The sequence below is a fragment of the Pinus tabuliformis genome, chromosome 4_1 (genome assembly GCF_031772625.1).
Source record: "Pinus tabuliformis cultivar Carrire ecotype Pingquan chromosome 4_1, CPIR1, whole genome shotgun sequence".
Classification (NCBI taxonomy): Eukaryota; Viridiplantae; Streptophyta; class Pinopsida; order Pinales; family Pinaceae; genus Pinus; species Pinus tabuliformis.
This window is the reverse complement of record NC_142303.1, coordinates 9,716,821-9,860,999: the sequence shown is the minus strand read 5'-3', so window position 1 is coordinate 9,860,999 and position 144,179 is coordinate 9,716,821.

The following is a 144,179-nucleotide window of genomic DNA, read 5'->3' as shown; positions in this document are numbered from 1 at the left end:
ATAAGGAACAACTGGAAGAGCTTGGCATCACAAACATGACAGACACTATTTTAGAAATTAAAAGGGTGTTAACCAAGAGAACTTTGATGCAGAATCTAGAGAGAAGATGTCAGGATATGCAGGTGGAAATCAATTCTTTTATGAAGAAGTTCAAAATTTTCCAGAATAAAGGGCTACCAAGTCCTTTGGTCATTAATGACAGATTAATGAAGCATATTGATTATGTAGACAAACTAAATAAGTATGCTAGCAATCAAGCTAGCTCATCAACAAGAGCGTCATGAATAAAAGCATTCCCCACAGGTCGAGTTCTCTATGACAGCTTAGAGAACTTATTCTATATTGAGCATGAGGTAAAACACTTGTTCACAATTCATCCTAACTTTTTCAGATATACAGAAATTGATGAGACTCTGAGGAAACTTCATAAATACAGATTGCCAGAGCAAAAATGGTGGGAAGACATGTTGGGAATTTTGTAAATTTATCCTTAGTAAAGGGGAAATTTTGAGCTATTTACTGTGGTAAGATGAATAAAGGTGGGCAGAGATGAACAAAAATCAAACAGGTCGAAGTATATCAGAGCTGGTAAAATGTATTAGTCAAAACAGGGCAGCCAACATGAATTTACTAATGAAGACAGCAGCAAGCCAAATAATAGGGCCTGCCTTCAGCGCATCCAGCAAGAAAAGGAATAGCACATCATCAGTTCACCTTTCTCCTATCTTTGAGACTAGTTGGCTCTATTATCGTGCAACCTACTCTTAGTCACCCTAGAATATATTTCACTCTGTTATGAGATATTTTTTGTAAAGATTTTTTGTATAAATACCCCCTCAATTAGAGTATTGAGGGTGGATTCTAATACATTGCTGTAACATTGACTATTTTGGAATAAAGTGCTGACTTGACCAAATTTTGTATGGCTTGCTAGATAAAGAATTGAAGAAAAGGACTTTTCATAGATTTCTTGAAGCAAACATCGATCAATAAGTCCTCTATACCTTGTGTTTTAAGGTTTTCCTTGTTTATTATATCATCTATGTTTTACATCTGAATGATAAACGAAAAAGAATAATCTAGAATATGCTTGATTGCACTCTGTTTTTAATCGTTATTATTCTCCATGTTTTCTTCTGAATTAGTATAAACAATGAAATCTTGATTGCTCCTGTTTTCTAGTTCATTCATTTTGATTATTTACTAAATAATTCTTAACTTCTCTTTAGTAGTAATCATTCAGGTTCTCTTTGTAAATGTGCCGAATGATTCTTAACTGTCCTTCACCCATTTTAAACCCATTCCATTTATCTCGAGTTGCCATTTGTTCCCTGTTTGACGATCTTGCCGTGTGAAATCATATTTTGTTAAGAAACCAAGTGCAGTTAAGCCATCATCTTTGACTCCATTAGTCCAATGGCCTGAACTACTTAGTTTTACCCCTCTGCTATTGAATCTCACCACCCAAACTCAAACAAAACTCCTAAACTTCATAACTAGCCTAATATCTTTCAAAGCCGAGCTAAATCATAAAGAGAGAGCCCTCTCTAGGTACAGATTGGCTAGATTCTGTACCTAAAAGTTGGTTTGTGGTTACCTTGGACCCCTTTCCTCTTCCCAACAACTTCTAGGAAAATCTTAGTGATAACACTTTGAACCAAATTAAACATGAGGAGTAATCTAGTTTTTAACAGTTTATTTTCCTTGTTCTGTGTACAAGACTATTCCAAAACTTCCCAATTTGCACATATATGATTTTGCCACGATAATTTGTGCTCCTGCAAGATCCTCTCTTGCGACATAACATATTCGTTCTTCCATTTATCCATTTGTGCTTGACTGCTACTAGTCTGAGTGAAGACAGTTTTTGTAGGTCGGGGTTCAGTCTAAGTAAACACAGTCTTTGTAGGCCAGAGTACAGGGCTTTCAATTTTAACAATCACAGTAGGCCGAGGTATTTGTGGTTTAACCTCTTTTTCAAAAATCTTTGAAGGCCCTGCTGGTTCTTGTGTGACAATTGCTAAATCAATACCTAGTTCTTATGGGGCAGCTACATCTAGGTCGTCTATTTTCTATTCATCAGCAGGTGGTTCTTGTGTGGCAACTGCTGAATCAGTAGCTGGTTCTTGTGGGGCAACTACATCTAGGTCATCTGTTTTCTATTCATCAGCAGGTGGTTCTTGTGTGGCAACTGTTGAAATAATAGCTGGTTCTTGTGGGGCAGCTACATGCTGTACATCATCTTGGGTATCTAAATTTGATGGATCAGCAGCTGGTTCTTGTGTGGTAGCTGCTGAATCAGTAGCTGGTTCTTGTGTGGCAGTTACATTTTCTGAAAGAAATGATGTCACAAAATCTTGGGCATCTTGCATTTTAGTACCCGAGGGTGAGGCAGGTAAAGATTTAGGGCCTTGGGACTATGGTGGGGTATGGGGTTTTAGGCTAATAGGTGGGGAATTTGGGATGGTGGTAATAGTTGCTGCTTCAGTAGACATCCTCATTCATCTTCGAGGTAAAAAGGTAGGGAGAGCAGTGGTTTTTCTTTTGTGAGTGGTTTTCTTTAGAGGAGGAGGGTCATCATGGATGGTAGCTTCTTTGGTTGAGGCCCTTGTTTGTCTGTTTGGTAGGGAAGCAGCCTTTTATTGCCTTTTTATTTTTAGCTTAGCAATGGGAAGGTTATCATCAGAATCATCACTAGGAATGTGGATAGTGGGACTGGATGATTCTGCTAAATTATGGGATGGAGTTGATGTGGTGGGAGGGTTAATTGGATTAGCTGATGCGGGTGGTGGAATTTCTTGGGTGGTCAGAAATGCTCCTTGGTTGTTGTTCAGAAGGATTTTCAACTTGCTAAGGGATTCCAGGAGTTTGTTGATGAATTTCAGGGGCAGGCTGAGAAACTTCGGGAGCTTCAGTGGCTTCTTGGGGAATTTCAGTTGCTGTTTGAGGAATTTTAGCGGCTTCTTGGGGAATTTCAGCTGTTGTTTGAGGAATTTTAGTGGCTTCTTGGGGTTCTAGGGGTGGGTTGTTAAGCGGGGGAGGATTCTGCTAAGCCAAACCTCTTTGAATTAATAACTGGATGAGACGATGATGGGTGAGGGAATGGAGTGGGTTTCTTGCATGCATACAGTAATGTGACATATTCTTTAGACACCCAAGTAGATAATACGACATATTTAACAGTCAACCATGTCTCAAATGATTTAACAAGACAAAATCATGTTGATAGACTACCTGGTGGTGACCTTCGCAGGTGAGATAGTGCTTGACAAATTCAGCAACCATCAGCCATGGAAGTGGTAATGAATAAAGTGCGACACCCTTGCCTTTAGGCTCGAACCGCTCTCCTAGCAGAAGAAATTTCTGTTTTGCATTAAGAATGATGTGTTTACGAATAAACCATCGAGTGCCAGTGGCTTGTAGGCTTGAAACCTGTGCTATATCATCCTCTGAAACTGGAATTCAAACTCCTTGAACGGTAGAGTAGCCATCCCGTAAATTATGTGCAAATTCAAGGACTTGCTATGGATCAAATCCTTGGAACCTCTGAAAATAATCTACCCAATCAGCGCGCTAAAAAATATGATATACCTCTGGGTGTAATTCTAATAAAGCTATCAAGCCGAGCTCATGGCAAATAGTAGGTCCTCCCATAGTTACCAGCTTCAGTAAAATACACAGTGACAAACCGAGTTACCGCACCCGAGATAGAGTAAATTTTGCAAATGAGTTCATGGAATAATAAGACAGAGATGGAGTGATGAGACGTAATCGTGGGTAAAAAAAATGATGGTGATTGGCATGTTGTGAAATGATGGCATGATGATTTTGATATTCCCCCCAACTACGGCTAGAATAATGAGTTTTAAATGTACAGAGATCGTGGTAATAATGTCATAATCTTCTCATTTGACTATAGTTTAATAATATTTACACATACAAATACATATCTCATGTTTACCTTTGATTGATATTAAGAAAATATAGTATACGTTGCTAATAGATCATCAATGGATATGGAAAAGGGTTTTGAAATATGAGAATAATTATATGAAAGGCCCGTATAATGATAGGAGAAGGTAGTGAAAGAACAAAGTTATAAGAATGATGCAATAGACAGTTCTCACAATGTATAATCATTCTTTGAGAAGAAATGGTGTTTTAGCCACGGGGAAAATGGGTAAAAGTTTGTGTTTCAGCAACGGGAAAAGTGGGGGAAAGGTTGGTGTTTTAGAAACGAGAAAATGGATGGAAATTGGTGTTTCAACAACTTTATTAGAGGGTGGCTCGACTGTTTCAGCACCCTTATTAGGTAAACTATTTCTTTCTGTCTCTTCTTTGTGAGAGTAAGAAGAGGTAATATCATCAATAATAGGTGCAACTATTCTCCCAGATCGTAAATGAATATCATTACACTGCACAGGGTAAACAGGGGATACAGGCTGGTTCTGAATATCGATGACTTGCATAGCTTTATTATTATTAGGGTTATGGTTCGGTTGTACAGGCAGCTGGGGTCTTATTGTCTGATTATTTGGTGGACCTAATGGTAGAGGGAGTGGTTGCTGAAATTGAGGAAATTGGTTTGGAAACGGAATTTGTTGAGCTCTCTAGTTGGGGTTCCATTGATTAAAATAAGATTGTTGTGGAGGCCAAGGAGTCCACATTGTAGTGTCTACAAAGGGAGGGTTTGTTTGTTGCATGGGTGGGAAATTCATTTGATTAAAGGGTGGGTATTCCATTTGGTTGAAGGTTGGGTAATTTGCTTGATTAAAAGAAGGATAATTATTCCAATGATTAGAGGATGTAAATGGCATATTAGAGTTCATACCTTGTCCTCGTGGTTGCCATTGTCTTCTCTGTGTCAGCAAATAAACTGCTTCAGCTTCCTCTTCGGTTGGTTGCAATGTTGCTTTTATTCCTGGTAAAGAAGGGCATTGTTGAGTTTCATGATCTTTCTCACAAATAGTGCAAATTGGTATTTTTTCCAATGGGTATTCCCTTAGTGGATGTTTATCTCTGCATTTGGGATAGAAGATAGCCAAAGAAACTTCTGCCTCTGCTTGTTTCTTCTTAACCTACAAGGTATCAATCTATGAAGCAAAATAACTTAACATTTCACTTTTGAATTCCTCAAGTAAATTACCTATTTCAGCTCTTGTTGCTCCTCCACTGGCTGATTTTTGGACTCTTGAATATGTACTATCCCTAATTTTTGATCTATTTGCAGCTCCTCTTGAACATCTCTTGCATAGGTTAATGATTTCATCATATGATTCTTTCGATATGTCCCCTTTACCAAGCATGTTCAACATGTCTAAACAATCATTCCTCACCCCTTTCAATAATATTGTTTTAAGAATGTCTTTACTTACATCGGGATGATTGGATCTTTGTAGATTGTATTGTAGTCTTTCCACAAAGTCCTCCAGATTTTCGTTCTCCTTCTGGACCATCTTAAATAGTTCCTCCCTTTTTTCTCTTGTCCGCCGGTAGTATTCATATTTGGTCAAGAATTTCTCCTTAATTTGTTCCCATGTCGTGATTACATGACCTCCCAGACTCATAAACCATCTTAATGCATTTCCTTTTAGTGTTGCGGGAAATAGCTTCAAATTCTGAGCATTAGTAACATAATCATAACTTCTACACAATATATCAAACTAAAAAAGAAACTCATCAGGATCCTCATAAGATAAACCATGGAAGTTAGGTAACGCTGAGAGTGGGATATTCTTCATGGGGGTTGCCCCTTTGGGAAGATCCCCAATAGGAAATCCTAAGGTGGAGAGAGAATTCTCACCTCTTCCCTCTCCTCCTACCTTTCCTCCACCAAAGATTCCTTCATTGTTTCCTTCCATTGGTTGTTCTCCTATTGCACTTGCCCGGTCTTCAATGTTTTCCGTTGGCCCCTCAATGTCTTGAACTGGTTCCTCAATGTCTTCTACTGGTCCTTCAATATCTTCCAATGGTTCTTCAATGTCTTCTACTGGTTCCTCAGTATTTTCTACTATCTCTTCAACCCTTTCAGGGCCCACAACTTCCTCCGTTTCATAGTTTGTTTGGAGGGAATGCTGAGTCTTTGGCTTCCGAGAGCTTAGCCTCTGAGAAGTTTTAGCTTTTGAGATAATCTCATCAATAAAGGTTTTTCTTCCTCCTCTTCCTTTGCCCTTGCCACCTGTAGGATTAGTTTTCTTGCATCCTCTCATGCATTCTACACATCTAAAAGAAGAACATTAATGCTTTTAAAATCTATGATTGCCTTCCCCGGCAACGGTGCCAAAATGTTGGTCACTTTAGTTGCTTATTAATCCAAACAACTAAGTGCTACATAAATTGTCAACCCAGGGAAATCTGTTTATTTAAAAGGAAACTACGCACTGTATGTGCTTGTTATGAAACCAGCTCAAGAAAAGATAGAAAAGATAGATCAATGCCTTAGAATTTAGCCTCTTCGAAGGGGCAACCTCCTTTACATTACATAAATGAACAATTCTTCCATGATTCAAATAACAAAACCTCCTTTCTATATATAGGAGTCTAAGGAGTCACAATATAATCCAGCCGACCTAAGAATAATAATATAAAGCCACAAAAATAACAATAGAGGGATTCTATGGGGCATAGTAATAATAATATGGGGGCAATAGGGGCACAACAATATTAATAAGGGGTATAACTACAATAGTAATGGGGTAATCACTAGTATTATAGGGACCCAACATGCCCCTCTCCTTCAAGAAAGTGTTGTCCTCAACGCTTGAGTAGTTTTGGATACTTCTGCATAAAATTCTCATCCTCCCATGTGGAATTTTCGGCGGATAAGTTCTTCCACTTGATAAGATACTCTGAAATTGAACGATTTCATAGCTGTCGAGTTCTTGTTTCTGTGACTGCTTCTGATTCCAATATAATTTTTCCTTCTTCGTCAAGTTCTGTAAATATTGTTTGAACTGGGAGCTTGTCGCCTATAACCTTCTTTAAACATGAAACATGGAAAACTGGTTGCAATCGAGAAGCTGCAGGAAGCTCCAATTTGTATGCCATAGTACCAATCTTTTGCAACACCTTGTATTGACCATAATATTTTGGTGATAATTTATTATCCTTCTTAGCTTTCTTGAGGGACATTTGCTTATATGGTTGTAGCCGTAGGAATACCCAATCACCTACATCAAAACTTCTTTCACTGTGATGTTGATCTGCCTGTTGTTTCATTCTATTCTGTGCCAACACGAGGTTATCCTTTAAGAGTTGGAGGACTTGTTGTTGATGTTCGATGTGATGTTCCACTGCATAAACCTTAGAATTTTCTCTTAAATATGATGTGATGGATGGTGGTTGATACCCATAAAGTGGCATAAATGGGGTCATTTTTGTTGCTGTATGGAAGGAAGTGTTATACCACCATTCAGCCAGAGGCAACCATTTGACCCATTGTGTCTATTTATCAGATACAAAGCAACGAAGATATTCTTCAAAACATTTGTTTACTATCTCAGTTTTCCCATCAGATTGAGGATGATAAGATGAGCTATGAGCTAACTGAGTACCAAGACAAGAAAATAATTCTGTCCAAAAATTTCCAGTGAAAATGGGATTTCTGTCACTTACAATAATCTTTGGGTTTCCATGTAGCTTTTGAATTGTTTCCATAAATGCAGTAGAAACTGTACTGGCTTTAAATGGATGTGATAATGCACAAAAGTGTGCATACTTGGTAAGTATGTCAACTACCACCATGATGACACTCTTTCCCTCAGACTTGGGTAAACCTGTGATAAAATCCATTGAAACCTCCTCCCAACATTGGCTTGGAATGGATAAAGGTTGTAATAGACCCAGTTTCTTAATTGTTTCAACTTTATTTTGCTAGCAAACCAAACATTCCGCCACAAACTTTTGAATATCTGATTTAAGGCCATCCCAAAAAAAATTCCTTCTTAACCCCGTGGTAAGTTTTTAAAAATCCTGAGTGCCCTCTTAAGGGAGAAGTGTACAATTCCATAAGAATCTTTTGTTTTAGCTGGGAATTCTTACAGAGGTATAAGTGATCTTTGTACCATAACGAATCATTTTGCTAGCTAAATGTATCAGATGTACTGGAATCTTGTTGTAACTTTTGAATAAGTTCCCACACTTCTTCGTCATTCTTTCATTCCTCCCTTGCTTCATTTATCCAATCTGGTTGGATAATAGAAATGGCACACAACAATGCTTCCACATCTTCATCCTTTCTTGAGAGTGCATCTGCCACCACATTTTGCTTCCCTTTTTTGTAGATGATTTCAAAGTCATAACCCAACATCTTTGTGACCCACTTTTGTTGCTCTTCAGAGGATAATCTTTGTTCTAAAAAGTATTTAAGGCTATCATGATCCGTTTTTACCTTGAAGTGTCTTCCCATTAGGTAGGGTCGCCATTTCTTAAGTGCATGGAGTATTGCCAACATTTCCTTCTCATAAATAGCTTTGCTTAAAAACTTTCCCTTGATTGGACGACTTTCAAAAGCAATGGGTCTTTCATCTTGCATTAGAACAGCACCAATTCCATTTCTTGAAGCATCACATTCCACAATAAAGGTTTTTGTGAAGTCCGGTGTAGCTAAGACCGGTGCTTGGCACATTGCCTCTTTAAGATGTCTAAAGGCCTTTGTTGCTTCTGGAGTCCATGAAAATGCATCTTTCTTCAATAATGTTGTTAGAGGTGCTACTATTCTCCCATAATTCTTAACAAACTTGCGATAATACCCTGTACACCCGAGAAATCCTCGCAGATGCTTTACGGATGTGGGGATTTTCCATTCCTTAATGGCTTTAATTTTTCTAGGGTCTACCTTAACTCCTTCATGAGATACAATGTGAGCCAAATATTCCACCTCATGTACTCCAAAGAAACATTTGGATCTTTTTGCATATAATTGTTTCTCCTTCAATAGTTGTAGCACCCTGTCAACATGTTCAACATGATCCTTCCAAGACTTCTTGTAGATTAGTATATCATCAAAAAATACTAACACAAATTTTCTAAGGAATGGTTGGAAAATTGAATTCATCAAACCTTGAAATGTTGAAGGTGCATTGGTAAGGCCAAAAGGCATGACCAAAAATTCATAATGACCCTCATGAGTTCTAAATGTTGTTTTCGGAATGTCTTCAATCTTCATTCTGATTTGATGATATCCTGAACGAAGATCCAACTTGGTGAAGTAAATTGATCCATGCAATTCATCCAGTAATTCATTAATGACAGGAATGGAGAACTTATATTTAATAGTGAGCTTGTTGAGCTCCCTATAATCCGGACACATGTGCCATGATCCATCCTTTTTGTGCACCAATACTACTAGAGCAGAGAAAGAACTTTGACTCGGTTGAATTATACCAGCCTCTAGCATTTCTGCAACCATGCGTTCAATTTCACTCTTTTGGACATAGGGATATCTGTACGGCCTGATGTTTGGAGGAACACTTCCTGGAATCAGATGAATAGCATGATCATGATCACACATAGGTGGGAGACCTTTGAGAGTCTCAAATAACTTGGAATGATTTTCCAAGACTTTTTGGAGATCTGGAGAAATAGATGATTCTTATGTGGAAACATCTAGCAAGCATAATTGTGCAATTGAACCTCTTTTCTCCTTTTTTAGAAGCTTTGTCATACCATTAGAGCTAATTATCTTTCTTGGTTTCCCTGTAATACCCCTTAATTCAACTTTCTTTCCTTCCATAGAAAATTTCATGAAAAGTTCTTGAAAATTAAAAGCTATTGTACCCAGGGATTGTAGCCATTGGACTCCTAGTACAACATCGGCACCTCCCATTGGAATGGAAAGCATTGGGTTAGTCAATACATATTCTCCCATGGATAGCTTGATATTATGGCACTTCCCAGAGCAATTTATTGTTCCTCCATTTGCAATCATCACTTGACACTCTGGTGCTGGATATAGGAAGCAATTCAATTCTTTTGCTACCTTACAATGAATAAAATTGTGGGTGCTTCCTGAATCAATCAAAACTATTACCTTTTTCTTCCTGACTTGTCCTTCTATCTTGATGGTTTGAGGAGTGGTAATTCCCGCCAATGCATTACAAGATATGGCCGGATTTATTTGTTCTTCATCTAGGCTTTGTTCCTGGAGTATATCCTCTTCTTTTGACCTTTCTTGCTCATTTTATTCTTCCTCTTCACAATATATGTAGAATAATTTATTCTCAGCACACTTATAATCTTTAGTGTATTTGCTATCACAACTATAACAAAGCCCTTTTGCTCTTTTTTCTTCCAATTATTGTGGTGTCAACCTTATAGGTTGTGGAAGACTAGGGGCAACAACACTTCCGTCTTTATAGTTGTGAGTGGTATGATTCCTGGTTGCCATAATTTTGCTTTCCATTTTTCTTGCTAACCTGAATGCCTTCTTTAATGAATCAGGTTCCCAAAGGCGAACACCATGTTGGATATTATCCTTTAAAGACCCTATGAACACATCAATCCTATGCTCCTCTGGAATATCTTTTACCCTTATGTTCAATTTTTGGAACTCCTCAATGTGCTCCATTATTGAACCCTTTTGTTTGAGACTTATCAATTGGCTAAAAAAAGTGTTGCTTTTTGTATCCTCATAATGTGCTATCAATTCTTCTATAAAAATTGCCCAAGTGATAAATTGTTTACAAGAGCAAAGCCATTGATACCATACAAACTGATTTGGTTCCAAATATAAAGTTGCCATACGTACATTTTGTGTGTTTTACACATTATTGAGATCGAAGAATTGCTCCATCTGTAATAACCATGTGGCAGGATCCTTGCCATCAAACTTCCTCATATCGATTTTTGGAATATGGTGAGTCTTCGATCCAACATTAGCATCTATGGAATCATGATTAACATTTCTTTTATTCTCATCATGAGTTTTCTTTAGTACCATTTCACCCTTAGTGCCCATTTCTTGTAGCAACTTATTCATATTTATCTTCAACTCGTCCATGTTTGTCTTCAAATCATCCATCTTAGCTTCCACGTCAATCATCTTAGCTTCTACGCCTTTCTTTAAATAGTCCATATTAGCTTCTACACCTTTCTTTAAACCATCCATCTTAGCTTCTACATCTTTCTTTAAACCATCCATATTAGATTCTGTTCCTTTTTGTATAAGGGACAATTGTTGCACTTGGTCTTGTAATTTTGATATATCATGTTGCATTTCTTCCTCTTCTTTATGAGTCATGCTAGAGCTTTCAAGTTCCTTACTAGGTGTTTGCATTTTATTTCCTCGGGGCATCAGTTACCAATACTAATGCTCTACTATGCCCTTTGAATTCCTTCAAAATAAACTTTCAAACTAAGCTTAAGCAAAATTTCAAGAAAATCTACACCTTTTTTCACTTTGTAGGAGCTCAATATTGCCTCTGATGTATCTCTGTACTTTCCGATCATCTAGTTCTGAATTTGTGACCTATAGTAGCCCTCTGTGTCCTCTTTCCAATGCCACAAGTCTGACCCAAATTGGATTCTCCAAGGAAGAGTTATGCGAAATCTCCCACAATGACTTGATTATAGACTAGTTCAGTAAAGAGAACTTGTACGACGTGCCACGAGTCATTGTTTCGACATTTGGATCTAAAAAATGCATACAAAAACTACAGTCTGTCCTCTTTCTGTACCTTCTTACGAAATTCCAATCCGATCCCAGAGAGAAAGTTATGACGATTTTTCCCGGGTCACCTGTTTCGAATGTAATTCAGGAGTTTGCAAAAAGACCAACTTCCTCAGATCATATCTCCGCAAATATAACGCGAAAAGCTCTGAATTTCGGACCCAAGGTTCAGCACGATTGCTTCTCAAATGGGTTTTTTTGTGACTTCTGAAACGTCACAGAAAAAAAAAAAGTTATAGTGAAAATGCCACGATGACCTGTTTGGAGCAGCGAAAGCCTAGAATCTAAAACTCTGATACCAAATGTTATGAAACCAGCTCAAGAAAAGATAGAAAAGATAGATCAACGCCTTAGAATTCAGCCTCTTCGAAGGGGCAACCTCATTTACATTACATAAACGAACAATTCTTCCATGATTCAAATGACAAAACCTCCTTTCTATATATAGGAGCCTAAGGAGTCACAATATAATCTAGCCGACCTAACAATAATAATATAAAGCCACAAAAATAACAATAGAGGGATTCTATGGGGCACAGTAATAACAATATGGGGGCAATAGAGGCACAACAATATTAATAAGGGGTATAACTACAATACTAATGGGGTAATCGCTAGTATTATAGGGACCCAACAGTGCTCAATCTCAAAAGCAATAAAAGTTGTAGTAATAAATAAACTAGTCACACCTTGCTCTAAGCAAACTGAAGTTCTACTCTGAGTTACAAAAAAAACAGTCTATTGCAGATAATTACCAAAGAATGCTTAATTTCATTAAAAGAGTAATCTAATGAAAAGGAATCAATCAGTAAAGGAAAACACTAGCTATGCTGTAATAGAGAACAGGACCCTATTTCAAAACAGGGATTTTCAACACCTGTTTCTAATTACCATGCTTGCCAACTCACTCTGTAAACTAAATTGCTAATGGAACACTCATGAATTAACCGTAGATGAATTAGATAATGCAACAATCAATTGGAAAAACAGAGTTCAGCAATAATGCATAAGCAACATTCAGTAAACAAAACTTTTAACAAGGTATGGGTAGGAAACACACTTAACACATTGCAGAAATGTAATGGGTGAATCTTGTGATGAAGGTGGGCCCTATCCTTCTCACAACATTCCCCAGGAAACGAGAACTAGAAATAAAAGCTCAGAATAGTATTTTATTCATCCATCAATATGTCATGTTACAAAAAGATTCCAGTTCTTCTCCTTAAGCTAAACCTTCCCGCAGTTTGTCGCTCCTGTTCTAATATAGATGTCTCCTCTTTTTAAAGAAGAGACATCTATTACAATTCATTACATTGTAAGTCCTATCTTTAACCCAATATACCAAAATAGGGAAATCAGTTTTCCCATTAACAAAATGTTGTTACAATGGTTATGGTAATGCTGACTTTGGAATGTGGTAGTTACAACCAATGTAGCAGCTCCTTTGATGATCTTCTTCTATTGCTATAGAATCTAGAATGCAAATCACAGATGCTTCAGCAATAGGATTTTCTCCTTGTTATAACTGTTACAACAACATGACCTGTAATGATAACCCTGCAGTCTTTAAGCTATTTCAGCAACGTAGACTGCGATGATAACTGTTTCAGCAACTATCCATTTCAATCAATAAATTATGAAAGTAATGTAAATGTATGTAAAATAAATTAAACGTATAGTAATGAGAAGAAATATTGTATACCTTTGGAAAAGTGGGTTAAAACAATAACAAGGACTTTAAATATAGGTTGAAAAAGGATGACATAACAACAAAATATATGGTCAAAAAGGGACAATGTGAGGTCCTAACATGTAGCAGCCACATCTCTTTTCAGAGATAAGTTACCATTACCCAAGAGAGTTTATTTCTATTTTGTATGTAAGCATATTTCAGTTTTTTGATATTAATGAAATGAAGCTTTATTTCTATTGCATCTCTATGTTTATGTTTATATCTATATTCTATTGCATTCTTGCATAAGTATAGATCAGTGGTATTAGTGTGGTCTACTCTTTCTCTATTTTTCTTTGCATGTCCTTGTCGTAGTGAAAAATCAAGCCCCCCTTTTTGACTTATTTATTTCAAATAATCGAGACCCCTTCCATAAATATTTGGCTAAATCACCTTTTTAATATTTTATTTTGGTTAAGTGTCTTACAATTTTGCCATTTTTTTTCTTTTCATTAGAATTCTATTTTGATTATTTCATTGATTTTTACGTTTCTATAGCTTTTCATTGCTACTTGTTTCATCTCATTTGGTTACACGGTTTGCAAATGGTGCTCATCCAAAGTTTGATAATTTTTACCATATGGGTTAAAAAATGTACAAAATATATATTATTTTAATTTTTATAAATAAATTAGTAATTAATTGTAAATATTAATTCTAGTTAATTTTTACTAATTAATTCCTTTTTCACTAACAGTCTTACAAATTCGGTGCAGTCAAATTGTAGAAGAATTAAAATTATGTGTTTTCAGGATCTCAGTAATTTCTTTCAATTCCCAATTTTAAAAAAAATTACCAGACTTGAAATCTCCAAATTTCAAAGTGATTGTAATTCATTTTGTCATATTTTTAATTACCAAGTGGCTATAGCTTATAATGAACGAGTCTCACTCCACATGGACCCCACTTCACCTCACCTCCTCCCTTATTCTTTTATAAAAATCCCAATCAAACATTCTTCAACTTCGAGTGACATCAAGTCCCATTATAAAAGCCCGATGAAAAACCTATGATATAAAAGTCCTATGATATAAAAAACCTCGATAAAAAGTTTTAATATAAAAAAATCTTCCTATATTAAAGAACTCTTATAAATAAAAATTATGGTATCAAACCTTTTGGACATCGGAAGATTGTTTCAAAAACATACAATAACTATTCTCTTCCAATATCCGATGCATGACTCGTTTGGCTTTTAACACACCACTCAGTTTTCAATTCGTTGGTCATTCCATATATTGTTTTAAATTGACTTTGCATTCAATCGTCGTTCAATATATACTTTTGAATTTATTAAAATCATTTGTGAGAATGATAGTGTAATATTATTCTAATAATATAATTAAAATATAATATATTATTAATTATAATTAATTAAATTATAATTAATTAAATTGATTAATTGGTAAATAATTTAATTAATGAGTTTAAGTAATTATTTATTAATTAAATTGATTAATTTGTAAATAATTTAATTAACCAATTTAATTAATTGGATATATTTGATTGACTAACAGTTAATTAGAATTAATAGATTTATTTTAAAATTAGATTTTTAATTATATTTTCCTAATTTTAATCGAGGCAACAAATTTTCTAAAATTCTGGCATTTTTTACGCTTCAACTTTGGAAACTGATAATTTCAGTTTTACTTGGCCAAATGAGCCATAGAATTTCTCATTAGATAGATAAAATCATGGAGAATATGTATGAAGTGGTTACATGACTAGATTTGGTTATTAAATGAGTCTAAAATCTAGCAAAAAATCAAGCTTCAAATTTGTAACCAAAACTAATTTTTTGAGTTTAATTTTTGCATTTTTCATTATCCTTTGTTGATGTGCAGATCCATTCGTTTATGTTCTATTTGACCAATAAGATATTTACAAGGGTCAATGGAAAGCTCATATTTCCTTTTATTTATTGAATTAATTAAATTTGATTAGAGATGCTTGTTTTCAAGATTTGATATTTTTTATTTTTATTTTCATTTTAATTTAATTTTGATTACCTTTTGGTAGGAGAAAAGTTGAGGAAATGAGGAAGAGAATATTTAAATCATTGAAATTTCTCCAACAAGAGGCGAAAAATAATTTGGACCAATGAAAAAATGTTGGAGCATATTTGCTCTTTAACAACTCTCCTATTTGGAATTCATTTTTGTAATTATAAATAGTGGTTGGTAGAATAGACAAGGGGCTTGACTTCTTTGTAATTATGTAATTCTTAAATAAATAACTATTGTAATAAGGATTTCATGCTATAGGTAGAGAGGATCAATCTCATATCTAAGAATTATTGGGATTTTTCTTTTTCTATTCTAAACTGTGTATGATATGCAAAGTTTATATTATTGCATTCTTTCTTTTAGCAGTAGAGTTTATGCTTTCGAGGCCATTGTACCAGATTGAATTTAAGAAACAGAGCAGGAGAACAAGTTTAAATAAATTTGTATTAGAAATACTATTCTTTTTAATATGAATTTCATTCTTGATGGCAGAGTTATGTTAATTGGATTTATATTGTGCATTATTGTCAATATGAATACTTGTCTTATAGATTAGCTATCTAATCTATTTGTCTCATTATCTATTGTCGATTGTATCGTTTTCTCTGATATATTAAAACCAGATTTCTGAGTAACTATTTACTAAGAAATTTGTCATCTAATTCTTACTTAATTTCCATTGGCTCTATGTGAACTACTTCCTAATGTTATTAGTTCATCACTCATTGTTAATAGATCTCTGAACAACATGTTTGTTGATTATAATATTATTTAATTGAACTATTTCATTATTTATTTATTCATCTTAAGCTAGACATGTTAAAATCCCAAATATGTTAATATCTTGCTCTTGATTCGGTTAGATCTATATCTTCCTAACCGAGATAAGCTTAGGATTTCTTTTATTTTACTTGCATTCTAGGATTAGTTGGCATTTATATTTATCATTACATTTCTAGAAGTCCTCTTACCAAAGAGGAAAACTTTAGTTTTGGCTTGGATGAGCCCTAGATCAGCTTAAGAATCACTTTCTTGCATGAGCTTAGCAAGAGGGTCGATCTAATGTCTCTTCTCTATTGGTAAGAAAAAGAAATACTTTAAGCTAGTAGAGATAGAGAGAAGGTAATTGGTCCTAGTTTATCCAGTTGGAACTACCATTCCAAATAGAAAAATAGTTTCTTTGAGTTCTCCACCAGGTGGTCTCCCTCATAATGTAAAATGGTCATTTCAAGCGTTCAACATTTTTGGCACTAGAATGAGAGCCAAAAATAAATATGCTCGACCTTGATAACAAATGTCCTGATATGTTATATTGGGACCTCGGGCCTTTTGGACATCAGAAGATTGTTTCAAAAACTTACGATAAATATGTTCTTATGATATGAGTTATGTGCATACTTTTCCTTTTAACACACCACTCCTTTGTTTTCAATTTGATGGTCAATGATCATTCAATATATTGTTTTGAATTGACTTTGCATTCAAAGGTCATTGAATATATGGTTTTGAAATTATTAAAATAATTTGTGAGAATGATAATGTAATATTATTTTAACAATAGAATTTTACTATATTTAAAATATAATATATTATTAATTTAATTTAATTAATTAAATTGATTAATCTATAAATAATTTAATTAGTTGTTTGTTAATTAAATTAAATTAATTTTAATTAACATGATTAAATTGATTAATATGTAAATAATATAATTAACTAATTTAATTAATTAGAATTAATGAATTCAATCTAAAATTAGTTTTTGAATTAAATATTCCTAATTTTAACCCAAGTAACAATTTTTCCAGAATTCTGGCATTTTTAACACTTCAACTTTGGAAGCTCATAAGTTGAGTTTTACTTGGCCAAATGAAGCCCAAGATGGCTCATTAGATAAATAAAATCATGGAGAATATTTATGAAGTGATTTCATGACCAGATTTGGTTACTAAATAAGTCCAAAATTTATCGAGAAATCAAGCTCTGAATTTGTAACGAAAACTAAGTTTTCGAGTTTGATTTTTTCATTGTTCATTCGCTCAAAGGCTCTATTGATTTGTAGACCCATTTATTTATGTTCTATTTTACCAATAATATATTTAGAAGGAATAATGGAAAGATCATATTTCTTTTTATTTATTTATTTAATTAAATTTGATTGGAGATGTTTGTTTTTCAGATTTGGTATTTTTTATTTTCATTTTCATTTAATTTAATTTTGATTGGTTTTTGGCACGAGAACAATTGAGGAGATGAGGAAGAGAAGATTTAAATCAATGAAATTTCTCCAGCAAGAAGGGAAAAAAAATTTGGACCAATGAAAATTTGTTGGAGCAAATTTGTTCTTCAACAATTCTCCTATTTGGAATTCATTTGTGTAATTATAAATAGTGATTTGTAGAATAGACAAGGGGCTTTTCTTCTCTGCATTTTTGTAATTATTAAAGCACTATTGTAATAAGGATTTCCTGCTATAGGTAGAGAGGATCAATCTCAAATCTGTGATTTTTTGAGATTTGTCTTTTTCCATTCTTAACTGTGTATGAGAGATAGTGTTTGCACTATTGTAGCTATTTCTTTTAGCAGCAAAGACTATACTTTACTTGAGATTGTAAGAGTTCATATTTAAGCAACAGAGTAGGAGAATAGGTTCAAATAACTTTGTATTAGAATACTATTATTTTTAATGTGAATTTCTTTCTTGATGGCATAATTATGTTAACTGGATTTATATTGTGCATTACTGTCAATATGAATACTTGTAGTATACATTAGCTATCTAATTTGTTTGTTTCATGATCGGTTGTTAGTTGTATGTTTTACTTTGATATATTTAAACTTGATTTCTAAGTAACTATTTACTCAGAAATTTGTCATCTAATTTTGATTTAATTTCCATTAGCATATGTGAACTACTTCATAATGTTATTGGTTCATCATTCATTGTTAATAGATCTGTGAACAATATGTTGGGTAATTATAATATTAGTTAATTGAACTATTTCATTAGATATATATTCAACTTAAGTTAGGCATGTTGAAATACCAATTATGTTAAGATATTTCTCTTGGTTGGGTTAGATCTACATCTTTCTAACCGAGATAGGCTTAGGATTTCTTTACTTTTGTTTTCTTTGAAGGATTAGTTTGCATTTAGATTTATCATTACATTTCTAGAAGCCCTCTTATCAAAGAGGAAAAATTTAGTTGTGGCTTGGCTGAGTGCTAGATCAACTTAAGGATCACTTTCTTGCTTGAGCTCAATGAGAGGGATGATCTGATGTCTCTTCTCTATTGGTAAGTAAAAGACATACTTTAATCTAACAGATATAGAGAGAAGGTAATTGGACCTAGTTTAACGAGTTGGAACCACCATTCCAAATGAAAAAAGAGTTGCTTTAAGTTCCCTATCGGATGGTCTCCCTTATAATGTTGAATGGCTATTTCAAGCTTTCAACATTTTTGGCACTAGATGGAGGGTCATAGTAAAATTGTATCTCTTTTGATTTTGTGCTTTAAAATTTTATTTTATTACTATGGCTCAATGTAAAATACCTCCTTGGAGTTGATTTATTGGACCTCATCCAACTTTCAGTTCGGTAAAGGCAGTCCAAAACCTGTCTCAAGTAAAGCACAATGGTAATACATCTTCTTTTTGTCATCTCCTTCAATTTATTTTAAGTTCCAACTATTTCAATATTGACAAAGGTGTTATTTGTAGAATCTTCACTCTTGCTTTGATAGGAAGGGCCAAAGACTAGTTCTTATGTCTTCCAGTTGCCTCTGTACATAGCTAAGATGAATTTTCGAATATTTTCCTTCACACATTTCAGGAATATGACTATGAAAGGTGTGCCATCGGTTAGAAGAATTGTGTAGGATGGAAGGTGAGAATTTGGATATGTTTTATTTTAGATTTAAAGTAATTTTAATGTAATGTTGGTCAAAATATTTGCCTCCTCAATTCCAATTAATTGGATGGTTTAGACATTTAATGTCTCTGTCCTGTGATAACTATGAAGAACCAGAAAATATATATTGTTGATAATGATACACTTTCTCAAAATGGCAACTCCAATTCTTGACAAAATGAAATTAAAAATGCTAATCATTGCTCTAGAAATGTTCCAAATTTACATAATGTTGATAAAGTATAAATTCAACAAGATCCACAATCTATCAACAGCAATAAACAACAATTAAATCAGCAAAACATTAATCAACCACAGAATGACAACAATGCAAAGTCTACTGCTGAAATTAATTCATAATCTGTTGATAATAAATTGCAAATTATGGAGCAGCTCAACAACAATTTACAAATCAATCAAACACATGAAGAATTTGAATTTTTTGGAAAATCATAAATCGTCTATGCATAAAGAAACATTCAGGTATATATCTTCAATTTCCTATTTTTATCTATACCCTGATATCTTTAAAATTAAAAATTTAATTCATAATTGATCACAGTTCTTTTAAATGCAAATTTAATTTTACAAAAAAAAAGAATTGATATTAATAATAAACTATTAATTTTTGGTATTGGTAGAGAAAAATTAATTAATAATTCAATCAATAATCCTAAAGATTCCCTTAATTTGGTATTCAATCACTTGCTAGGTTCTGATTTATTTAACTCAGAGGAAAAGAACACTTATGAAGTTACTTATGACGATGACATGGAAAGTGAAAATTCTCAACCTATTTTCTCTTTACAGATGGTTTTGTCGCATTCCTTAGGTGAATCTATTTTTTATGATAAGGAGAATTTTAATCAAGGATTTATTCTAGTCCATTCTAATTTTCAAACATGCAATCATAAGAGTAATTTTGTGTTAGGTCCCTATAATACTAGTATAACCGCTTATTATTATTAGTGAAACCCCCTTATTTTATTATTGTGCCTATATATTCCCCATGTTGTTATTAGTATGCCCCATACAAGCCCAATATTGTTATTGTTGTGCCCCTACAATATTATTGTTATGTAGGCTCTAATTGTATTGGGATGCCTTAGACTCCTCTATATAGAAAGGAGGTCTTGTCATTTGTATCATCCCAGAATTGTTTATTTATGTAATGTAAAGGAGATTGGACCCTCGAAGAGGCTGATTTTGAAGTCATTGATCTATCTTTCCTATCGTTTTGTGAGTTGGTTTCATAACATTTGGTATCGGAGCTTTGGATTCTATGGTTTCACTGCTCCAAACCGGTCATCGTGGCATGTTCGCTATAATGTTTTGTCTACGGAGTTTCAGAAGTTAAAAAAAAAAACAATTTGAGCTAAAATAGTTATAAACCTTGGATATGAATTTCAGATCTTATCTCACTATAGTTTCAGAGATATGATCTGAGGAAGCTAGAGTTTTCACAAGCTCTAGAATTCCATCTCAAACAGGTCATCGTGGAATTTTTGATATAATTTTGCTTCTACAAAGGTTCAGACTCGGAAATTAAAACCCATTTGAGATGCAATATCGTTGAAGCTCATACCCAAATTTCACATCTTTTTTCACTATATTTTCGGAGATATGGTCCAAGAAATTTAGGGTTTTTGCAGGTTCTCGAATTACATCCCAAACAGGTGACCTGGGGAAAATCATCATAACTTTCTCTCTAAGAATTAGATTGAAATTACGTAAAAAATTTCACAAAAAAAATGGTCAATAGTTTTATGTGTATCATTTTCAAGTCCTAAGGTCGAAATAATGAGACGTGGAAGGTCGTACAAGTTCGCTCTACTGAACCAGTTTATAATCTGGTCATCGTAGGAGATTTTGCATAACTCTTTATTGATGAATCAAATATTGATCAGAATGGTCGGGTTAGAAAGATGATGCAAAGGACTACCACAAAAAAACATTTCAGAACTTGAAGATCTGAAATTATAGAGTTACACTCATTTAAATATTGTGCTCCTAAAAGCAAGAAAAATAATGACTCGAATCAAGAAAATAGAAACACCTAGTAAGAAAAATTAGATGGATGATTTGAAGAATGTGATCGAAGCCAAAATAAATAGTTTTATATGTGCCATGGAAGCTAATATCGATTGTATGAAAGAATATTTGAAGAAAGACATGGAAGGTTTGAAGTAAGGTGGGACAAAGATGCTACAAGAAAGGCCCCCTAATTACGAAATGGTTGTAGAGGAAACTTATGATGAGAAAAAAAAATGTTAATCATGATTTCATAGAATCTAACATTGAATTGAAAAACCACCATATTCCAAAGATCGATATGATGAATTTTTATGGCAAGGATCCCATAAATGGATACTACAAATGGATAAGTATTTTCACCTATATAATGTGTAACTGTTACAAAAGGTACGTATTATATATTTATATTTAGAACCAAATCAATTTTTATGGTATAAAGGGATTTGTTCTCATAAACCACTTGTCACTTGGTCAATTTCATGGAGGAAATGAGAGCACATTATGAGGATACAAAGAGCAACACCTTCTTTAGCCAATTGATAAATCTTAAGCAAAAGGGTTCAATGGCAAAGCACATTGAGGACTTCCAAAAATTGAATATAAGGGTAAATGATATTCGAGAGAAGCAGAGGATTGATGTCTTCATAGGGACTTTAAAGGATAGCATTCAACATGAGGTTTGCCTTTGGGAGCCCGATTCATTAGAGAAGGCATTCAAGTTGGCAAGAAAAATGGAAAGAAAAATTATGGCAGTGAGAAAGCCTACCACTCACAACTAAAATGATGGAAGTGTTGTTTCTCCTAACCTTTAACCACCTACAAGGTTGACATAACAACAATTGGAAGAAAAAAGAGAAAAAGGTCTTTGTTACAATTGTGATAGAAAATACACTAAAGGTCATAAGTGTGTTGAGAAGAAATTAATTTACATAGATGGGGAAGAGGAACAAGAAAAGGACCAAGAAACGTCAAAAGAAGAGGATATACACTAGGAACCAATCCCAGAGAAAGAAGAAATGAATTTGACCATATCTTGTAATGAATTGACAAGAATTACCACTTCTCAAACTCTCAAGATAGAAGTGTTGAAAATGGCAACAAGAAATGCTAAAAATAGAAGTGCTAAAAATAGCACTACTATAAATAGCAGTTTGGTTACCAGTGTTGGACATAGCAACAAGGAATAAAAAATGGAAGTGCTAAAAAGAGAATTGTTATAAATAGCACGTCTATATGGATTCAAATTTTATTTAGTCACTGAACTAAAATTGTGAAGTAAAATTCGAATTTGATCTTAGCAGATGTTTGTAAAATAATTAATTAATTCATCTTGAGTTAATTAGTTGTAGAAAATAAAACATGAAGTATATGTGAGGACATCCAACAGTTTCTCCATTGATTGAGGAATTTATCCCTCAGTTAAAGAGATAAGGATGAGTTCTAATTTGAGTTGTAATTAGTTAGCTTAGTTAACTAAGTTAAGTCCATTTAGATTAATTCTAGCAATTTGTAGAATTAATTGTGAGTTCAGTTAGTTAATGCTTGCATGCTGTTGTAGGGAAAAGTATCCGACTCGGATGACCCTATCCCACTCTAAGGGTGACATTTCCTTAGCAACAACTGTAAAACAAACTACTTAAGGTTTACTTCTTTATGAAAGCAAAAGAGAATGGAGAAAGCACTAACCGTTGCCTTGCGCTTAATGTCGAATCCAAACTCTTCTCTTTGACCGCTTGCTCCTAGCTCTTTGTTCTTCTGCTCGCCCAGCTACAAGGAGATCCTGCAAAATAACAAAGAAGGAAACTACAAGAGGCATGCAATCATAACTGGTTCATGGATTAGTGTAAACCAAACATGCAATCATCACAATATATAATTGAAACAAGAGCACATAGAAGAACCTCAATAGCTTTTATTAATGAAGAAATAAAGGTTCTGAGAGTATTACAACCATTGAAGGCTCCAACCCAGCAACACTTCCCAGCAGAAAGAATTGCTCTTCTTCACCTCTCTCAAACAATCACCCAATAACTCAATGATGAAACCAACAGCATATCATTACTTTGCACAAAATTCCAGCCTCCCTTGAGCTCATAGGAGAGAGCTCAATATATAGATGAATTGAGGAAGGATGAGTCAGCTTGCAACTGATGTGTAGCTGCCTTGTGTCCTCTCTCTCTTCAGTTAATCTTTAGTTGATCTTCAGTTCTTGAGTCCACTTGGAGAACCTTGCTTCCACTTGGAGAAACAGAGCCTCTGACTCATCACAAGGCGAAATCCCTTATCCAAGTGTCATTTTTGGAAGATTCCAGAGCAATGACTCAGTGTGCCACTTGTCCCATCTCGCTCAGCGCAGGTGGCCTTTGTTCCACTTGCTTTGCAACGCAGGTACACCATGGAGGATCTGAGTTTCAGCGCAGAAGCCTAGTGGAGCACCTGCTTTGATTTCAGGATTGCTTGTTTTTGAGTGTTTTCAGGTGGAGAACTGATCTGAGAGCTGTTGGTTTGCTGACCTTGTTCCTCTAGGGGTAGGAACATCATGTTTAGGGAACTTTGGATCCCTTGGATTATTGACAATTCATGCCTGTTGCTGTAAGGCACAAAATTGTCTATAACAGATGCCCCCTAAAGTATGAGGTCGTTTATCGGGTGAAATGCTTTATTGAGAGGATCCGAAGTTCATTCAATCTGCTGAGAAGTGTCCTGTAATAAGATACAACACAATACATTATTTTTCATACATTTTCATGATCTAGCTGAGGCGGGCATTCCCATGCTCAGCTTTATAAATACATTTTGGTACATAGAACAGACGATCGTCTGATTGTAGACTGATAATTCTCTGCTGAAATTATCATCCTTTGCGAAGGATGATCATCTGCTGTAATGATGTACATATCAAATGTCTTTATGTCCTGAATATATATCGCAGCCCGGATGGATGAAACTAGATCCGGGGTCTTCAATCTCTTCCGATCTTCACTCGATGTACAAGTCGATCCACGTGAGAATTTTTTGAAGTCGAACATGGAAAGACATCGCTTGATTACCGGTCAATGATGTAAACCGTTAACAAGCGCGAGAGGAATCACCGATAAGGATGATGACCCTCAAGGTACGGCAGTACACTTCACATGGTGGGAATAAAGGACTTGGCATCGACCACCATGCAAAATCTTCTGGTCGAAGGTCATTGATGTATACCTGTCGCCAGAAGTGAGAAACTTGGCATTGAGGCATGCAAGCTTCAAAGTACTGAAGGGGGTGTTCCTAGATCAACTCCTTGGATAATGAGCTGATGTCGACAAGGAGCGATCCGTCAAAGGAGGGCCTTAATGAATCCCACATCAGTGACACGGAACGGAGCTAGTGATTGTGATGAGGTGAAAACAAACTGTGATGTATGATTCAGGGTGGCGGTCATGAAATGGATGAAGGACAATGTATGGCAGTGGATGGGACACGGTTGACTCTTTGCAGAACCACATCTCTTGAACATATAACGACACTGATGTGATGGATTGGTAGCACTACCCCAATTGTGGATGGTGTGGCGAGGACCATGGTTATGAGACCGGTGAATGAAACAACCCAACCCGATGTGATACGGAGGACAAAGTGTCATGTTCAAGAGCGACTTGCTACCATTAATGCTGTGAGGTTCTCCCAAGTTTTCCCCAGTCATTGCTGACCAGTACCTCTTTATTTTTGTCAAGCTTGAGGAGGATAACATATGCTTGTTCTATAACCTACCCTTCGGGCAAGCCCATCGCTATGTTTTAACGAGCCTAGCGATAGGGAAACTCGTTCTCGTCTAAAGACAAGTTTGTCGCTATTTAATCATTTTAACGAGTCTAACGACAAGGAAAACTCGGTCCTTTTCATTTTTAGAGAGTCTGAAAAGGTACGGAAAGTTAACTCCAAAATTCCTTTTTCGTCATCTAATCCCTTAAGTCCGAAAAAGTATAAAACAATACAAAAGGGGTGAATTTTCGATTTCTTTAACGAGCCGAACAAAACAAGCGCTCGATCTTTTTGTGCAATAATCCTTCAGGTCCAAAAAGATTAAAATCTAGAGGAGGGATAGCTCTTCCGGTCCTTTTAACGAGCTGGAAGGCCAAAACTCGGCAAACTTTTCATATTTTACGAGTCAGTGAAAAGAGCTCAAAGAAGACTCGTCTTTTGAGGAACGAGTGATGAATAAGGATAGCAGCAGATTCCAGGTACAGGTTGGAATTCTCCAATCACGGCAGTGTCACAAGGATGGCTAAGTGAAATCACTCTTCGCAGCTGTTCCTCAAAATGGGTAAACAAACATATGGAGGTGAACGATTGGCCAAATGAACGAATGGAGGTGATGGCATATAAACACGACCAAGGGCTTTTAATATGGCTTTCAAAGGTTACATTTCTCGAGGTTGTTTACCGGTTCATTTTTTCTGGGTGAGCATGAACTGCTAGGGAAAGATTGCTCACAATTTATGTTTATTTTTTAACGAGCATGAACTCTACACAAAAACTGCTCGATTCTTGCGTTTATTTTTTAACGAGCATGAACATTGCTAAAACTGCTCAAATCTATGCATGCCCCCAGCATCATAATGACGCATGTCAAAGGAGGGTGCCCCCCAAGCTTCATTGCATTCAACTTGGTGGTTGGAATGAAGGTTTACCTTTGAATTTTGAAAAGGGGATTTGTTTCATTTTTTATTGAGGTTGACATAGTAAAAGAACTATCCTCATGACTCCTTGTTTCATTTTTTAACGAGGTTGACACAAGATAAGAACCGTCCTCGGGGCCCACTGTATTTACAGTATTTCCATTAGGGCGACGATCCATGCTGACAAAATATTTAGGAATCTTCTGAATCCGTTGGATATAGAAGATTTCATATTGTAGGTTTCCACTGTGGCTACTTCCGCCAGATTACCTGCCGGCGGTAGGGCAAAAGTACCCATTAAGGCAGGGTCTTTTAGGAGACCTACTCCAATATTTTGGAGCGATTGATTACTTTCATGGATCATTGTGTTGCTTCCCGTAACTTGAGAACTGTTGGGGAGAAATGTTTGTTGGTTGACGATTGTAATTTTTCCTTGGAAAGGAAATACAATCCTCCTGAAGTAGGTCGACACAACTGCAGCCATGGCATATATCCAAGGCCTTCCCAGTAGGATGTTGTAATCGAGATTCCCGTCGATTACTTCAACATCAACTTCTACTGTTTTGCCCCCTAGTTCAACTTGCAAGTTACTTAAAATCCCGTATGGAGTGTATGATCGTCCATCAAATGCTTTTAAGGTCGTTGACGATTTCGACAAGGGTGGTGAGCCTAAATTTTTCCAGCAACTCATCGACATAAGACATGTAGATGCCCCCTCATCAATAATTGTTCGATGAACAGTTTTGTTGAGGGCTTTCACTTGAATAAGGAAAGCTAGTTGAGCTGGTATCTGAGGGTCATATCCTTTATGATCAAAGGCCACAAGATTGGAATCCATTGGGCCAATCCCACCTATGGCTGATAATAAAGCTTGCTCTTGGGAGGTGCAATTTTGCGCTACCTCAAGTGTCGACATAGCGGACGACGATTGGGTCAGGTCCTCTATTATATTATAATTCTGTGCTACTTTTGCACCAGGATTAAATGTCGATTTGTGCACTACTCCCTTTGGCGAGTTTATTACTGGCTTAGGAACGATGGGTGGCACAACTTCGTTCAAAGTTGTTGTCGAACTACTAGGTTGTTTATCAGCCTTGTTATTCGACTGCTTTGGATTCTTGTAATCTTTATTCCTTGTCAAAGCATTATTTTGCTGTTTCGAGGTGGACAACATAAGCACTTGGGATCGGGAAGCATTTTGATTCGCAACCAGATTTTGTCTTGGATTAGGAAATGGATCAGTCAATACTGCCGGGGTTTTTGAACTCTTGAAGAGTTTCTTAACTTCAGGTATATGTGGACAATCTTTTGTCCAATGATCCTCATCGCATATATGACACCCTGTCGGGGGTCTCCCTTTCCTTTTCTTTTTCTTCTTGCCCCCTGGTTGCTTCAGTTGTTTGCCCTTGTCGGTCGACATGGAATTTACTTCTGAGGCAAGAAGTTCCTCATTTGCATTTTGACTAGAAATTTTGCGTTTGCCAGTCACGCCATTACTGGCGTGAGAGTTAGTATTCGATTCAGGAGGGGGAGGAATTGAAAATTCAGGTCTGGGGGCGTCAGGTATTTTGTCGTAGAGCGTGACAGACTGAGTATATACTAAGTCCAGATATTGAGCACGAGCAATGACCTGCTCCTCGGTTACAACCCCCCCCTTGGCCACATCTTCCGTTATAGCCGGAAGTAACGACTTTATAAACCATTCAGCTAACAGCTGATCAGGAACGTAAGTTTTCACCATCCTACGACGACGTCGCCACTCATGTATATGATCAGATATGTGAGTGGCCGTTGTCTGTTTGAAATTGGTAAGGAGTTCTGTTCCCGTTTCATACCTTATCGGTAATTGAAAATGGGTTAAGAAAGTCGTGGCTAAGGAGCTGAAATTGTCGAAAGAGGCTCTTGGCAATTCAATGTACCATTTAGCCACTGGACCTGTCAATGTCCTCTGAAAAAGGCGAATTCTTATCGAATCATCATTCAGGGTGTTTGATGAACACCATAGATGGAATGTCATCACATGATTCGACGGGTCTTCTCCTGGATTTCCATTAAATTTAGGAATGTCTGATGGAAGTTTGTGCGGAATCGCTGGCCACCAAGGGGCATAAGCAATTGGATCATTCGTCAGCCGGTTTAGATCTGGTAATTCTAGAGTTGCTACAAAGGGCAACTGTTGGTTCAAGTTAGGCGAAGCATATCCAGGATAAGATGGTATCACCTGAGCAATGGGTCTTTGCAGACCAGCATAATGCTGGCAACTTTGACAAGGTTGATGGGCATAACCATTATAGTATGGTTGCCCATTACTTACAAAGACTTGTTGCTCAGGTCCTTGATATGATTGCTGGAATGGCGGTTGTTGACCAATACTGGGTGATTGACCAGGATGAGGAGTCACAGTAGTTGTTTGAGCCTGAGTCGCTCCAGATAAGGAGGCACTACCCTGAGAATGCGATTGAGTCGTTGAGACAAGTGGTTGTTGTATTGCAACCTGAGATTGGGGTTGACATACAACAGGTGGAGCTTGTACTTGCGACACATTCACTATAGCAGGTACGGTGGGAATATTCGACACAGGGTGTACTGGTTGCATCGAATATACAACTCCTGGTTGTTGAGGCAGTATTGGTACCCAACCGCTGGATGTAATTCCAGTTTGACGTGAACTTTGTTGTGAACTCACGTATGGGTATCCTTCCGGAGGAGGTAATGAAAGGGCATACTGCCCCCCATACGGTATCAATCCGGAACTCAAGGGGATTGATTGCCCAGATTGACCTCCAAATGGATCAATTTGGCGAGTTTCAACATAAGAAATACCAGATGATAATCCGGATGAAGAAATAGGAACTAACCATGTCGTTGTCCCTGATGGGACTCCGGCTTGTTGTTGACAATTTGTCGGGACAGATGGTATACCAGCGAACATCGTTGGAGTAGCAGCAGGAGGTTCTGCTGCTGCTGTGTCGGACGACACAGTCCTAGATGTCGACGGTTGTTCAGACATATCTAGTCTATCCAAAAGATTTCTTAGCGATTCTACAGGAACTTCCACTTGCGGTGGACTAACTTCGAAGATCAACGAGGGAAGGGTGATGATTATTCCGCTTAAAATAAATTTTATAACGACGCTTTAGACACAACTTGCTTTTTCAGTTTTAAAGAGTCGAGAAAAAGCTAAAGATGACTCTAGTCTCCTTCGATGTTTTAACGAGCCCGAAGTGACAAATGCTCGGATGGACTTTTTCAGTTATAGAGTTTGAAAAAGGCCAAAAGAAACTGCTCTGGAGATCTAGGCAGAGGGTGTGCCAAACCTTTCGCAAAACCACGGAATACGTTTTACGGTACGTGTGGTCAATCTTCGTGAATGCTGTGTTCACTGCATTGCGATCAGTAGGGCGGTCGACATGGCTTCCTAAGGATAAAGGATATATGCCTATAGGGGTCTCCCAATATATACTCGATGGTACGTGGGAGCACAAGTCCGTATTAGTGCCACCGACTCTCAGGAGGAATCACCCACCTTCTTCGAGATCGACAGTCACTACATTTAACGACGCCGGAACACGTCTCTAGCTTAGACCTCTATGTGTTTGCGTTATGTTTCAAAGCGTTGTTAGGTTCATTCAGTATATTTTAAGTTGATCTTTTTTAAAGTTTGCCTTTCAAGGTTCACCACGAGATGTATGTGACAAATTCCTAAATGCAGCCTAAGATGAGAAGCAAGCTTTTTCAAATCTTTTTGACTGATGAAAATCTTAACTACTGAGGGAGAAGAAAGGCATATCTTTTCACACAGTTCATACAGCACAAACTAATGCACTTTCTCCTAAATCAACATGCAAACTTTTCAGATGCAAAATGCACAATGCAAGTATTTCTTTTCTCTTTCTTAATGTTGATGTATTATAGAAAGAAAGCTGTTATATAACTTTGAGTTCAATTTCGAGTGAAAACAAACAAGCTTGTCCAAAATTAAAAGACACCTTAAGATTTACTTATTTGGACACTAGAAATATATGAAATCAAACCATATGACGAAAGCAAAAGACCAATCAGCTATGAACAACAAACAAACTAACTCTTAAGATCAGCAAGACACCTATCACAGGTTTAGATCTAAGAGGCCACAAAAAGACTAGTTCACTTTTCCTTATGGGAAACCGTAAATGATGTAAGAAATACAAAAGAACAAGTACAGTTTCTTTATATAACCGAGGTGGAATAATGGCAAGTAAAGTTGGTTTCAGATAGGTACATGGACTGGTAACTGGCTGCAAAAAACAATAGTGAAAACAGGGCAAGAAACAGGAGGAAACCCCAGCAGTACTAGGCAAAACTGGATCAAAGCAGGTAGTACACTGTCAGTTTGACATTCAGCGCAAGTCCCGAAGGGGCTACCTGCGTTGCAAAGTAGGTAGCCTGTGTACAACCTGCTTTGGAAAATGAAAGTTGCGTTTTCACAGTTTTCGGGTCACAGTTTTCTCAAAAATTCACGGTTTTTGCTCAAATCAGAAGCAATCAGTCAAGCACACACTAAGGGATGATAAGGAAGGTGAAAAGCTATAACTAAGAGCTTACAAGGATCCTTGTAGATCAGCTCTTCAAATCATGAACATGCTCAGAAATGAGCTAGAATAGCTGCCCTCTACTTCGCTTTTGATATAGTCAAAAGCTTTTCGATTCGGTACTCTTTTGTTCAAGAAATGAATAGCAAAATACTACAAACAATCAAACAGATACGATCCCCAGCGGAGTCGCCAGTTTGTTGTAGGGAAAAGTATCCGACTCGGATGACCCTATCCCACTCTAAGGGTGACAGTTCCTTAGCAACAACTGTAAAACAAACTACTTAAGGTTTACTTCTTTATGAAAGCAAAAGAGAATGGAGAAAGCACTAACCGTTGCCTTGCGCTTAATGTCGAATCCAAACTCTTCTCTTTGACCGCTTGCTCCTAGCTCTTTGTTCTTCTGCTCACCCAGCTACAAGGAGATCCTGCAAAATAACAAAGAAGGAAACTACAAGAGGCATGCAATCATAACTGGTTCATGGATTAGTGTAAACCAAACATGCAATCATCACAATATATAATTGAAACAAGAGCACATAGAAGAACCTCAATAGCTTTTATTAATGAAGAAATAAAGGTTCTGAGAGTATTACAACCATTGAAGGCTCCAACCCAGCAACACCTCCCAGCAGAAAGAATTGCTCTTCTTCACCTCTCTCAAACAATCACCCAATAACTCAATGATGAAACCAACAACATATCATTACTTTGCACAAAATTCCAGCCTCCCTTGAGCTCATAGGAGAGAGCTCAATATATAGATGAATTGAGGAAGGATGAGTCAGCTTGCAACTGATGTGTAGCTGCCTTGTGTCCTCTCTCTCTTCAGTTAATCTTTAGTTGATCTTCAGTTCTTGAGTCCACTTGGAGAACCTTGCTTCCACTTGGAGAAACAGAGCCTCTGACTCATCACAAGGCGAAATCCCTGATCCAAGTGTCATTTTTGGAAGATTCCAGAGCAATGACTCAGTGTGCCACTTGTCCCATCTCGCTCAGCGCAGGTGGCCTTTGTTCCACTTGCTTTGCAACGCAGGTACACCATGGAGGATCTGAGTTTCAGCGCAGAAGCCTAGTGGAGCACCTGCTTTGATTTCAGGATTGCTTGTTTTTGAGTGTTTTCAGGTGGAGAACTGAACTGAGAGCTGTTGGTTTGCTGACCTTGTTGCTCTAGGGGTAGGAACATCATGTTTAGGGAACTTTGGATCCCTTGGATTATTGACAATTCATGCCTGTTGCTGTAAGGCACAAAATTGTCTATAACAGATGCCCCCTAAAGTATGAGGTCGTTTATCGGGTGAAATGCTTTATTGAGAGGATCCGAAGTTCATTCAATCTGCTGAGAAGTGTCCTGTAATAAGATACAACACAATACATTATTTTTCATACATTTTCATGATCTAGCTGAGGCGGGCATTCCCATGCTCAGCTTTATAAATACATTTTGGTACATAGAACAGACGATCGTCTGATTGTAGACTGATAATTCTCTGCTGAAATTATCATCCTTTGCGAAGGATGATCATCTGCTGTAATGATGTACATATCAAATGTCTTTATGTCCTGAATATATATCGCAGCACGGATGGATGAAACTAGATCCGGGGTCTTCAATCTCTTCCGATCTTCACTCGATGTACAAGTCGATCCACGTGAGAATTTTTTGAAGTCGAACATGGAAAGACATCGCTTGATTACCAGTCAATGATGTAAACCGTTAACAAGCGTGAGAGGAATCACCGATAAGGATGATGACCCTCAAGGTACAGCAGTACACTTCACATGGTGGGAATAAAGGACTTGGCATCGACCACCATGCAAAATCTTCTGGTCGAAGGTCATTGATGTATACCTGTCGCCAGAAGTGAGAAACTTGCCATTGAGGCATGCAAGCTTCAAAGTACTGAAGGGGGTGTTCCTAGATCAACTCCTTGGATAATGAGCTGATGTCGACAAGGAGCGATCCGTCAAAGGAGGGCCTTAATGAATCCCACATCAGTGACACAGAACGGAGCTAGTGATTGTGATGAGGTGAAAACAAACTGTGATGTATGATTCAGGGTGGCGATCATGAAATGGATGAAGGACAATGTATGGCAGTGGATGGGACACGGTTGACTCTTTGCAGAACCACATCTCTTGAACATATAACGACACTGATGTGATGGATTGGTAGCACTACCCCAATTGTGGATGGTGTGGCGAGGACCATGGTTATGAGACCGGTGAATGAAACAACCCAACCCGATGTGATACGGAGGACAAAGTGTCATGTTCAAGAGCGACTTGCTACCATTAATGCTGTGAGGTTCTCCCAATTTTTCCCCAGTCATTGCTGACCAGTACCTCTTTATTTTTGTCAAGCTTGAGGAGGATAACATATGCTTGTTCTATAACCTGCCCTTCGGGCAAGCCCATCGCTATGTTTTAACGAGCCTAGCGATAGGGAAACTTGTTCTCGTCTAAAGACAAGTTTGTCGCTATTTAATCATTTTAACGAGTCTAACGACAAGGAAAACTCGGTCCTTTTCATTTTTAGAGAGTCTGAAAAGGTACGGAAAGTTAACTCCAAAATTCCTTTTTCGTCATCTAATCCCTTAAGTCCGAAAAAGTATAAAACAATACAAAAGGGGTGAATTTTTGATTTCTTTAACGAGCCGAACAAAACAAGCGCTCGATCTTTTTGTGCAATAATCCTTCAGGTCCAAAAAGATTAAAATCTAGAGGAGGGATAGCTCTTCCGGTCCTTTTAACGAGCTGGAAGGCCAAAACTCGGCAAACTTTTCATATTTTACGAGTCAGTGAAAAGAGCTCAAAGAAGACTCGTCTTTTGAGGAACGAGTGATGAACAAGGATAACAGCAGATTCCAGGTACAGGTTGGAATTCTCCAATCACGGCAGTGTCACAAGGATGGCTAAGTGAAATCACTCTTCGCAGCTGTTCCTCAAAATGGGTAAACAAACATATGGAGGTGAACGATTGGCCAAATGAACGAATGGAGGTGATGGCATATAAACACGACCAAGGGCTTTTAATATGGCTTTCAAAGGTTACATTTCTCGAGGTTGTTTACCGGTTCATTTTTTCTGGGTGAGCTTGAACTGCTAGGGAAAGATTGCTCACAATTTATGTTTATTTTTTAACGAGCATGAACTCTACACAAAAACTGCTCGATTCTTGCGTTTATTTTTTAACGAGCATGAACATTGCTAAAACTGCTCAAATCTATGCATGCCCCCAGCATCATAATGACGCATGTAAAAGGAGGGTGCCCCCCAAGCTTCATTGCATTCAACTTGGTGGTTGGAATGAAGGTTTACCTTTGAATTTTGAAAAGGGGATTTGTTTCATTTTTTATTGAGGTTGACATAGTAAAAGAACTATCCTCATGACTCCTTGTTTCATTTTTTAACGAGGTTGACACGAGATAAGAACCGTCCTCGGGGCCCACTGTATTTACAGTATTTCCATTAGGGCGACGATCCATGCTGACAAAATATTTAGGAATCTTCTGAATCCATTGGATATAGAAGATTTCATATTGTAGGTTTCCACTGTGGCTACTTCCGCCAGATTACCTGCCGGCGGTAGGGCAAAAGTACCCATTAAGGCAGGGTCTTTTAGGAGACCTACTCCAATATTTTGGAGCGATTGATTACTTTCATGGATCATTGTGTTGCTTCCCGTAACTTGAGAACTGTTGGGGAGAAATGTTTGTTGGTCGACGATTGTAATTTTTCCTTGGAAAGGAAATACAATCCTCCTGAAGTAGGTCGACACAACTGCAGCCATGGCATATATCCAAGGCCTTCCCAGTAGGATGTTGTAATCGAGATTCCCGTCGATTACTTCAACATCAACTTCTACTGTTTTGCCCCCTAGTTCAACTTGCAAGTTACTTAAAATCCCGTATGGAGTGTATGATCGTCCATCAAATGCTTTTAAGGTCGTTGACGATTTCGACAAGGGTGGTGAGCCTAAATTTTTTCCAGCAACTCATCGACATAAGACATGTAGATGCCCCCTCATCAATAATTGTTCGATGAACAGTTTTGTTGAAGGCTTTCACTTGAATAAGGAAAGCTAGTTGAGCTGGTATCTGAGGGTCATATCCTTTATGATCAAAGGCCACAAGATTGGAATCCATTGGGCCAATCCCACCTATGGCTGATAATAAAGCTTGCTCTTGGGAGGTGCAATTTTGCGCTACCTCAAGCGTCGACATAGCGGACGACGATTGGGTCAGGTCCTCTATTATATTATAATTCTGTGCTACTTTTGCACCAGGATTAAATGTCGATTTGTGCACTACTCCCTTTGGCGAGTTTATTACTGGCTTAGGAACGATGGGTGGCACAACTTCGTTCAAAGTTGTTGTCGAACTACTAGGTTGTTTATCAGCCTTGTTATTCGACTGCTTTGGATTCCTGTAATCTTTATTCCTTGTCAAAGCATTATTTTGCTGTTTCGAGGTGGACAACATAAGCACTTGGGATCGGGAAGCATTTTGATTCGCAACCAGATTTTGTCTTGGATTAGGAAACGGATCAGTCAATACTGCCGGGGTTTTTGAACTCTTGAAGAGTTTCTTAACTTCAGGTATATGTGGACAATCTTTTGTCCAATGATCCTCATCGCATATATGACACCCTGTCGGGGGTCTCCCTTTCCTTTTCTTTTTCTTCTTGCCCCCTGGTTGCTTCAGTTGTTTGCCCTTGTTGGTCGACATGGCATTTACTTCTGAGGCAAGAAGTTCCTCATTTGCATTTTGACTAGAAATTTTGCGTTTGCCAGTCACGCCATTACTGGCGTGAGAGTTAGTATTCGATTCAGGAGGGGGAGGAATTGAAAATTCAGGTCTGGGGGCGTCAGGTATTTTTTCGTAGAGCGTGCCAGACTGAGTATATACTAAGTCCAGATATTGAGCACGAGCAATGACCTGCTCCTCGGTTACGACCCCCCCCTTGGCCACATCTTCCGTTATAGCCGGAAGTAATGACTTTATAAACCATTCAGCTAACAGCTGATCAGGAACGTAAGTTTTCACCATCCTACGACGACGTCGCCACTCATGTATATGATCAGATATGTGAGTGGCCGTTGTCTGTTTGAAATTGGTAAGGAGTTCTGTTCCCGTTTCATACCTTATCGGTAATTGAAAATGTGTTAAGAAAGTCGTGGCTAAGGAGCTGAAATTGTCGAAAGAGGCTCTTGGCAATTCAATGTACCATTTAGCCGCTGGACCTGTCAATGTCCTCTGAAAAAGGCGAAGTCTTATCGAATCATCATTCAGGGTGTTTGATGAACACCATAGATGGAATGTCATCACATGATTCGACGGGTCTTCTCCTGGATTTCCATTAAATTTAGGAATGTCTGATGGAAGTTTGTGCGGAATCGCTGGCCACCAAGGGGCATAAGCAATTGGATCATTCGTCAGCCGGTTTAGATCTGGTAATTCTAGAGTTGCTACAAAGGGCAACTGTTGGTTCAAGTTAGGCGAAGCATAACCAGGATAAGATGGTATCGCCTGAGCAATGGGTCTTTGCAGACCAGCATAATGCTGGCAACTTTGACAAGGTTGATGGGCATAACCATTATAGTATGGTTGCCCATTACTTACAAAGACTTGTTGCTCAGGTCCTTGATATGATTGCTGGAATGGCGGTTGTTGACCAATACTGGGTGATTGACCAGGAGGAGGAGTCACAGTAGTTGTTTGAGCCTGAGTCGCTCCAGATAAGGAGGCACTACCCTGAGATTGCGATTGAGTCGTTGAGACAAGTGGTTGTTGTATTCCAACCTGAGATTGGGGTTGACATACAACAGGTGGAGCTTGTACTTGCGACACATTCACTATAGCAGGTACGGTGGGAATATTCGACACAGGGTGTACTGGTTGCATCGAATATACAACTCCTAGTTGTTGAGGCAGTATTGGTACCCAACCGCTGGATGTAATTCCAGTTTGACCTGAACTTTGTTGTGAACTCACGTATGGGTATCCTTCCGGAGGAGGTAATGAAAGGGCATACTGCCCCCCATACGGTATCAATCCGGAACTCAAGGGGATTGATTGCCCAGATTGACCTCCAAATGGATCAATTTGGCGAGTTTCAACATAAGAAATACCAGATGATAATCCGGATGAAGAAATAGGAACTAACCATGTCGTTGTCCCTGATGGGACTCCGGCTTGTTGTTGACAATTTGTCGGGACAGATGGTATACCAGCGAACATCGTTGGAGTAGCAGCAGGAGGTTCTGCTGCTGCTGTGTCGGACGACACAGTCCTAGATGTCGACGGTTGTTCAGACATATCTAGTCTATCCAAAAGATTTCTTAGCGATTCTACAGGAACTTCCACTTGCGGTGGACTAACTTCGAAGATCAACGAGGGAAGGGTGATGATTATTCCGCTTAAAATAAATTTTATAACGACGCTTTAGACACAACTTGCTTTTTCAGTTTTAAAGAGTCGAGAAAAAGCTAAAGATGACTCTAGTCTCCTTCGATGTTTTAACGAGCCCGAAGTGACAAATTCTCGGATGGAATTTTTCAGTTATAGAGTTTGAAAAAGGCCAAAAGAAACTGCTCTGGAGATCTAGGCAGAGGGTGTGCCAAACCTTTCGCAAAACCACAGAATACGTTTTACGGTACGTGTGGTCAATCTTCGTGAATGCTGTGTTCACTGCATTGCGATCAGTAGGGCGGTCGACACGGCTTCCTAAGGATAAAGGATATATGCCTATAGGGGTCTCCCAATATATACTCGACGGTACGTGGGAGCACAAGTCCGTATTAGTGCCACCGACTCTCAGGAGGAATCACCCACCTTCTTCGAGATCGACAGTCACTACGTTTAACGACGCCGGAACACGTCTCTAGCTTAGACCTCTATGTGTTTGCGTTATGTTTCAAAGCGTTGTTAGGTTCATTCAATATATTTTAAGTTGATCTTTTTTAAAGTTTGCCTTTCAAGGTTCACCACGAGATGTATGTGACAAATTCCTAAATGCAGCCTAAGATGAGAAGCAAGCTTTTTCAAATCTTTTTGACTGATGAAAATCTTAACTACTGAGGGAGAAGAAAGGCATATCTTTTCACACAGTTCATACAGCACAAACTAATGCACTTTCTCCTAAATCAACATGCAAACTTTTCAGATGCAAAATGCACAATGCAAGTATTTCTTTTCTCTTTCTTAATGTTGATGTATTACAGAAAGAAAGCTGTTATATAACTTTGAGTTCAATTTCGAGTGAAAACAAACAAGCTTGTCCAAAATTAAAAGACACCTTAAGATTTACTTATTTGGACACTAGAAATATATGAAATCAAACCATATGACGAAAGCAAAAGACCAATCAGCTACGAACAGCAAACAAACTAACTCTTAAGATCAGCAAGACACCTATCACAGGTTTAGATCTAAGAGGCCACAACAAGACTAGTTCACTTTTCCTTATGGGAAACCGTAAATGATGTAAGAAATACAAAAGAACAAGTACAATTTCTTTATATAACCGAGGTGGAATAATGGCAAGTAAAGTTGGTTTCAGATAGGTACATGGACTGGTAACTGGCTGCAAAAAACAATAGTGAAAACAGGGCAAGAAACAGGAGGAAACCCCAGCAGTACTAGGCAAAACTGGATCAAAGAAGGTAGTACACTGTCAGTTTGACATTCCGCACAAGTCCCGAAGGGGCTACCTGCGTTGCAAAGCAGGTAGCCTGTGTACAGCCTGCTTTGGAAAACGAAAGTTGCGTTTTCACAGTTTCAGGGTCACAGTTTTCTCAAAAATTCACGGTTTTTGCTCAAATCAGAAGCAATCAGTCAAGCACACACTAAGGGATGATAAGGAAGGTGAAAAGCTATCACTAAGAGCTTACAAGGATCCTTGTAGATCAGCTCTTCAAATCATGAACATGCTCAGAAATGAGCTAGAATAGCTGCCCTCTACTTCGCTTTTGATATAGTCAAAAGCTTTTCGATTCGGTACTCTTTTGTTCAAGAAATGAATAGCAAAATACTACAAACAATCAAACAGATACGATCCCCAGCGGAGTCGCCAGTTTGTTGTAGGGAAAAGTATCCGACTCGGATGACCCTATCCCACTCTAAGGGTGACAGTTCCTTAGCAACAACTGTAAAACAAACTACTTAAGGTTTACTTCTTTATGAAAGAAAAAGAGAATGGAGAAAGCACTAACCGTTGCCTTGCGCTTAATGTCGAATCCAAACTCTTCTCTTTGACCGCTTGCTCCTAGCTCTTTGTTCTTCTGCTCGCCCAGCTACAAGGAGATCCTGCAAAATAACAAAGAACGAAACTACAAGAGGCATGCAATCATAACTGGTTCATGGATTAGTGTAAACCAAACATGCAATCATCACAATATATAATTGAAACAAGAGCACATAGAAGAACCTCAATAGCTTTTATTAATGAAGAAATAAAGGTTCTGAGAGTATTACAACCATTGAAGGCTCCAACCCAGCAACACCTCCCAGCAGAAAGAATTGCTCTTCTTCACCTCTCTCAAACAATCACCCAATAACTCAATGATGAAACCAACAGCATATCATTACTTTGCACAAAATTCCAGCCTCCCTTGAGCTCATAGGAGAGAGCTCAATATATAGATGAATTGAGGAAGGATGAGTCAGCTTGCAACTGATATGTAGCTGCCTTGTGTCCTCTCTCTCTTCAGTTAATCTTTAGTTGATCTTCAGTTCTTGAGTCCACTTGGAGAACCTTGCTTCCACTTGGAGAAACAGAGCCTCTGACTCATCACAAGGCGAAATCCCTGATCCAAGTGTCATTTTTGGAAGATTCCAGAGCAATGACTCAGTGTGCCACTTGTCCCATCTCGCTCAGCGCAGGTGGCCTTTGTTCCACTTTCTTTGCAACGCAGGTACACCATGGAGGATCTGAGTTTCAGCGCAGAAGCCTAGTGGAGCACCTGCTTTGATTTCAGGATTGCTTGTTTTTGAGTGTTTTCAGGTGGAGAACTGATCTGAGAGCTGTTGGTTTGCTGACCTTGTTCCTCTAGGGGTAGGAACATCATGTTTAGGGAACTTTGGATCCCTTGGATTATTGACAATTCATGCCTGTTGCTGTAAGGCACAAAATTGTCTATAACACATGCATGTAACTGTTGCTCTCCAGATAACTGAATATTCTCTCATAAATAACTCATGCATGTCAGTTCAGTCAAAGACCCAGTTGAGATCAGAGGAAGGGACAATGTACTATCAGTTGGTGGGTTTTTCCTATATAGGAAACTCATCCATGCAGAAGGAATTATCTCCTTCAGGATTGCACAGTTACTTCTGAGTTTAGTGAGAAATGTGAGAAGTGAATTCACATAGGTGGCAGCATTGGACCCCATGAGAAACTGTGCAAGGAAATAGGAGGTTTCGAGGGTAGAGGAGAAAGTTTGTGAGAAGCCTTTGACTGTCTATGAGCAGCAGAGGGATTGTATTGAGAGGTGGATAGCTTGTGAGCTAAAGCTTTGTGTAATCGAGACATATTTCTACTTGTATGATAATTTAGAGATTGAGGTTTTTAGTTGAGGCTTTCCCCAGAGTGTTCTTCTATGTTTCATGTATATGATTTCTTCTTCTCTGTTATATGTGTTCCAATTGATCTTGCTCAAAATCGATTAAGTTTCCACAAATTTGTTTGTAGAAGTAGATCTAGTATTTTGCTTTAGTATATTGCATTATTAGATGATCTACAGTGAGAATTTCTATATGGTATCAGAGCAAAGGTGATCAAAGGAGAAGAATAGTATACAAGAAGGGAGAAGTTCGAAGTTTGAGGTTCCTGAATATAGAATTTGAGTTCTTATCACATCTCAATTTCACCAATGGCGTTCAACGGTTTAAGACTCGAGTATGCCCTTGATGGTAGCTCGAATTATATAGCCTGGAAGGATCGCATGGAAGAAGTATTAGAGGATAATGGTCTAAAGGAATTCGTTGATCATGAATTCCCCAAGCCAACTGATGCAACAGAATTGGCAGAATGGAAGAAATGTGTGGCTAGAGCAGGGAGAATCCTTCTGGAGTAAGTTCGAGACCACATAGTCTCGAGTATCCATGGGAAGGAGACATTGTTTTTGATGTGGAAAACATTGAAAGATCTATATTAGAATAGCAGCGATCAGAGGAAGCTAGCACTGAAAGACAAGCTTTGGAAAATCAAGTGTGAAAAGGGCAACATGATCTCTACATAACTGAACAAGCTCACCACTTGCAGGGATGAGATTGGAAGTGTAGGGATCACAATAACCAATGATGACATGGTGAGTCTTGCTCTCCTCAATCTTCCTAAGAGCTGGCATAGCTATCAAGACTCGGTTAATGGAAGAGAAAAACTTCCAGATTGGGAACGAATTTGGTCAAATCTGATGCAGGAGGATATAAGAAGAAGCACCAGAGATGGTTCTTCATCCAAGGAGGATGAAGAAAACTACGCCTTAGCGAGTAAGGTGAAGAAGGGGAAGGAGAATGATTCTCATCCCAAATCGGGTTTTTCCCATGGTGGGAAGAAGTTTGACAAATCGAAAGTGCGATTCTTTCATTGTCATGAGGTGGGCCATTTTGCTACAAATTTTCCATTAAAGAAGTCCAAGATAGGATCCAAGGAAGGATCTGAAGGTGAGGCATTGGCCTCATAGTTCGAGTTGGATTTCACTATCTTCGCATGCATGGTTTCATCCATGGTGGGATGTGGTTGGTTTCTTGACAATGGAGCTTCTTTCCACATGATCGGTGATAAGAGTTTGTTCAGTACCTTGGAGGAGAAAGATCTCCAGATACTCATAGTGATGGGTAATGATAAAAAGTTGTTGGAAATAATACTGAGAGGGGGGGTGAATCAGTATTATATAATTCTTTTAATAAATCTTCTTTATTTGTTCTTTGAATTATTTTTGCATGTCAGTACCATAAAATAATGAGCATGAACAAAAGAAAACAGATAGTCACACCAAAGAACACAAGATGTAAGGTGGAAACCCAATGTGGGTGAAAACCACCTGCTGCAATATGTCTCTATCTTCTTTCAAATTAGAAACTCCTTTTACAATGGTTTTGTATTGGTGCAGTCCTTTACCAGTACGCAGGCTGCAACCTGCAGAGAGCTACAACTCTCTCTCGTTTTCCAGTCTCTCCTGGAAGGGAGCTACAACCCCCTACTTCTTTTCATACAAGGACCACTTTTCATAAATTTTCAAACTGGATCCATAAGCATCAATTGATCATCAAGTGTAAGAGAATCACCCAATCAACTGTAGTAACCAGATTAACAATAATAGGACCAAACCCAGAACACAACAATGATAAACAAAGATTTTAAGAGAAGTAAGCACCCTGCTCAACTGCTAGCCTGAGTCCCGGACTCACCTTGCTCAACTGCTAGCCTGAGTCCCGGACTCACCCTGCTCAACTGCTTCGCTCCTGCGTACGGACGCACTTTTCTCTTACTGCACCTGTGTCCCTCCGAGCATAGATGATTTCAAGACTTCAGAAGTAACCCAGACAATCATATCTACAGATCTGAACATGCGCCAAGAGATCTCGGTCCATCAATAGATTCGCCTTGTTTAGATCTAGACCAGATCAAGCCCTCATAAGATATTCAACCCAAAACATGCTCAAGCCAAATGATCTCCTTTGCTTTATATAGGCAAGCTCCTCCTAAAATCATGGAACAATACCACGAGCCGACACCATAATAACCCAAAACCGTCGGCTAAATACCAAGAGTAAAACATAAGAAACCCCCACGTGAGCTTTTCTCTGCCTTGAAATGTGTGCACTGGGTGGACGCACCTCCTGAACGGCTGGCCTGCGTCTCTGGACGCGGTCCCTGCATGGTGTACCTGCGGGTACGCACCTTCTGAACTGATTTCCTGCGTCCTTCTTAATTTTTCAATAAATGGAGAGCCTTGTCATGGGAGTTGCCATCAAGTACAACATCTGTAACATATAGCCATACCAGAAACATAATGCCAACAATCTCCCCCTTTGGACTTGATGGCAACCTCACAAACTTCAGCTTCATTCTCCCCCTTTGACATCAAGGGCAAAGGGGTATGCTCCCCCTAAGATCATGCTCCCCCTGAAAATGAACTAGATCTACAGCAAAGAACCATAATCCACCATGAAAGAGATAGAGACATATTGCAGCTATTTCCAAGATCTCCTTCTGACCATCCTCCATAATGCCAACAATGCATTATATGCTCCCCCTGAACCTGTACCATCAATCAGAAAGGTTCAACAATAAGATGATGCATCAACAACCCCCAGCTTTTGCCTGAGGTATTCAAAAGTGTCCCTGGGCAATGGTTTGGTGAGAATATCAGCAACTTTTTCCTTAGAAGGAACATACTCCAACTTGACCTTCTGTTCAAGTACTTGTTCCCGGAGAAAATGGTACTTGATTGGTATGTGCTTGGTTTTTGAATGCATAACCGGATTCTTTGAGATGCTGATTGCACTTGTGTTATCACATAAGATGGGGATAGGTGGTGTACAAGTGATTTGAAAATCCTGCAAAGTCTGCATCATCCAAAGGAGTTGAGTGCAACAAGATGCAGCAGCAACATATTCCGCTTCAGTTGTAGACAAGGCAATCGAACTCTGTTTCTTGCTGAACCAAGATACCAGTCTGGAACCCATAAAGAACGCACCACCACTTGTGCTTTTCCTGTCATCCACGCTTCCGGCCCAATCTGCATCTGTATAAGCATGAAGTGTAAGATCTGTATCTCTAGGATACCATAAGCCATAATTTTGAGTCCCTTGAAGATATTTGAAAATTCTATTCACTGCCTGAAGATGAGTCTCCTTCGAATTTGCCTGAAATCTTCCAACTATTCCAACTGCATGCATGATGTCCGGTCAGGTACCTGTCAAATAAAGTAGACTTCCAATCATAGATCTGTAGGTTGGTTGATGTACTGCTGCAGATTCATCATTTGCACTGAGGCTACATCCTGTGACCATGGGTGTACATACTGGTTTTGCATCTTCCATACCATATTTCTTCAAAATCTGTTTGAGATAAAAAGATTCCTCCTTTTTGTTGGATTTGCAAACCAAGGAAATATGTCAGTTCTCCTAGCAAAGACATTTCAAATTCTTTCTGCATGACCGAGGCAAAGCTTTGACTCATCGCTTCTTCATTGCTCCCAAAAATAATGTCATCTACATACACAACAAGTATTAGCAATTTGTCATTTTCAACTTTTATATAAAGATTGCTATCTGCTGATCCTTTTGAAAAACCTTGTTGATGAAGATATTTGTCCAAACGGTAGTACCAAGCCCTTGGAGCTTGTTTGAGACCATAGAGAGCCTTTTTTAATCTGCATACAATATTTGGATCATTTCCAAGAATGAACCCATCTGGCTATTCAATGTACACTTCTTCTTCCAACTATCCATTCAGAAAGGCTGATTTCACGTCCATTTGAAATACTTTGAAGTTTTGAAAACTTGAGAGAGCAAGGAACATTCGGATGGCCTCAAGTCTTGCAACAGGAGCAAAGGTTTCTTCAAAGTCTATTCCTTCTTGCTGCGCATACCCTTTACAAACAAGTCTGGCCTTGTTTCTAATTACTTCTCCATTTTCATTCAATTTGTTTTTGAAGACCCATTTTGTTCCGATAACATTCTTATCCTTTGGTCTAGGAACCAGCTCCCAAGTGTTGTTCTTTTCGATTTGCTCAAGTTATTCATTCATTGCTTTCACCCAACATTCATCTTTGCATGCCTCTTTCACACTTTGTGGTTCAGTAGAGGAGAGTAATGCCAAATAGCTTGAAGCTTCTGCAACTGTTCTTCTTGTTTGTACACCTGCTTCTTTCTGCCCCATAATCTGAGATTCTGGATGATTCTTCTGAACATATCTGGATGGAGTCTTTTCTTCTATTCTTGTCTGCTCCTCTGGTTCTTCTTGAGGTTCTTCTTGGGATTCTTCTTCTTCATCATTCTGTCTTTGAGGGTAGCCTTCATCTTCTTCGATGTCTTCATGATGTACTTGCCTAGGAATGTATCCCTTCTCATCAACCACTACATCAATGCTGTCAACAATTCTGCCAAGTCTTTTATTGTAGCATTTGTAGGCTTTTCTATGTGGAGAGTAACCAAGAAGAATGCCTTCATCTGCTCTAGGTTCAAGTTTGCCAAGCTGCTCATCAGTATTCTTGATATAGCATTTGCTCCCAAAGATTTTGAAGTGCTTTACCGAAGGAGTCTTACCACTCCAGAGCTCATGAGGAGTTTGAGTGCTGTTCACCCGGACATTTGTTTTGTTGAGAATAACAACCGCAGCATGTGCAGCTTCACCCCAAAAAGTTGCGGGAGTTCCTGATTCATCAAGCATAGCACGAGCCATTTGTTGGACTGTTCTGTTCATTCTTTCCACAACTCCATTTTGCTGAGGAGTTCTAGCTGTAGAGAATTCTCTTCTTATCCCATGTTCTTCACAGAAATCGAAAAATTCATTTGAGGTAAACTCCCCACCTCTGTCGGATCTGAGGCACTTAATTTTGTGACCTGATTCATTTTCAACCAAGGCTTTGAAGGCTTTGAATTTTTCGAATGCTTCATCTTTGTGCTTCATAAGTCCTAGCCAGACAAACCTCGAGAAATCGTCAATGAATAATATCAAGTATTCTTCTCCTTTAGGTGTTCTTTTCCTGAATGGACCGCATGTATCTGTATGAACTAGCTCAAGAGGCATGCTAGCTGATCCTTCCTTCTCTGGAAAGTTAGTTCTGGTTTGTTTTCCAAACTGACATGATTTGCATATGGTGTTGTCAGGAATTTTGATATCTGGAAGATCACGAACTGCCTGATATTTGCATGCTTTCCTTATTTGTGAAAAGCTTAGATGTCCCAACCTCCGATGCCATAACCAGTGCTCATCATCCTTGCTCAGATAGCATTGTTGTTGTCCTTCTTCAAATATGTACAGATTATTTGGAGTTCTTTTGCCTTTGATCACTGTTTTACCTGTATCAAGATCATGAACAAGACATCCATTTGATCTGAATATAACCTCGGTTCTTTGATCACACATCTGGCTGACACTTAGAAGATTATGCTTCAATCCATCAACATACAAAACATTTCCAGCCTTGACCTTTTCTTTTAACTGAGAAATGCCTTTTCCTTTTATAGTTGCAGGAGTATCATTTCCAAAAGCGACTTTCTTTCCCTTTTCTAGAGTAGAATAAGACTCAAGTTTTTCTTTATCACCTGTCATATGCTTCGAACATCCATTGTCAATGTACCATAGATTTTCCTGTCCCTATGCATAAAATGCTATCCCACATCTTTCTGTTTGAGGTTCCTTTATTCTCCATGTTTTGGTGCTTGAGGCTTGTTCCTTTTTCTGCTGAAACCTGCTCCTGCATTCAGAGTCCTTATGACCAAAGTTATTGCAAATAGAACATTCAACTTCATTTTCAAGAACCGAAAATTTGTTATAGGTCCTTTTTGTAATCCCCGTCATACTTCTTTGTTTTTGAGCTTCCCTAGTCATGATCGTTTTATATGCAACACATTGAGCTGCTTTGTGACCAAAGTTATGGCAAGGAAAGCATTGTCCATTGAAGAAACTTCTGCGGTTATCGAATCTACCAGCCAATTGATTGTAATTTCTATTGTCATCTATTCTTGAACCAAATTGAGAAGATTTTACCTGTGGCTGGTTATAGCTTTTGTTCACCCTTAAGATGGATTGCCCCTGATAGTTTCTGTTTGTAATTTGTCCCTGCTTTACCTGATGATCTTCATTGTGCTTTTGGTCATCTCTTCTTGCTGCATCAAGATAACTTTTTGAAGTGGATGCTTGAGAAGTTTCTCCACTATAGCCCAGACCTGTCTTGTTTAGTGGAGACCGCTGCACACTGATAATCTCATCCAAAGTTTCAGATCCTTTGACAAACTTGAGATTAATAGCTTTTGTTTTCTCAATCTCTTTTCTAAGACCAACAATTTCACCTTCTAATTTTTCAAGATGTTTTTCCTTTTCATCAATTTGAAATTGTAGAGTATCAATGATCATGTTCTTTTCTTCTATACATCTCTTGAGTCTAGTAATTTCATCATAAAGGTTATCCACATCTACAGCATCCATATAATCATCATCTTCAAATGCCATTAACAACTTATATTCATTACCTTGTTCATCTTCATCACTGTTTGATAGCCCATCACTATCTTCATGAGTGTAGTAGCTTTTCTTATTTGCATTCTGTTTCTTGTTCCATCTAGTAGGTTCTTTTCCTTTATCCTTGTAAGGACATTTTGCAGCATAATGACCTACTCTTCCACAAGCAAAGCATTTAAAAGGTAACTTACCTCTGAACCTTCCAGAACCCCTTTGAAGATTTCTGACAAAATTTGATTCTTCTTCCTCTTCTTCTGGGACACGGCTTGCTTCATAATAATCTCCTTTGCCTGATGCCTTGAAAGCAGCTTCTCTTCTATCTGATGGACCTCCCTTTCTCATTTCATAAGCAGTTAGAATTCCATGTAGCTGAGACATAGTAAGAATTCGTAGATTTTCCTTTTCTTCTATTGCAGATACTTTAGATTCAAACTTGGGGGACAATGATCTTAGAACCTTTTCAACCACAATAGCCTCTTTTATTTCCTCACCCAAATTTTTCATACAGTTAACAACCTCATCTACCCGAAGAAAATAGTTAGCCACACTTTCATCATTATACATTTTGAGAGTCTCATACTGAATTCTGAGAGTTTGAAGTTTAGCACTCTTTACCTGTTCATCTCCTTCATAGCTCGTGACAATTTTGTCCCATATCTCTTTTGCGGATTTATAGTGCATTACCTTCATGAATTCTGATTGAGATATACATCCTAATAGAGTACTGACTGCTTTCGCATTTGTTTCATACTTCTTTTTCTCGGCTGCATCTGTAGGAGTAGCTGAAGGAAAAGCGTAGCCTGTTTCTACGATGTCCCAAACTTCTGTACCAAGAGATTGAAGATAGGCAGTAACTCTTACCTTCCAATAATTGAAGTTTGTCCCATCAAAAACCGGTGGCCTGATTGATGCTTCTCTTTCGTAGTTGCTCATGATGAACGATCTACCTTCAAGCGATCAAGCTTCTCTGAAGGACCGGCTCTGATACCAATTGCTGGAAATAATACTGAGAGGGGGGGTGAATCAGTATTATATAATTCTTTTAAATAATCTTCTTTATTTGTTCTTTGAATTATTTTTGCATGTCAGTACCATAAAATAATGAGCATGAACAAAAGAAAACAGATAGTCACACCAAAGAACACAAGATGTAAGGTGGAAACCCAATGTGGGTGAAAACCACCTGCTGCAATATGTCTCTATCTTCTTTCAAATTAGAAACTCCTTTTACAATGGTTTTGTACTGGTGCAGTCCTTTACCAGTACGCAGGCTGCAACCTGCAGAGAGCTACAACTCTCTCTCGTTTTCCAGTCTCTCCTGGAAGGGAGCTACAACCCCCTACTTCTTTTCATACAAGGACCACTTTTCATAAATTTTCAAACTGGATCCATAAGCATCAATTGATCATCAAGTGTAAGAGAATCACCCAATCAACTGTAGTAACCAGATCAACAATAATAGGACCAAACCCAGAACACAACAATGATAAACAAAGATTTTAAGAGAAGTAAGCACCCTGCTCAACTGCTAGCCTGAGTCCCAGACTCACCCTGCTCAACTGCTAGCCTGAGTCCCGGACTCACCCTGCTCAACTGCTAGCCTGAGTCCCGGACTCACCCTGCTCAACTGCTTCGCTCCTGCGTATGGACGCACTTTTCTCTTACTGCACCTGCGTCCCTCCGAGCATATATGATTTCAAGACTTCAGAAGTAACCCAGACAATCAGATCTACAGATCTGAACATGCGCCAAGAGATCTCGGTCCATCAATAGATTCGCCTTATTTAGATCTAGACCAGATCAAGCCCTCATAAGATATTCAACCCAAAACATGCTCAAGCCAAATGATGTCCTTTGCTTTATATAGGCAAGCTCCTCCTAAAATCATGGAACAATACCACGAGCCGACACCATAATAACCCAAAACCGTCGGCTAAATACCAAGAGTAAAACATAAGAAACCCCCACGTGAGCTTTTCTCTGCCTTGAAATGTGTGCACTGGGTGGACGCACCTCCTGAACGGCTGGCCTGCGTCTCTGGACGCGGTCTCTGCATGGTGTACCTGCGGGTACGCACCTTCTGAACTGATTTCCTGCGTCCTTCTTAATTTTTCAATAAATGGAGAGCCTTGTCATGGGAGTTGCCATCAAGTACAACATCTGTAACATATAGCCATACCAGAAACATAATGCCAACAAAAGTATAGTGTCTCAGGTGTAGGCACAGTTGTTTTTTAGAGGGAGCATGGAGCTCACATTACCTTGACCGATGTCAAGTATGTACCAAGATTGAAGAAAAATTTGGTGTCGATCACAATGCTGGAAGACAAAGGCTATGATGTAGTCTTCAATATGGGAAAGGTTTTCGTCCGACACATCACCACTAGACAGGTGAAGCAAATTGGTTCACGAGTCAAGAACCTGTATGCTCTTGAGGTTCAAGACACATGCAAAGCCTTGAGGAGCAAGGAAATTGTTGGAGACTTGGTGGTTGAGAGGGAGAGTACATTACCTCTAAACATGCAGCGCCAAAAGAAGTGTTAGATAATTGTGGAGGCACCACAATTGGTGAAGCAGCTTCAGAAGGTTGTGGAGCAGAAATAACTAGAGAAGCCAAGAGGAGATCGAGTGGAGGCATCCACTCATGCAGAGACCTCTAGTAGGGGCAAATTTTGAACCAAGTGGGTAGAGGGATCACATGCATCCATACCTCCAGGTAGGAGGTGGGGTGATGTGGAGTGACAGTCCCAAGAAGGCTGGAATAGGGGTAGGATCATTGAGGTGCCCAACCTCTTTGATTAGACCTTGCTATGAGAGCCCTAACAAGGAGTAGCAAGACTGGCTGAGTGGGTAGAGGCATATGCGGATGGAGCAGTAGAGAGAGCTACAGTGCAGGAATTCCAAGACAGTGCAGAGGTCGTAGGTTGCAACAATGTGAGAGGCACAGGAGTGTTGCACCAGTGCAAGATGGCACAAAAAGGTGTGCAACGGTGTGATATGAATGGAGTGTTGCAGTAGCTCAGAGGTTAGAGAGGGAGAAATTTTTAGCAGTAGATGGATCTTTAGCATCAGAGGATGTTTCTAGCCCAACAGGGAGGTCAGTTGGGAGACGTTTTGTTTCTAGAGTTGCTAGAGTAAGAATACTTGGAAGAAGTGTTGCATGCGGAACATTCCAAAGGCTCAAGATCGGGTTCGTGTTGAATGCATTTCTTGTTGAGAGGGAGTTTTGAAAATGGCAACAAGAAATGCTAAAAATATAAGTGTTAAAAATAGCACTGCTATAAATATCAATTCGGGTACTAGTGTTGGACATAGCAACAAAGAATGAAAAATGGAAGTGCTAAAAATAGCATTTCTATAAATAGCATTTCGGGATGGATTCCAATTTTAGTTAGTCCCTGAACTAAAATTGAGAAGTAAAATTCGAATTTGATCTTAGCAGCTATTTTTAAAATAAATAATTAATTCATCTTGAGTTAATTAGTTGTAGAAAATCAAACGTGAAGTCTATGTGAGGACATGCAACAGTTTCTCCATTGATTGAGGAATTTATCCCTTGGTTAAAGAGATAAGGATGAGTTGTAATTAGTTAGCTCAGTTAACTCAGTTAAGTCCAGTTAGATTAGTTCTAACAGTTTTTAGAATTAATTGTGAGTTCCGTTAGTTAATGCCTGCATGCATGTAACCGTTGCTCTCCAGATAACTAAATATTCTCTCATAAATAACTCATGCATGTCATTTCAGTCAAAGACCCAGTTGAGACCAGAGGAAGGGACAGTGTACTATCAGTTGGAATATTTTTCCTATATAGGAAACTCATCCATGCAAAAGGAATTATCTCCTTAAGGATTGTGTAGTTACTTTTGAGTTTAGCGAGCAGTGTGAGAAGTGAATTCACACAGGTGGCAACATTGGACCTTAGGAGAAACTGTGCAAGGAAATAAGAGGCTTGGAGGGTAGAGGAGAAGGTTTTTGAGAAGCCTTTGATTATCTATGAGTAGCAGAGGGATTGTATTGAGAGTTGGATAGCTTGTGAGCTAAAGCTTTGTGTAATCTGGACATATTTCCACTTGTATGATAATACAGAGATCGGGGATTTTAGCTGAGGCTTGCCCCAGAGTATTCTTTTTTGTTTCATGTGTATGATTTATTCTTCTCTGTTATATGTGTTCTGATTGATCTTGCTCAAAATCGATTAAGCTTCCACAAGTTTGTTTGCAGAAGTAGATCTAGTATTTTTCTTCAGTGTATTACATTATTAGGTGATCTATAATGAGAATTTCTACAAGAAGGGCATATCAAGAAGAAAAAGGTAATAGTGTTGATTGATTTGGGTAGTACGCATAATTTTATTCATTGTAAGATAGCCAAGGAATTGAATTTCTTCCTATATCCAGCACCTAAGTGTCAAGTAATGGTTGCAAATGTAGGAACCATAAATTTCTCTGGAAAGTGCCATAATATCATCTATCCATGGGAGAATATGTATTGAATAGTCCAATGCTTTCCATTCTAATGGGTGGTGCATATGTTGTACTAGGAGTCTAATGGATACAATCTTTGGGTACGATAGATTTTAATTTTCAAGAACTTTTTTTGCAATTTTTTTGGGAAGGAAAGGAAGTTGAATTAAGGGGTATCGAAGGGAAAATGGGAAAGATAATCAGCTCTAACAGCATGAAAAAGATTCTAAAGAAAGAATGATGAGGTGTAATTGCACAATTATGTTCACTAGAGGTTCCCACATTGAAATCATCTATTTTTCCAGACCTCCAAAACGTTTTGGATAATAATTCCAAGGTATTTGAGACTCCCAAAGGCCTCCCACCTATTCATGATCATGATCAAGCTATTCATTTGATTCTAGGAAGTGTTCCCCCAAACATCAGGCCTTACAGATATCCATATGCCCAAAAGAGTGAAATTGAATGTATGGTTGTATAAATGCTAGAGGTTAGTATAATTCAACCTAGTCAAAGCTCTTTCTCTGCTCCAGTGATATTGGTACACAAGAAGGATGGATCATGGTGCATGTGTTCGGATTATAGGGAGATCAAAAAGCTTACAATTAGAGATAAATTTCCCATTCATGTCATTGATGAATTATTGGATGAATTGCATGGAGCAATTTACTTCACCAAGTTGGATCTTTGTTCAGGACATCATCAAATCAGAATGAAGACTAAAAACATTCCAAAACAACATTTAGAACTCATGTGGGTCATTATGAATTTTTGGTTATGCCTTTTGGCCTTACCAATACACCTTCTACATTTCAAGGTTTGATGAATTCCATTTTCAAACCCTTCCTTAGAAAATTTGTGTTAGTATCTTTTGATGATATACTAATCTACAACAAGACTTGGAAGGATCATATTCAACATGTTGATAATGTCCTCAAAATATTGGAGGAGAGACAATTATATGCAAAAAGCTCCAAAATATTTCTTTGGATTACAAGAGGTGGAATATTTGGGTACTCAGTTATCTCATACCTCATCTTATTAGCCTTAATATGATGGGAAAATTGAGATAATGAACAAATGTTTGGAAGGATATATTCATTTATTTGTATTTGATAAACATGCACAATCAGTCAAGTGGTTTCCTATGGTTGAATGGTGGCATAACACTTCTTTCCATACTGTAGCAAAAATGACCCCATTTATGGCACTTTTTTGATATCATCCATCGTCCAGCACATCATCACTAAAAGAAAATTCTAAAGCTCAAGCAGTGGAAGATCACATCAAGCATCAAAAACAAGTTCTCAAACTCTTAAAGGATAACCTCACTTTGGTGCAGAATAGAATGAAACAATAGGCATATCAACATCGCAGTGAAATAATTTGTTATGTAGGTGACTGGGTATGACTACAACCATACAAACAAATGTCCCTCAAGCAAGCTAAGAAGGATAATAAATTATCACCGAAGTTTTATGGTTTGCACAAGGTGTTACAAAATATTGGTACTATGCAATACAAATTGGAGCTTCTGGCATCTTCCCGAGTGCACCCAGTTTTCCATGTTTCATGATTAAAGAAGGTTATATGTGAGAAGATACCAGTTCAAACAATATTGCCAGAACTTGACGAGGAAGGAAAAATCATATTAGAAACGGAAGAATTCACAAAAACAAGAAATTGATAGCTACAAAATCAATCAATTTTAGAGTATCTCATCAAGTGAAAGAACTTACCGACTGAAGATTCCACATGGGAGGATGATAATTTTATACAAACGTGTTATAAACATTTTTGGTTACTGCAACCCCAAGCATGAAATGTCCATAAACCAAGGGCTCCTAAGTCCCTAAAAGTGTTGTTCTAACCCCTAAAGGAACAAGGTCAACTGATTACAACATCTCCCAGAAGTTCTCCATGAAAAACTGCTCAAAACTGGTCAAAACAGGGTCATTTTAGATGCTCCATAGGAAAAGTGTGTTGCATCTCACCTAAGTACACTCTATGGGTGCATTGCATTTCAAAAATCCCTTCTATGGGGTGCGATGGGCGAGAAGTGACAAATGGAAGTGTCATTCCGTGAGGTGGAGAGGCATGGAATCTTCTAGAAACTTCTCCTGTGACACTTGCCTCTCTGAATTCGACCAAGGATGAGTAAGAGATCATCAATCTCCAAGTGGAAGCAAGAATTATCAGAGGGAAGACACTAATCAAATCACAAGCTGACTCATCTCCCTTACACATATCTATATATGGATCCCTCATCCTAGAGATCCAGAGGCTGGAATTTTTCATCTTGTAAGGAATTGTTGTTGGTTTCTTGAGACAACATCATAGTGTTGGGTGATATAAGCTTTGTATGAGGTGAAGAAGGGCTTACTTGTTGAGAGGATGATGCTGGGTCAGAACAAATGGTTGTAACTCCCTTGGCTCTTTCTTAATTATCAATAAAAGCTATTCAAGTTTTCCTCCATAATCTTGTGTCATTTATGTTTTATGCATTTGTATGGTCAATTTACATCTGATCCTAGATTGTTTATGATTATAGATCCATGTTCGTGTATAGTGTTATGCTATTGTGATCCTACAGGTACTCTGTGAAGCTGGGCATACAAGGGAGCAAGTAGCGAAAGACTATCAAGAGAGAGAGGAATCGAACTAGGAGATTAGCACAAGACAGAGGTTGGTCTTCTTTGTTCTTCTCTCATCTATATTTTGAAAGTAGCTTTACTTTGTTTGTTTCTAAGGTAGCTACAACACCTTAGTGGGATAAGCAGTTCTGTGTAGAAACTTTTCCTGTAACAAAATGGCGACTCCGCTGGGGAGTGACTAGGTTGTTTGTTTATCTTCCTTGTTGTTTATTTTATAAACTTACAGACGGAGCCTGAAGGCGAGCCAGGTAGCTTTCGAACTACATTTGCTATGCAAATGAAAAATATATAAATGCCGCTTCAGTCAATCTCCGGGATTTGTTTATGAATTAAACAACTGATTTACAAACTCTCTAATTGCCCCTGTGGTAGCTCCAGTAACCTTGTTATATCTACCCCTGATTGTTGCTTTACTGATTACCATTTGCTCGGCTAAAACCCATGAACTGAACTACAAACTGTGACCCGGAACCCAAGCAAAGTCTCGTCTCTGGCCCAACGTAGGTTCTGTTCTGTGAATCTAAAATTCAGCGTACTTCCCGAGTGTAGTAGGTGCACTGCATTTCAAGTTCATTGTGTTACAGGTGCACTGATCAGACTAGGCATTGTTCAGTTTTGGTTTCTGTGATTCATTCTTTTCAGTTCTATTCATGAATTTTGTTGCCTATGATCAGTATATCTCTGTTTGAAACCCTTTTTCCTTGCTGTTATTCCGCCTCCAATGTGCAAAGAACTGTAAATGTTTTTGTGTATTTGTTGAGTCATTTTCGGTTCTCCTTTGCAAAAAGTAACGTAATTGTACTGTCGTCCTTTGATTTGAAAGTGTCGCAAGTGTCGTTTTCAGTCATAGGAAAGAGTTTGTTTGCTATTGATAGTTGATTTCCCTGTTACTATTGTATTTGGTCTGAATTTGTAGTTTTTCTAGTGTCGAAAGCAAGTATTCATTTCCGAATCGTAAAGTGTTGTGATTGTCTTCATTTTTTATTTTGGAAAGAAACTTGTTAGTAACTGTCGCTTGAAAAGTAATTCAGATTTGCGCATTAGCTTTATTTTTATCATTCACATACTAAGAAAGCCGAAAACAAATACATGCATGTGCATTTGCATTTAGACTGTTTGATTGGTTTGATTTAGGACAGTGCATCTAGTGTGTGCTCTTTGCTCTTTCTGAAAGAATACTGTCTCTCTTTCCTTAGTAGCTAGGATTTTCATTGCACAAAGAAGATAAAAGACTGTTTATCACCATAGATTGCATTTTAGGAATTATACATCTACATCTCGCGGTGAACCTGAAAGGAAAATTTCTTAAGCAAGATCAACTATAAAACAAATTTAATGAATCTAACAACGCTTTGGAACCTAACGCACAACATCTAGAAGTCTAGGCTAGAGACGTATTCCGGCGTCGTAAAGCCTCGTAACTGTTGTTCTCACTGATGGTTGGGTGATTCCTCCACTTTGAGATGATAAGTGCCATTACGGACTTGTGCTCCCATGTACCGGCGAGTATATTTTTGGAGACCACAATAGGCTTAATCCTTTATCCATAGGAAGCCGTGTCTGCCGCCCTATCGATCACAATGCACTGAACACAGCATTCGGGAAGATTGACTGTCGTACTGTAAAAAGTATTCTGCAATTTTGCGATTGGTTTGGTAATCCCTCTACCTAGATTTCCAGAGCAGTCCCTTTCGTTCCTTTTCAGAATCCTTAACGGAAAAGGTCCATCTGAGCACTTGTCACTTCATGCTCATTAAAAATCGAAGGTGACTAGAGTCATCTTTTGTTTTTTCTCTACTCTTTAAAATTGAAAAAACAAGTTGTGTCAAAGCATCTAAAATTTATTTTAAATGGAATAATCATCACCCTTTCCTACGTTGATCTTAAGTTGAGAAAATGGAATCCACCAACCAAGGAATTCCCCTTCGAGGAAATCCTAGTCCCTTCTCCTCTTGGGGAGATGTTGGTGCACCCCATATGGCCACATTGTCGCTTCCAGGATTGAAAATCGGTTTGCCCGTATGGCTCTTCTCAACCTTTGTCGTTCAGAACACTGCAATTCCTGAACAATCGAGTCAGCAACTAGACGAATCCAGAGTTACCCACCAACCTTCTACTTCCTCCAATTCTTCCTCTCCTCCTTCCCTTGATGGGATTGGTAAAGCCAAAAATCAAGTACCTGAGAAGAAGAAGGAAAAGAATAAGGAAGAGAAGAAGAAGAAGGAACCAAAAGCAAAAGGGGGAAACCAAGCATCATCTAGCGAAAATCCACACACTGCACCGACCAGGCCTAAATCACCGTGTGTCATTTTCAAAGGAGACCACTATCATAGAGATTGTCCTTGCATCCCTCGGATCTTAAGGGACTAGTCTCCTCGTTTGCACAACCCGGTGCCGTCAACCTCTGATGATCATGTTGAAAACACACCGTCGACTAGTGAAAGTGAAGCCCTAGGACAAAAAGAAAATATATATTTCCTTGTAAATTGTGCGAAGGTGATCATGCCGTCCACCATTGTCCCTTCTTAGATGAGGCTAAAAGAGTTTTGGACGATCGTCCGGTTTCACCGTTACGACTTCCTCCTGGATATAAAAAACTCTCGCAAAGTCCGTCACTAGTTGAAAATCTGGCCGACCCCCCCAGGTGATCGGCCGAAGCATCTATCATCGAAGACAATCCATCTGAACCCATACCAGACGAAAGTCAAAAGGTCGAGGTGGCAGTTGACCCGGTCTTGCCTTCAGAGGTTCCATCTTCAGATGTTACAGTCACAGAAGGGAATAAGGATGACACTGTCCAAATTCGTTTCGTAAGCAAAGACTCCGATGAACATGGGGGCAATTTACCCATTCCTTTACCGCAGGAAGGAAGTTCGTCATAGTCGTACCCGGCCATCTATTCGGTCCCACCTCCAAGCAACCTAGTTGTTTCCTTCGACTGGAATCAACTAGGCAGACCCCGTTTACTGGGTAGTGTACCATTCCGAATTATTTCTCAAATATATAGATTGGTTATGGCTAGTACCGTCATAGATGAAGGGGATTCTACGAGTATCCTTTCCTCCACTGCTTGGCAAGCGCTTGGTTCTCCATCGCTTTTGCCTGAGATGAGAAATCTAACAGGATTTGACAAAGGAACCAGTCAACCATTAGGGACCCTTCCCAATGTGCCCATAACATTGAGAGGGAAAACCGTTCAAATGAATGTAATGGTAGTCCAAGGACCCCTGGATTATAATCTACTCCTTGGACGAGACTATATTTATTGCATGGGAGCAATTGTCTCATCACTCTTTAGAGTAATTTGTTTTCTACACGAAGGAAGAGTGGTCAAGCTCGTAGACCAGCTTTCATTTCCCAGATCACGCATAGCAAATAGTCATATACTATCCCTAAATGGTCTTTTCACACAAGGAATGTCTCGTCAATCCCCAATCCGTCCACTTGATGAGCGCGAGTGATTCGGGGGACATGACTGAAACTCAGGGGGCATGCACCCTGGTCTGCTTCGGTAGGAAAACTTCGGGTATAGGGTAGGTTTCCATGAGAGATATATGACTGGACTGTACTCCCATCTGTGATTGGAAGACGGGGTTAGACTGGAATAAGATTCCCTCGTCAAAGTTATGTGAGTGGATTGTCTCACCTTTGTCTATTTCGGTAGACATCGCCGAAGAAGTGTTTTGTTTACAGTGTGAATAGAACAATCTTTGGTAACCTGAAAGAGGTAGACCTTTCCTGATAGAACAAATGTTTTGTTGGTAGAATGAAAGGTGACCTTGAAAAATTATTTTATACCTGGGGGCATGCAAACCTTTTGTCGTGCAAGCGAAGAGCGACTATTTATTTTTTAAATTTGTAGGTCCTCTTACCCTTTAAACTCGTAGGATTGGTCGTTTCCTAACTTGCATAAAGAAAGGATGTGGGGCAAAACTCTAAAAATTTCCATTTTCATATATGAGACATTCTTATTTTACGACTGGATTAATCAAGCAGTTTTAGCACATAGTTCAAGCTCGTTAAAAAATAAACATAAGTCATGAGAAAATGTTTCCCCCAGTGTTTAAGCTCAATAAAAAAAAATGAACAGATTTCCAGTAAATAACCATCGTGAATGTAGTACTTCAGCCTTTAAAGCTTTGGTCATGTTCTCATCATCACCTCCACTCTGTATTCGGCCTTGGCCGATCATTCACCTCCATTTGATTGTTTACCCCTTTTGAGGAACAGTTGCGAAGAGTGATCCCACTAGCCATCCTTGTAACACTGTCGTGATTGGAAAATTCCAAAACTTACCTGGAATCAGCTGCTACCCAATTTTATCATTCGTTCCTCAAAAGATGAGTCTCCTTTAAGCTCTTTTCAACTGACTCATAAAATATGAAAAGATTGTCGAGCCATTGGCCTCTCTAGCTCGTTAAAGGGACCGAAAGTTCTATCCCGCCTTTAGATTTTAATCTTTTTGGAATTGAGGGATTATTACACAAAAAGATCGAGCGCTTGTTTTGTTCGGCTCGTTAAAAGTATCAAAAATTCATCCCTTCTGTATTGTTTATACTTTTTCAGACTTGAGGGATTAGATGATGAAAAAGGAATTTTGGAGTTTCCTTTACGTCCCTTTTCAGACTCTCTAAAATTGAAAAGGACTGAGTTATCTTTGTCGTTAAACTTGTTAAAACTTAATAGCGACAAACTTGTCCATAGCAAACGAGAACGAGTTTCACTATCGCTAGGCTCGTTAAAACATAGCGATGGGTTTTCCCGAAGGGAAAATTATAGAACAAGCATATGTTATCCTCCTCAAGCTTGACAAAAATAAAGAGGTACTGGTCAGCAATGACTGGGGAAAAATTGGGAAGAAAACTTGAAGAAACTTTGTTGGTAGCAAGTCGCTCTTGAACATGAAACTTTCACTCTGGATCCAAGTCGGGTTGGGTTGTTTCATTCACTGGTCACATCACCATGGTCCCATCACACCATCCACATTTGGGGTTAATGCTACCAATCCATCACGTCAGTGTCGCCGATATGTTCAAGAGAAGTCATTCAGAGAATTCACCTATGTCTCACCCGCTACAATACATTTACACTCCATTCTTTCATGACCGCCACCCTGAACCTTATGTCATCAGATCGTTTTCACCTCCATTAAAATCATTTGCTCCGTTCTGTGTCATTGATGTCGGATTCATTAAGGCCCTCCTATGACAGATTGATTCTTGTCAACATCAACTCATTATCCAAGAAGTCGATCTAGGAACACCTCGTTCAGTACTTTGAAGCTTGCATGCCTCAATGGCAAGTTTCTCACTTCCGGCGACAGGTTTACATCAATGGCCTTTGACCGAAATATTTTGTGTGGTGTTCGATGCCAAGTCCTTTATTCACACTACGTGAAATTTACTGCAGTACCTTGAGGGTCATTATCATTATCGGTGATTCCTCTCGCGCCTATTAACAGCTTACATCATTGGCTGGTAATCAAGCGATGTCTTTCCATGTTCGACTGCAGAACATCTCTCACATGGATAGACTTGTACTTCGAGTGAAGATTGAATGAGATTGAAGACCCCGGATCTAGTTTCATCCATCCGGGCTGTGATATATATTCAGGGAAATAAAGACATCAAATGTACATCATTGTTGCACAGATAATCATCCAATCAAAGGGATGACGGCTCTACCAGAATCATCAGTCTACACTCAGACGATTGTTTGTCCTATGTACATGAAAGTGAATTTATAAAGTTGAGCATGGGAATGCCCGCCTTAGCTAGATCATGAAAATATTATGAAGATAATGTATTGTATTTTATCTTATTACAAGTCTCCTCCCAACTTGAAAGAACTTCGGATCCTCATAATAAAGCATTTCACCCGGCATCAAAAGATTAACGACCTCATGCTTTAGGGGGCAACTGTTATAGACATTTTTGGGCTCTGCAACCCCAAGCATGAAATGTCCATAAACCAAGGGCTCCTAAGTCCCTAAAAGTGTTGTTCTAACTCCTAAAGGAACAAGGTCAACTGATTACAGCATCTCCCAGAAGTTCTCCATGAAAAACTGCTCAAAACTGGTCAAAACAAGATCATTTCAGCTGCTCCATAGGCAAAGTGCATTGCATCTCACCTAAGTACACTCTCTGGGTGCGTTGCATTTCAAAAAGCCCTTCTATGGGGTGCGATGGGCGAAAAGTGACAAATGGCAGTGCCATTCTGTGAGGTGGAGAGGCATGGAATCTTCCAGAAAGTTCTCCTGTGACACTTGCCTCTCTGAATTCGACCAAGGATGAGTAAGAGATCATCAATCTCCAAGTGGAAGAAAGAACTATCAGAGGTAAGACACTAATCAAATCACAAGCTGACTCATCTCCCTTACAGATATCTATATATGGATCCCTCATCCCAGAGATCCAGAGGCTGGAATTTTGCATCTTGTAAGGAATTGCTGTTGGTTTCTTGAGACAACATCATAGTGTTGGGTGATCTAAGCTTTGTATGAGGTGAAGAAGGGCTTACTTGCTGAGAGGATGATGTTGGGTCAGAACAACTGGTTGTAACTCCCTTGGCTCTTTCTTGATTATCAATAAAAGCTATTCAAGTTTTCCTCCATACTCTTGTGTCATTTATGTTTTATGCATTTGTATGGTCAATTTACCTCTGATCCTAGATTGTTTATGATTATAGATCCATGTTCTTGTATAGTGTTATGATATTGTGATCCTACAGGTACTCTGTGAAGCTGGACGTACAAGGGAGCAAGTAGCGAAAGACTATCAAGAGAGAGAGGAATCAAACTAGGAGATTAGCGCAAGACAAAGGTTGGTCTTCTTTGTTCTTCTCTCATCTATATTTCATAAAGGAAAAACGAAAGTAGCTTTACTTTGTTTGTTTCTAAGGTAGCTACCACACTTTAGTGGGATAAGCAGCTCTGTGTAGACACTTTTCCCTGTAACAAAAAGCATCCAGAATTACTCAAGCATTGAGGACAACACTTTTTGAAGGAGAGGGGCATGTTAGGTCCCTATACTACTAGTGTAACCCCTTATTGTTCTTAGTGAAACCCCCTTATTGTATTATTGTACCCATATAGTCCCCATGTTGTTATTATTATGCCCCACATAAGCCCACTATTGTTATTGTTGTGCCCCTACAATATTATTGTTATGTAGGCTCTAATATTATTCGAACCCCTTAGACTCCTATATATAGAAAGGAAGTATTGTTATTTGTATCATCCAATATTTGTTCATTTGTGTAATATAAAGGAGGTTGGCCCCTCGAAGACGCTTATTTTGAAGTCATTGATCTTTTTCTATATTTTTGTGAGTTGGTTTTATAACATTTTGGTATTCAAGAACCTATCCCAATTTTTTATTCCTACGATGATGAAGTAGCTTTTTTGAATTTTTAAATCTTCCCATTCCTGTAAAATAATGCAAACAATGAGTTTAACTTTATAATCTCTATTGATAATTGTGGGAAATAAATCTTCACAAATGAGTCCTAGCCATGTTGTACCATTACTTGTAACATTAATGTAAATTGTAATTTGCTTCATTTTCAGATCCCTCAGTTTGAATTTGTTTTTCCTTCGAATTTCATTTGTAAATTTCTGAACACATTGTACTAGCAATTTGAGCATTCAAACTGTAGACACTCGTCAAGTGCATTAATAATCTTGTATGAAAATAAATTCCATAATTTCAAACATGAACATTGACTACTTCTTATTTAACTTTTATTTATTCATGTTTGGCCGATTTAATTTTCATTTTCCAAAGAATTCTTCACATATTCTGACACTTGAGAGTGCACCCTTACATTTTTACCAGTGATGGAATAGTTCTAGAAATATTTTAAATAATTATCCATTATTTATTGACCCATTTGAAAAATATCTAGAAGTTCCACTAGTGAGAAATATTTATGACTTTGCCAGTATTCGATAGACCTCCATATTTGAAAGTGTCTCTTTAAAGCTTGGTCTTTTGCTTTCTTTTCCTTTGAACTTCTTTTAATCGTTCACTGAAATACATGCTTATTTTTATGATCCTATAGGAAAAATTTTGGAAAATGTTCGAGGAATTGTGTTTTTAAATAAGTTTATTTCGCTAAACTTGTTAGATGCACATAGTAGGATAAACTTTTCTCTTAATAATTTAGTTGTAGTTTTATTCTTGTTGATTTACTTGTATATACATGCAAGAGTTAAAATGAAAGAATGGTTACATTGGAGGTATGATTATACCTAGTCATGTTTCCTTTTCATTCAGTTAGGATCAGGGATGGATTAATTTAGATTTAGATTCCTTTCCCATTTTCATTTATTTCGTTATTGCATATTTTTAATAAGCGTGTAATGAGCTTGTTAGCCCCGAGGTGCGCCACTGCTATTTTAATGGAAATTTCCCCTGTTTTAGCTCTGATGGTCCATGTCTCCTCTTGCTCGGCTTTGGCCATAAGTCAAACTTCAAAAATTATACACCCGCGCTCATAAATATCGGTGGGTCTTCTCTCAGTTCATCTCTTTTCTACTGCACTCTCCATTCTCCGATCCCCACCGTTGATCTCCCCACTAATCTGACGGTCCACACTTCATCCGACTAACGATTTACGCTCACCCGCTTTGACCAATCACCGCCGTTAGATTATTTCCATTATATCTAACAGGTATCGCGCATATCACTTGGGCAACAAGAGAGAGGGATACCTGCCCGATAAAGTGGTTTCCTCTCTCTCCTCCATTGCTACGTGGCACCTGATGAAAGGAATCGGGTGGGCTCTGACCTTTACCACTTACTGCCCGATGACTATCTGATATAAACCATATTTCGCTCTTGCCATGACTTCAAGCCTCCAGTGATTGATCTCCTCCCCCCATTCTTGCCGATCCAACGACCCCCATACCCCACTTCCCACTAGTCACCCGGGGAGGATATTTGTTGGCTTTGTTAGTGTTTTTGACATGTAGATAGTTGAACTAAAATAACGGAATGCATGGTTGAAAGGGAAAGAAAACAACAACACGATGAAGTCGAACCAAAAGAAATGATCATGGAACATGCTGGCACAAGTGAACCACCTGACAACACGATGAAATTACTAGAATTTGATTATCGTGTTTGTTAGAAATAGAGCTCTCTGAGCTCGTTATGGCATCAAGCAATTAGAAGACAGAGGGGACAGATTAAGACATCTCAAGCCTCGTTGAGTTCGAGAGTATTGTAGAAATCCTATAAATGGCCGAAAGTTCGAAGCAATAGGGGTTCAACTTTTGGAGACTGTGGACACTCTGTTCCTCCCAACATCTCATCTTCATTCTAATAATACTAGCTTCTTTTGTTGTTACATGTTCCATTTCCATCTTCTCCTCTATTCTAAGCTTGCACTTGAATAGGTTATTCATGTTTTATTCTGTGGCTAATGCCAGATAACTGTTATCTTATCTCTGCGTTGATAAATTATATTTGCAAGCTTCATTTACTTTCTGTAATTATCCATTAATATGTGTTTATGTATGTATATGCTGGTATGGTCAGGGTTCTCCATCTATTCATTGAATCTATAAACTATTAAGCATTAGTGGTCGAAAGCCTTGTCAAGCTGAGGGTGTTCATGCATGTCTTGAGTGAAAAAAAAGTTGAAATAATCATCTGACTTGATCCAAACTCCAATTCATTCCAATAGTTCAGAGAACGATATTGAAGATTTATATGTTACCAGGCATCTCCGAGCTACAACCTAGGAGAGTTTCCTCGAGTGCTAACATAATTGGCGTCACTGCCAGGGAGAGGAGACTGAAGCTCAGCTTCCATGGGGGATGACATAGATCCAACTTTGATGATAGACAAATTCTGGACAGTATTTGGGTTGTAGTCATCTATCTGGCGACTCTACTAGAGGACAAACCTCTTGGTGACTCCACTCCATAGTTCTGGCTCAGTTTCTGAGGCATACTTGGAGAAATCCTCAGAAGCCATGAGATGCACTAGTACCTGACCCTGAAAAAATCATCAAAGAAGGAAAGGCATTGCAAAACGGAGCACTAGGTTCAGGTAGCTCTAAACAATATTCTATATCTCTTCAAGAAAATCCTGTAATAGAACAAATACATGTTGAGAGTATAGCATCTAATACTAGCAGTGAAGAAAAAATCTCAGAGGTTCATAGAGCTCCTTATTCTTTAGGTTCTTCTTTCGTTATAAGCTCAAAGGAGGCCTCTTCTCCTACCCATCATTCTCCTTTAGTCCTATCAGTCAGTCCTCAACCCTCTATCATTCAGACTTCCAGTACCCTTATAGCCCCCACAGCTATGGAAGCACCTACCAAAATGGAAAGAATCATAACTACTAGGTATGGACCTCTAGTACTACCCACTCCTTTGAATTCCATGCCTACTGGAGAATATCAGAAGTATATGCCTAAGTTCACTGGGACTGAAGGTGTTCTAGCTGAGGAACATATTGAATCATTTTATAGCTATGCTAATAACCTGGACATTAGTGAAGATGATGTATAGATGAGAGTATTTTTCCAAAGTATATATGGAGAGGCTAGAAAATGGTTCAGAGAACTGACCCCAAAGTCTATAGTAGATATTAAGGCTTTAGATGATGCATTCTTAAATAATTGGGGGAATAAGAAGGATCTACTCTACTACCACACCGAGTTTGGGAACTTAAAGAGGGAAAATGGTGAGTTGTTGTTTGATTTTAATAAGAGGTTTAACCACATGTACAACAAGATACCAGCTGAAGTAAAACCCACCACCACCTCTACTAAACTCACATATGCCAGTGCCTTTGATTCAGATTTCTGTCCACTGTTGAGGGAGAGAGGATGTGCTACCTTGGCTGATATGCATGATGCAGCCTTGGAAATAGAATCAAACATCATGGCTACAGAGAAGCTCAAGGGGAATGTTGATAGAAGGAGATAGAGGGGTGAATCTTCATCATCTTCAGATCCCAAGATAGATAAAATGACCAAGATGATAGAATCATTAGCCTCTAAAATATCCAAATTAAAGGTTGAGCAGCACCCTGGGAAAGGAAGAGTTCCTAATACCTTTGCTCCTAGAAATCCAAATCCATATAGAAGAGCTAATGAGCATTTGTAGATTCTGCAAAGAAGCAAAGATGCTAATGAAGACCAAAGGGTGAAGACCCCTTTCCAGAATGTAGTCATGGAATAAGAGCAGTTTGAAGAAGATGATGAGATCCATTGTATGGAAGACAAAGGTAGTGCCTCCTTTTTGACCTCAGTTACATATGCAAATTCATTATTCAATGACTAGATCAGCTAAGAGAGGGATGGTGGAGCTATTCTGAAAACTGATGATCAACACAGATATGATATGCGGTCGAAGATGAATAATGCCAACGAAACTCTTGTTTACAGAGTTGTTTTCCCTACAATACAACAAGCTAATAAGAAGAAACGACCGACAGTTGATCTCATCATCCTCAAAGCTCAAGCTCACAAGGTAAGAGGCCTTGACAAGTCTCCTTATCCTTTCAGTTTTGAATCAGAAATTCAAATGCTAAGAATACCTGTACCTTTGATTGAACTAGTGAAGAATATGTCCTTCAAGAGATCTATCCTCGAGGCCCTTAAGCCTAAAACCATCCAAGCCTTCACTGACTATGTAAATCTGCAAGACGACAAACAAGTTGTTGTTCTCAGCGCAATGATTGAAAATTGTGATGACATCTCCCCATCATTCTATGTCTCTTTGACTATTCATGAAAAAATCCTTCACAACTACCTTCTACACTCAGGAGCTAGCCATAATCTAATGCCCAAGGCTGTCATGGATGAGTTGGGTCTTGACATTACCAAACCTTATCATGACCTATTTTCTTTTGACTCTAAAAGAGTGAAATGTTTAGGATTAATCAAAGACCTAGCCATCACCTTGTCTCAGCTACCCATGAAGAGCATGATGATGGATATTGTGGTAGGAGATGTACCCCCTAAGTTTGGCATGTTTCTTTCTAGAGGTTGGATCAAGAGATTAGGTGGAGCATTGCAAAATGATCTGTCTTATGCTAATATCCCAATTTTTGGAGGTGAGAGTAGGAGATTATAAACAAAAGCTCAGTTGGCTTATATCATCAGTGATGAAAGGAATCCCACTAATCATCCCATCTATGATGTCGACACTGATTTTGGAGCTTGTATTCTTCATATTGAAGAATCCCAGTTGGCCTCCATCCAGCTTAGGAAACCGGTTTGCTAAATCACAGAGGAAGAAGCCTCACAAATTTGGGACATGTTCTTTGATGGAGCTTTCTCTAAGGACGCTGTAGGAGCAGGTGTAGTCCTTATGTCCCCCACACAAGAATGCATTCATTTATCTTTAAAGTTAACTTTTCAAGTCACAAATAACATAGCAGAGTATGAAGCCTTAATATCGGGCTGAAACATTGCTAAATAAATGGGCATCGAAGGTCTGAAGGTGTTTGGAGATGCAGACTTATCATTCAACAGGTGAACAAAACTTTCCAAGTAAAGCATCCAAGGCTGAAAGCATATAGAGATGAGGTATGGAATCTCAAGGGTTCTTTTAATATTTTTAGCATTTTTTACATCCCTGGAATGAAGAACCTACTTGTTGATTCCCTTGCTGTGTCTGCTAACACGTTTATTCCTCCTTTGCCTCCTAAATTGACTTATGAAGTTCAGGTGAAATATAGACCATCTCTGCCTGACAATGTCAAATACTGATTTTTTTTTGAAGATGATGATGAAATTAATAGGTTTTAACAAGTCATTGATGAATTTTCTGAAATGCACATTGACCAAGAAAACGAAACCATTGAAGAATGCAACCAGTCCAAGCTAAAGGACGAGATTGGTCAGGATAGCATTGTTCAGATGCCTAGTAACCATATACCCAAAGGATCAGTGCCCCTAGAGAAGATGTTTTATCATAACGATGTGCCTTATAATCCTGCCAAAAACGAAAATGAGTCTGCAGTTCATAGACATAATGTAGGGAGTCCATCCCATCCAGAGTACATAAATCTATCTCTTCACTTGTCTTCTGCCCAAAGTTTAGAGTATTGCACCCTAATGAAACAATTTGCTGATATTTTTGTTTGGGAGTACAGTGATCTTAGGACCTATGACACTAACATCATTCAGCATAAGATTCCACTAGAGAGGAACACCATCCCTTTTAAGTAGAAATTAAGATCTATCAGCCCTCTCTTATTGCCTTTGATTGAAAATGAAATCAAGAAGCTTTTGGATGCCAAGATCATAGTTCTCCTAACGTATTCAAAGTGGATAGCTAACCTTGTGGTAGTAAGAAAGAAGAATGGAGAAATCAGGCTTTGTGTTGACTTCAGGAATCTAAATAAATGCTCTAAAAAATACAACTACCCCCTGCCTAAAATGGAACACTTGCTGCAAAAAGTTTTAGGGGCTAGAGTCATGTCTTTCTTAGATGGATTTTCAGGTTACAATCAAATTGATGTACATCTAGAAGATCAAGAAAAGACCACCTTCACTACTCCTTGGTGCACTTTCATGTACTCCAAAATGCCTTTTGGACTAATGAATTATGGGGCTACATTTCAGAGGGCCATGGACATAGCCTTTGTGGGAGAGAAGGAAAAGTTTGTCGTTATTTACCTTGATGACATAACAGTATTTTCCAGTAGTCACAAGGACCATGTGCAACATTTGAAAGAGGTGTTTCTAAAGTGTAGACAATTTGAATTTCGGTGAACCCAAAGAAGTCACAGTTTTCTCTAGAAGAAGGAAAACTTCTGGGACATATTGTTTTTGCTGAAGGTGTGAAGATCGATCCAACAACAGTTCAAGAAATTCATACATTGTCCATTCCAAGGTCAAAAAGGGACATTCAATCTTTCCCGGGTAAGATTAACTTTGTCAGGAGGTTTATTCCAAACTTTGCAGAGCTAGTGAAGCACATCACTTCCATGCTAAAGAAAGGATGATAAATAAATTGGAAAAATGGTGGAAGAAGCTCTTTTGAAGCCATCAAACAAGCTATCATGGAATTTCCAACTCTAATCAGCCCGGATTATACCAGAGAGTTTTATATCTTCTCTTTTGCCTCTTATGATACACTTGCAGCAATTCTATTGCAGAAAAATGATGAAGGTGTAGAGCACCCTGTGGCCTTTTTCAGCAAAACTCTGAGGGATGCTGAACTAAGGTATGAACTTATTGAAAGACAATCTTACGTTGTCATAAAATCTTTAAAGGCATTCAAAATTTACATTTTTCATTCCAAAGTGGTCACGTATGCACCTTCAGCCTCAGTAAAATATGTCCTAACTCAGCCATATATTGATGGTAAGAGAGCTAAATGGATTGAAAAATTCATAGTACAACATAGAAGTGAAGCCCACCAAGCTTGTCAAAGGCCAGGGCTTGGATAAGCTTATGGCTGAGGAAAATTGCAGTTTGTTAGACATCAATTGCATGGGTTCAAATTCAGGTGGTAAGCGGACAAAGGAAGCCGCATAAGAGGAAGAGCAGAATCAGTCTTTTGCTGAAAAGCTAGCGACCTATGAATGGTATTCCAGTGTAGTTCATTTTTTGCAGAAGCTAGAAGTCCCTCCAGGGCATAGCTCAAGTCAAGCCCAGGCCATTAAGCTTAGATCAACCAAATTCTACATTAATAAAAACTTGCTTTATTGGAAAGACCCATCAAGGATCCTCTTGAGATGTCTAGACAAAGGACAATTTGTGGAAGTCATGCACCAGTTCCATTCTAGCATTTGTGGAGGGCATCATTATTGGAAAGCCACAACCCACAAGATCCTGAGAGTTGGGTATTATTGGCCTACTCTATTCTCTGATGTGTTTTCTTTTGTGAAGTCTTATGACAAATGTCAGAGGTTTGCAAGAAGACAACAACTAAAATATATGCCCTTGAAGCCAGTACACACCAATGGTCCCTTCCAACAGTGGGGCTTGGACTTCATAGGTGAGACCAATTCACATTCTAGTGGCCATCACAAATGGATCTTGGTAGCCATCGATTATTTCACCAAATGGATTGAGGCTATACCCACTAAAAATGCTAATCATTAGGTTATCATAAAGTTCTTGAATGGGAATATTTTCACTAGATTTGGTTGCCCAACCAAACTAGTCACTGATAATGTAGCAATTTTTAGGGCAAAAGAATTGGTGGACATGTGTGAATCCATGGGCATTCAATTGGTGTATTCTACATCATATTATCCTCAAGGAAATGGCCTAGTAGAATCATCTAACAAGAGTCTTGTAAGGATAATAAAAAAATTGCTAGAGGACAACAAAAAGAACTTGGATTCCAAGTTGAAGTTTGCACTATAGGCTGATAGAGTTACCAACAAGAAGTCCATAAGAAATTCTCCATTTAAGTTGGCTTATGGTGCTGATGTTGTTTTTCCTATCCAACTTATTCTCCCTGTGGCCAAATTCTTACAAGAAGAACAGGCTGAAGAGAATTACATGGTAAGGAGAATAAGTAACTTGGTTCAATTACAATATATCAGAGAACAACTGGTTGAGAAGTCAAGAATTCATCAGAAGAAGATCAAAGAAACCTTTTATAGAAAGGCAAAAATGGATAGTTTTCAGGTTGGTGACTAGGTTCTCAAATGGGATGCATTGAAGGAAAAGAAGGGAAACCATGGTAAATTTGATGCCTTATGGATGGGACCGTTTGTCATTGCTTAAATTTAGATGAACAATACTTTCATTCTGCACAATTTGGAGGGGGAAGGTGTTTTTGATGGCCCAGTCAATGGGCGATTTTTGAAACTTTACTTCATATGAGGCTTTAATGCCTTAATATTAGAAAATGTTTTTTTAGTTTTTGTTTTCTATGCAAATAAACTCCACGCCCAATGGAACACTAGAAGATAAGATTCTTTTGGTTGTTACTGGAAAGGCAATAGTCTGCAGTTCTTGAAACCTCATAGGGAGGCTTTCATCCCCAAAAGGAGCCACTGTTAGCCCTGAGGTGCACTTCTGCTATTTTAATGGAAATTTCCCCTATTTTAGCTCCAATGGTCCACATCTACTCTTGCTTCGCTTTGGCCATAAGCCGAACTTCAAAAATTATACACCCGCACTCATAAATATTGACAGGTCTGCTCTCGGTTCATCTCCTTTCCGCTGCGCTCTCCATTCTCCAATCCCCACCGTCGATCTTCCCATTGATCTAATAGTCCACACTTCATCCGACTAACGATTTACGCACACTCACTTCGACCAATCACCACTGTTAGATAATTTCCACCAGATCTAACGACTATTGCGCATATCGCTCGGGAAAAAAGAGAGAGGGATACCCGCCCAATAAAGTGGTTTCCTCTTTCTCCTCCGCTGCTACATGGTGCCCGATGAATGGAATCGGGCGAGCTTTGACCTTTAGCAGTTACCACCCGATGACTGTTTGATATAAACCATATTCCGCTCCTGCCACGACTTCAAGCCTTGGGAAATTGATCTCCTCCGCCCATTCCTTTCAATCCAATGGCCCCCGTACCCCACTTCCCACCAGTCACCCGGGGAGGATATTTGTTGGCTTTGTCAGTTCTTTTGACAAGTGGACAATTCAACTAAACTAACAGAATGCATGGCCGAAAGGGACAAAAACAACAGCACGATGCAACTTGAACCAATAGAAATGATCATGGAATGCGCTGGCATGAGTGAACCACCTGACAACGTGGTGAAATTACTAGAATTTGATTACCCTGTTTGTTAGAAACAAAGCTTTTTGAGCTCATGTTTGTATAGTTGTGGCATCAAGTAGTTAGAAGACAGAGGTGTTGTTGGGAAAAGTATCCAATACGGAATGACCCTATCTCACTCTAAGGGTGATAGTACCTCAGCAACAATCGAAGAAAAGTTATCTAAGATTTCTTCTTTATGAAAGTAAAATAGGGGAGAAAGAGATCCACTAACCGATGTCTTTCGCTAATGGTTGATCCAATCTTCTCTCCTTGCTGCTTGCTCCCAGCTCCTTGCTCTTTCACTGGCCCAGCTACACCAAGATCCTGCAAAATGGCAAGAGAGGGAAACTACAAGAAGCATACATTCATAATTGATTCAAGGATTAGAATAAATCAAATACACAAGTATAACAATACACCATTGAGACACATGCATATAGAAGAACCTCAAATTCTTTATTAATAGAAGAAGTAAAGTTCAGGAAGTGATACTGTAGAAATTTTGAATAATATGACACATATTCAACAGAGATTATCCTGATCATACAATTTAAGCGGAACATGTATAATACATAATCTCCTCTACGTTGATCATCAAATTACAGAAGCAGAAACATCCACAGGCACACATAGAAGCATCAATCAAACTCATAAACACAGTATGTATCCCGGGGAAAGCATCTTGCTAAAAACCCCACACTATCTGTATATTATATTGATTGAATCATGTAACAATACAAAGCATAATACTTCTCACAAGTATCTCCACCTGTTACACACAATACAGCTCAGATTTGATCTCCAAATCTCTCCCGCTGCTTGCCTGCCTCCACTGCTCAAACCTGCTCGAGAACTGATGAGAATAGCTTCCCAAACTCGATTTTACACTGCAAAATAGTCACCCACACTATGTTGGACGTGAGCAACAGCTATAATATCATGAAGATACGTGAGCAAACTCATTGGCATACTCAATCCTTTGATTGTGCAAATCATCATGCACAGCTATAGTCACAACTGATAGCAATCTGATCCTCTAACACCTGTCCCTGCTGAACTGAACATGCACTGACATGCAACTGAGTTAACTGATGTATTCTATAGTTGCATTATGAGTTAATAACTTGTGAATTAATTAATAACTAATTCACCCAACTCATCTTTAGTCTATTGATCAGTTAGACTAAATACAACCAGTTTAACAAAGCTAAACTGAACACAACTCCATCAACTGTACCTCCAGTCCACTAAACTCAACTCACTTGAGTTCTAACTGAAGTCATGCATGCAACAACTCAACTGACTCATAAGAAAAATGAATTTCCTTCTGACAGCTGCATGTGCCACTTCCGTAGCTCAAACTGAAGTGCTCCAAGAGAATAAGATTAAGTTTATAGTCCAAATATTATTGTGAGATAATAATATTTGACTTTTCTATTTTTGACTTTGATCACTCACACTGTGATCACTCACACTGTAATCACTCACACTGTGATCACTCACACTTTCATCAAAAATAGAAGTCCATCTATTTTTCCCAACTTGATCAATCATCCATAGACATGATCCATATGTCTAAAAATAGACATAGTCTAAAAATAGACTTGCGCCAAAAATAGCCTGCGGGCCCACTTAGTGAAGGCGACTCTTTTCACTAAGCTCCATCATCTTGTTGCACTCTCAACAAGCATTTCTTGTTGCACACTTTTCAACACTCCCTCTCAACAAGAAGGCTTCCTCTCAAACCTGATCCTGTAACTCTGGAATGTTCTCCATGCAACACATTTGGCCGGTCCACTTGCTCTGTCATCAAAGTCTCTGACTGCTATTGCCTCTGTCAACTGAAACTCTGCATCTCTGTGCTCTTCAGTATCTGACTGCTCTAGCCTCTGTCACTTTGATCTCTGACTGCATCCGTGCTGCTGCTGGTTCTATCTCCCAGCATTGCATCCGCACTGCACCTCCCAACTGACCTCCCTGTTGGGATAGAAACATCCTCTGATGCTGAAGCTCTACCTGCTGCTGACAAGTGCTCCCTCTCTGACATCTGTGCTACTGCAACATCTCCATGCATCTCGCACCATTGCACACCTCTCTGTGCCACCTAACACTGTGCAAAACACTTGTGCCTCTCGCATTGCTACAGCCTGCTAGCTATGCGCTGTCCTGGGATTCCCTGCACTGTCGCTCTCTCTGCCGCTCCATCCGCATCTGTCTCTACCCAATCAGTCAGTTCCTGCTACTACACATCGGGGCTCCCGTAGCAAGGTCTCATCCAAGAGGTTGGGTACCTCAAGGATCTTGCCCCTCCTCCTTGGGACAATCAATCCACATCACCCCACCTCCTACCTGGAGGTATGGATGCATGCGATCCCTCAGCCCACCTGGCTTGAAGTTTCCCCCTACTGGAGGTCTCTGGATGAGTAGATGTCTCTACTCGATCTCCTCTCAGCTTCCCTTGTTGTGGCTGCTCCACAACCTCCTGAAGCTGCTGCACCAATCGTGGCTCCTCCACAATCGTCTGAGACTTCTTCTGGCTCTGCATGTTGAGAGGTAATATATGCTCCCTCTCAACCACCAAGTCTCCATCAGTTGCCTTGCTGCTCAAGGCTTTGCATGCATCTTGAACCTCAAGAGCATACAGGTTCTTGACCCGTGAACCAATCTGCTTCACCTGTCTAGTGATGATGTGTCTAAGGAAAACCTTTCCCTTAGTAAAGACCACATCATATCCTCTGTCTTCCAACATCGCGATCGACACCAAGTTTCTCTTCAGTCCTGGTACATACTTGACATCGGTCAAGGTAAGGTGAGCTCCATGCTCCCTCTAAAAAATAACCGTGCCTACACCTGAGACACTATACTTCTCATCATTACCCATCCCTATGAGTATCTGGAGATCTTTCTCCTCCAAAGTACTGAACAAACTTTTGTCACCGGTCATGTGGAAGGAAGCTCCACTGTCAAGAAACCAACCACTTCCCATCATGGATGAAACCATGCATGCGAAGAGTGTGAAGTCCAACTCAAACTGTGAAGCAAGTGAGGCTGCCTCACCTTCCGATCCTTCCCCGGATCCCTTCTTGGACTTCTTCTTTGGGCAATTAGTAGCATAATGACCCAACTCATGACAACGAAAGCATCTCACCTTCGCCTTGTCAACCTTCTTACCATCATTGGAAGAACTGGATTCGGAAAGAGAAACCTTCCCCTTCCCCTTCCTCGCCTTACTCGCTAAGGCACAATTCTCCTCATCCTGCATGGATGAAGAACCGTCTTGGTGCTCCGCCTGATCTCCCCTGCACAAGATCCGACCAAAGTCTCTCCCATCCTGGCAATTTCTCCCGACCATTGACAGAGTCCTGATAGGAATGCCAACTCTTCGGAAGACCAAGGAGAGCCAAGCTCACCAAGTCCTCATCATCGACAGTAACCCCCACACTTCCCAGCTCATCTCGACACTGAGTGAACTTCGTGAGATACTTGGGAATACTGTCTCCCTTCTCGCATTTGATGTTTCTGAGTTTATCTTTGAGCGCCAGCTTCCTCTGATCGCTCTTGCTTTGGAATAATTCTGTTAGTGATTTCCACATCAAATATGGAGTAGCCTTTCCATGGAGGCTGGACACAATGTGATCCTTCACGCCCTCCAACAGAATTCTTCGACATTTTGCGATCTTCTTTTGCCAAGCATCAGCTTGAGTAGCATCAGTAGGCTTTGGGATATCTGTATCTATGAACTCCTTCAGCCCGTTATCATCCAATACTGCCTCCATCTTGTCCTTCCATGCAATATAGTTTGAGCTGCCCTCAAGAGCATACTCCAATCGCAATCCGTTGAAAGACATTGCTGCGTTGTCACCAAGAAAACACTGCTGCAAATTCGAATTCCACCAGCAACCAACTCAACTGCTTCCGATCTAGAATTCGTGACTGAATAGTAGATCTGATGATCAATCCTCGCTTGATATCCTGTAAAAATCTCTTCTACAAATCAAGCTGCTCCGATACCATGTAGAAACTTTTTCTACAAATCATCTAGCTCTGATACCATGTAGAAATTTTGAATAATATGACACATATTCAACAGAGATTATCCTGATCATACAATTTAAGCGGAACATGTATAATACATAATCTCCTCTACGTTGATCATCAAATTACAGAAGCAGAAACATCCACAGGCACACATAGAAGCATCAATCAAACTCATAAACACAGTATGTATCCCGGGGAAAGCATCTCGCTAAAAACCCCACACTATCTGTATATTATATTGATTGAATCATGTAACAATACAAAGCATAATACTTCTCACAAGTATCTCCACCTGTTACACACAATACAGCTCAGATTTGATCTCCAAATCTCTCCCGCTGCTTGCCTGCCTCCACTGCTCAAACCTGCTCGAGAACTGATGAGAATAGCTTCCCAAACTCGATTTTACACTGCAAAACAGTCACCCACACTATGTTGGACGTGAGAAACAGCTATAATATCATGAAGATACGTGAGCAAACTCATTGGCATACTCAATCCTTTGATTGTGCAAATCATCATGCACAGCTATAGTCACAACTGATAGCAATCTGATCCTCTAACACCTGTCCCTGCTGAACTGAACATGCACTGACATGCAACTGAGTTAACTGATGTATTCTATAGTTGCATTATGAGTTAATAACTTGTGAATTAATTAATAACTAATTCACCCAACTCATCTTTAGTCTATTGATCAGTTAGACTAAATACAACCAGTTTAACAAAGCTAAACTGAACACAACTCCATCAACTGTACCTCCAGTCCACTAAACTCAACTCACTTGAGTTCTAACTGAAGTCATGCATGCAACAACTCAACTGACTCATAAGAAAAACGAATTTCCTTCTGACAGCTGCATGTGCCACTTCCGTAGCTCAAACTGAAGTGCTCCAAGAGAATAAGATTAAGTTTATAGTCCAAATATTATTGTGAGATAATAATATTTGACTTTTCTATTTTTGACTTTGATCACTCACACTGTGATCACTCACACTGTAATCACTCACACTGTGATCACTCACACTTTCATCAAAAATAGAAGTCCATCTATTTTTCCCAACTTGATCAATCATCCATAGACATGATCCATATGTCTAAAAATAGACATAGTCTAAAAATAGACTTGCACCAAAAATAGCCTGCGGGCCCACTTAGTGAAGGCGACTCTTTTCACTAAGCTCCATCATCTTGTTGCACTCTCAACAAGCATTTCTTGTTGCACACTTTTCAACAGATACAACCATAAAAGGCCCAATCCAGCATCACCACCCAGCAGAAAGAAATCTCCTCTTCACCTCCTTCAAAGAAAATCACCCAATAGTTCTAAACTCAAACCAACAACACTTCCTTACATTCACAAGATTCCAGCCTCCCTAGACCTCATGAGAGAGCTCTATATATAGGAGTTTTGGAGAAAGGATGAGTCAGCTTGAAGCTGGCATGAAGCTGACTAGTGTCCTCTCTCACTTCAGTTATTCTTCAGTTCTTGAGTCCACTTGGAGGTTCTTGCTTCCACTTGGAGATCTAGACCCTCTTACTCATCACCAGTCGAATTCCTTGATCCAAGTGTCATTTTGGAAGCTTCCTGGGCATTGACACCTTGAGGAATGACTGTGCCACATGTCCCAACTCGCCCAGCGTAGGTAGCCTTCTTTGCAGTTGACATTCAGCGCAGGTAGATAGTGGAGCAGTTGACATTCAGCGCAAATGCTCAGTGGAGCAGTTGACATGATCCAGAATTAGCTTGTTTTTGAGTGTTTTCAGGTGGAGAACTGCTATTCAGTGTTGTGGTTTGCTGACCTTGTTCCTCTAGGGGTAGGAACAACATGTTTAGGGACTTTGGATCCCTTAGATTACGGACATTTCATGCTTCATGCTGTAAGGCACAAAAATGTCTATAACAGTTGCCCCCTAAAGTATGAGGTCGTTTATCGGGTGAAATGCTTTATCAGGAGGATCCGAAGTTCATTCAATCGTTGAGAGGTGACCTGTAATAAAATACAATATAATACATTATGATTCATTCTGCTTTCATGATCTAGCTGAGGCGGGCATTCCCATGCTCAGCTTTATAAATTCATTTTGGTACATATAACAGACGATCGTCTGATGGTAGACTGATAATTCTCTGCTGAAATTATCATCCTTTGAGTAGGATGATCATCTGCTGTAATGATGTACATGTCAAATGTCTTTATATTTCCTGAATATATATCGCAGCCCGGATGGATGAAACTAGATCCGGGGTCTTCAAACTCGTTCGATCTTCACTCTAAGTACAAGTCGATCCATGTGAGAATTGTGTTGAAGTCGAACATGGAAAGACATCGCTTGATTACCGGTCAATGATGTAAACCGTTAACAAGCGCGAGAGGAATCACCGATAATGATAATGACACTCAAGGTACTGCAGTACCATTCACGTGGTGTGAATAAAGGACTTGGCGTCGAACACCACGCAAAATCTTCTGGTCGAAGGTCATTGATGTATACCTGTCGCCAGAAGTGAGAAACTTGCCATTGAGGCATGCAAGCTTCAAAGTACTGAGGGGGTTGTTCCTAGATAACCTTCTTGGATAATGAGCTGAAGTCGGCAAGAAGCGATCCGTCAAAGGAGGGCCTTAATGAATCCCACATCAGTGACATAGAACGGAGCTAATGATTTTAATGGAGGTGAAAACAATCTGTGACATATGATTCAGGGTGGCGGTCATGGATGGATGAAGGATAATGTATGGTAGTGGACGGGACACGGTTGACTCTTTCTGAACAACATCTCTTGAACATATAACGACACTGATGCGATGGATCGGTAGCATTACCCCAAATGTGGACGGTTTGGCGAGACCATGGTGATGAGACCGGTGAATGAAACAACCTAACCCGATGTGATATGGAGGAAAAGTGTCATGTTCAAGAGCGACTTGCTACCATTAAAGCTTTGAGGTTCTCCCAATTTTTCCCCAGTCATTTCTGACCAGTACCTCTTTATTTTTGTCAAGCTTGAGGAGGATAACATATGCTTGTTCTATAACCTGCCCTTCGGGCAAGCCCATCGCTATGTTTTAACGAGCCTAGCGATAGGGAAACTCGTTCTCGTCTAAAGACAAGTTTGTCGCTATTTAATCATTTTAACGAGTCTAACGACAAGGAAAACTCGGTCCTTTTCATTTTTAGAGAGTCTGAAAAGGTACGGAAAGTTAACTCCAAAATTCCTTTTTCGTCATCTAATCCCTTAAGTCCGAAAAAGTATAAAACAATACAGAAGGGATGAGTTTTCGATAATTTTAACGAGCCGAATAAAACAAGCGCTCGACCTTTTTGTGTAATAATCCCTCAGGTCCAAAAAGATTAAAATCTAGAGGAGGGATAGCTCTTCCTATCACTTTAACGAGCTGGAAGGCCAAAACTCGGCAAACTTTTCATATTTTACGAGTCAGATGAAAAGAGCTCAAAGAAGACTCGTCTTTTGAGGAACGAGTGATAAACAGGGATAGCAGCAGATTCCAGGTACAGGTTGGAATTTTCCAATCACGGCAGTGTCACAAGGATGGCTAGGTGAAATCACTCTTCGCAACTGTTCCTCAAAATGGGTAAACAATCATATGGAGGTGAACGATCGGCCAAATGACGGTGGAGGTGGCAGGTGCAAACACGACCAAGGCTTTTTATGGCTGATAAATTTACGATCACAGTGGTTATTTACCGGGATAGGTTCATTTTTTAACGAGCTTGAATGCGCCAAAACACTGCTCAATCTTATGTTTATCTTTTAACGAGCATGAACTTTGTGCTAAAACTGCTCGGATCTCGCTTTTCTATTTTTTAACAAGCATAAATTCCGTGGTAAAACTGCTCGACAATACCAGTCATAAGGTAAGAAATGTCCCCTATGAGATCTCTATTTTTTAAGGAGTTTCATCTTCACTAATCTTTACTCCACATCCTTTCTTTATGCAAGTTCGGAAACGGCTAATCCTAAAAACAGATAAATAACCGCTCTTAGCTTGCACTCCAAAAGGTTTGCATGTGATCCAGGTGGATATTGGTGGCCACCTGCCAAGTCCACCTGGACCCCCACCATTGTCTTTCTCAGCATTTTCAGTTTCCTTACTTGTAGCACAACTTACTATTTTTAGCAGTTTTTCGGGTCCTGAACTTCCGGAGCCGTTTTGAGGCCCTAAAGGACGTTTTTTGGGGAATCCGGGGGCAACACGAGTCCATGGAATGGACTGGTGTTGCTCGTTCCAACAATGATAGTGCTCGGATAGATCTTTCTAATGAGCTATTGTACGCGTCAAACGGAGATCATATGCCAAAGTTACGACCCCGGGAAGTTGATGTACCAACTTACCCCCAAACGGGGCCCACAGTTTGGCGTTTCATCTCCTAGGGTTAGGTTTTGGAATGTTAAGGGTTTTTCCATTGTTTCTCAACAATAAATAGGCCTTCGAGCCTCATTGTAACACAGTTCAGAGGCATGTAGCCATCACATCTCTTCTCAGAGATAAGCTACCATCGCCCTAGCTAGTTTATTACCATTTCTGTTTGTAAGCATATTTCAGTATTTTCCATTACTGAAATGAAGTATTATTTCCGCTGCATCTTTGTGTATATGGTTATCTCTGTAATTTGTTGCGTTCCTGTTTAAATCCGGATCAGTGGTATCAGAGCGGTCTGCTTTTTCTCTGTTTTTCTTTGCATGTCCCCAACAAGGTCGGGATATAAGGAGTTAGGGCTTGAACTGGTTGAACCTTTGCAAGACCAGCCTCGCAAATCCCGACGGCCTCCCATGGCGGACGAGAAGAAAGACGAGGGGGTAGGAGATCCCATCAAAATCTTGCTCGAAGAAGCGCTCGAGCGACAATGGAACGCGATGATGGACATCTTTGCGCAGATCCTTCAACGGCTACCCAGAAGCGGCGCATCGGCTTCCAGCAGCTCCTCTGGAAACGCCACACCCTTTAAGGTACAAGTTAATTTTGAAATCCCCATATTCGAGGGTCAGATAGACGCCGATGCTGTAGATAAATGGTTAAATCTGCTAGAGGGTTATTTTTCTGTTCATGAATTTTCGAGTCGGGAAAAGATTGTTTTTGCTCTTCTCAAAGCAGCCCCCCACGTCAAGGACTGGTGGGAAACCTACTGCGAGCAGAAGGATGAAAGTACTGGCTCACTATTTTCAGCCGCACCCACCTGGGATTCGTTCCGGGATGCCATCAAGGAGAAGTACTACCCTGTCGGAAGCTATGAGGATGAATACATAAAGTGGACCACGCTGCGGCAGGGAAGGGACCAAGACGTGCCGGAGTTCACCAATCTTTTCCATACCCTTCACAGAAAGTTGGGTATCAAGGATTCGGAGCAACATTTGATACTCAAATACCGTGGTTGCCTGCACAAGTACATCCAGGAAGAAATACAATTCCTAAACATCCCCTCGCTCGGCGCAGCATACCGGTATGCCGTCAAGGTCGAGCAGAAGTTTAAACAAAAGAAGCGAGACTTTGGATCTGCGAATCCAAAGCAGGGGAAAGGTGCCCCTAAACCACAGAACAAAGGACAAAGCCAAGGCGGGACAGCCCAAGACAACCAGCCGAAGCTGCAAGCAAAGAGCAACGCCGAGAAAGGACACTGGAAAATGGTGCGAGTTCCATAAGAGCTCCACTCACAACACAAGTGAGTGTCGGGCCAAGCAGTCACTGGTGGCTGAGCTAAAGGTTTCAGAATCAGATGCATGTTCTGACTCTGAGTCAGAACCCGATAAGGGGTATGAAAAAGGGAAGCAGATCATTGATGCGGATCCCAGCGCCACTGTTGCTACCGCAAAGATCCAGAAAAATGAACCCAAAGATCCAGAGGAGGAGGAGCGTCTCTTCCACTCCCAGATGTGGGTAAAGGGCTCCCCGATACAGTTCATTGTTGATAGCGGGAGTCAAAAGAACCTCATTTCGGCAGAGGTTGTGAAGCGGTTGGGCTTACCGACCACAGCACATCCACAACCATACACCATTGGGTGGCTTCACCAAGGGCGAGATCTTCGCGTGAGCCAGCAGTGTCGCCTTCCATACAACATCAAGCCCTTCACGGATGAGGTATTGTGTGACATTGCTCCCCTTGAAGTTTGTGATGTATTACTAGGACAACCATACTTGTGGAAGCGACATGCTGTGTATGAATCAAGGCCCCGTGCTGTTATTATTACATTGGGAAATAAGTTGTTCAGGATACCAGAGGTAGCACCACCTGCCGCCATCTCTTTGATTACTGCAAAACAATGCAGTAAGATCATTTCCAAAACCAGGAAATTTGTTTTCCTGATGATACGCCCTCAAGGGAAGAAGAAGACAGTGGCCGCGACCTCCAAACGGGGTCCCTCTGCACGGCAGCTACAGATGGACAAGATTGTGGAGGAGTACGAAGACATCTTCACCTCCCCGGCAGGGGTTCCTCTGCACTGTCAAGTCAAGCACTCCATCGATCTGACCCCAGGTGTGCCGCTACCCAATGGACCAATTTATCGGCGCTCCGTTCTGGAGAACAATGAAATCAAGAGGCAGATTCAGGAGCTCCTGCAGAAAGGTCACATCCGTCCGAGTTCTTCGCCCTGTGGGAGCCCGATAGTGTTGGTACAGAAGAAGGATGGGACGTGGAGACTCTGTATTGACTATCGGGCGCTGAACAAGATCACTGTCCGTAATAGGTACCCGATCCCGCGGATTGATGACCTCCTAGACCAACTAAAGGGGGCGAAATATTTCAGCAAGATCGATCTGAAGTCAGGATATCACCAGGTACCAATTGAACCCTCAGATGTGTGGAAGACTGCCTTCAAATCCAAGGAGGGCCTCTTCGAATGGTTGGTCATGCCTTTCAGATTGACGAATGCTCCTGCAACCTTTATGAGGCTAATGGATGACATCTTGCGGCCATTCACCAACTCCTTTGTAGTAGTATACTTGGATGACATTCTGATCTTCAGCCAGAGTTGGGAAGAGCACCTCCACCACATCCGACAGGTTCTCCAAACACTGCGGCAACACAAGCTATGTGCCAATTTGGAGAAATGCACTTTTGGCATGACCGAGGTTCAATATCTGGGATACATCATTGATGAACAGGGGGTGCATGTAGATCCAGCCAAGGTCCAAGTCATTCGGGATTGGCCCTCTCCAACCACTCTAACAGAGCTCCGCAGCTTTCTAGGTCTTGCCAACTTCTACCGCAGGTTTGTGTTGGGATTTTCTCATATTTCTTGGCCCTTGAGTCAAGTCACCAAGGGCGGGGCGAAAGAAAAATTATTTTGGTCTGAATCTCAACAGAAGGCATTCAGGGAGTTGAAGGATCGCCTCTGCACGGCACCAGTGCTCGCGTTACCAGATTTACAACAACCATTTGAGGTCGAGACAGATGCCTCTGACTATGCTATTGGGGCAGTCCTTACTCAACATGGACATCCAGTGGCATATCACAGTGAAACACTTTCAGACACAGTCCGGAAGTACCCCACTTATGATAAAGAGATGTATTCCATTGTACAGGCCTGCCGACAATGGAAGCATTACATTTTGGGGAAGGAAACGGTCATCCACACAGACCACCGACCTCTGCAGTTCATACAGACCCAAGGGAAATTGCAGAATGATCGCCATCAGAAGTGGTCTACATACCTGCAACAATTTCACTTGAATATCAAGTATAAAAAGGGCAGCACCAATAATGTTGCAGATTGCCTCAGTCGACCACCGATCATGGCGCTAACCACCGTGCTCAACTCTTGCGGGCACGAGACTTCTGATTGGCCACTTCTCTACAAAAGCGACCCAGAATTCGGCCACACATACCAGACACTCTTGGAGGGTCGGCAGGTTGCAGATTTTCACCTCCAGGATGCCCTATTATGCCACCTCGGTCACCTCTGTGTTCCTTCAAGCGAGCGTGCCAAGATGATTTGGGAAGCACACTACAGTCGGGCTGCTGGGCATTTCGGGGTCGAGAAAACAGTGGCAGTACTGCAAAACTATTTCTATTGGCCGAATCTTCAACAGGATGTTGGGAAGTACATCCGATCATGTACTGCCTGTGCCATTGCCAAACCGACCATTAAGAAGCAAGGCCTCTATACCCCGTTGCCTACCCTTAGTCGACCTTGGGAATCCATCTCCATGGATTACATGTCAGGCCTTCCTTCCACTAAGCATGGAAATGACTGTGTTTTTGTGGTCGTCGACAGGTTCTCAAAGATGGCCATTATGATGGCCTGCAAGAAGAATATCACAGCAGAAGCCACTGCTAAACTCTTCTTTGAACGAGTGTGGGTGCACTTTGGGATCCCACAGTCTATCATCTCAGATCGGGACAGTCGGTTTCTCAGCACCTTTTGGTCCAGTCTCTGGTCAATGCTGGACACCAAACTCACGAAGTCCACAGCCTTCCATCCTCAAACTGATGGCCAGACAGAGGTTGTCAATAGGATGATTGTGCACATTCTGCGCATGTATAACTCAAAGCATCCACGCACATGGGACGAGAGCCTCCCCTACGTTCAGCACAGCTACAACCGAGCTCTTCACAGCTCCACTGGCCATAGCCCTTTTCAGGTGGGTTTGGGATTCCAGCCACTATGCCCCATTGATGTGGCCATGCCACTTGCAGCTACTCACATGAATTCAGCTCATGTCCAGTCCGAAACAGATAAGGCCACCAGCTTCATTGAGCGCATCCAACATATTCGCCAGCAGGTCCATGACATTCTTGAGAAATCAAATGCCAAGTACAAGCAGCGACATGATCAACATCGGGTGCCACACAAGTTTCAGGTGGGCGACAAAGTCTGGTTGCATTTGCAAAAGGAACGCCTTACTGGAGCCTATCAGAAATTGAGACCACTCCGATATGGTCCTTACACCATTACTAAGGCTATGGGAGATAATGCATTTGAGCTCAGAATTCCCCCATTCCTTGGCCTGCACCCAGTATTTAATGTGGACCGCCTTCGACCATACTTTCCACCATTGCTAGACACATCCGACATTGCAGAACAGCTCAAACCCACAGAATTAAATCCAGATTGCATGGAACAAGCTGCAACTGATCGGATCATGGACACACAGATCAAGAACACTCACCAACAGAATATCCAACTGTATCGAGTTGTCAAAGCGGGCCAACTCCTTCAGCAGGGCAAGTGGCTCACCAGGGAACAAGTTCAGCAGAAGTTTCCTCATCTCATGGAGGAGCTCAACGCAATGGGGACCATTGCTTCCTAAGGCGGGAGGAATGATCCAGGTGGATATTGGTGGCCACCTACCAAGTCCACCTGGACCCCCACCATTGTCTTTCTCAGCATTTTCAGTTTCCTTACTTGTAGCACAACTTACTATTTTTAGCAGTTTTTCAGGTCCTGAACTTCCGGAGCCGTTTTGAGGCCCTAAACGACGTTTTTTGGGGAATCCGGGGGCAACACCAGTCCATGGAATGGACTGGTGTTGCCCGTTCCAAAAATGATAGTGCTCGGATAGATCTTTCTAATGAGCTATTGTACGCGTCAAACGGAGATCATATGCCAAAGTTACGACCCCGGGAAGTTGATGTACCAACTTACCCCCAAACGGGGCCCACAGTTTGGCGTTTCATCTCCTAGGGTTAGGTTTTGGAATGTTAAGGGTTTTTCCATTGTTTCTCAACAATAAATAGGCCTTCGAGCCTCATTGTAACACAGTTCAGAGGCATGTAGCCATCACATCTCTTCTCAGAGATAAGCTACCATCGCCCTAGCTAGTTTATTGCCATTTCTGTTTGTAAGCATATTTCAGTATTTTCCATTAATGAAATGAAGTATTATTTCCGCTGCATCTTTGTGTATATGGTTATCTCTGTAATTTGTTGCGTTCCTGTTTAAATCTGGATCAGCATGCCCCCAGGTATAAAATACAATTTCAAGGTTGCCCCTCCTCTCCCCCACCTCTGCTTTTCTTTAGGTGTTCACAGCTACTTGTCGTCTTGCTAGTCTAATGTTAACGATACTTGTCTTCTCGTTATTTTTAACGGGTATTATGTGGTACTTGTCTTCCCGTCAGCCCAACTTTTAACAGATCTTTTGCAAGATCGCAAGAGAACAGCTACTTGCGACAAGAGAAGAACACTACTCAAAGACAAAACATTTGTGTTATTGAGGGAGGCTTACCTCTTTCTGGTTACCCAAAGATTGTTTCGTTAACTTCTTCAAACAAAAACATTTCCTCGGCACTGTCTACCGAAATAGACAAGGGTGAATGACTCTTTGTCAAACACGTAACTTTGAAAAAATAATCCTATTCCAGAACAACCCCTCTTCCATCCACGGACGGGGTACAGACTGGTCATATTCTCTCGCGGAAATTCTATCTTATACCCAAGGTTTTCTCTGCCCGAAGCAGACCAGGATGCATGCCCCCTGGGTTCCAGTCCCATCTTTCCAAATCACTCGCACTCATCGGGAAGGAGAACTGGGGGTGGAGACATTTCTTGATTGAATAGACCATTCAGGGTTGGTATGTGACTATTTTCGATGTGTGATCCCGGAAATGAAAGTTGGTCTACGAGCTTGACCATTCTTCCTTCGTGTGGAAAACACATTACTCTAAAGAGTGAGGAGACTATTGCTCCCATGCAATATATATAGTCTCGTCCAAGGAGTAGGTTATAATCCAAGGGTCCTTGAACGACCATCACGTTCATTTGAATGGTCTTCCCTTTCAATGTAACAGGCACATTGGGGAGGATCCCTAATGGTCGACTGGTTCCTTTATCGAAACCCGAGAGATTTCTTATCTCAGGCAAAAGCGCTGGGGAACCCAGTGCTTTCCAAGCAACAGAGGAAAGGATACTCACAGATGCCCCTTCATCAATGATAGTGCCAGCCATTACCATTCTGTATATTTGGAGTATGATTCTGAATGGTATACTGGCTGGCAACCGGGGTCTGCCTAGTTGGTTCCAATCAAAGGACACAACCAGGTTGCTTGGTGGTGGGACCGAATACACGGCCGGATACGACCCTGACGATGTTCCTTCCTGCGATAAAGGAATGGGCGCATTACCCTGACGCTCATCAGAGTCTGTGTTGATGAAAAGAATCTGGATGGTGTCATTCTTATTCTCTTCAGTGAGGGTGTCATTTGAAGATGAATCTTCAGTGACGGTGTCATTTGAAGATGAAACTTCTGTAGGGAGAACTGGGTCAACTGCCGTTTCGACCTTTGGACTTTCATCCGGTCTGGATTCAGTAGGTTCATTTTCAACGACTGATGCTTCAGCCGACCACTTGAGCGGGCCAACTGTATTCTCAACCAACGAAGGACTTGGCACGAGTTTTTTGTATCCAGGAGGAAGTCTCAACGGTGAAACCGGACGATCTTCCAAAACTCTCTTCGCTTCGTCTAAGAAGGGACAACGGTGGATGGCGTGATCGCCTTCACATAGTCTGCAGGGGGATCTTGCTCCCCCTCTTTGTCTTGAACCTTCACTTTCACTGGTTGACGGTAAGCATTCAACATGACTATCAGAGGTTGATGCTCCCGAACTGTGCAAACGAGGGGACCAGTCCCTTAGTATCCGGGGAATACAGGGACAATCTCTATGGAAGTGGTCTCCTCTACATATGACACATGGCGATTTAGGCCCGGTCTGTGCTGTGTGTGGATTTTTGTCAGATGTCTTTTGCTTGCCCCCAGTCGCCTTAGGCTCCTTCTTCTTCTTCTCTCTCTTCTTCTTCTCCTTCTTCTCCATGGGAGCTTGGCTTTTGCCGGCTCTACCTTGCGAAGATGAAGGATTGGAGGAAGAGTTATAAGAAGTAGAAGGCTGGTGGGCAGCTCTAGACTGATCTAACTGTTGACTCGACTGTTCAGGAAACATGGTGTTCTGAACTACATTGGTTGAGAATAGCCAAATTGGCAGGCCAATTGTCAGTCCTGGAAGCGACAATGTGGCCATGTGGGGCGCACCAACTTCTCCCCAAGAGGAGAAAGGACTAGGATTTCCATCATGTGGAATTCCTTGGTTGGGGCGTTCCATGTTCTCAACCTACAGATCAACGTAGGAATAGTAGGTGATTATGTTCCGTTTAAAATAAATTTTATAACGACGCTTTAGACACAACTTGCTTTTTCACTTTTTAAGAGTCGAGAAAAAGCTAAAGATGACTCTAGTCTCCTTCGATGTTTTAACGAGCCCGAAGTGACAAATGCTCGGATGGACTTTTTCAGTTATAGAGTTTGAAAAAGGCCAAAAGAAACTACTCTGAAGTTCTAGGCAGAGGGTGTGCCAAACTTTTTCGCAAAACCACAGAATACGTTTTACGGTACGAGTAGTCGATCTTCGTGAATGCTGTGTTCACTGCATTGCGATCAGTAGGGCAGCCGACACGGCTTCCTATGGATAAAGGCTTTATTCCTATAGGGGTCTCCCAATATATACGCGACGGTACGTGGGAGCACAAGTCCGTATTGATACTTATCGCTTCACCGTGGAGGAATCACCCAACCACTCAACGCTAAGATATCACGTTTAACGACGCTGGAACACGTCTCTAGCTTAGACCTCTATGTGTTTGCGTTATGTTTCAATGCGTTGTTATGTAAATTCAATTTATTTTAAGTTGATCTTGTTTAGCAGTTTGCCTTTATGGATCACCACGAGATGTATGATACAAATTCGTAAATGCAGTCTAAAGATGAGAAGCAAGCTTTTTCAATCTTTTCAACTTATGAAAATCTTAACTACTGAGGGAAAAGAAAGACATCATCTTTTCACACAGATCATAGAGCACACACTAATGCACTTTTTCCTAAATCAACATGCAAACTTATCAAATGCAAAATTCACAATGCAGGTATTTCTTTTCTCTTTCTTAATGTTGATGTATTACAAAAAGAAAGCTGTTGTATAACTTTGAATTCAATTTCAAGTGAAAGCAAACAAGCTTTTGTCCAAAATCAAAAGACACCTTAAGATTTACTTGTTTCGACACTAGAAACTAGAAATACATAAATTCTAACCATATGACGAAAGCAAAAGCTCAATCAGCTATGAACAGCAAACAAACTAACTCTTAAGATCAAAACGACACTTATCACAGGTCTAGATCTAAGAGGCCACAACAAGACTCGTTCACTTTCGTTATGGGAAACTGCAAATGATATAAGAAATACACAAAGAACAAATACAGTTTCTTTATACAACCGAGGTGGAATAGAGGCAAGGAAAGTTGGTTTCAGATAGGCACATTGACTGATAACAGGCGGCAAAAACAAGGATGAAAATACGGAAATAAACAGCAGGGAACCCCAGTTGCACAAGGCAAAACTGGTTCAGCGCAGGTAGTACACTGTCAGTTTGACATTCAGCGCAGGTAGCCCCTTCAGGACCTGCGATGAAATGCAGACTGCCTTCACAGTGCCTGCAATGAAGAGATAAACTTTCGTTTTTCTCAGTTTCCGGGTTACAGATTGCTCAAAAATCAACAGTTTTTGGCCAAATCAGAAGCTATAAATCAAGTACACACTGAAGGATGAAAAGGAGGATGAAAAGCTATCACTAAGAGCTGTTCAGAGTCCTTGTGGATCAGCTCTTCAAATCATAAACATGCCCAGAAACTGAGCTAGAGTAGCTGCCCTCTACTTTGCATTTGAAAGATCCAAATGCAGTTCGATTCGGTACTCCCTGTGTTTAGGAAATGAATAGCAAAAACACAAACAACCAACAAGATACGGTCCCCAGTGGAGTCGCCAATTTGTTGTTGGGAAAAGTATCCAATACGGAATGACCCTATCCCACTCTAAGGGTGATAGTACCTCAGCAACAATCGAAGCAAAGTTATCTAAGATTTCTTCTTTATGAAAGTAAAATAGGGGAGAAAGAGATCCACTAACCGATGTCTTTCGCTAATGGTTGATCCAATCTTCTCTCCTTGCTGCTTGCTCCCAGCTCCTTGCTCTTTCACTGGCCCAGCTACACCAAGATCCTGCAAAATGGCAAGAGAGGGAAACTACAAGAAGCATACATTCATAATTGATTCAAGGATTAGAATAAATCAAATACACAAGTATAACAATACACCATTGAGACACATGCATATAGAAGAACCTCAAATGCTTTATTAATGGAAGAAGTAAAGTTCAGGAAGTGATACAACCATAAAAGGCCCAATCCAGCATCACCACCCAGCAGAAAGAAATCTCCTCTTCACCTCCTTCAAAGCAAATCACCCAATAGTTCTAAACTCAAACCAACAACACTTCCTTACATTCACAAGATTCCAGCCTCCCTAGACCTCATGAGAGAGCTCTATATATAGGAGTTTTGGAGAAAGGATGAGTCAGCTTGAAGCCAGCATGAAGCTGACTAGTGTCCTCTCTCACTTTAGTTATTCTTCAGTTCTTGAGTCCACTTGGACATTCTTGCTTCCACTTGGAGATCTAGACCCTCTTACTCATCCCCAGTCGAATTCCTTGATCCAAGTGTCATTTTGGATGCTTCCTGGGCATTGACACCTTGAGGAATGACTGTGCCACATGTCCCAACTCGCCCAGCGCAGGTAGCCTTCTTTGCAGTTGACATTCAGCGCAGGTAGACAGTGGAGCAGTTGACATTCAGCGCAGATGCTCAGTGGAGCAGTTGACATGATCCAGAATTAGCTTGTTTTTGAGTGTTTTCAGGTGGAGAACTGCTATTCAGTGCTGTGGTTTGCTGACCTTGTTCCTCTAGGGGTAGGAACAACATGTTTAGGGACTTTGGATCCCTTAGATTACGGAAATTTCATTCTTCATGCTGTAAGGCACAAAAATGTCTATAACAAGAGGGGACAGATTAAGACATATCAAGCCTCACTGAGTTCGAGAGTATTGTAAAAAGCTTATAAATGGCTGAAATTTTGAAGGAATAGGGGTTCAACTTTTGGAGACTGTGGATACTATATTCCTCCCAGCATCTCATCTTTATTCTAGTACTATAAGCTTCTTTTTCTATTACATGTTCAATTTACATCTTCTCCTCTATTATAAGCTTGCACTTGAATAGGTTATTCATGCTTTCTTCTATGTCTAATGCCATATAGCTGCATCTTATCTATGTGTCGATAAATTGGATTTGCAAGCCTCATTTACTTTTTGTAGCTAGCCATTCACATGTGTTTATGTATGTATCTACTGGTACAATTAGGATTCTCCATCTATTCATTGAATCTATAAACTATTGAGCATTAGTGGTTGAAAGCCTTGTCAATCTGAGGGTGTTCATACATGTCTTAAGTGAAAATAGAGTTGAAACAGTCATCTGACTTGATCTAAACCCCAATCCATTCCAATAGTTTAGAGAACGATATTGAAGATTTATATGTTACCAGGCATCTCTGAGCTACAACCTAGGAGAGTTTCCTGGTGTGCTAACAGAGCCTATGATGCAAAGAGTGTTCTTGAAAATTTAGTTTTCAATTCATAAGAATTGCTATATGATTGATTTCATCACTCTTATTCCTCAATATAAAGCAAATGCAAATTAATAGCTCATTACATAGCATTTTAGATTGAACATATGAAAATTTTGAGAAATGGTTGGGAGAACTTGAATATTCATGAGGTAAAATTGCAATCAACATTCTTCTAGGTATGCATCCATATGTTCATCTTCATCTATTGTTAGTTTTCTCTTTTCATAGTTTACTTCTTATTTATATTTCGATTCTTTTGTAGGTCTTCGTTGACTTGATTTGGAGATTCAATTTTCACAAGAAAATCTAATTAGATTTAGAAATAAAACAAGTGATTAGTCTACATCATGTTCAGGAAAGTTTTTTTTTTTTTCCATCAGAATCTCGGTATTCCATAATTTTAGTTCTATTAATATTTTATTTTCTTTGCACATTTAGAAATATGAGTCAATAATCATATTCTGCCTCTCATTGATGCAACTGAAATGAAATACTTAGACTATTTATTTCTCATATTTACTACAAGCAAAGACAATCGCAAAAAATGTTACAACAAATAATTTTATCCATACTTTTTATCTCTGCCTCTTCAGAATCTTACAATTCCGAGTTGAGTTAACCTTTCCGAGATCCTTTCTTTGTGACTTCGAACTCATGAGCCTCTTAGAATCTTGAGTTTATATTGCATCTATGTTGTTTTATAAAATATTATGAAATCATTTATATCCAATATTTGGATGCCTGATATACCGATATTCCCACATGATACATTAAAAAGCCATTCACTATCGGATATGTATTCATCATAAGGTTTATTTATGAAAAGTTATGAAATTCTTTTTTCTGAGATATTTCGTCAAAATTTCAGACTTTCTAGCTTGTCAGACTCTTGGTTTGTATTATATCTGAAGCATTTAAAAACAAACTCTAATATTTACCTCTCCGAGATCCACATTGCCTTTTACTCTACCATCTCATCCATTACACTTAGTGAATGAAATGGCCCCTATTTCACTATCTTTACTAGAATCTTGTGGTCTCAAAGTCTTGTAAGTTGATTTGAGTTTCAAAATGGTTTTCGAGATCTTTGATACCCAATTTATTCTTATATTTATTAAATCTCAGATTGCTTTGCTCAGAATCGTATTTTTATAGACAAATGTAGGTGCTCTTGTTATTTTCTCACTAGAACAAAAGATATCTGAGCCATTATATAAAAATATTATGATATTGATTACTTCTGATAGTTGAATAACCAATATACAATATTCTCATGTCATACATTAAAAGCCATTCATTGTCAGGCATATTTGATATCGTAATATTTATTTATAGGAAGTTACGAAAACAAATTGTTCTAAGATCGTTATTCCATTAATATTCTAAATATCATGATTTCATATATGGGAAGTGAAATTTAATTATAATTTCGAAAAAAAATGTCATCAAAAACGTTATAAAGGAAGGTCTTTGTTTATCGGATTTTTCCCCATTAAGAAAATTTTGAAAGCCTTGTTTAATAGAGCTCTTACCTTTGGCACATCATTTATTGTGCCTTCGATATCGAAAACTCTTTAAAATTTTTATGAGATATTACTTTGCCGAAATTTAGTTTGTCGATACACCTTTTCTTCTATATTTAAAAATTGCTATCAGAACATATTATATTGGAGCCTTTGTAACTTGTAGTATCTATACCGCGCCCCCTTATTTTGGGTCATTAGGATATCATAGTTTTATTTGAAATTAATTTCCGATATTTTCACTACGAAATCCAACATGGAAAGTCTCTCATGGTCTGACATATTTTCACTTGAAATGATATAAGAGAGCTTCAAGTCCCTGACATATTGAAAAATGAAAAAGCGTGACAAGGTAAAATAAAAGGCACTATTGAGCGACTAGCTGGAAAATAAATTTGAAACGCACAAAGGTAATGCATCGTGATTAATTCATGTCTGAATTATCTTATATTTGAGGTTTGATATATCACTCTATATTTAGCATGTAGAATTTCAAGACCTCTCCATCTACACATATTCATTACATGGTTTAGGACTTGGTCTTGATCCTTGAAAATTTACGAAAAACATGGAGTGGATATGAAATCTGAAGAAAAAAAAAAAGCGAAAAATTACTGCTGCAATTCATAGAGAAACACATCATCATTCTCATTTTTGATGGATTTTATTTACTTCCATTTCCTCGAGCATGAATCATTGTTTTCTTCTAGTATTGTTTTCTTTAATTTTGAGTGAATAAATTATGATTTTGGGCCAATGAAAACTACATTGAAAGCAAATTCTTTATGTATTTAATTATAATCAAAAGAAGAAGTTATCATTTTTTGGAGAAAATGATATTTCTCAGGTACAATTGAAAGAAATTTTCCAATGGTAAGTTTCATATTCCCACTTTCATTCATTTCCATTTTTTTACATTTAGTTCCAGTTTTGTTTTTAATTTATGTTGATATATATATATATATATATATATATATATATATATATATATATATATATATATATATATATATATATATATATATATATATATATATATATATATATATATATATATATATATATATATATATATAGATATATATATATATATATATATATATATATATATTTTGCAAGACCACAATAATTATTTTTCACACCCCTATTGGCTCAGATTTGACACTCATTCTCCTTTGTTTTACTTGCTTTCGAGTTTCTTGGAGGAGTAATGATGTTCATAAAGTCATCTAGACTAGGGAGTCTCAAAACCTTTAATTTGTTTCTTAAGCATTGTTTTATCAAAGAATGGTTAAGATGCTTTTATGCATGATTTGCTTTAAAACGAGACAGACTTCTCATTTAGCTTACTATCTCTCATCACTATTATTCACCCTTTAATTTTATAAGCCTAATCGCTTATAACTGCACATGATAAAATTTACTAGATTCTCAACAAAAGATGAACACACATAAGATTTTATTCTTTTATTCGTTTGTTGAGGAAATTTATAGTTAATCTTATTGGAGTTGGTTCTTTAAATTTGGGATTTTTCTTTCAGCTTTTGATTTCTTCATTTTTACAACTTTTGGAGTTTGTTGATTTATTTTTCACTTCAATTTGGAATTCTTTTTCTTTTTCTTTCAATTTTGGCTTGATTTTGGTGACTCCACCATGATTTATGTGGAAGGTCTTTTCCTCACCCAACAATGGTTGGCATACATGGGAAATCTTTACTCTGTCTATTTCAGTGAATTTCATTTATCATTAAAGGTATATCTTTATGGAATCATGAAGCCCCCTTGCTTTAAAATATTTTTCATGGAGGAACACACATCCCTTATAAGTGATGATGGGTCCAGCCCCCTTGTCACACTTACCAACGTTAATAAAATGACTATGAATAGAATTAATGACGAAAAGTTTGATTACATGTGATATTGTTTCATTCGGTGGTTGATTGCAATGATTTTATAGTTGATTTGGATTATGCACTTAATGTTTTGTACCCGTGCTAATGGCTATTGGACAAGTGTCCAATCGGAATTGTAACTTCCGCTTTGGTATGAGGGTCTCAAATCCTATCTCTCGGTCATTTTGCTCGTGAACTGTTGAGGTTTGAGCATTATACAATATGGTTATTCTCCGTGATTTTCTTTGTATAACTTATCCTGCCTCTAGTGCTCTGGCTCAGCGCTTGACCTGGAAACTTGTCGGCTTCTCCATCTGGTAATGAAATCTTGTTCGAGCCTCTGTCGAGTTATGGATTATAGTTTTCTTGTTGGAATCTGGAAAGTTGATAAGTTATTTAGCTAGACCGTGCGACTCCTTTTGTCTTGAATCCTTCTGTGCGATTGTTTGTTGAATTCTCTAGTTACATTCCTCTGTTTCGTGGACAGGTTGCGGTCTCAGGGAATCCAATTCAGTTTCTTCTACAATGTCAAGGTAAATTCTTATTCCCTGCTATTAGTTCTTTCTCCTTTTCACACAGTTTAACTGACGCACTTGCTCCTTTGTGAGCAGAGTGGCCCTAGGTGATTACAATGTAAGTGCCTTGTCTCTATTAGGTAAGTTCGAACCCTGGTCTCGTTATTTTCCTTTGGTCTCTTCTTTATTTGTCACAGTATGCTCACAAATTTCGGTTGATGTCTGTCATTGCAGGTATGTTCGTCCTGGAGGGTTTTGGTCTCAGCTTCTCAGTGCGTTGGCTAGACCTGGGTAGGGTCGTTCCCTGTCATCTTGTAACTTGTTTCTTTTTCATCGTACGCTAGGGTTACAATAGCTTGTTGTGATGACTTGAGTTCGCCAACAATATGTATTCGTAGGATGTTAGACTTACACGATTCCTCTTGTGGGTAGTTGTTGTAGGGTTTGATTTGCGGTTAGGGTTTCTAAACCCGTATGCTATGGTAACCCATTGAACATTGTACAACGTTATTGCATGGACTATGTGTATATTTAAATGAGGTTATGTGACTGTATATATTCGAATAGAGGTTCTGTGCTTATCATATAAATGAAACAGAAACGGTTTATTCTTCAGAAGTACCTGTATGATTTGTCTGTCCTTACTATTCGAAAATGCTTGCGTCCTGTCTCTACATTTGATGCTCAAATTATATATAAATGTCTAGGATTCCTCTGTGCTCTTTTGGTTGAAAAATTCAGGAATTGTATGCCTTCGTTTCTGCAACGTACTCTTTAGTTGTGTCTACAAGCTTGCTTTGATTTATGGGCCTGCTTGAATCAACATAAATAGAAACATATATGCATACATGCTTGTGGAATAAAAACAAAGAATGTGCTTTCACTCTTTCAGGCAATTTAACAAAAAGATAGATAGACAGTTACATGATACTAGAAAATAGTCTGTGTGCTCAGAGATGTTTTATTAGATTTCTCTCTCTCTCCAAAAAAAGTCGAACCTCTTACAATTTCATTCTGTTCCTTTTCAATAATTGTTTGCAAACTGTTTTCTCCTAACTGTTGTTGGTTACATCTTTTTTAGTTCCAAAAACTGTTTATTATCCTACGTTACCATCTTGTAAAAGTTGACATGAAAATAAAAAAAATAACTACTTGCAATAGTTTAACTAATTAATCCTCTACCTTCCTAAATACTGTCCTTTACTAAACAACATAAGAAAAACAACTACAGTGTTCACTTAGCAATTTCCTTCTCAATCTTCTAAGAGACCAAACAACCTTCTATCGTGATGACCCATCAGCTAGATGCTATTGCATCAGGCTTCCGGGGTAAGAAAAAGTCATCACTCCATTCCATGAGCTCTCCATAGAATTACCTGCCTTCTGTATCTGCGCCGCGTCGAGCCACAGACTGTCCTCGATTGGACAGTTCTTCCACTTGACAAGATATCACAGATACTCCTTCTTGCAAGTCCTCTTGGCCACCTGTGTGTCGGGAATCTTCTCGATCTGATGGGGTTGAGCCGAAGGCATGTGCCTCATCCAAGAACTGTCTCCAACTTGGGTGTCTCGTTCTGGTCGTACCACACTGTCATCTTTCGGGTTGGCAGTATATGGGAACAGGTCTGCCACATTGAAAATAGGTTATATGCCTATATCTGGTGGTAGTTGTATCTCATAAGCGTTGGCTGAGAATTTACAAAAAATCTTGTAGGGACCAATCTTCTTGAATTTCAGCTTGTTATATGCGCCCTTAAGAAACCGTTCTTTGCGTAAGTGTGCAAGGACTTCATCACCTACATTGAATTAGACTTCTCGTCGCTTTAATCTACATGTTGTTTGTATTTTTGAATGTTGTCCTGTAACTTTGATTTCACCTGTTCGTGTAGTTCATTCATCGCTTCGGCAAAATCTTCCCCATCACCACTTCTCTGCTCTGACATTCCCAGATCCTGCAACTCATGTATTCCACGAGGATGCATGTCATACATGATCTCAAAAGGACTATGTCTGGTGATGTAGCTTGGTGAATTGTTATAAGCGAATTCTGCCTGAGCGAGCGCATGATCCCATAACCGTGAATTTTCCCCAGTCAAGCTCCATAACAAGTTCTCCAAACTCTTGTTCACCACATCCATTTTCCCATCAGTCTGCGGATGATATGCAGAGCTGGAGTTCAGCTGTGTGTCCAACTTCTTCCACAGGGTGCGCCAAAAGTGTCCCGTGAATTTTACATCCCTATCAGAAACAATAGATCTAGGTAGGCCGTGTAATCTAACAATTTCCATGAAAAACAGGTGAGCTACATGAGTGGCATCACTAGTTGCTCAACAAGGGATGAAATGCGCCATTTTCTAAAACCTGTCTACCACCACCATCACCGAGTCATAACCTTGCTGTGTTTGAGGCAGTCCTAAGACAGAGTCAACATTGATTGAGTCCAATGGTCTACTTGGAATAGGCAGTGGTGTGTAAATTTTGGTGTTTTAACTATGTCCCTTCACTAGTTGGCAGACTTTACACCTATTCACATATCGCTGTACATCCCTTCGCATTCTTGGCTAGTAATAGAAGTGTCCGAGCTAATCCAAAGTTTTGTCTATGCCGAAATTTCGGGCTAGACCTCCACTATGCTTCTCCCGTATAATATTTTCTCTCATCGAACAATCAGGAATACATAACTGTCCCCCTCTAAACAGTAGCTCCTCCTGGAAGTTGTAGTCCAACCATGGACTTTTGTTCCTTAGCACGGGATTTTGACAGGATTCATAAGCCTCTTTGAAATCCATGTCGGTCTGGTACAAATCTTTCAAATGCTTTAAACCCAGCACTTGTATTGTACTTTCCTATAAGAGCAAGGCTCTTCTGCTCAATGCATCCACCACCTTGTTGGCCTGCCCACTGATGTGTTCCAACGCAAAGGTGAAACTCTGCAAATACTCAACCCATTTGACATGCTTGTGGTTCAATTTATGTTGTTGCATCACATATTGCAACGCTGAATTAACATAAAATAACACAAATTCACTCCCCAACAGGTAGTGTCTCCAATGCTTCAGAGCTTGGACGACAACATAAAATTCCTTGTCATAGGAGGAATACTTCTGCCTACTTTCGTTCAACTTCTCGCTAAAAAATGCAACAAGTTTGTCTTCTTGGCTGAGTACAGCGCCAATAGCTATACCACTTGCATCGCATTGAACCTGGAAAAGCTTATTAAAATCTGGTAACCTTAAAATTGGCCTTTCTGTTATTTTCCTCTTTAGGAGCTGAAAGCTTTCCTCTACTGCCTTGGTCCAACAAAAAGGTTGACTGGCCTTTTTTATAGTGTCCAACATAGGCGCGTAGATTTCACTAAAATTTCTTATAGATTTGCGATACAAACTCACCAGCCCATGAAAACTACGTACCTCAAATAAGCTTTTTGGAGATGGCCAATTAATGATTGTTGCGATCTTTTCTAGGTCCATCTTCAACTCATTTTCTGCAATTACAAAGGCCAAATAAATCAGTTCTCTTTGTAGGAAAGTACATTTTTTCAAATTTATCAGCAGTTTATTCTACTACAATTTCTCCAGCACTCTTCGAACATGTTGAAGGCGCTCCTCTTTAGTCCTGTTGAAAATTAATATGTCATCAAGCTACACTATCACAAACTTGCTGATGAACTCTTTCTGAATTTCTTTCATCAATCTCATAAAAGTACTAGGGGTGTTACTCAAACTGAACAGCATGACCATCCACTCGTACAACCCTTCATTAGTCTTGAAGGTTGTCTTCCACTCATCTCCTTCCCTTATCTGGATCTGATGATAGCCACTCTTCAGATCAATCTTCATGAAGTATGCTGCCCCACTTAGGCAGTCCATCATATCGTCCATCCGTGGTAGGGGAAGCTTGTACCTAATGGTGGTTTCGTTGATGGCCCATGAATCCATGCACATTCACCATTCTCCTCCTTTCTTGGGAGCGATAACTATTGGTATTGCACAAGGGCTCAAGCTTTCCCCTATCAGCCCTTTATCTAGCAACTCCTGCACCTGTTTCCTGATCTCCTCATTATCTTTGGGGCTCATCTGATACGCTGCCTTATTTGGTAGGCTTGCTTCGGGAATAAAGTCGATATGATGACTGATGCTTCTTTTGGGAGGCAACTTGTCTGGCAATTCATCGCCCACAATGTCTCTGAATTCCTGCAGCATCTCTTAAATTTCTGCAGGAAAATCAGACATTTCTGTGTGCAACATCACTGTCTTTTCCCTCCTCACAATAGCATAGTTCACTTCACTTTCCTCGATCTGTTTCACAAACTATTTTCCACCTATTAACAATGCTTTCGTCTTGCTTGCTTCTACTATCTACTCTTCCTTGATGGGTACAAGCGTATGCTTGATTCCATCCTTAACAAACTTGTAGCAGTGTGTTTTCCCATTGTGTACTACCTTCCGATCATACTGCCATGGTCTTCCTAGTAGCATGTGACACATGTCCATTAGCATAATATCACAGATAACTTTGTCCTTGTACCTGCCAATGTGAAACTCAACCTCACACTCTTCATCAACCAATAGCTGGTGACCTCTCTGCAGCCATGACACCTTGTAAGGGGTGGGGTGCTTAAGCCGCTTCAAACCCAACTTTTCCACCATCTCGGTGGCAACCAAATTATCTGTATTCCCACTGTCAATGATCAATTTGCAGCACTTTCCATGTGATTTGCAAATGGTCTAGAATAGTGCTTTCCATTGGGTCTGTTTAGCTTTTCTTTTGTTGGTTTCAACAATACTTTGTTTAGAACTAAGGCCTCCCCCATTTCCGCTACATTTTCTGCTTCTTGGGGCAGTGCCTCAGCTTCCTCAGGCTGTGCAACAAACGTTTTTCTCTGGCCAACTTGTTTTGCTTCAGGGAATTCAAACGATCTATGTCCCCACTTGTGACACTTGTATCACTGATAATTGGCTCCTCTACCTCGGCCATTCCCCCTTCCTCGCTGATATGACCTGCCACCTCTAGTGTTGTCTCCTTTCTTTGTTGTTCCTGAAGCCTTGGAGTTGCTTCCCTCTTTGCTATTACTGGCAGTTCGTCCTTTGCCATAGGATTGTCCTCGTCCTCTGCCGGTTTCTCGTCCTCTCCTAGCATTTTTTTTTTCTAGTAATCTTTTCCTCAGCCTTCATAGCACTCTGATAGGCTTCTTCTATATTTCTTGGGGAAAGAATGCTAATTTCATCCAATATTTCCAGTCTCAAATAGTTTACGTATCTTGTTGTCTTCTTTGGAGTGTCATCGGTATAACCAGCTCTCAAGTTCACTAGGTAGAATTCTTCTGTATACTCCCTTATTGTCATCCCTTTTTGTCTTACATTCTGCACTTTTCGGTAAAGTGCAACCTAGTAATCCTTACACAGAAATATGCCTTTCAGTTTGGCCACCATCCTTGACCACTTCTTTATCGGTAACTTGAGAATCCTCCTTCTCTCTACTTGGACACTGTCCCACCACAGGGTTGTGTGTCCCTTCAATTTGGTTGCAGCGAATTTGACTCCCTGATCCTCGCTGACCTGTTCACTTTCAAAATACTTGTCCAACTCACTTACCCAGTCCAACAGAACTTCTATGGACAGGTTGCCATCGTAATTAGGAATCTCTGGTTTGGGCTTGTTGCTGGCCAACAAAACCGACCTCAACAACCTCATCTCTTTCCCTTCCTCATCCGATCCGTCTATTGTAACTATGGCTTCTTCCTCGCTGTCATCTCCTATTTCTGGATCCCTTCTCCTTCCTGCTTCCACTGCCTCTAAACGAGAAGTGAGGATCCTTATTTCTTCCCTCAGTCCTTCATCTGCTACTTTGCATACACCTCTCCCGCATCCTCGTCTTCCAACTTCCATATCCTGACACCTTCAATTTCCTACTCTAATACCACTTGATGGGTCTAGCCCCCTTGTCACACTTACCAACGTTAATAAAATGACTATGAATAGAATTAATGATGAACAATTTGATTACATGTGATATTGTTTCATTTAGCGGTTGATTGCAATGATTTTATAGTTGATTTGGATTCCGCACTTAATGTTTTGTACCTAGGCTAATGGCTATTGGACAAGTGTCCACTCCTCAGAATTGTCACTTCTGCTTTGGTATGAGGGTCTCAAACCCTATCTCCCGGCCATTTTACTCATGAACTGTTGAGGTTTGAGGGTGTAGGTTTTAACCCTGTACAGAAATTACCTGCATACGAATTCTTAAACAAAGAAAATAAACAATGCGAGAGCATAACCCATAAAACACATATGCACAGAGATTTTTCCCTGGATCCCAAAACCGGGACTACCAGCTTGATTTTTCATTATGTTCCTTTCAATGTTACAATACATATTTATACATGCCGAAGCATCCAATACCATGGACCGAAAACCATCGTGTCCAATACCATGGAACGAAAACCATCGCGTCCAAAAAAAACATGTGCGAAAATCATGCACAAAACCATAGGTGGGTCCGCCCAACCTAACATATGGTCCAAAACAAAAATTTTCCGGGGTTCTGTCTGGACCCGATAAAGTGGGGTTACAGGTGCCCTTCAAACCCCCTATTAACTACGTAGAAAGAATATAACACAACCCAACAGAGGGTTCCGCAATATGGTTATTCTGCTCGGGTTTTTCTATATAATATTATGTTGTCTTTGGTGCTCTAGATTGGCTCTTGACCTGGAAACTTGTTGGCTTCTTCGTCTGGTAATGAACTCTTGTTTGAGCCTGGTTATTCCGTTATTTGTTTCTCTATCTGGCACTTAATCTTTCTATCGAGTTATGGATTATAGTTTGCTTGTTGGAATCTGGAACTTCTTTGTGTACAAGTTGATAGTGGTTATTTAGCTTGACTGTGTGACTCCTTTTGTCTTAAATCCTTCTATGTGACTGTTTGTTAAATTATTTGGTTACATTCCCCTATTTCGTGGATAGGTTGTAGTCTCAGGGTCTTCACTTCGGTTTCTTCTGCAATTTCAAGGTAAATTCTTGTTCCCTGCTATCAGTTCTTTCTCCTTTTCACGCTGTTTAACTGACGCACTTGCTCCTTTCTGAGCAGAGTGACCCTAGGTGACTGCAATGTAAGTGCCCTGTCTCTATAAGGTAAGTTCGAACCCTGGTCTCGTTATTTTCTTTCGGTCTCTTCTTTATCTGTCACAGTATGCTAATAAATTTTGGTTGATGTCTGTTGTTGCAGGTATGTTCGTCTTGGAGGGTTTTTGTCTCAGCTTCTCAGTGTAATGGCTAGAACCGGGTAGGGTCGTTCCCTGTCATCTTGTAACTTGTTTCTTTCTCGTCATAGGCTAGGGTTACAGCAGCTTGTTACGATGACTTGAGTCCACCGACAGTATGTATTCGTAGGCTGTTAGACTTACACTATTCCTCTTGTCGGTAGTTGTTGTAGGGTTTGATTTGTGGTCAGGGTTTCTAAACCCGTATGTTATGATACCCCATTGAACCTTGTACAACGTTATTGCATGGACTATGTGTATATTTAAATGAGGTTGTGTGACTGTATATATTCGAACAGAGGTTCTGTGCTTATCTTATAAATGAAACAGAAAGGGTTTATTCTTCAGAAGTACCTGTATGATTTGTCTGTCCTTACTGTTTGAAAATTCTTGCGTCTTGTCTCTACCTTTGATGCTCAAATTATATATAAATGTCCAGGATTCCTCTGCACTCTTTTGGTTGACAAATTCAAGAATTGTATGCCTTCAATTCTGCAATGTACTCTTTAGTTATGTCTATGAGCTTGCTTTGATTTATGGGCCTACTTGAATCCAGATAAATAGAAACATATATGCGTACATGCTTGTGGAATAAAAACAGAGAATGTGCTTTCACTCTTTCAGGCAATTTAACATAAAGATAGATAGACCGTTACAGGATATTGGAAAATAGTCTATGTGCTCAGAGATGTTTTATTAGATTTCTCTCTCTCTCCAAAAAAGTCGAACCTCTTACAATTGCATTCTGTTCCTTTTCAATAATTGTATGGAAACTGTTTTCCCCTAAATGTTGTTGGTTACATTTTTTTTAGTTCCAAAAACTGTTTATTGTCCTATGTTACCATATTATAAAATTTGACATGAAAAAAAAATAAAATAATTACTTGCAACAATTTAACTAATTAATCCTCTACCTTGTTAAATATTGTCCTTTACTAAATTAAAACAACATTAAAAAAACAACTACAGTGTTCACTTAGCAATTTTCTTCTCAGTCTTCTTAGAGACCAAATAGCCTTCTGTCATGATGACTCGTCGGCTAGATGCCCCTGCATCAAGTGATATGGTTCACATTTTCAAGGAAAGAACTAACTTGAGTTTAACTCAATGGATCCCTCCCACCCCTCTACTTTATAAAACCTCTAATTGATAGTCGTAGGGAAACATTTTTGGAGTCAACATTTATGGAAATATTATATCCATTAGCATAAGTATCTATCACCATCCCACCTCTTTCACTCAGGTAGATCATAAACTAAAAGCTTGCAAATGTGCTTATCAAAAGAGTGATTAAAAGAGGAAGCATGGAAAATACAGGTAAACCCATCGAGTCTATGGGTGCTCTGTGCTAACGAGGCTATGTTTGTATGGCATAAAATACAAATTCGTTGGAGTATTGTTCAGGCTCGCTGGAAGCGAAGCGATGTTAAAGACCATTCATAACAATGGATATATGTTTTATCAAAAACTATTGTCTATACCTTTTTCTATTCTTCATACGAGGTAATCTTAAAATGATTTTTTACCAAAACTTAGATTCATGATTCTAAACTCAGTATGTTTTGAGTACTTATCTTTTCAAGCTTATATTACTTATTTCATTAATGTGGGACCCATGTGACATGTTTTACTATTAGACGGTTTCATGGAATCCATTTATTTTTAACCTTCAGGGAAATTTAAGTTCATCATATTTTAACCAGATATAACTCATTCTTCCCCGCGTGTCACCAGTGTTGTAGTGAAAAATCAACCCCTCCCATTTTTTACTTATTTATTTCAAATAATATGAACCATTTCCATATTTTTTTTGGTTAAATCACCTTTTTAATATTTTCTTTTGGTTAAGTGTCCTACAATTTTGTAAATTTTTCGTTTTCATCGGATTTCTATTTTGATTGTTTCATTGAGTTCAACTTTTGCCTAGCATTCCATCGGTATTTGTTTCATCTCATTTGGTTACACGTTTTGAAAGTTGTTTGTTAATTTAATTAAATTCATTTTTAATTAATATAATTAAATTGATTAATCTATAAATAATTTAATTAACCAATTCAATTATTGTTTCTTAATTTAATTTAATTAAATTGATTAATCTGTAAATCATTTAATTAACCAATTTAATTAATTGGATATATTTGTTTGGCTATCAATTAATTAGAATTAATGAATTTAACCTAAAATTAGATTTTAAATTAAATTTTCCTAATTGTATGTGAGACAGTTATTTTTCCAGAATTATGGCATTTTTTACACTTCAACTTTGGAAGCTCATAAGCTGAGTTTTACTTGGCCAAATGAGGCCCTAGATAAAATCATGTAGAATACTCCTGAAGTAGTTTCATGACCAGATGTAGTCATTAAATGTGACTAAAATTTAGCAGAAAATCAAGCTCCGAATTTGTAACCAAAACTAATTTTCTAAGTTTAATGTTTGCATTTTTCATTGCCTCAAAGTCTCTATTGATTTACAGATTTATTCGTTTATATTCTCTTTGAACAATAAGATATTTAGAAGGACCAACATAAAGCTCATATTTCCTTTTATTTATTTATTTAATTAAATTTGATTGGAGATGTTTGTTTTCCATATTTGGTATTCTTATTTTAATTTGCATTTTAATTTAATTTTGATTGGTTTTCGACACGAGAAAAGTGGAGGAGATGAGCAAGAGAATATTTAAATCAATGGAATTTCTCCAGCAAGAAGAGAAAAATAATTTGGACCACTGAAAAAATGTCGGAAAAAATTTGTACTTCAACGACTCTCCTATTTGGAATTCACTTTTGTAATTATAAATAGTGGTTTGTAGAATAGACAAGGGGATTACCTTATCTACAAATCTATAATTCCTAAAGCACTATTGTAATAATGATTTCATGTTGTAGGTATAGAGGATCAATCTCATATCTGAGAATTATTGGGACTTATCTTTTTCGATTGTCAATTGTGTAGGAGAGGTAGAGTTTTCACTATTGTAGCTCTTACTTTTAGCAAGAGAGTTTATTCTTTGGAGGAGATTGTAGGAGATAGGATTTACGCAAAAAATCAAGAGAACAAGTTCAAATAAATTTGTCTTAGAAATACAGTTATTTTTAATGTGAATTTCATTCTTGATGGAAGAATTATGTTAATGGATTTATATTGTGCATTATTGTTAATATGAATACTTGTTTTATAGATTAGATATCTAATATATATGTCTGAGGATTTGTTGTTAGTTGTATCTTTTGCTATGATATATTAAAACCATATTTTTGAGTAACTATTTACTCAGAAATCTTTCATCTTTCATTTAATTTATTTTTCATTAGAATTATTTGAACTACTTCCTAATGTTATTGGTTCATCATTCATTGTTAATAGATTCTTGAACGCAATTGGTAATTATAACATTAGTTAAAAAACTATTTCATTAGTTAGATATTCATCTTAAGCGAGACATGATAAAATCCAAATTATGTTAATATCTTGCTCTTGGTTGGGTTAGACCACATCTTCCTAACCGAGATAGGCTTAGGATTTCTTTCCTTTTACTTGCATTATAGGATTAGTTTGCATTTAGATTTATCATTACATTTCTAGAAGTCCTCTTATAAAAGAGGCAAAATTTAGTTGTGGCTTGGTTAAGCCCTAGATCAGAGTAAAGATCACTTTCTTGCCCGAGCTCAACAAGAGGGATGATCTGATGTCTCTTCTCTGTTGGTAAGTAAAATACATACTTTAAGATAGCAAAGATAGAGAGAAGGTAATTGGACCTAGGTTAACCAATTAGAACCACCATTCCAAATGGAAAAGGATTTGCTTTAAGTTCTCGACTGGGTGGTGTCCATTATAATGTTGAATGGTCATTTCGAGCTTTCAACAATCCCCAAAAAGGTCATGGTATAAGGAGTTAGGGCTCGAACTGGTTGAACCTTTGCAAGACCATCCTCACAAACCTTGACAACCTCCCATGGTAGAAGAAACGAAAGACAAGGGAGTAGTAGATCCCTTCAAAATATTGTTGCAAGAAGCCCTCGATCAACATAGGAATGTAATGATGGAATTCAGCGAATGCCCATAGGATACACATCTTCATCCGAAAAACACTTTGGAGGCACCACTCCCTTCAAGGTACACGTCAACTTTGAAAATCCCATATTTGAAGGCAAGATAGATGAAGATGTCGTAGATAGATGGTTATATATGTTGGAAGGTGTTGTAGTAGCTACACACACCCTCTAAATTTTTCCTATGAATCATTTTAGAGCCTGCTTTCTAAATTACAACAACTCATCTCGCACTGACCCGGGTACTTGTGCTTTGATTGAGCCTCATCCTTTGCATCTTGGCTTGTGTATTCTTACTTGGTTTACTATTTAACCCACAAGTCGATCTCTTGACTTGGTTTTCATCATGTTTTGGGGTTGCCTTAGAGAACTACACAATCCTTGAGCGAAACAAGCCTTACTTTGGTGAATTGCACAATCCAAGTTAATAGTGAGCCTTCAGCTCCAAAATTGCACAAAGCTAGTTAACAACCAACCTTCAGCTAGGAAATTGTGCAGATATGAAAGGAATCCCAAATCCACTCAGCCTAGAAATTGCTCAAAAGTTGCTCACTGAATGAGACAGTGAGTTTCCCAGTCCTCCCCAGAACTAAAAAATCTATCTAGGCAATGGTAGGTTTTCCCGAAAAATAAAAAATCAAAAAGTGAAAAAACATCCCTTGAAAATAAAGACCTATTTTAAGCTGTCTGAAGGAGGCAGTTGGGTTATTTGGAAACGATCACCAAGTGTTGCTTTTTCCTTGATTTTTGGCTTTCGTGTCATAAACACTAAATCATATATTTAATCAACACTTCTAGAGCTCATTTTTAGATTCAACCTTGGAACTCTAGCATTGCTAAGGAAATCAAGGAACCGTTGGTGCAATTGTTGTCACATTTCCAGATAAGTTTTTCTTTTTTAGTCATTTGTAGATTTTTCTATATATTTTTCTTGTTTAGCTTGTGAGAGTGTTGTTTCACTTGTTTTTCAAGAAATTTCTAATGTTTTAACTTGTTTTAGCTTGTAGAAGTGTTGTTTTAAGTTTTACATTTCCTTTTCCAAGTGTCACATGCATTACCCCAATTTCGCACTAACAATCGTCAATACAGTGACTCTCTCCCCATGCTTTGTTTTCCTTCAGTTTGATTGATTCTTGCACTTGTTTTACTTTAATGCATCATCACTTAGATTTGCACTCAACATCACACCATGCTTCAGATTTGCTCGATTTCATAATCCCCTTCGGTAGATTTAGGCTTCCCTTGCCCGAATCGCACTTTCCCTTGCATGCATTGCGCATTCTCGGAGCTCAGAGCCTTTGCCTTAGCTTCTAGAAATGCAGAGAGGTTGTCTTGACCTGGATCCAACTGTGTACTGCATAGGTTTAGGACCTAGTGTCCCAGTCCTAACCACTAAGACTTCATAATATGTAGCCTCTCATGGCCTATGCCCATACTGAGTTGCACATTACACAGTTCTAGTTAGTAAGCCTCCCCACTGACTATTGGGACTGCATAGTGCACAACTCCAACAGGCATCTAGTAACCTCTCTAAACTAGAAGTGCACAATCTATCCCAACATTAGCCCGATTTGTTTCTTGATCTTGTCCTTGACAATCAGGCATGCCATGAGTTTCCTATCTATCTCTAGGTACAAAATTTGTTGAGCATCACTCTAACAGTTACAGTTAACATGGCCTCTAAGAGAGATGCATCAAACGAAATTATCGAGAGCAGTATTGGGGAAGCAGTTGAGGAGACGTCAGTTAATCTACCAGTTTATGTAGACACTTAGTTGTTCATTTAGAAGGGCACAAAGTTGACATGGCAGCGAATCAAGGACACTCTTGCAGGGGACTTCAAGGAAGACTCATGGGACCAGAAGGTTTATATTAGTATCCAATAGCCAGGCTTACACAACATTACATCTACCCCACCTTCCCATGTGTGGATATTATCAGCTCGATTGTCTCACACAGATCTAGAGACTATGACATTGAGCAGTGCTAGCAAGATAGATCTTTCCACCTTTAGGGTAGATAAATTTCATCAAATTTATCATTTACCTCAGCTAGTGAGGTGAATGGACACATTTTCTATTCCACCTCCAGCTAGGTCAGCACGAGAGATATAGTCAAGCACTGGGTGAAAGAGTCATCAAAGTTCAGATAAACACCCAATCATGTTTACAAGAAAAAGTATCTCAGGAAGGCCTTCCAGTTTTTGATCATACTTGCATGTCGAATATATGGTCAAGAGAGCACAGAGACCTTTCCTGAAGGTTTGATATTTGTGTTGGACCATTTGGTGAGTGATGGAAGGCCATTCAACTGGTCAGACTTGTTGGCTCATTAGTTGAAATCCCATGTGACTAACGTCAAAATCCTTCCAAGGATGAGCAAGCATGATTCTACATGTCTACATACTTACTCGATCCAGTATGTGCCAAGCAACAGTTTCCTAACATGAGCCAGGCATGGAAATCAAAAGAAACTGCCATCAACATTTATTGCAAGTTTCTTTTTGACTGAAGCTACCAAGGAGTAATGGCAAGGCTGATTGACCATTTCATCATCCTTTTGTACAAACTGATATTTGAGAAGGATCCACCTTTCATGTCCCGAGAAGCAATGGAGGTGATATTTAACATGTCCTATTGGTATGCCTCACCTAGTGGGACCTTCAACAGAGTGTTTCACAGATAAAATCCTCCGCATGTTCTACCAATGTATGCCATAGACAAGTTTGCCATGAAAGAGGTCTCATATCACCTCTCCACAAGGTTATCAACAGGAGTGCACATGAAGAAGAAGGCACCATGGCCCGCTCTTCCTCTGTGGATCAATTTATACAACATTAAGAGATTTAAAGATGGAAATTTCAGAGCTAAGGAGATATTGAAGTTCGAGTTTGACACCAAGGAATTTAATATGTATGATCCCCATAGTATTTGCAATAACCACTGTTTGAAGGTGTACTATCCATGTATCCATGAGACATTTCATTGGCATGAGGCGGACCCTTGAAGGTATTGTTACAATGACTCCGAGCTCCATGAGCCCGTCAATATAGCCACAACTTGGAAGGTTGCTCTACAGGCAGAAGAAACACAGGAAGCAACAACAACAAAAACAATAAGAAAAAATATAGCACAAGACAAGGGAAAGAGGAAGTTTGTCAAAAACCCAAAGGCAGAGCAAACCTACAAGATGAGAGAAGATCCTATCACTCAGAAATCATCTTTGGAAGTTGAGGCAAAGAGGGAGTAGCAGATAAAGAGGGCAGAGCGAAGGAAGAGAAAAAGCAAAGGTTGTCGGAAGTAGAACTAAAGTTGTAGGAAACGAAGAAGAAGTTGAAGGAAGAACAAGAGCTGAGAAGGATAGAAAGGGAAGAAAAGTAGAAACAGGAGGAAGAAGTAAGGCAAGCCTCTATGACATAGAAAACAACGATCATACATGTTAAGGAGTTAGAGCAACCAACAACTGAAGAAGAGGGTGAATAGATGCAGGATCAGGAGCTTGCTATATAGATTGAGTAACTAATTGAAGTGACAGACATGGAGTTGTGGTAAGAGCCACAGAATGAAGACAGTGACCTTATGCTGAGAGCACCCAAGGTCACCTCTTAGTCTCCACCACCTTCAGTGTCAAAACCAATCCCAAGCAATCAAGGAGAGGCTATTATCCTTAATGATGATCTGATTACGGATGTGTACAATATTTCATTTGAAAAGTTCCAGAAGAATATTGTACAGGCATGGAGGAAGCACTTTTTGGATAATCACATGTCACTTTCATTCATGAAGGAAAGGGTGATAGTGTCAGATGTCAGAAAGCATCATGTTTTCCTTGCCGATGCCACCCTAGCCTATGCAAAAGCAACAAGCTCAAATGTTAAGTTCGTGTTGGCCGAGAATGAATAAATGGAAAAGAACTTGCAGGCTGCCAGGAAAGAGGCAAAGAAAGTCAGAGAGCAGAGCGTAGTTTCTGCAATTGCAGAGATGATAAAAGAGATACTTGTTGAAGTATCAACACTTGAGATTACCATGCGGAATCTCTATGACAGATTCATCACCATGCATAAAGCAGTTGTTCATATGCATGGCTTATAGCAGCGGAGCAAAGAGTTTTTTCAAACTTTCAAGAACATATTGTTGGGTGATTTAATTGTGAGTTAAATCCTTGTCATTAAATTGTTAACCCAGGGTTTATGAAATGAAGAGGTATACTTGTACTATATGTACTAGGTGATTATTTATCAAAATAGATTAATCTAATGCAAGAAACTTGAAACTAATTACACAACAAATTAAATCAATCTAATCCAAACATAAATAAATTGAATCAAGCTTAACAAAACAACTTGAATCAAAATAACATAAAAGAAACTAAACTAAACTTGCATAAATGAAACCACACTTGCTTGAAATGAAACCATAGTTGCTTAAAATGAAAATCACACTTGTTGAATTGAAAATCACACTTTCTTAAAATGAAAATAAATGAAATAACATAATTACACAATGTTACCAATATGTATAGAAAATTAAAAAGGTGTGCAAATTGTACTTGATCGGGGGGGCTCCACTACTCAACAAGCACACTAAACTATTATCAAATCTTGGAGGTTAAAGCAACAACGTGTATTCCATAAAATGAAGCTGGAGAAAAGCTCCAAAGGTATTACAATAATTCAACTCTCTTCTCCTCTATCCTCACTTTACAAATTATATATCTTCAATGGAACTTGGAACCTGGAACTCTTTGTATGAAGGATGCACTCCTATTTATAAAAAACTTAAGATAACTAATCAATAAATATGGATCCACAATTATCTCTTGTTGTTACAACCAATTACCTAAAAATATGAGATACAAATCTTCTCACACATCTTTAGGAGACACATATCAAAAGATCCATGATTCTTATCCTTTGAATGTGCTTAGTCGATGATCCAAATCTTCTACAATTATTCCTGAAATATTCATGAGTTGGAATTGGAATTGGAATTTGTGGTTGAGTAACTAAATAAGACCCTTCTAGATTCTTCTAATAGGCCTACAATATCATAAAACTCATACCACTTTTAGATATATATGAAAACATGTTAATTTCCTAATATTTCATCGTAGATTATATTATGAAACCAGCTCACAAAAATATAGAAAATGTAGATCAACACCTTAGAAATAAGCCTCTTCGAGGGGGCAACCTCCTTTACATTACACAAATGAACAATTCTTGGATGATACAAATGACAATACCTCCTTTCTATATATAGGAGTCTAAGGAGTCATAATATAATCAAAGCTGACATAACAATAATAATGTAAGGGCACAATAATAAAAATAGTGGGCTTCTATGGGGCAAAATAACAACAATATGGGGACTACATGAGCACACCAATATAATAAGGGGGTTGTACTAATAACAATAAGGGGTTACACTAGTAGTATAGGGACCTAACATGCCCCTGTCCTTCAAAAAGTGTTGTCCTCAACACTTGAGTAGTTGTTGATGCTTCTGTATAAAATTCTTGTCCCCCCATGTGGAATCTTCAGCGGGTAAGTTCTTCCACTTGGTGAAATACTCTAAAATTGATCGATTTCGTAGCTCTCGGTTTCTTATTTCTGTGACTGCTCCAAGTTCCAATATGATTTTTCCTTCCTCGTCAAGTTCTGGCAATATTCTTTGAACAAAGATCTTCTACAACTTTTGAATGAGTGGCCACACTTCTTCATCCTTCTTCTATTCATCCATTGCTTCATTTTTCCAATCTGGGTGAATAATAGAAATAGCACAAAACAATGCTTCCAACATTTTTCTTCCCTTTTCTGTAGATGATTTCAAAGTCATAACCCAACATATTTGTAACCCTTTTTTTCTATTCTTCTAAAGATAATCTTTGTTCTAAAAAGTATTTAAGACTATCATGATCCATTTTTACCTTAAAGTGTCTTCCCATTAGGTAAAGTTTCCATTTCTTAAGTGCATGTAGTATTGGCAACATTTCCTTCTCATAAATAGCCTGCTTGAGATGTAACCATAAAAATACCCAATCACCTACATCAAAACTTCTTTCAGTGTGATGTTGATATGCCCATTGTTTCATCCAATTCTGCACTAAAGTGGTGTTACCCTTTAAAAGTTGGAGAACTTGTTGTTGATGCTCGATGTGATCTTTCACTGCTAGAATTTTTTTTCTTCTTGATATGTCCTTTTATATTGAGAGTTTGAGGAGTGGTAATTTCTTCCAGTGCATTACAAGATATGATCAAACTCATTTCTTGACGCTCGATGTGATCTTTCACTTCTTGAACATTTTTCTTCTTGATATGTCCTTCTATCTTGATAGTTTGAGGAGTGGTAATTTTGGCCAATGCATTACAAGATATGGTCAGATTCATTTCTTTTTTCTCGATGTGATCTTTCACTTCTTGAACCTTTTTCTTCTTGATATGTCCTTCTATCTTGAGAGTTTTAGGAGGGGTAATTCTTGGCAATTCTTTACAAGATATGGTCAGATTCATTTCTTCTTTCTCTGGGGTTGGTTCCTGCTGTATATCCTCTTCTTTTGATGTTTCTTGATCCTTTTCTTCCTCCTCTTCACAATCAATGTAAAATAATTTCTTCTCAACACACTTACGACCTTTAATGTATTTATTATCACAATTGTAACAAAGTCCTTTTGCTCTTTTTTCTTCCAATTGTTGTGGTGTCAACGTTGTAGGTTATGGAAGGCTAGTTGTGAGGGGTAGAATTCCTTGTTACCATAATTTTTATTTCCACTTTTCTTACCAACCTGAATGCCTTCTCCAATTAATTAGGTTCCCAAAGATGAACCTCATGTTGAATGTTATCCTTTAATGTTCCTATGGCGACATCAATCCTCTGCTGCTCTGGGATATCATTTTCCCTTATATTCAATTTTTGAAAGTCTTCAATGCGCTCTTCCATTGAACACTTTTGTTTGAGATTTATAAATTGACTAAAGAAGGTGTTTCTCTTTGTATCCCTATAATGTGCTATCATTTCCTCCGTGAAAATTGACCACGTGACAAGTGGTTTACGAGAAAAAAGCCCTTTATACCATAAAAATTGATTCGGTTCTAAATAATTAGATGCAATACATACCTTTTGTAATAGTGGTACACCATGTAGATCAAAATATTTCTCCATCTGTAGTATCCAATTTACTGGATCCTTGCCATCAAACTTCCTCATATCGCCTTTTCTTGATTTTAGGAACTCAATCTTGAAATGACAATAACTCTGTAACGTCGGATCTTTAAGTTTTGAAATTTGAACTTGCAATAGCCCTCTGAGTCCTCTTTCTAACTCTACAAGTCTGATCACAATTGGATTCCCAAAGAAAGATTTATTCCCAATCTCCCAAGATGACCCAATTATAGACTAGTTCAGTAGAGTGAACTTGTACGACGTGACACGTGTCACTGTTTCAACCATAGGTTATGAAAATTGCACCCAAAAAAAACAAAGTCGATCCTCTTTCTATAACTTCTGACGAAATTTCAATCTAATACTTCCTTAGATCATATATCCAAAAATGTATCAAGCCAAAACTTAAAATTGATAACCAAGGTTCAGACTGATTTCTTCTCAAATGGGTTTTTGTTTTAGCTTTTGAAACTTCATAGCAAAAACGTTATAGCGAAAATTTGACGATGACCCATTTTAGATGAAATTCTGGAGGTTGCAAAAAACCTCACTTTCTTAGATCATATCTCTGAAACTGTAGCGAGACAAGATCTGAAATTTGGACTTGCGGTTCAGCGTGATTTTGTCTCAAATGGGTTTTTTTTTTTCGCTTCTGAAACGTCGCAGAAAAAAAAAACGTTATAGCAAAAATTCCATGATGACCTGTTTGGAGTAGTGAAACCCTAGAATACAAAGATTTGATACCAAATGTTATGAAACCAGCTCACAAAAAGATAGAAAAGATAGATCAACGCCTTAGAAATAAGCCTCTTCCAGGGGGCAACCTCCTTTACATTACACAAATGAACAATTCTTGGATGATACAAACGACTAGACCTCCTTTCTATACATAAGAGTTTAATGGGTCATAATATAATTAGAGCCGACATAACAATAATAATGTAAGGGCACAATAATAACAATATGGGGACTACATGGGCACAAAAAGATAATAAGGGGGTTGTACTAATAACAATAAGGGGTTACACTAGTAGTACAGGGACCTAACAAATTATCTTAAAATATTTACAATAAATTATTTGTAAAATAATAATGATCAACAAATATGATTGTAAAAATGGTTATTAATATAGGGTTATGGAGCGACATAATATGGTAAAGAGTTATGGAATATGGTAAAATAAAAGAAATGAGGGTCAAAGAGGATGACATTTTGGAGGCCCAACATTTCCCCCCAATTGAAGATGTTGCATGTCCTCATGCAACTTTGCATTGATTCCCTAAATCATAAGTTGATCTTCTTGAAATGTTTTTCTTCCATATGAACTTTGGCTTTTTATTGATTCTCTTTTAACTTTTCATAATCATATCATTTGATAACTTTATTCTCTTTGCAAAGTGTACTTTGGAAGACATTTGATTGCAACATATTTTTTAATGGTTGTTTCTTGTGTGACAACCAAAAATTTATTAGTATTGGTTCTAGTGTAACAATACTTTTCTTATTTTTGTTGCATCAAAATACTTGAAAACATTGAAAATTCATTTTTAAGGCCCCATAGTGGTTGTCATAATGTTCTTATCAATTGATAATTGCAAAACATATAAACTTTTGGAATAAAATTGCAATAATAGTCGATTGGGAAAAATATGTTGGTTAGGATGAAATGATATGTGACATGTGACATGAAATGTGAACATGAATTAATATCCCTTCCCCCCAACTAAATGTGTTTTTTGTTTTTGGAAAATGAGAAAGGGAATATAAATGTGGTGAGGGATTTTTCAAAATTACAATTTTAGCATTTAAGGAATTACATGATTAAAGATTAGAAAACATCATACCTTCACCTACCTAAAATGTCGACAAGCTATATATATAGAAGAGTTTGGATGCTAAATCTGGATCATGGAATGTGAAATAAAAGAATCTGATCTGCTTTTTCTTTCTCTTGGTTGTATGAATAAAGGATGAATTTGATCTGAAATTGGAATATCTATTGCTAGGACAATGCTACAACTGCTGAATTCTGGGTTAAGTCTTTCTGCTAGCTATTGAAATCATATAGTATTCATTCATTGCCACTCAGTGGCATAATTCTTATCTATGTGAATAGATGTGTCAACGTCAAACATAGAAAAGAAATTGTCGGATTAATAGCCATTAATGAATGCCATTAACCTACACAATACTACTACTCATTGATGTCAATGAGAGTTAATATGCCTAAGTACATCTTACTAGGTACAAATAGATATTTCGTAGTCAATTTTCCTAGAAGATCTGACAAACAGGGGACATTGATGTATTCTCATTGTTTATTGGCGAGAGAACTTGTCATTAAGGCATGCAAGCCTCAAGGTACTTGAAAGATCTCTAATCTTGATCCCAGATGATGTGACAAAGTCGATGGGTCAAGACCTTTTATAAGGGAGGTGTTAATGAATCCTCCATCATATAACATGAGTATAAAATAATAATTTGAAGGACCATAGATGAAAGATTTGCATTATGAAGCATGTTTTAGTTGACAGAAAGGAAGAGGAAAATGGGGTGACTCATCTTTCTAAGGGATTTGAATGACTTTATTTCTAGGTGAAGGGTGAGTGAAAATGAGGCAAGAAAGTATGAATATTGCAAATGGAAAATGAGTTTTGAAATCATGGTTTGGCAGTAGGGAGATGGAAATTTATGGATTGATTATAGGCTTAGAATGAGTAGCAAATGTAAAATTGGTATCTGAAAGGATTTTTTTAGTAGCAATGGTGTAATGGATCTGATTTGACATGGAATGAACATGCTTTTCTGAAAGAAGCTTGGTCTTTAAAAGGAACTCGTGCATGTAGTGAGCTTCTTTCATTGTCCTCAAACCTACAAAAACTTAGCACTTTTCTGCAATAAAATTTAATACTATCGAGAGAGAGAAATAATTAGTCTCTCTTCATTTGATATACACAAAAAAATTCATAAATAGTAATAATAATAAAAATTCAAGAAAAATTAAATGCACTTTTACCTGTTTGGAAAGCAATGCCTTGGACTACGTGTTGATGTTTTATTCATAACTTCTTCAATTTTTTTACTGTTTCAAATGTTGATGATAACTCTCTCATTGCACATATCTCATCAAGATATTTCAAATGATGTTTGAATAATCTAAAATTGATGTCGTATGAAAGAGTTATGATTGTTTGAAGTTTTTATGAAATAGGTAAAACATTGTGCATGGGTGCCATGTGGCAACACCAGGGAGTGCCACGTGAATGCTGAAGTGGGTAGATGACATGGAATGTAGAAATAGCGAGCTGACTGTTCAAATTGACATGGTGGACAATAGGATAATGACTGTATAATATTGACCAATAATACGCAACCACATGGACCAATCCAATGTCACCACATGGTAGAGAAATTATTGCCTAGTTAAGGATTGTCAAAATTGAAGAATAGTTCAAAAAAATTGGATTTTATTGGATTTGAACTCATGACCTCTTTTACAAATTCAAAAACTTACCAATAAGGCACAATTTGAATTGATGAAATAAAAGCCATAAAAACGTCAATTAAAGTTAAAAATATTAATCATTCTATAAATTTGACTAATGAGGCAACAATTTGACAAATGCCCAACAATACAAAATTCAAGGTTTTTAGGAGAAAATCAAGTGTCTAAGTGAATTTGTCAATCAATTTCATACCACTAAAATATTTGATTTTCATTTGAACTCATCCTATTGCCAAAAAGAATGGATCTCACAACCAATTTATTCTATAAAAAATTGGAAAACATTGATGCTACAACTCATAATTATTTTTTATTTATTTTTTTGGTTGCAGGTTGCTACAAGGTGTGTGACAACAAAATTCGTGGACCATTTTCTCACAAACTATCATTGGGCTGAAATTTTTTGTACATGTTTCTACTATTCTAGTGATTATGCACACCAAATATCAACATCATCCAATGCACAGATTTTGAGATATAATCGAAATTGTTGTAAATGTCATAAACAATTTTCTCACAAAATATAGATAAGATTGGACTAAATTTTTCTATGAAGGTTACTATGGTCCTAATGCATCTGCACACCCAAAATCAGATCGATCCAATGCACAGATCTCAAGATATAAGAGAAATGGATGTAGGTGATGATATTAATTTCCTTGAGAACCGTGAATTGGATTGGGATGAAATTTTCAGGGACTATTCATCAGAACATTATGAACTTCCTGTAAAATAATTACGAAAACCCAGTTCCTGGTTTCTGAGATATATTCAGTTTACTTTCTGCAATTTTTTTGGAAAAAAAAAAATATTCTAGCAAATTTTGAGACAAATCCAATTGAAATTTGGAGTTTAAATTTTTAGTATTTTTGGAATGAATAATGGTTTTAGATCTCCTATCCAATTTTTAGATATTTGAGTTTTATTGTAAAATTTCAAAGATAACTTTATTCAATTTTCCTTTCTGATCTTCCACGACGCACAAGGCGCAAGAAGAGAGCATACTCAGGAATTTTTTTAACTCTTTATTCTAAAATTTGAAAAACAAAGTAAACATTTGATCTCACACTTCAAATTTTGGCTCTAAAAACCCTATTTGTTCTCCTCTCTTTCTATATTATGAACACCAAAAATCAACAACATCTAATGCACCAATTTCGAGATATAATCGAAATTGTTGTAAATGTCAGAAACAATTTTCTCACAAACTATATATTGGATTGGGATGAAATTGTTTATGAAGGTTACTATGGTCCTAATGCTTATGCACACTAAAACTCATATCGATCTAATGTACAGATCTTGAGATATAAGTGAAATGGTTGTAGGTGATGATATTCATTTTCTTGAAAAGCATGAAGCAGATTGGGCTGAAATTTTTAGGGACTATTCATCAAAATATTATCCATGCCCTACAAAATAATTACGAAAAGTACATTCTTGGTTTGTGAGGTATATTCAGTTTAATTTTTGCAATTTTGTTTTTTAGAAAAGTAAATTATTTTAGCAAATTTTGAGACAAATCCAATTGAAATTTGGAAATTAAACTTGAGAAATTTTAGAATGAATAATGAATTTAGATCTCATATCCAATTTTTAGATGATTCCATGAGTTTTATTGTGAAATTTCAAAGCTAATTTTATTCAAATTTCCTTTCTAATCTTCCAGGTCGGATAAGGTGCAAGAAGAAAGAATACTCAGGAATTTTGTTAACTATTTATTCTAAATTAGAAAAACAAAGTAAAAATTTGATCTCAAACTTCAAATTTTGGCTCTCAAAACTCTGTTTGTTCTCCTCTCTTTACATATTTCCCTGCAAAATTATTAGTAAGTGAGGTGTCCCTTATTGCACCACCAGAAATAAAATTGCAAATAAAGTAAAATATAACCTAATAAAAAAATTTAAAAATATCACCAAACTTGGTTTTATTTATTGATTTTGTCCTACTCTATTGGGAATAGAAAAATTGGTTGAAGTGTACGCATATTTCCAATGTAACCATTTGTGTACCAGGAGTAAAAATACATTCATTCTTAGGGTTGAAAAATATGCATTAAAGTACATCAAAGCATGAAATACTAGTTGTTTTGATAATGCAATCAAGAAGTAAGGAAGAATGAAAGAGTGATGTGACTTAATTCCTGATTGGAACCATCTTTCAATAAAGTTATGACATTCCTGATTTTTTTCTTGGTTTATATCAAATTGAGTATCCTCCTTTATTATGCATTCCTTAATTTTAGATTCTAGTGGTTACTCCCCATCAAAATTATTCCATGATTCTTTAGTCTCTTCAACAGATTGACAATAGGAATCAAGAGAGACTTGAAGATCTTCTTGTGGAGTTGGAGAGATAGAGAAGTTTCTGAATGTAGTTAAAATATACTCTTCCTGAGAGGTTGATATCCCAGTTGTTGCTAGGATTCGAGAAAGTTCTTGGAAGGACATATTTCAAACTATGAATTACTCCAACTGGTTGAGACTTTGTGTGTGTTATTACAAAGTATTGAAAAATTATTGAATATTTAATACGCATCATAATGATTTTAATATGATTTTAACCATGCATCTAATAATGAATTCAGCTATCATGAATTGTCTAAACTTTCAAAGCAAGCACTTACCTATACCTCCCTGACAATGTCGCCAAAATATTGGGTGATTTAATTGTGAGTTAAATCTATGTCATTAAATTGTCAAGCTAGGGTTCATGAACTGATGAGGTATATGTTTACTATATGTACTAGGTGATTATTTCTCACAATAGTTTAATCTAATGCAAGAAACTTGAAACTAATTACAAAGAAAATTAAATCAATCCAATCCAAACAAGGGAAAAAGTTTGACAACACAATCTTCTTTTGTGACTCCATTAAGATTGATGGCTAACATGAAATTGTGAATATGTTCCTCTACAGGGAGGTCATCATTGGGATTAAACTTCGGAAGCCACCTCTCTAGGTGTTTGGGAAGAGGGTGTAATGGTGGAGCCCTCTGTACTGCCCGAGGGTTGTTCCATGGTGTTCTTTCCATTTCAGGAATATTAGGAATAGAGGAAGTTGGATAAGATGTTGAGGCTGATGAAGATTTAGCAACTAAAGATACTACTCATGTAGTGCTAATGATTACACTTTCACCAGACGACTGTGTTTGAGGACTGTGAATGGATGGGATGAGAGGTTGATAGGAACAAGGTAAAGAGGTAAAGGAAGAAGCAGGACCAAGAAAGGAGTAAGAGGGGGAGATGATGATGTAATCTCACTAACAAAAGAACAAGTTTTTGGGGTACTTTTCTTCCTCCCATGAGTGGGTAATGGGAATTCAAAAGGATTAAATCCAATTTTTTCACTCTAAAATCTAGTTAATACACAAGAATACTGCAAGGATGAAGATATAATTCCTTTTGATATATCATTTTGGATAGATTTTTCTCCAGAAATAGAAATTTCTTCCAATTTTTGAATCAAATCTGAACTTCAGGGAGCTCTGTGGGTATTTGAGAATACGTATGGCCAAATGAATTTGTAAATGTGCTAATATTTTTGGTGGTTATTTTAAACACTTCAGATCTTGGGTTAAGAGATTTGGAATGTGATCTAGAAGCTGGTGGTGATTTTGAGGGAAACTGACTCTTAGAATGACCATTTAATTTAAGAATGGATCTTCTTGCCATTCATAGTCTGAAGGCCCTCCTTCTAGTGCCAAAAATGTTGAAGGATCAAATTTCTCTGCCTCAACATTATGGAAAACCACTCGATCGGGAAATTGAGGCTGCTCATTTTCTGTTTCGAATGGTGGTTGTGACTGAGATTATGGAACCTGTTTCCCTTAATAAAAGTTATAAAAAATGGATGAGATATATAAGTGTGGGGCTAATGATGTAAATGAAACTAAGAAATAAAGAATAAATAGACTTAAAATATCTATCCCGAGAAAGCTTTCTCTATATATGTGACTTTAGAAAGATCTCACATTTAACATGACAATATAGATCATCAAGTCCTTTATGAGGTTAAAACGAATGAAGATAACTAATTTAATTAAATAGTTAATTAAATTAGTTGATGAAACTCATTTCACATATAATATATTGTTGTTCATGCATATACTTAAAATATTTCAATCAAACACATCAATAGTGATAAATGCTTAATTTCTTGCAAAAACATATATGATAAACACAATTAAAATAACCATTCAACTCATAAACACAATACTAATACATAGATAGTAGTACCTGATATATGTTGACTCTACTCATAAGTGAAACAGTAATGGTTTCACTTTCTATTAAGATCACTTATAGTTATAGTAGTGCAAACCAAAAGGTTTCTTGCCAAAATTTAGAACCCCTTCCTCATATCAATGAAGGGGATTTATAGTTTCTAGTTAAAGCACCATAAAAGAATCGGGTGATTTCAACAAACCACACTTGAAATAATTTAAAAAGACAATAATAGATTTCAGTTGTAACAACTTGATTATGGCTGAGATGAAGGATTCTCTCCCATGCGCTGCCGAAGTTCAAATATATCTGTCATTGGATTTAATTCAAGTGGATAATGATGTTGTATGTGAATCCATGCAGTGAATATCACATCGTTGAGTGTAGGAAATAGATGGGCCTTTGTATTGGAGAGACACCTCAACATTAACCACTTACTATGAAGTTTAACTAAGAAATGCCAATGGCATTCCAACTCAACCTTTGACATATTCTTGATGTTCTCAACCTTGTTCTTCAATGACTCCTGCCATGTTTTAGTTAGTAATTTCACATCGAGAAAATTATCCTCGAGGCAGTCTGAAATCATGTTGGCTTGTAATAAACTATCACTCATAGCTTCTATGAGATTATTTGAAATATCCATGGCACTGAAGATTGTGATTTCTGCATGCTTGATTTTTATTTCCCACTGTTGGAAAACAATATCTTTTTCTGATTCTTCAATTTTAGGGAGATTAGCTGATATCCCCTTAGTACTATCTTGTCAGTCTATATAATTTGAAATCTTCTCCTCAACTTCCCTATAATATGTCCTCAGATCAGAAAATTGATTCACTAATGAATTGCTTGATTGAAATAAGTCATGGATAGTGGCTAATTTAAGATAGAAAACAACTTGTTGTTGGGAAAGGATATTTTTTAGTTCTCATGCTACCTTCTTAAACTTAGTTATCTCAGGGTTATCCTTTAACTGCTCAATCTTTTGTTGAAGTTCCTGAATTTGAGTATCGCTGCTCTATAGATAAAATTCATGTTTAATCTTTAAGTCACTGAAGTTCTTTTGTAGTTCTATAAGCTATCCTTTCCACTCTTGAGAGATTACTTGTTTTTTATTCTCAAAACCCTATTATAGTTGCATAATCCTTTCATCTTTCTCCCTTAGGAGTTGTTGTACTTGAGAGGATTTATCAATAGTAGCACTAACATATGCTCGTGCAAATTGTGAAAGCCTTCCTAAATCCTCAACAAGAGTAGCTTGAGCATCTTTCCAAATTACTTCAAAGGAAGCACTACCAGGGATTAAGGTATGGCTTTTCTCAATTTTGTTTCTTTTTCTCTGTCTGCTAACCACATCTTTATGTTTTAGACTATAAAACACATCAAGAGGAGGAACTTATTCAATTTTCAAAATGACCTCAGAGGTCAAGAATACCAGGATGAATTCTAAATCATCAATGTCCAGGGATTTATCAGAAGCCTCAATAGTAAGCGAGGTATTCCCTATAACTTCGGAGGTCTGTGTAATATTCATCTACAATGGACTCTTTATACTTTTATAATCTATTTTTTTTGTGAACTACTCCCATATTACATCTAGATTTTTGTACGTTAGAGTTTCTTCTGCCTAAGAAGAAGAGGAAGTACCTGCCTCCTTTATCTAAGATACATTAGGGACCTATGTTGTACTAGTTGAGACTTTATCTTTCCCTGTATTTTTTTTATGAAGCATCAATAGAACCATAGTCAACTGGGTTATCCTTTTATTGTTGTATTGACTAAACTGAATCAATTCTTCATGACTTAACTTTGTTGTTTCTTGTTTCTCAACCTTTGCATAGATATAACATGATTCAAATAAATAATCAAACTTGTCTCGCTCATTCGTGAATTGCCTAATTTCTTCCTGTGTAGTGACATTCTTGGCAGTATCATTAGGATTATATTGTCTATTGGGGATAGTTGGAAAATTTAGGCATTGTATTTGCTCAATCTCAAGATTAGCATGCTTGAAATTGTCAAGGGCATAGACACCACATTGAATAGGAAAGGTAGGTCACATTTTTTTTAGCATCTTTCAAAACCTTTGAAAGGACATTCCCAATAGTTTGGTAGGTTGCCTCTCGAGCTAAGAGTTTATCAGCAACATAAAGGGGCAACACATGAGGTTTTTCAATACTATCAAAGATCTAGATATAAGTGAAGGATTCTTCTCCAAACCATCTTTCAATTAGTTATACATCATTATTAGCTTCAGGTGAAACCCTAAAATACTTCTCCCCAAAGACACTTTGGTGGATGGGAAGCATAACTCCATGGAAATTTTTAACGAAATGAGGTTGGTATTTAGATTCCCATAGTATGTCATGATAGATATGGATAGGTGTAGGGTCTTGTATTGTCCATTTCCATCCCATAGATGCAAAATCAGAGGTGAAATAGATAGCATCCATTATATAGTTGCTCATATTGAAAGGCGGAACAATGTTTGAGAAAAAACTATTTTTTCTCCTATATTTCAGGATTTGAGTGGCTAAACTGTCATATAATATGTTTCCCCAATCCATAATATAACCACCAGAAGCAACATCAATTAGTGGTACCCACTTATCTGAGAATTTCTGGGTATTAGAGTAACCATAGATTCTATGCCTCATAGCAGCTACATAACAGTATGGCATAGCAAGGGAAGCAATAGCATACATACCCTTATCCTCATGCTTGTGTTTGTTGGGATCCTTTCTCCACTATTTTATGACCTCTGACTGATCCTCATTTTCATTCATGAATTTTTCTACAGATTGCTTGTCGTATTTTTTCTGAGGCTATGGCAGATGATACATCTTGGTCAAATCACTATTGGAAAACGACCCAATAACTGTTTTCCTCTTAGTCACAAAATTCCTATCTACAATATTCATATGGTTGATAACCCATTTAAACATATCTTTATAGGGCATGATGTTGGTTCGGGCTGCAATCCTATGCAAGAATGAATTGGCGATGTCGGTGTAAGTAGTTTCAGAAACAGGGGTAGCATCATCGGCTGTGGTTGTTTTCTCTGTCACCCTAGGTTATTCATCTTCAAAGAGTTTATAAACGGCTTCCCAAGAAGAGCTTCCAACATCGGGAATTCAAGTTGTATTCGAGAACAATGCAACCATTTTAGTGGCTTCAGGTGAAGGAGTGACCAACTGTTGTTGAACAATGGGTTTCTTCCTAGGTTTAGTTGCCCCAGACATTTGTGTTGATCTTTGCTTATCGGGACTTACCTGCAAAGGAAAAAACGGAATAAGTGGAGACTTCTTTAACTGAATAATTCCTTAGAGCAAATAAACAATTTCATATCAATTTATGTCTTTATGAGGAAAATCTAGTAATATGGAGCTATAATAATTAAATCGTTTAGAACTTCAAAATCATAAATTTGTTACATTTGGCCATTAAATAATAAAACTTCGGTTCACATGGGCTTTTGTACACATCAGCATATCAAAGGATTATATCAAAGAAATATTATGGTTGTATCTTTGAAACATGTGATATTCTTACTTTCCAATAGGCTTTTGTTATTAAAATGTAACGACTAAAATTATAAGCGGGAAGGGATATCAAAGGGCTTGTATCAGAGATTTGATATCGAGGGTTTGAAAAGAGTGACTACTGATCGGATGTTATGATATGGAAGTTCCAATATGGATAGGAGGGGTTTATCGAAGGATTGGAGGATTGGGAATATCAGAGAGTAACAATATCAGGATATCAAAGTATCGAAGATGTCATATATCAGAGGATGGGCGAAAAGGGATATCATAGGATCGAAGGATCGGGATATCAAAGAATTTTGAGTGATGATTATATGAAAAGTTCCGATATTCAGAGGCTCTGATAATGCTACGTGGCAATCCCGAGGGGTGAGGCCTTTTATTATTATATTCACAAAGAAGCACTTTACTACTTTTGTACTTAAAATATTTGAAAATTTTAATCAAGTCGATATTTATCACAACTTATCCTATCGAGCATGCTACAATATTTATAATATTCTGATAAATTTCTTGTGATAGTACATTTTAAACAAGATCTTATGGGTAGCTTATTTATGAATATGTCTTATGGGCCTAAGCTCCGATATGAAAGCTGCAATAAGGGATATTTCTCATTTAGTCAAGTTTTTTGGTGACAAAAACTAATGTTGTCTTATTTTATTAAACCTAAGGGATTTTATCCTAAATTAAAAGGGTCCTCATTATTTATTATTTCTAATATTAACCTTAATGGGGTTGTTTTTGAGTAGTACAACAAGTTGTTAGCCTATGTTTGATGAAACTTTACTTTCATACCAATTGTTCGAAATATTGAGAGGAGAGGAGTTGGGTGAATAGTATTCCATTACTACTAGTATTTTTTAGCTTTTAAAACATTTAATGCATGTAAACCATGAATATAAATATTATATAAGAAACACATACAATTTTTCTTTGTAATTTTTTTTTTAAATTCCTCATACAAAGTAAGCACCAACTTATAACTTTTGTAGGCAACAACCTTCAAGAGATTTTAATATCCTAGCTAAGAAGTAACTCATCATATTCATAGGCACCAACCTACAAGAGACTTTGATCCCATAACTAAGCACCAACTCAACAAATTAACAGGCACCAACCTACTGCTTCAATTTGTTTCTTGGGCTTGTTAGCAAAAATTCTTATTTTCTTGTGTTGTGTCAGAGTCAACATGCATAGCACAAATATTTACATTGCTCCACAATATGAGTCTTCAACTTTGTTGTTGACGTATTGATATTCCACCATGCTAGTCTTTCATTTTTTATCCTCATGGCTTTGCGCAAACTCTAATCCACATAGATCTTCACACTTCACGCAGCCTTACTCACACACAAGACTCTACCTTTCTTTCATAGTCCGGTTAACATCAATCCACACATAATACAAAAATATCCAATGGTTTCCAACTGAGATTTGTAAAATCCACATTTATTTTTCCATTTTGAAGACCCCTCTTTTCCCTTCTGACAGAACTAAATTCAATTCAACTTTGGCTAATACTTGGACTAGCTAAATTAACCAGTTATAAAAGAAACTTACCATGTTTCTCCCAATAATAGACTTGAAACACCATCCCTACTCAAGTCCTCCTTACAATCTTATTCATTGTTGAACACATCGGTTCAACATATTAATTTCATTGCCATGAATATTCATATATTCCTAAATCTTCAAAAATTCTCCATTCTTGCAACTATTTTTCCCCTCACTAAACAAAAATAAGATATCTTAAAAATACAACACTGGATAAACATAGAAATTGGGTATCACAACTAAAAAAACGAATAATAACCTTAATAGATTAGCTCAATGAAGCCTCCAAAGATATGGTTCTTAGTAAATCTCTAAACATATAGATGTTTCTATAATTCTAACCTAGATACTCAACCCTAAAATTCAAATACTTGGCCTTCCAACTCTTCTAACTTAGAAACTTGACCCTACAAATCAACTTGTAGATATCACTCAAAATAGAATGAAACAAATCTCCCATAGATATGGCAGAGATCGTCCTACATCTTGGGTAGGCGAACACTTTCCTCTTTACTTGGTTCTACTCCTATTGTTACATTCTCCCTTGATTTTGACCTCCAAGATAGGACTAAATTGATTTCTTATTTGTTAACTACTAAAATCCTCCACACAATGCATATTTATACGATTTTGGGCGTCTAGGGTCAACACGTACAAATCATAAGATATGTAGATATGAATGAATAATCTAGAAACATCATTTCTCCTCAACCATGAGGAATTAGAAGGTAGGACACCTATCATGAGAAAAAGATCTCAAAATCTGCTATTTGACTATGTAACTATCTCTTTCATTTTGACAAACTTTAACATCATTAAAAATAATTTTCAACATATGTGACATGGAATCGACTATGTTATAACCACTAATTGTACCAACATATCCCCTTGTTGGGAAAAATACTGAGAGGTGGGGTTTGGGGGGGGGGGGGGGGGGGGGTGAATCAGTATTTTAAAAATCACTTAAACCTTTCAATTTTTGTATTTAGATATATATACGCTATTGTCATTAAGTAAACTAGTGTATGTACATGACTTTGATGAAGTGAAACAAGGTATATCCAGTTAGCTATTTTTTCATACATTTCATCATATGTTCTACTTTAACCAATATGTCATTACTTCATTAGACTTACTTGAACAATAACCATGAGTAGTAAGAACAGAATAAACCATAACACATAAGCAACACATCAACATGAGGACACGAAGATTTTTAGGTGGAAATCCAATGTGGGAGAAAACCACCACTACCTTCATCTCCATCTCCATATTTAATTATAAAGGAAAAGATATTATAATATTGTATTCGTGCAGACTCATACTAGTACACAGACACCCACCTGTAGAAGGCTACAACCTTCTCTCATTCTCCAGCACCCACTGGAACGTAGCTCTAACCGCTTCATCTTGTTCACTGACACCCACCATAAGGGAGCTCCAACCCCTTGATCAGATTCATCAACTACCACTAGAAGGAAGCTTTGACTTCTTGACTAAAGGCTCCAACCCAAAGCACCTATGTGGACCATGTTTCATAATATTTCATACTGAATCCAACTGATCCAAAACATCAAACATGTAGGCCACTTTTCATCATATTTTCATAATGGACCCACTACCATCACTTAAGCCCACTAACAAATAAAAATACTGAAACCAATCACTGCATCAAATCACTTAATCATTGAACCAATCAGATCACTGAATTTCTACCATTTCTTACAACTAAATCAAACCAAACCATAACATATCTAAACCACTAGATACATCAATATACCAAGCCAAGAACTATTATCCATCACAGAATCCATTTTTTGCTAATCCAAAACCTTGATCAACCATATGTCAGAATATATATGTAATTGTTCTAAGTTATACCTGCGTATGTATGCACTTTTCCTTAAGGAGATTCATTTACAGATCTCAAAATACTGAACAACTAAGTCTAAATCACTGTCACATTGAATTAATTATTGAATAACATACTGAACCCATCACAAATCACATAACCAAATACAGATCATTATACAATAGAATCAACACTTAGTTAACATTTCATTCCATAATCAGTTCAACCCAGCCAATATTGTCAAACATAGACCATTATGAGAGAGACATCATTGAGAGACAATAGAAAAATATATGAGTTGATCAACCATCGTTAATAGTTCATGCTTCAAAACCCTAGTAGTTGTACCCATATTTTATAAAGAACAAGTGTGTATGTATGAACTTTTAATATTTCACACTCACGTACAAATTCTCAAATTTTGTAGAATATATATGTGGCCCCCATGGAGTAGATCTATGTATGTACATGACCTTATTGAAGAAAATCTGTGCACAAATATGCAATGACTGAATCGTTCCTTCGCTGCAACCACAAAACATATTCCACAACCCTTATTATCACATGTTCATGTCAGAATACCATTACCATGATCACATACTTATCATTGTTACTCGTAATCATAAAAGATCAAGTAAACATGTTTATTAGTCACTACAATGCTTTCAAATCTATCAAATCTAAACCTCCATGCTCCTTGGTGCACACCTGTTTCGTATCAAACCATTCATCAATAACCCATAACTTGCACACCTAGCACTTTGATCTCCATCTCCTTATAGAGCTTAGGCCTTAGCCAATACTTTAGGCCAATTTCATAGTTATGCTGATGGTACTCTTTGACGGGATCAAAAATCTGTTGTCGCACTCATTACTATGGGTTGATACCATGGTAAATACCCCTGATATTGAGAATACTATGGTGTGAAAACTATAACCGACTTTTCTTCACCATACCTGTGTATGTATGTGACTTTTCTTCACACGACCAGCATATACTTTCCAAAACTTCACCTTTATCATCCTTCTATCTCTAAACTGGTATTTCTTTGTCCATCCCACCTGCAACATTTGTATAACCATCACGTTGACATATTTATCAAGTAGGTTGTTATCAAGGACAACCTTTGTCCATTCTCACTATCACACTGCATAACCATTATTTTGGCATCTTTATCAAGTAGGTTGCCATCAAAGACAAAACGTTAGTCATAATGGCCACACCTCTCACGTGGCACTTACAACTAGTCATGTGTTTGAGTTACGTCACTAGGAGTTCCTTAATAATGCACCCTATCACCAACTAATATACACCCCAAGAGCTTCCTTGGGAAATTGTTTAAAACCATATATAAATTGGACTATGTTTTATCGTTTAATGTATACTCGTATATGTGTAAAGATTGACATTAGTAAGATATTACTTTAATCTTATATTTTTTTTTGAATAAATGAAAAAATTGATTTATGAAAAAACATCATCCTAATAATGTAAACAAATTGTCTAGAATTAAGAAAATAGTAAAATACATACCTTTAAACTTGAATTTATCTTAAAACAAAAAGACATAAACTAAAACCCAAAAGATAAAAAAATATTTAAACAACAAACGAGATGGAAAAAGAAATGTAATGTAGAATATCCAAAACTACATATTCATAGAAGTATACAAATCCATGCTCAAAAATTCAGGTGGAAGAAATAACACCCTTTCTTTCTCTATCACTCACACGTAACACCATTAATTTGAGCAAATGAAGTCCCGTTAAAGGAATAAAGACAAATCATGAATATTATAAATTTCATTCCAATAAAGAGTTGGCACAATAGATGAACTCTTTCATACTATTTCTCCATATACATTATGATTAATGCAAATTTTGAATTATTATTAATCACCGCGAAACCTTCTCAATAAGAATAACATGATGTTTAAGAAAATAAAAACAAAAGGACAGTATCGAACACTATTTTTAAGCGGGACAAAAATGAAATCTAATTATAGCATAGACATGTAAATCTTACTTGCCATTGAATCTTCCCATAAAAACTAGTGACTTTTTTCTTTCTAAAAAATTGATGCACTAAACGAAAATTTTTAAATGTCTTTATTTTAAATGCATCTCTATTTTATTTGTTTCTGTTTATGATTGATTCAAATGTGTTTTCAAAATTGAAATAGTGGGTTTAATTTTTATATAACACAGATTATTTTGTTTTACTTGTGTTTGTGTTTGTATTTTCCCAGAGAGTTGGGAGGAGTTGGAAAGCCAAACAACTGAAGAACAGAATTATAGGATTTCGCTAACTGTAGTTGCAGTTTTGTAAGAAAAAAGCAAGACAAAAAAAAGTGAAATCAATGAAGAATCTGTGAAGAAACAGAGGTGCACAGCGCACACCACTGAATGAAATGAAAGTTGTACAAGCGCTGTCGTCCTTGTCTCTGATACGTTATCTTGTTACGATGACGGAAGACAAATGGGTGCTAGAGGGAGCTGGAAAGCCAAACAAGTGAAGGACATAATTATAGCAACGTATAGCTGCAGTTTTGGAAGAAAAACAAGACAAAAGAAGCTGACAGCAACGAAGAATCTTTGAAGAAACAGAGGCGCACAGTGCTGAACGAAATCGTCGTCTGTGACAGCGAGGAGCCACTGGTTCGCCTCTCAGCTTTCGGACAGAACGATCAAGCTGGCGGTATTCTGCCAGCAACCAATAATTGTAAGGAGTTGAATTGAAATAGTTCAGGTTTAATCCTCTTATGCACCTGTAAAAACTAGGTAGCATTAAATGTCTGATGCATGTTTGTGTCTTCTATCAATTAGTGGGAAGCCATTTGGTGGTTCGAATCTAGTAATAAAAAATATGTGATAGGGAGTTTACAGAGAATCTTCAACCGATAGATTGAACCAGAGCTGGTTAAAACGTTGTATCATTTTAGTATATATGGACAAAACCTAAATCATAATAAAATTTGACAAGTTCTTTTATTTTCATTTTGTCTAGGTGTTAGATAGATTTGTGGTATTAAAATGGAATTAAAAAATGAAAATTGTAGAATCAGCAATGCCTTAACCTGTCCACCCCACCCTGTAAGTATGGTGGTAAAGATAGACCTATGTATTGTAAAATCGTGAAACAAAATTATACTAAGCAAAATAAAGGAATTAGCGTAACTGTAGAATATGCCTATCACACACTAACAATAAATAGCAGAAAAGCTGATGACAATAAATAGCAGAAAAGCTGATGACAAGAGAAGGGTAGGTACCTTGTCTTTACAAAGAAAATGACCTTACTGCAATGCATTTGGGCGTTCATCATTTTTGTCACACTGGATAGAATTGGAGGTAGAGACTCTATGAAAGTGACCCACATAGGCTTGTTGTGCCTTAGTCACCAATTGGTGGATAGCCTTGAAAAATATTATTCTTAAAATCTTTTTACATTAAAAAAACATTTTTTTTTCTAGATAAAGAAACTTGTTCCAAAGCACTGAGCAATAGCCATCTTATTTTATAATGTGAGCCATGAAGGATTTGTTGATCTGCTAGAGTTATATGAGTTATATTAGTTTTGTAATCTTGGTTTCCTTTATACAAGAGAAGCCAAGGTCTTGCACCTATTCTTTGAATTATGCTACATATGATCTTGGGATACTTGTTTCTACTTTTGTTGAATCCTTTTTTCCATGCCTTGAACTTCAATTTTAACATCCTCAAAGAAGTGAAGCTCATTGGCTACGATTGCATGGAGTATGTCCTTTTAAGCTTGGATAGTGGTGTTACAAGAGGGTTGAGGACTAGCAAGAAATTGGTGAACTTTTTGGGAGCTTCCACAAATACTAGAAGCACCAAGGATAGAAATTGAGGCCTTCATGATACGAGATTGGGCAGAAGGGAGAAATGAAAGAGTGATTGTGGGGGTAATTAAACAAGTAGGCAAATAGTAAATAGTAAAATGGTCTAAGAATCCCTCAACCAAGGTGCATGCAAAGGAAAGCAGAGAAAAGGGGATGGGTGTGATACAAGAATATACAAACTCAATAGGAGAACAACCCAAGAGAGATAGAGTAGACCAAGGGAGAAAGGAGCCACATGAAGAAGAGCTACTAGAGAAGAAAGATAGGGAAATACCTAAGAGACTAGGTAAGAGAGGAAAACCAAAAGAGAAAGAGGCCTAGGCCCAAAAGAATAGGATGAAGAAGACAATGCTAAGTGAAGCCAAACTGTACCCAAAGCTTGATTAAGCTAAGAATAATAAGGAGCTTACCATGTCTAGAACCATTAGTGAAAGTATTGAGATTATAACAGGAGGAACCCTTGCCACATTGTAGAAGCCCCTTGAATTTGAAGAGGAGAGAGGTTGTTTCATGGTCGATAGACTACATCATGGGAAAAGGTGTTGTTCATGATGTTGAACAACAACTAAAGATCATAACCATAACCTCAGAGATAAGAACTGAAGTATTTTGTATGACCTCATATTAATTAGGAGTAGGAAGTAACTATATGAGGACTAAGCATCAAAGCTCCATATACCATGTGATGAAGGAATTAGTACCCACACATAACCCCTAATTTGGGAGATTATTGTCAATCTCGTTGAGCCTTAGAAAATATAGGAAGCCTTGATCATCCTCCATAAATTCCTACAACATGAAGAAATTTTGTTGATCCATATCAACCCCTTTGTTGGCCAATCAATCTACAAATCTATTATCTTTTCTATGAAAATGAGAAGTAGTCATATTGGAGAACTAGCTCAATAAGGTAGAAGCCTAGGTAAATATGGAGGGTAAGAGCTAATTCTATCAAACCTTTTCAAAATCAATGCCATGAAGGATTACGCTCAAGGCTTGATGATTGAGTCTACCTCAATTATTAGACTTTACAAGTGATGGTCCTTAGCCAAGAAGAGGCATTTTATAATAACATTAAGTTTTGCAATTTTATTGGTTCTTTTGCACTTGTAAATGGGAAAAATATGGAGAAAATTCCCAGTGTCATCATGGAACACATTTCTATTCTTTGCAATCTCATGGTTTCCACTAGCAATGCCATCAATTTTAGCTTGATATGGCCTATAGGGGGTTTGGAGCAATGTACTAACAAAGGATTTATTTTCCTAACTAGCTTGAAGGGTGCCAAAGGCCATAGTTTAAACATTTAGTCAATGAAAAATAGCTTTTCCTTGCCCAATACGAGGATTACATCTACTATCTAAGGAGAAGAGTTAAAAAATTCTCTAATGGAGGGTTGAATTATAAACTAGTTGGCATTTATTTCCTAATATTGGTTCTTGAAAATTAAACAGTTGCATTCCATCTATAAATCATCCATAATAAGTGGATAGGAAAGATGTACAAGGCCTTGTCAAGAATCAGATTATGAAGGGGTTTTCTTCACCAATTTTCCCTGGCTCATAATGAATGCTAGCTCTATCTCTTTTTTATTACTGAAAAATTATGGCTCCCCATATCCTACAAATTATGAACCATCACAAAATTATTAAAAATATGTTCAATATATTCCTCCTATTGATTTCACATATGATATATTTATGTCTCCGCAAGCACTCTCTTTACTAGACAATCCCGCAATAGCGTTTTTTACCCTATCCAAAAGCCAAATAAATGAAGAGATTTTATACCACAACTCTTGATTCTAGATCTATTGCCAAAAAAAATCCAAGGAAAACGTAACATGATTGGCCTCCCAATTATAGCATTGTTTTATGGTAAGTTGCCATATCCTTGAAAACAATAGTGAAGAGCATCACATCCTTCCTAATAGTTGACTTCTGTTTCTTTAAGGTGAGCATCTAGGAGAGTGGTTTCGTTTTTGTTGAGCTACTAAGGTAAGTTGGATATGATACCCAAATCTTGGGTGATCTTCGGTCTATTCCTATTGAACCAATCCAACAATCCTTGGCCTTTAGCTAGCCTAGAGATTTTATTTTGTGATGGGATTGTTGATGAAGGTGGTTGCTGATGGGCCCGTTTTCTAGTTTCCAAGCATCCTCCGAGAATAACACTTTGTCAAAAGATTTAATCTCCCAAAAGGTATAATTTTGAAAAGGGTTTTTTTTCTTCTAGACAATGCTCCAAGTTACGGAACTAGGCCCCACATCATTGAGTCTAATTAGCTCTTTCTCAAGGGTATTATAGGCATAATTGGATTTCCATGTTTTGCTCCAAATATCTATTGGATATTTGTACCACTCCCACCAAGTTTTTATGGAAAAGGCTTTGCTCATGATTGAACGGTCTTTGATTCCAATCCCCTTAGGGACTGATAGTGTTTCGAGCCACAAGGGACTATGTGTATTCTCTATTGGGACTAGCCGCCTCCTCCCCACCCCCATCCAACAAAAAAGATATTTACCTAGATAGAGTGGACTCCTTTAAGGATTTATTTTCCTTTTTTTTGTTGGTGTGTGGGGGGTGGTAGCTAATATTAAAAAGAGGGGCATAGAACTGGAGAACTAATCTCATGAGACTAATGTTTCTTAAAAGAGTGAATAAATAAAGGGTATGTCTATTAACTTGATCCTTGGGCTTGGTAAGGAGATCTTCCCATGAGGCATTTCTAAGAGCATTAACAAGGAGGGGGGTTCCCAAATAATTGGAAGGAAGAGATCTCCTTGGAAGCCAAGAAGTATAACAATGGATTTGAATAGCTAAATGGTTGTTGAAGGAAAATATCTATTATTTATCATGGTTGATAAGCATGCCCAAAGCCAACATAAATGTGTTTATGATTTTTTAAGGGTAAGGGATTCGCAAATAGTGGGCTTACCAGGAATATGGTTATCATCAATGAACTATAGTTGGAAAAAAGGATCAATATTAGTATGGAGACAAATTCCTTTGAGAAAGGTAGAGGGGAGTGAGGACTTCATAGCTTTGTTGGTAAGCCTTTCATAGTGAATATTATCAAGAAGGGGGGAAAGGATTCACCTTAGCATATGCCATAAGTGCAGTTGACAATATCAAAGGGGGACCCATTAATTAACATGGTGAAAATAGTATAAGAAACAACATTTTGGGCTAGGGTGATACATTCTACGATAATATTGGAAGTAAATATAAGTTGTTTGAGGATGTTCTAATTCAATCTATCATATTCTTTTGACATGTCAATTTTTAAGAGAATTTCATGATTCATGGTGATTTTTAAGGAATGGATGGACTTATGAGATACAATGATTTTGTCTCTAATCTAATGACCTTCAACATACGCCCCCCATTCAAGAAAGATGACTGTGTTAGATGAGATTGAATCTATTGATAAGGATTTTTGAAATGATTTTACAATAACAATATAGAAGGCAATACGATGAAATTGATCAAAAGACCAAGGATTATGTTCCCTAGAAATAAGGGTGATGAAACTAGATTTGAAGGCTTGAAGTATATTACATGAGACTATTTAGTCTCAACAAACTTCTAAAACTCTTTGAGGATGATAGATCAGCATGATTATAAATAAATCGACAATGAATTTGTCGAGCCCTTGAGTTTTGGTAGAAACCATTGACTTGATTATTGTGGAAACTTCATCCATAAATATGGGAATTGTTATACTTTGATTATGATCGAGATAAAAAATATGGTATTGATGGAAGTATATATATTACTAGGAGGTTCCATTAGAAATCTAGTGAAGTGATCTTTAAAAGGCTTTGGCTCTATCTTTGTTCTTTTCGACCTTTTACCGTGTGGTCGTCTAGAGCCTAGAAGTCCTATTGTGGTTTTATTTTTTTAGAGTTGAGTTGCAGAAGAAATGTGCATTTTTATCACCCTTTACCATTGACAATCACATTGGCCTATAGTCCTCCACACATGTTTCTAGATTTTTTTCATGGAATATGTTACGAGATACTTGTCATTTGTCACAGGTAGAGCCTCTGCTTCCAACATGCATCCATAGCCTCTACAGGGTTACCTTTTAACCATCAATGATTTAGTATCCCATCTAGATAAGAGTGCAATTTTTAGAGATAAATTCAGACTCATATACTTATTCTCTTTTCTTTCTTTTTTTTTTAACAGTTTATTTTTTCTTATAATTTTTTTCCTTTTTTCTACTTAAAGGTCATTGTCTTGTTTTGGTGGCCAAAAGTGACAATGCCATTCACTCGTTATAGTTTAATCGAACAAGCTAGCTCGTGATGAGACCCCTTCTCTTTCGATTAAAATAACTTCAAGCCATTACCCTGTTTTGATATGAAATATTGGTAATATGAGCTTATTATTTCCCGATGAATATGGTAAGTCGGCTCTTGATGAGACCGATTGTCCCTTAGGTGTAAGTATATTTTAGAATTACACTCTAAAAAGAGAAAAGTTTACTAGATGGGGAGAATCATTGACTCCTTAAGAATTTTTGGATGACAATTATAGAGTTAAATGTGCTTATCTGCAGAGAGTCTTTGCTTTGTTAAAGATACTTTTCTTGACTGATGGTAGAACAAAGGTCTCTTTATAAAGTTGAAATTTCATAAATGATAAATGATTTTGGTGGAAAATAAGCAAGTTTTAGAGAAATAAAACTTAGCTTATGTCTCAAATGTGAAAATTATCCTCTCAACAATCTCTACTTATACAATTGAAAAAACAAAATATAAAAGATACTTTTTATTGAAAGGCCAAAAGTAAATACTATTTAACTTTTATTTTCCTAGAAAAAGTAAAGGCAATAGTGTAGAAGGGATAGAAGAGGTTATCTTCAATGAAAAATATTTCTTCAAAATCTACCCATTAATAGGCAGAGAATATCTCTTGCGTGATTAATCTTGCAATAGAAAAGTTGTTGGGTCGATTTGTTCCGCAATTTGAAATGGGCCAAGCAACATTCTTTGGAATTTGGTATTCTTACCTTTTTCCTCATGTGCTTTATCCCACTTCAATACAAGGTCTCTAAGTTGAAAGGATTTAGGACTTACAAAATTTGCATCAAATGAGGACTTGATCAAATGTTGATGATGTGCATGTATGGTCTTGGATTTGTCTCTTTCTTCTTTCAGTTTGAGGTTTTGCCATTGCCTTAATTGTGTAGAAGAGGAAGGAATTTCTTCAAATTGAACTAGGGCTAAAGAGGGAATATCTACATTTGTAGTAAGAACAAACTCTTTCCCATAGACCAAATGAAAATGAGAAGTTCCGTTTGAGGCCTTCTGTGTTATTCGATCTTCCCATAGAGAAAATGTTAAAGATTTATGCCAATTTTCTCACTTTGATCAACAGTTCATTTGATGATCCTTATGTGGTTTTTATTTGTAGATTCGGCCAAGCCATTTCCATGATGATAATAGTTAGCAAAATATTTAAGTTTGAAACCTATTTTAAGACAAAATTATATCATATAATTTCCTGTGAAATAAGATGCATTGTCAAACATGAGGGCAGTTGGTAGGCCAAATCTGGTAATAATAAACTGATCAATAAATTCAATGATGTTTTTAGAACTGGCTACCTTAAGTGGAATTGCTTCCACCCATTTAGTGAAGTAATAAGTTGTTGTAAGGATATATTTATGCTGCTTTGAGGAGTGAGGAATGATCTCACCTGTTATGTCGAGTCCCCATTGCTCAAATGGTTGTTCAATGTTGATCGATTGCAATGGTAATGTGGGTTTCCTCTCTCTTCCAGGAGCTATTTGACAAATTTTGCATTTCCTTACATATTCATGTGTGTATTTGAATAAATTTTGCCAATAATAGCCATCATGCAGGATTTTATGTGTTTTTGTGTCTCCTCCAAAATGTCCACCAACTCGCCCATCATGGAGTTTGTTGATCCCCCATTTTGTGCCTATCACTACAAGTTTTTCATCCCTATTTAGGTCTTTTTGGCATCCCGAATCCCACTTACTTCCTATTCTACTATCCTAATCACTGTTCCAATCCCCATTTTAAGGTAAAGTCTTTTATGACGATATTTTGCTATTCATTGGTGAAATTTAGTAGATATAAGTAGCGACTCCTTCAACTAACTCATTATTATGATCAAAGTGTGAATCTTCTAGAGATATGCAAGTATGACAGAAGGAAGCAGGAGGCAGTGAACCAAGAGCTATCTTAAGTCTGATACCTAACCGCATCTTTCCAGATGGAAAGAATTCTACACTAAGGATCCGTGATTATCCTCATTGACAAGAATAAACACTAAGTTTGGTATCGGTTATAGATTGTTGAATCAATATGGACCTGTTGTTCAATGCTATCTGCTGTGAAGTAGTAAATTAGTTGGACTGTTACAATTTACCATCTTTAGTTCAGTTGTTTAAACTTAATTAAAAGCCTATAAAAGGCTGTGATGTAATATGCTAAGCTAGCACTCAAACATTGAAGTATTTTTCCGTGTATTCCATGACTCATTTTTAATTGAAGATATCGAAATGGTTCTGCTTTGAATTTCGAATTAAGCATTTGATGGATTGTTGATGATAACCAGTTGATTGCATTCAATATCTTTCCTTTACTATAAGTAGCTAGCTCCTAGGTGTGGCCAGGGCCCACCCATCTGGGTTAGATTTGTATATTGCATGATAGTGACACTGTGTGACTAGTTACAGTTAGTTTTTTCCATCACTGCGAATTTGTTTGGTTTGGCTTGCTACATGCAAATTGTCTTAATTCGGTTGTTTAGAGGATGTATATGCATTGATGTTTCTTTTAAACCCTTTGTTTTCATAATCCACAATTCAATTCCTGTGTGATCCTCATTTTGATTTTAGAACAACGTTATGCTCTGTCCATAAACCTTGCTATCATATTGATTTATAATCCACTGAGGTGTGCTCCATGGTCATTTGATGAATGAAATGAATTTTTTATCCATTGATAATGCCAAAATTGCTTTGATATTTAAATCTCTTCAGTGATCAGGGATGAATGGATTCAAGCTAATTAGAATGAGATTTGTCTATCCACCAAACAATTCTTCATTCCTCTAAAAGGCTGAATCAATTTGACTCTCTATTGAATTAGTTTGCATGCAATATGACATAATGGAATCCTCGTTGATCGTTTAAACACTGTAATCGATATACCCTCGATTTTTTTTGAGCTGATTGGATTGATGATTAAGATTGCTTTCATAAGTATTGGATGATTGACTATCATTTTAGCCCTATTTCATTTGGCAAATAGACTCTTGAATTGAGTAGTGGACAGTGTGGATTCAACTTAGAATATGAACGAGTGCTTTGGATGATTAGTTGTTAAATGCGAATTCATTAGTTAAATTAGATAAATGATTTCCCCTGATTTGTGTGTTAGTTGATTTCATTAGTTTAGTGAGATAAATGATTTCCATTGTTTCGTGTGAGGATTGATTTTGTTAGTTATCACGATAAATGATTTCCCCTACTTTGTGAAGTGATTGATTACATTTCTCAGAAGTTAGATATCAATTAGATTTTAACAGCAGTACATTAGTTCCAAGTAAGGTTATTTGCAAGTAAGAATTGGTGGGATTATAGAATGGTTTAGAGTCTAGTTTATCTGAAGTTGTTTGATTGGATTGCTATGTATCAAGTAGGTTAGATGCTTGAAGATTGTTTTCATCATTATGATTAAGTAGGACTTGTAAGTGGTTCGATTGCAGATACAAATTGAGTTAGAAAGTTACAAAGTGAAATAGAATGATTGTTCAGTTCAGTACTTAACTTCTGAAATCCTCGTTCATAGGGTAACAAGCCATTAGGTACATATTGCTATTAGTACATATTGTTTGAGGATTGAATATCTATTACAAGTAGAAGAGCTTTGTTTCTTTTGAGTATAAATTGGAAGATCTAGAACCAGCATTTGAGTGTTTGGTTGATTGAGTCTTGTGATTAGTAGTTCATTTTCATTACTTAAGATCAATCATAAATAGTTTGGTAGCTTGATTAGGTTCAGAATTGAATAATAGGTAGAGTTTGTGAAGATTTATGAGATATCTAGGTTAAATTTGATTGTTCGCTCTGCTTTTGACAACAAAATGTTTGCAAGTGTTAATGTGTTTATTACTCCACGAATCATTATAAGGAAATGTTAAAACTCTAATTTAGCCGTGAGCTAAGGAAGCGCAAGGAAACTCATGCTTAGAAACCCCAAGTTGACAATTAATATTAAGAGGTTCAATTTGACAATGTAATCTCTCAATAGAGTTCATGAAAAACCTTTTTTGCCTCATATTTTTGAAGGAATCTAAGTAAAACATAATCATAATTCTTCCTAAACAAAACATCATTGATGATTTCATATTGCTTAGCTTTTAACCTCAAAGCTCTTTTTCTTTTGCAATTGAGTTGCATAGGGGCATATCCATTTTTCAAATAAAATATGATATCAACATATTTAGATTTAGTACCATTGAGGCTTACCTCACATATTTGTGAATCATCACTTGAGTCTTGTAGTGTTGGTAAGTTTGATGCTCCAGCTAACATTCTGCAAAAATCTTGACCTCTAACGATTTTAGTTGGTCTGATCTTAATGTCATACTCTTGCAGTTTCGTTACCCAATTTTCTCTTTTCTCACCTACTTCTCTTTGCATTAGTAAATTTCTCACTACTGAGAATAGAACTACTACCCTAATGTGAGTTTTGAGAAGAAAGGGTTTGAAAGGTTTTATTGATTTGAAAACAACAAAATAATTTTTTTTAACATCTGAATAATTTAATTCAACCCCCTCCAAATTGGAACTAAAGAAAGAAATTGGTGCTTCGGCTTTGTCATCATGAACTCTGTCAACATAGTTGCATATGATGTCTCGGAAGCAAAGGTATATAAAATAAATTGATTAGAAAAAATTGGAGTTTGCTAAATAGGGATAATTTATTATTGCTTGTTTAATAAGATTAAAAGCTCCATGCTCGGTATGTCCCCATTTTAAAACATAATTTTTCTTAATCATAGCTTGGAGGGGTAAAATAATTCGTGAAAAGTTAGGGACAACTCTCTTGACAAAATTTATCTGACCTAGGAAATATTGCATGGATTTTTTATTATGAGGCAAAGAGATTTCAGAAATTTCTTTTATCCTATTAGGATCAATGTGAATGCCATCTTTAAATAGAATAAATCCAAGAAGTTTTCCTTAACTCAAAGCAAAGAAAGATTTGTTTGGATTTAAAGAAATTCCATATCTCTTACAACGTTCAAAGATTCTTTTTTTAATACATAGTTGTTGTTGGAAATACCGAGAGGTGGGTGAACCAGTGTTTCTTTTTATGTTTTTCTTTTTATCACCAAAACATATATATATATATATATATATCTATCTATATATATATATATATATATATATATATATATATATATATATATATATATATATATAGATATATATATATTGAACACATAAATAGATAGCTGAAATAAATGTTTTTATTAACACAAACAATGCAATGAAATAAATACAATATATAGCTGGTTGTAATCAGTTGCCAAGCACCAACTTAGAATTTTGTGAGGCTCCAACCTCCAGAGCACCAACTTTGTTCTTCCAAGGAAAAAGTTCTGCACTTAGGAGCACCAACTCCCAAGGATTCTAGTCCTTTCAGTTCTCAAGCTCCAACCCCGTGGGCTCCAACCCAAACCTTGTATAAACTGTTTTGTTGTAGTTCTCTGCTCCCAAACCTGCTGAGCTTCTGCTTCACTCCTGTTCTCCTGCTTCACCTGCCTCTCCTACATCTCCTGCCTCTGCCTAAACTTCGGCTTCCTCTCACACTAATTATTCACAACAACACACATCTCTCCTTGTTTTTTCTATTTTTATGTATTCCTGATGCCTCTCACTATTCATTTTCACTTTCCACTGGCTCTTCAGCTTTTTCCATGCTTGCTTCAGTTTCCTCTACGTTGGCTTGTCCTTTGGATTCCCTCTTCTCATTGATTTGGATTTTCGGTTTTCTATACGTTGGCTTTCCATTCAGCTTTCTGGATTTTCGGTTGTTGTGTGTTCAAAATTGTAATAGAGCCCCATTTTTTCAATGATAACAAGCATAAATAGAGACAACATTGTTTAACGAATATGCCACATCCCAATCACCATCGCAATCAGCTTTAGTTCAGCCTCTTGAACTATCGGGAGCATTCCTTAATGTATTTTTGCCTCCAAACCCCACGCAAGGCAAATATTCAAATACACAGGAAATATGAGAAAAAACAGGAAAAAAAGTTAAAGGGTGAACTTTAAGAATTATAACACCCGCATCTATACTGTATCGGGTTTGCAGTGAAATCACAATCGGCGCTTGTAGGAGTGTCATGCGGAAAGAGTCAATTTTGCGGACAAAACCGACCTCCCTAGAAGCTAAGGCTTTCTAGTGACAAACAAGACAATCAAGCACTATCTTTCCCTAAATATGCATTTAAAATAAAAGCAACCTCGTGTTCAAGTCTTACCTTTAGTCCAACGCTGTTTGTAGCAGCCAAGCCTCTTCGATCCAGATGAGCTCCTTCTCCTTGAAGCCTGCATTCACTAACAAGCAAACGATTACATAGCACCTGAATAACTCATATAATAAAACATATTCATCATAAATACCAAGGAGTTTATGAAACAAATTATATATATCAACTTGTTGAGAAAAATGAACTTAATTGTATTAATTGGAAACAAAAGAAACCTTACAACCAGTGCCTTGGTGTTGTGTAGGTCCCTCCCAGGGTCCAGCAAGAGTTCTCCTCTACTTTGATCAGCTCACCCACTTCCAAATGAAGCTAAGAAAGGATTGGAATCTATCCTCTCAAGATCTATAAGGGAGTCCTAATTACAGCAGCATCTACCCTTAGGAATGTTCAGCGTTCAACCTCTCCTCCCTCTGGCCCAATGCATGTATTTATAATGCTTTGGAGGAAGTTAATCAGGTCCACCATCAATGGGATAAGCTCCTCTTTCAAAGGGATAGCTCCCCTCTTCATGGGATAAGTTCCTCTTTCATTGGGATGCATGAACCATCTGGAGGCACTCAATCCACGTCAAACCATCTTCTAGAATGCTCTAGAATCGACCACAAGTAAGTTTTTTGAAGTAAAACTTGCGCCTTTTGATTTTTACAGGGGTATGCACCCACCCCTTTACAGACAGAGCATACAAGTACGCAGGTATTATGTACTTGAGGTGCGTACACGCAGGTAAGAGTAAGAGAAACTGCGTAACCAGAGTTGTATTGATTTTTAAAGACTTTCTCTCTTTTTTGGAGTTTGACATGAGGAGCAGAGGTATAAGACTTGCCAAGGAGGACAGTATGGTTATTGATGGAGCCATACTGACTGCAAATAGTCATGGCGACAAATTTTAGTGTAACAGTTTGCCCCCTAAAGTGCGAAGTCTGTAGTAGATTAGGGTTTTATATCATCTAGGAAGGGTGAAGCACTTTATCATTTTGAGGATTATCTTGTGGAGAGCCTGGTAGGAACCTGCAAATATTCAACACAAAATACATATATGAGATCATATCATCGCTGAGGTAGGCATTCCCATACTGAGATCAAAAACTTTAACTAACAAACTAACTATTGCTCTGATATAGGAATGATTTCGCAGTACATCATAATCATAGACACATGTATACACAGTATGGACGCAGCCATCTGTTTATAATTAGTATACTATATAATGAATACAAAACTCCTCGCAGCCTAGATGGCAGAAACTAGATCCAGGGTCTTCATTTCCGCTTCCCGAAATAGTAAGATTTTGTCCATGCGAATAAATGAGTTGATGTCGAACATGGTAGAAACCACTTGATTACCAGTCAATGATGTAAACCGTTAACAAGTGTGAGAGAAACCACCAGTGATGTCAATGGCTCTCAAAGTACCCAGTACAATCCGTGAGATGTGAATGAATGTGTTGATGTCGAACATGTCACGGAATCCTTCGATCAAAATTCAATGATGTAAACTGTCGTCAAAGGTGAGAAACCTGCCATTGAGGCATGCAGATCTCAAGGTACTGACGATTTCTAGATCATATTTCTAGATAATGTGCTGATTTCGATAGAAAGCGACCCGTTGCAGGCAAGCCCACAACGTGAAATCATAGATCAAGTTGAAGAAATGTAGCTGTAAGGACTGACTCATGGATGGTCAAGATGGATGACAGGTATTTTGCAGATGAATGGTTTATTTGCAGTGACCTCTTGAACACATAACGACACAATAGATGGCTTGGTGAAAATTGACCCAAAGTTAATACCCAGAAACCGGCTGAAGACTTTCAATGTGGTTTGATCAACTGTTAGGCAAAGGATTTCCCAACCTAGGTGAATGAAAAGTGTCGTGTTCAAGAGTGGTGATAAGGTTTTTTCCGAGACAAAGGATAACAAATAGGTTCATTTTTCTCTCTTTTCCCCCACCATTTCTGGCAAGTACCTCTTTATTTTTTACAAGCTTGAGGAGGATAACATTTGCTTGATTATAAGCTCATCCTTTGGATGAGTCCAACTTAGTTTAGATTCGAACCCTAAGAAGGAGTGGTCCGTTCCTGTTTGTAATCGAACAGGTCCTTTAATGTGAAATTTTAACGAGTCCAGTATAGGAGAAACTCGGCGTTTTTCAGTTTTAGAGAGTCTCAAAAAACTTAAGAAGACTCCAGGGTTGACCTTTTTCGTAAATTTGTGTCTCCCAAGCCCGAAAAAGTATAAAATAATACTTGAGAGAACCGCTTGATCTTTACGACCAAGGAGTACTTTCATGATTAGTGTCTCTGACCTGAAAAGTAAAAAGCAATCAAGGACACGTCGTTTTATTTCCAATATCGAATTTGAAACGACAAAAATCTGGCAATCTTTTCATGTTTTTACGGTCAGAAAAGGGCTGTAAGAGGACCGTCTTTTAATTCCATTTTAACGAGTGTAAAAGAAACGCTCGGCAATCTTTTCATGTTTTAGGAGTCAGAAAAGGGCTTAAAGATGACTCTGATGTTTTTGTTTGTAAAAAATGACAATTTTCCCTG